This window comes from Leopardus geoffroyi, chromosome A1, assembly GCF_018350155.1.
Source record: "Leopardus geoffroyi isolate Oge1 chromosome A1, O.geoffroyi_Oge1_pat1.0, whole genome shotgun sequence".
NCBI lineage: Eukaryota > Metazoa > Chordata > Mammalia > Carnivora > Felidae > Leopardus > Leopardus geoffroyi.
In genome coordinates this window covers 71,737,206-71,881,384 of record NC_059326.1, presented here as the reverse complement: position 1 = coordinate 71,881,384, position 144,179 = coordinate 71,737,206, and the positions used below count along the sequence as shown (strand labels likewise).

General features: G+C 42.0%; 2 protein-coding genes and 1 pseudogene across 10 annotated transcripts in view; all 3 read left to right on the top strand.

Annotated features, from left to right (window-relative positions):
- The first annotated feature begins 59,198 nt into the window (after window positions 1-59,198).
- On the top strand, window positions 59,199-124,185 carry TMTC4 (transmembrane O-mannosyltransferase targeting cadherins 4). Of its 4 annotated transcripts, none has more exons than XM_045481325.1 (18): window positions 59,199-59,312; window positions 65,111-65,326; window positions 70,329-70,444; window positions 71,517-71,733; window positions 76,604-76,691; window positions 93,387-93,484; window positions 96,298-96,390; window positions 96,620-96,784; window positions 97,668-97,870; window positions 99,521-99,692; window positions 99,781-99,912; window positions 108,393-108,472; window positions 108,614-108,721; window positions 108,858-108,999; window positions 115,581-115,695; window positions 117,153-117,265; window positions 121,179-121,248; window positions 122,845-124,185. In XM_045481325.1, exons 2-18 carry the CDS (start codon window positions 65,165-65,167, stop codon window positions 122,991-122,993), a joined length of 2,223 nt encoding a protein of 740 aa, XP_045337281.1. In that variant the 5' UTR covers window positions 59,199-59,312; window positions 65,111-65,164; the 3' UTR covers window positions 122,994-124,185. The 4 variants fall into 4 exon arrangements, with proteins under 4 accessions (XP_045337281.1, XP_045337272.1, XP_045337301.1 ...); XM_045481316.1 differs by having other exon boundaries at window positions 93,384-93,484; XM_045481345.1 differs by lacking the exon at window positions 59,199-59,312 and adding an exon at window positions 59,362-59,503.
- LOC123581981 lies at window positions 70,661-70,757 on the top strand (annotated as a pseudogene).
- A 10,453-nt stretch (window positions 124,186-134,638) lies between the features above and the next one.
- GGACT (gamma-glutamylamine cyclotransferase) overlaps window positions 134,639-144,179 on the top strand; it is a 47,488-nt gene continuing 37,947 nt past the window's right edge. For 2 of the 6 annotated variants that reach the window (XM_045481257.1, XM_045481199.1), the window contains exons 1-2: window positions 134,646-135,032; window positions 137,584-137,757. The gene's annotated coding sequence lies outside the window, so the exon portion shown is untranslated. Of the gene's footprint in view, window positions 135,033-137,583; window positions 137,758-143,898 lie in introns of all 6 variants that reach the window. The other 4 variants (XR_006713161.1, XM_045481215.1, XM_045481209.1 and 1 more) reach the window with 4 other exon arrangements.

The window sequence follows — 144,179 nt, the reverse complement described above, 5'->3', positions numbered from 1 at the left end:
CTAACACCACATGCCCTGCCCCCCATGCTCTCCTGCAAACCTGCCCTGCCCAGTATGCCCTTGGCTACAGCCCCTTCAAAGAAGTGCCAAAAGCCTGGCAGTGTGCAAATAGCCCTGACAGAGGCCAGAATCACCCCAAAGTGACTCCTGCCCTGGGGAGATAGGAAGATAACCACACACATAAGTCCAACTGCAGCTCCAGGAGGGGGCTGGGAGCAGATATCTGGTCTCACTGCAGGCACTGCCCACCAACCAAAGCTTCTCAGGGTACAACACAAGGAAAACACCCTGCAGTTCAGTGCAACCACAATTCTGGCAAACACCTGGTCTGACCCAACTCAAGCCCAAGGTGGCACCAGACTGGTCCACTAACAACACAGGGACCAAACCCTGTCCACAATAGGGCAAAGAGCCATTGCAGATGAATGAACTGAGAGCAAACCTGGCTCAGCCACAACAGTAGGGCACTCAAAACATACATAGGAGACACCCTGAAGTGCTAGGTGCTGGTGAACAGGGGGCATTGCACTGCAGGGCACTACAGGACACAGAATCTCTTCTTCATAAGGCCACCACTTTCAAGAGCAGGAGATGGAGTTGACTTTCCTAACACATAGAAACAGACACAGGCAACCAGACAACAGGAGACAGAGGAAATATGTCCCAAATGAAAGAACAGGACAGAATCCTAGCAAGAGAGCTAAATGAAATGAACATAAGTAATACACATGATAGAAATTTAACGTAATGGTCATAAAGATACTGGCTACACTTGAGAAAAGAGTGGTGGATGTCACGGACACTCTCAGCAAAGAGAAAGAAAACAAAATCAGAGATGAAGAATGCAGTAACTGAAATTAAAAACACACTAGATGGAATAAATAGTAAACTAAAGGAAGCAGAATGAATCAGCAACCTGGAGGAAGAATAATGGAAAGCAATCAAGCTGAACAAAAGAGAGAAAACATAATAATAATAAATGAAAATAGATTTAAGGGACCTGGCAACACCATATTAACATTCATATTATAGAGGTTCCAGAAGAGGAAGAGAAAGAAAGGGGGGGGCAGAAAATTTATTTGAAGAAACAATAGCTAAAAACTTCCTGAATCTGGAGAAGGAAACAGAAACCCAGATCCAGGAGGCACAGAGAGCCCTGACAAAATCAACCAATGAAGTCCACACTAAGACAATAGTAATTAAAATGGCAAAAAATAGTGATAAAGAGAGAATTTTAAAAGAAGTAAGAGGAAAGAAACCAGTTACTTACAAGAGGAAACCCCATAAGGCTATCGGCTGATTTTTTAGCAGAAATTTTGCAGGCCAGATAGAGTGGCATGATATATTCAGAGTGCTAAAACTGAAAAACCTGCAGCCAAGAATACTCTATCCAGCAAGACTATCATTCAAAATAGGAGGAAAGATAAAGTTTCCTAAACAAAGGTTGATGGAATTCATGACCACTAAGCCAACCTTATAAGAAATGTTAAAGGGCACTTTTTGAGTGGGAAGAAAAGACCCTAAAGGAGTAAGATAAATAGGAAGTACAAAAGCAGTAATATTAAGTATATCTATAAAAATCACTCAAGGGTATTCACAAAATAAAAGGACGTAGAGTATGACACCATATACCTAAAATGGGGGGGGGGATAAAAAATGGGTTCAAACTAAGTGACCATCAACTTAATATAAATTGTGAGAGAAGAGAGCAAAGGAAGAAAGGGACAGAGAAACAGTATAAAAACAGCCATAAAACCAATAACAAAATGGCAATAAATACATTCCTATCAATAATTACTTTGAATGTAAATGAACTAAATGCTCCAATTAGAAGGCATAGGGTGACAGAATGGGTTAAAAAAAAAAAAAAAAAAAAAAAAACAAGACCCATCTATATGCTGCCTATAAAAGACTAATTTCATACCTAAAGACATATGCAGATTTAAAGTGAAGGGGTGAAGAAACATTTATCAATCAAATGGAAGTGAAAAGAAAGCTTGGGTAGTAATACTTACATAGGACAAAATATACTTTAAAACAAAGACTGTAACAAGAGACAAAGAAGGACACTATATAATCATAAAGGGAACAATCCAACAAGAAGATATAACAATTGTAAATATTTATGCACCTGACATGGCAGCACCCAAATGCATAAAGCAGCTAATAACAAATACAGGGGAAATAATCAATAGTAATACAATAAAAGTAGGGGACTTTAGCATCCCACTTACAACAATGGATAAATCATCTAAACATAAAATCAGTAAGGAAACAGTGACTTTCAATGACACATTGGACCAGATGGATCTAACAGATATACTCACAACAGTCCATCCTACAACAGCAGAGTACACATCTTTTCAAGTGCACATGGAACATTCTCCAGAATAGATCACACATTAGGCTACAAAACTAGTCTCAACAAATTCAGAAAGATTGAAGTCATACCATGCATCTTTTTTGACCACACACTACGAAACTAGAAATCAACCAAAAGAAAAAATCCGGAAAGAACACAAATACATGGAGATTAAATAACTAAATAATGCTACTAAACAATGAATGGGTCAACCAAGGAATCAAAGAGGAAATCAAAAGTACATAGAAACAAACTAAAATGAAAATATAATGGAACAAAATCTTTGGGATGCAGCAAATCTGCCCTAAGAGGAAAGCAATACAGGCCTACCTCAAAAGCAAGAAATATCTCAAACAACCTAACCTTACACCTAAAGGAGCTAGAAAAAAAAAAGAACAAACAAAACCAAAGCCAGTAGAAGGAAGGAAGCAATAAAGATTAGAGCAGAAATGAACAAAATAGAACTAAAAAAAAAAAAAAGAACAATAGAGTAGATCAATGAAACCAGGAGCTGGTTCTTTGAAAAGATCAACAAAATTGATAAAAGTTTAGCTAGACTCATGAGAGAGGGAGAGAGAGAGAGAGAGAGAACTCAAATCAGAAAAAAGGAGGAGAAATGACAACAAACACTCACCACAGAAATACGAAGGATTAGAAAAGAATATTATGAAAAATGATATGCCAACAAATGGGACAACCAAGAAGAAATGGATAAATTCCTAGAAACATATAACCTATCCAAACTGAATCAGAGAGAAATAGAAAATTTGAACAGACCAGTTACCAGCAATGAAATTGAATCAGTAATCAAAAAATTCCCAACAGAAGTCCAGTATCAGATGGTTTCATAGGTAAATTCTACGAAACATTTAAAGACTTAATACCTATTCCTCTCAAACTATTCCAAAGAAGCAGAAGAGTAAGGAAAGCTTCCAAATTTATTCTATGAGGCCAGCATTACCCTCATACCAAAACTAGATAAAGTCACTACAAAAAAAGAGAACTACAGGCCAATATCTCTGATGGACATAGATGCAAAAATCTTCAACAAAACATTAGCAAACCAAATCCAAGAATACATTACAAAATTATTCACCACAATCAACTGGGATTAATTCCTGGGATGCAAGAGTGATTCAATATTCACAAATCAATCAACATGATACATCACATCAACAAGAGAAAGGATAAAAACCATATGATCATTTCAATTGATTCAGAAAAAGCATTTGACAAAGTACAGCATCCATTCATGATAAAAACCGTTAACAAAGGAGGTTTAGAGGGAACATTCCTCAACACAATAAAGGCCATATGTGAAAAACCCATAGTGAACATCATACTCAATGGTGAAAAACTGAGAGCTTTACCCCTAAGATCAAGGAACAAGACAAGGATGTCCACTCTCACTACTTTTATTCAATATAGTACTGGAAGTCCTAGCCACCTCAATCAGATAAGGAAGAGAAATAAAAGGCATCCAAATTAGTAAGGAAGAAATAAAACCTTCACTTTTTGCAGATGACATTACACTATAGATATAAAACCCTAAATGCAGCACCAAAAAAAAAAACCCTGCTAGAACTAATAAATGAATTTAATAAGGTTGCAGAATACAAAATCAATATACAGAAATCCACTGCATTTCTATACCCTGATAATGAAGTAGCAGAAAGAGAAACTAAGAACAAATCCCATTTATAATTACCCCCCCCCCCAAATAATGAAATACCTAGGAATAAACTTAGCCAAGGAGGTGAAAAACCTATACTCTGAAAACTATTAAACATTGATGAAAGAAATTGAAGATGACACAAACAAATGGAAAGACATTCCATGTTCATGGACTGGAAGAGCAAATTATGTTGGGGTACCTGGGTGGCTCAGTCAGCTAAGCATCTGACTCTTGATTTCAGGTCAGGTCATGATCTCACAGTTTGTGAGATCAAGCCCCAAAATGGGCTCTGCACTGAAAGCCCAGAGACAAGCCCACAATTATATGGTCAATTAATCTTTGACAACAGAGGCAAGAATATGCAATGGGAAAAAGACAGTCTCTTCAACAAACTGTTGCTGGGAAAACTGGATAGCTACATGCAAAAGAATGAAACTGGACCACTTTCTTAACACCATACACAAATGTGTGAGACCTGAAACCATAAGAATCATAGAAGAGAGAACAGGCAGTAATTTCTCTGACATCGGCTGTAGCAACATTTTTTCTAGATATGTCTCCTGAGGCAAGGGAAGTAAAAGCAAAAATATAAGCTATTGGGACTACATCAAAATAAAAAGCTTCTGTACAGTGAAGAAAACAATCAACAAAACTAAAGGACAACCTACTGAATGGGAGAAGATATTTGCAAATGATATATTCAATACAGGGTTAGTATCTAATAAAGAATTTATACAAGTCAATACCCCAAAAAACAACCCAACTTGAAAATGGGCAGAAGACATAAACAGGCATTTCGCCAAAGACACACAGATAGCCCTCAGACACACGGAAAGATTCTCAACATCACTAATCATCAGGGAAATGCAAATCAAAACCACAGTACTATATCACCTCACACCTCTTGTCAGAATGACTAAAATAAAAACATAAGAAACAAGTGTTGGTGAGGAGGTAGAGAAAAAGAGACTCTTGTGCACTATTGGTAGGAATGCAAACTGGTGCAGCCAATGTGGAAAACAGCATGGAGGTTCTTCAGAAATTAAAAATAAAATTACCATATAATTTAATAATTTCACTACTGGTAAACAATAATTTGCCCAAAGAATAAGAAAACACTAATTCAAAAAAATATATATGCACCTCTATGTGTATTGCAGCATTACTTATAATAGCCAAATTATGGAAGCAGCCCACATGTCCATCAATAGATGAATGGATAAGGAAGATGTGGTGTGTATATGTGTGTGTGTGTGTGTGTGTGTGTATACACACACTCACACACACACACACACACACAATGGAATGTCACTCAACCATAAAAAAGAATGAAATCTTGTCATTTGCAACAGTATGGATGGATTTAGAGAGTATAATATTGAGTGAAATAAGTCAGAGAAAGACAAATACCACATGATTTCACTCATATTGGAATTTAAGAAACAAAACAAAGGAATTAAAAAAAGAGACAAACTTGGGGCGCCTGGGTGGCTCAGTCGGTTGAGCGTCCGACTTCAGCTCAGGTCATGATCTTGCAGTCCGTGAGTTCAAGCCCCGCATTGGGCTCTGTGCTGACCGCTCAGAGGCCGGAGCCTGTTTCGGATTCTGTGTCTCCCTCTCTCTCTGACCCTCCCCGTTCATGCTCTGTCTCTCTCTGTCTCAAAAATAAATAAATGTTAAAAAAAATTTTTTTTAATTAAAAAAAAAAAAGAGATACAAACCAAACAACAGACTCTTTATATAGAAAACAAAATGATGGTTATCAGAGAGGAGGTGGGTGGGGGGATGGATGAAATAGGTGAAGGGGATTAAGAATACACTTATTAAGGTAAACACTGAGTAGTGTGTAAAATTGTTGAACCATGTTATTATACCCCTGAAACTAACATAACACTGTGTGCTGACTATACTGGAATAAAAATAATAATAATATCGCCTTAGCTCTTATTATGTAAAGGGGTTCATTTGTTTTCTTTCTAAATATTTTTACCAAGCAGATACTATGTGTCAGGCAGCTTCCTAAGAGCTTTACGTATATTAACTCATTCAATCTTCACAACAATCATTTTACAGGTAAGAAAACTTAGACAAAGAGAGTTTAAGTAACTTACCCAAGGTCATGCAGCTTATGAGTAGCAAAGCCAGGCTTTGAACCAAAGTAGCTAATGTTCAGTTCATGGACTTCATCAACTACATTAGATTTACCCTAAGTTTTTCAATTTAAGGAAACAGGATAAAATTTGGCAAAAATAGAAGAAGAAAATTGATTTTAAAAGGTAAAAGCTGAAATTAATTAAGTAGAAAAGATAAAAATTCTGGAAAGAATGATAAAAACTAAAACTTGTTATTTAAAAAGATTTCTAAACTAGAAAATCCTTAGAAAACATAATTTTTAAGAAAGATAGCTAATATATAGTTCTTAGTAATGAATAAATAGAGTTTACTTATTGTAAAATTCATAGTAATGAATAAGTAGATTACTCAGGCGTGAAGTATATTAAATTTCAGAAAATATTAAATGCATTTATAATAATACATTTGAATTTCTAAAAGCAAATTTGTATGACAAAAAAACAATCCAAGAAGCCCAACACCTCAAAAGACCAATACCAGGAGAAGAGATTGGAATATTAAAGAGCTACTTATGAAAAAGCACATGGACTCATTTGGTTTTATTGCTGCTCTCAAACTTTTGTAGAGAAAATTCTTACTTCTTAGCCTTTTCTAGCTCTTAAGAAAAAATGGAAGACGTCTTTAGTATGACCTTCATATGAATTTCAGAGAACTATGCAACTGTGTTCCATTTTTATAAAAGTAAATAAAAATTTAAATCTTATATATGTGTATATAGGTTGTTCAAGCATAAAGGGAGTTAGTTGTGAAAGGTTATAAACAAGGTTGTTAGTGTTGAAAGTTGGGAGGAGTAGAGTTTTAATCATTGGCTTTGAGACAGCCAAAGCAAAATTTGGGTCCCAACTCTACCATCTCCTCCCTGTGTGACCTTGGGATTCCTACGAAACCTGTCTTCATAATGGGGTTATGATAATTAATTCACATAGTGCATTTAAAATGCCTGGTGGTAAAGAAACACTGGCTGTCAGAACTAGGATTCCCTTTTCCTCCCAATGTGCTTTTGGTAGCAATAAGAAATGGGTGTCTGCGCGTCCCCCAGGCTCCTTTCTCTAAATGTCACCTATATCCTGAAATGCATATTCTGCAAGTTTTAAGTGGTACCTAGGCTTTCTAAAGTCTCCTACTTGGGGTCATTAACTTGCAAGTTTCCAAGCGATGTTATTAAAAAAATAATTTTGTTGGTGAGGGGTGATTTTTGGCAGTCTTAATGCAACTTATGAAGGAGGGTTGCCTTCAAACAGAATATGCCTGTGTCCAATTATGCAAAAATCCAGGAAACCATCCCCCATGAATGTGCAAAGAGAAAATATCTGATTAACTGCCACTTCCCAATGGTTTTAGAGATGTGGGCACAAGCCGTGGCCACCACAACCATTGGCTCACTGACTCTAAGAGAGACCCAGTGCAGGAGTCAGGACACTGAAATCAGTCATGTGAGTCTCTTAAGGTGAAAGTTGTTACTGGACATGGCTTGTCTCCCAACAATGATTGTGCAAAATTAATCCAGAGGGTTGACCTCTGTGAGGTCCCAGGCCATCATGCCCCTCTCCGGGTTGGCATGAAATTACTAGTAAATCACCTTTTACCTAACAGTAGCAGGACTCACCCAAATCCCACCAGCCCGAGGATGAAAATGTGTAGAAAGGCTCCTGGAGCCCAGATATATTTTCTATACACCTTGTTCTGTTCAGCCCTTCTCTTTCTTGTAGAAAAAAATTCATCTGCTCTGACATGATCTACTCTACACAAAGCCAGCCTGATTGTTCTGTATCACCTTTTGCTTTTCTAAGTGATTACAAATTGATTGTGGGGTGACACATCCTAGTCACTTCCAGGCACAGCAGGTAAAGACAGCTGCTCTGTAATTATTGAACGCATCCTTTGTCCTTTGGAAGGATGGACACAATTGCTGTCCTTCTCATCTGTATAGAGAACTTCCCACTCATACCATGGATTATCATGGTTAGCGTCTTTTATAATTAAACCCATCAGTTCCTTTAGATGAACTCGTTTGTCCTGGAAGAATAGACCCCTGACCATGTTGGCCAAAGGTGCTGTAGACTAGAACATGTACAGTGACAGATCAGGAAACCACTTAGAAAATGAATGCACTGTGCGAACCTAACGGCTCATGGTGTGTGTTTGTGTTCAATGAAATCCAACACATTTATTGAGGGTTTACAATATTCCTGGCATATTACCATAGACAAAACTGTCCTTTCTTCCATAGCATTCCCAGAATTGCTTAAACTCAAGCCAGCAATAAAAACATATTTCTGGTTCTAACAGTGGATGTGAAATTGTGAAACACATGCACGGGAAAGACAGGTGGATTGAGGTGTGGTAGAATTGGGACCACCATCTACCTGTCGGGGGTGCCAGAGGAAAGAGAAAGAAATCCTTTGATTGTGACTCCCAACCTCAGGGAAGGGGGAGAATGAGGGTAATGATTCTGACCCTATTATGGTGTACAGGACTGCAGACTTCAAGCAACTCAGTTTCTAACCTAATCATATGATCATAAGCCCTATTTATATGTAATTCATCACCTGCAATAGACTGGATTTTGTGTCCTCCCCCCCAAAATTCATATATTGAAATTCTGATCCTCAAGGTGATTGTATTAGGAGGTGGGAACCTTTAAGAGGTGATTAGGTCATGAGGGTGGAGCCCCCATGATGGGATTAGTGCTGTTAAAAAAGAAAATCTGGAAAGTTCTCTCATCCCTTCCACCATGTAAGTTTACAGAGAAAAGACAGTGTCTAGGAGGTAGATTCTCACAGACGCCAAATATGCCGGTGCCTTGATCTTGGACTTTTCAGCCTCCAGACCTGTGAGAAACAAATGTTTGTTGTTTAAAAGCCACTGTCTGTGGGTTTCTGTTCTAGCAGCCTGAACAAACTGAGACACCTGCTAGAGATGAGGCTTACATTGCCACCCAGACACCAAAGGCTGACACCACAGCTTTACAAATGGGGCTTTCAAAATTCTCACTGAGAAAAACCAAATGCAAAGCACAACTTAATTTGGGGTGGGTGGAACAGCAAATGCCTTGTATGAATCCACATTTCTAGCACACGGTATATCAGAACCTAGAAGTACGAAAGAACTGGAGAAGGTGGGAGACCAGCTACAGTCATATCCTTCAGGGGAAGTGCCTCTAGAAATTGTTTTGTTCTAGAAATAGGGGCCATATCTCCAAATGCCAAATTAACTGAGGAGATTAGCCCTATAAGTCAAGGTTCCCAATTACTTTCACCAGAAAGAAAAATCCCGCTGATTGTGCAAAAGTGTTTTCTGTGAGTTGAATAATGTGGATAATTGCCTCAGTTCTCGATTCCGTTTTGACTCTATCAATGCCATCCAGGCAGCAATATGTGAACTAACGAAAGCTTTAAGTATGTTGGCGGTGTAAAGGCTGTCTTCTTTCCCATACGAATCAACTCCAAATTCCTCATGAATATATCATCTGCGGCTGCCTGGTGCCCCGCAGTACTGGAAAACAGCCAGCAGCTGTCATGGAAGCACCAACAGCTCATGGCTCTCAGTGCAGTGCATCTCCCTCAGGCCCCTAAATTTGGGGACATGCCATTCACCCCAGCACCGGCTGGCACACTGGCAGTTCTGGCTGGCTGGGGAGGGGTCTTCACCAGCACCGTCCTCTCAGCTGGGGTTTAGATGATGGGATTCTGCAGTTATTCATGTTTTACTTGAGAGTATGTCATCTTGCTAAATGAAGAAGCCAGACCACCTTTGGGGTTCCCTCGGTCTCCAGTGCAGAGGAACACATGTATTCCTCACCTTACGCAGCTGCTCCTGGCCTTCTGACAGCTGCTCTCCAGCAGCAGGAACAGCCTGAATGCCTGGCAACGCCCTGTAGCGGTGGGTGCAGATCTCCTTGCCCCCCACACCACCCAGTGAAAGGTGTAGCGACCTCTCCAGCGTAAGACCACCAGCAAAGGCAGCAAAGTGGTGAACACCCAGTGAGGGGGCAAAGGGTACAGCCCAGACGTTAAGCGCCACCGAGAAAAATGAAAAACGATGTTTCACTGACCTTAGCCCAACCCTCCGTCAATCATCTTGGAGAAATTCCAAGCTTTGAGTCTTCAGAGGAAGCTCTGGCAGAACCCAAACGTGCTCTGTCTGCTTCAGAAATTCATGGAAGAAGTCTTTCTCTCCTTGTAGCCCCAGGCCCCATGGAGAAGGATGGGAGTTACAGGAGCCACCAGGGTGACAGATCAGGGCTCCAGGGGGTGAGTGAAAGTGGAAAGTAGAACAACAATCTGAAGGGAGGGAACACAGCACCATTCGAAGCCTTTCGGCAGGCTGTGGGTGAATTTCTTTCAATGTGGGTGGGGAGTGGGTGACGGGCAGGATTATGGGGAACCAAGGGAGAAAAAGAGAACATGATTCGCATCATTTGTTTTTGCCCAAGTTCTAGCTGGGTAGCAGCCAAGAAGCTCACGGAGGCCTGTGGACCTGCTTCCTTTGCATCAAGCCCCAGTAGGGACATTTTGATTTATAGTTGAAAGGTAGCAGAAAAAAGGAATTGCCTTAAAAAAAAAAAAAAAAAAAAAAAAAGTTTCCTAAGTCTCTGTTCAAAGCAAAGAGCCTAAGGCAGGGAATGAGGAATCCATTGATCTGAAATCAAACCACCATGATTGTCATCTTTGTGGCAGCTGTATATGGGAAAGTGTGTATGTTTGTGTGCTCTGTGTGTGCGTGTATGTGGGAGGGAGGCAGGAGACTGGGTGGAAGGGAATCGTTTCTATGTGAGTGATTTTCTTGCTTTCATAATTGGGAAATACCAGCACCTTGCTACCCACCCCAATCCACCCACTCCCTGGTATTACTGTGTTAAGAGCAATAAGCTTGAAAAAAACCTAAGAAAGAACATAGGTGAATTCATAACTGGTGTAAAAGTTGGGGTGAGTAACCCAAATTCCTGGTCCTTATATAGAGTATATTCAATGAAGTTTATAAATAGGTCTAAAAATTATGGTATGCACCTTTCAGTAAAAAAAAATAATGATGGAATGACTATTCTGTCAGGCACTGTGCTAGGTTCTAGACAAATAATAGGAAACAAAAGTGACAAAGTCCTTCCCCTCAGGTAGCCTGAAATCTAGCTGGGGAGAAAGACTTTGTACAAATTATATATAATTCAAAATATAGATAAATGTTATAAGACAGTGCAAAATACTTCAAGAAAGAATCCGGGGAGGACCTAGATTAGATTGTGAAGCTCAAAAGGCTGAGGCCTAAATTATGAGAAGGAGCTAGAAGGCAAAGGGGGTGGGAAGGAAGGTCCTGGAAAAGGGTACAGCATGAACAAAGGCCATGAGGTAGGAAAGAGACCGGTGTATTTGAGGAACTGAAAGAAAGGAGGAGTGGAAGGAGACAGAAATATAGAAGTAAAGAGAGGCCAGATCATATCCGGTCTTTCTGTCATGGTACCAGTTCTATATTTTGAAAATAATAGCTTTCCAGTGAAAAAAAAAACCAGACAGGTACCACCTTAACCAACTAATCAAACTTAACACGTGTAATGGCAAGTGTAATCACAATATGCCTCCTGATAGGATGCACTGAGAAGGACGTAACGTGGTTTCTCTGGTATTCTTGCCCCAAAATGCATAACCTAAATTAACCATGAAAAGATAGCAGACAAACTGAAAATGAGGGGCATTTTATGAAACGAGCAGCCCATAATTTTCAAAAATGTTAAAGTCTTGAAAGAAAAAGAAAGTTTGAGGAACTCTGCCAGATGAGAAGAGACTTGAGAGAAGACAACCAAACGTGGGATCCCGGTTCCAAAACATGATGTTAATGGGATAGTTGGTGACATTTGGCCGGGGTCTGCATATTGGAGAACAATACTGCATCAACGTTCATTTTCTGAATTTGATAGTTGGACTGCAGTTTTGTAAGATTTTATCATATGGGGAAGTTGGGTGAAAAGCATATAGGAATTATTTGTGCTTTAAGTTTTAGATTTCATGCTAGGTATAATGGCAAGCCCTTAATGGGTTTTGACCAAAGGAATGTCTTGATCTACCTTCGGTCTTTACATATCTCTCGGACTGCTGCGTGGGAAATGGCTCGAAGCAGGAGCATGGCGAGGCAGTTCTGGTGGCAGGAGATTTGAGCAAATGGCATCAGCTGTCAGATGAGAGGGCTGAACTGTCTGTATTCACCAAGGTAGGTTCATGACTTACCTGCACTGGAATCACCTGGGGAACTTCAAACATTCAGGTCTCTGGGCTCCACCCCCTCATGCCAGTCTGTAAGGGGAATGAAAGGTGCTGTCTCAGTCAGCTCCAGCTGCCATAACAAAATACCATAGACTGGGGGCTTAAGTGACACACATTTATTGCTCAGAGTTCTGAGGCTGGTATGTCCAGGTCAAGGTGCCAGCTGATTAGGTTCCTGGTGACAGCCCTCTTCCTGGCTCACAGATGGCCACTTTCTCACTGTGTCCTCAGGAGAAAGGGAAAGGGAGGGGGAGAGCAAGAGGAGGGAGCTAAATATCTGAGATAAGTGTGTGAGCCTTTTTACCTGGCGGACCAGCATCGCACTGCGGTCTGTTTCAGGGACCATGTCTTCATGTCTTGGTTCTGAGACCAGCATAGTCCCTTCCTTTATTCTCTTTTTATTCCCAGTGCCAGCAATGAGCCTGCTCCAGCACTAACAAATGCTCGAATGGATGAATGAAGAGCTGTGATTGAGTTTAACACTGAGGGAGACCCTCAAGGGAAGGATTCAGGTGGAAATGAGGAAAGGGGAAAGAATGAGGAGGGGACACCAATTCAAATTGAGCCACCCAGACACCCTTGGGTGGTGAGGGCTCGCTGGAATGGCTGAGATGGGGCTTCTTTCATTTCACCAGATGATATAGCAGGTGCCTCTGTGCCCACCTCACCTTGGATTCCTGCTGCAGCTGTGGACAGCAGTCCCATGTAGCTTTCACTTGATTTGTTACCTGCCCAGGGAACTTACCTTCACCCTGCACCTTTCAGAGAACTGTGAGGGAGCCCACTCTGTCTACTTTCATTCAGAGTTTATTACTATCCTCAGGCCAACCCAGACTGGGAGGCATAGGAGGCTCCTCCAAGACCATCCTTGAGTGGACAGCCCTGCTACAGGTGCCCAGAAGGGCTGGGGGGACTGATCCCATTGCCCTCCCCAGCAGTGACATGCCGAGCAACCCTCCCTTCTCCTGGCTTTTCTGCCTTGCTTCTCTCACTCTTCCTGGCCCTCGCTTCTAGTCTTTGTTTGACTTTGAAAAATGAGTATGATTAGGGAGACAGAGAGAAGAGAGTGCATTCTGAGCAGGAAGCAGAGTGGAGGCAAAGAGGAAGGGAGGCCAGAAAGACAAAAGGCAGAGGGAGATCATCGTTTGCTGCAGTTACATGCATGATGTGTGTGATTCAGGGCGGAGCTTGTAACCTGAACAGGTGGACAGATCATGGACGAATGAACGCAGATACCAGACCCACACTGGTTATCAAATGCTGTAAATGTGGCAGGAAGGGCAGAGAAAAGGGAGAGTACAGAACAGCCGGAGCACATATGTGTGTGCAGGCGCAGCCCCAGAGAGAAAGTCACCTACGTGGGTGTCTCCTGTTTAATATCACAAAGTGGCAATGCCAAAGCCATCTACTGCAAAGTCCTATCTCTCTAGCTTTCCAATCAGCCTAAATTGGCTTGATCAGTCCTAAATAAGACAACCATTGTGCCACCTCATGATGCATGTGCTAAGACATAAATATGTAAGCAGTTCTATATTAGCATTAATTAGCAGCAGTAGCCTGGAAACGCTTCACATAACGCTGGGAAGCACTAATGGAATTGTGTATCTTTTCCTCCAGTATGAGCAGTCAAGAGTCATGCATAATGTAAAAGCACAGAGTGCAGCTGGTATCAGCAGGCTGGATCGCAGGAGAGGATTTCAACTTGTTTTTATGATCGTGAAGAACTACCTTTCACTCAGGCCCCCAGAGCAAATACTATCCTACAAGCCCTGGGGGCATGGGAGGTTGGCAAAATCAGACTACATAACAGTAAATAACAATCCCGCTTAGAGGCCCCAAAGCTGGGCTCTTTATGGACATTCAATCCACGTTTATAGAGTCTAAGGGAGTGCATGTAGCGGCGACAAAAAGCAGATGTCACCTGACCATACGTGAGGCTGATTCAGACCCACTAGTGGAGTCCTTCTCCGCCCGGGGCAGGGGGCCAGTCAGCCCAGGAAGAGCCACAGGACACATTGCTTTCTAATCCTGAGATTGTTCAGGCTCAGGAAAGAAGGGGTGCAACAAAGGAGAGCCTGTCAGTCTCCGCTCACTCCCTGGTCCCAGAGCCGCGTCAGTGGGTTAGAGGCCAGAGGAAAATTGGAAAAAACCCCAGTGGGCTCCTCAGTTTCTCCTGTCGTTCTCCGTTGCTTTCCTTTTCTCAACCACTGTGGGTTTGGGGAGGTTTTTTTTAACAGCCTTACTGACATATAATTCGCATAACATAATTCACTCATTTAAAGTGTATAATTCAGTAGGTTTGGGCATATTACATTATTCATTTTTTGAAGTTGTGAAATACATATAACATAAAATCTTCCATTTTAACACTTTTGGTGGGATAATCTTGATTTTGGTAAAATATACATGGCATAAAATTTGCTTTTTTAACCATTTTTAAGTGCACAGTTCTGAGCCACTATGTACATTCACATTTTGTGCAACCATCACCACCATCCATCTCCAGAACTCTTCATCACCCCAAACGTAAACTCTCTTCAGTAAGCAATAACTTCCCCTTCTTTCCTTCCTCCGCCCAGCCCTAGGTAACCTCTAACAAATATTCCGTCCCTCTGAATTTGCCTATTCTAGATATTTCATGTGAGGGGAATCATACAATATGTGTCCTTTTGTGTTTGGCTTATTTGGCTCAGCATAATGTCTTCGAGGTTCCTCCATGTTGTAGCATGTGTTAAAATTGAATTCCTTTGTATGGCTGAATAATACTCCATAGTATGTATATACTGCACTTTGTTTATCCATTCATGTGTCGATGGATATTTCAATTGTTTTCATTTGGCTCCTGTGAATAATACCACGATGAACACTGGCCCCCAAGTAGCTGAGTTTCTTTTCAGTTCTTTTGCATACATATCTAAAAGTGGGATTGCTGGATCACATGCTAACTTAGCTTTTTGAGGGACCACCAAACTGCACAGCCAGCTGTGCCATTTTACATTCCCACCAGCAATGTATAAGGGTTCCAATATACTTCTTATTTTCTGTTTTAGGTTTCTTTGGTTTTTTTAATTGTAGCCATCGGTAGTAGGTGTTATGTGGTGCCTCATGGTTTTGACTTGCATTTCCCTGCTGACTAGTGATATTCAGCATCTTTTCATGCGCTCATTGGCTATTTGTATATCTTTGGAGAAATATCGTAGTTTGCAAGGACTGCCATAACAAAGTACCACAGACTAGGTGGCTTAAGCAACAGAAATTTACTTTCTCACAGTTCTGGAAGCTAGAAGTCTGAGTTCAAAGTGTCAGCAGATTTGGTTTCTTCTGAGGTCTCTCTCCATAGTTTGTACATGGCTGTCTGCTCCCCGTGTCTTCATGTGGTCTGTCTGTGCCTGTGTCCTAATCTCCTCTTTTTATAAGGACGCCAGTCCTACTGCATTAAGGACCACCCCAATGACCTCATTTAACCTTCTTTAAAGACCCTGTAAATTTTGAGGTACCAGGGGTTAGCATGTCAACGTACTAATTTGGAGGGGAGGGGACACAATTCAGCCCATAACAAATGTCTATTTAAATCCTTTGCCCAGTTTTTTTCAATTGGGTAGTAGCCACTTTGAGTTTTGATGTTGCCCTTGTGATTTATCTTTTTTTTTTTTTAATTTTTTTTTTCAACGTTTATTTATTTTTGGGACAGAGAGAGACAGAGCATGAACGGGGGAGGGGCAGAGAGAGAGGGAAACACAGAATCGGAAACAGGCTCCAGGCTCTGAGCCATCAGCCCAGAGCCTGACGCGGGGCTCGAACTCACGGACCGCGAGATCGTGACCTGGCTGAAGTCGGACGCTTAACCGACTGCGCCACCCAGGCGCCCCGTGATTTATCTTTTATAGAGGTCAAGATAGGGGTAGAATAGGAGAGAAAAAGTTATCACTAGGTTTTTCATCTTGAAATGTTTTTTTGGTCAGGTGTAAGCACACTCACACTGTCCCAAATGACATTTTCCCATTATTTTCCCTATAGGGTTCCAACCATACTAATTCTCACTGAAATGATGCAATAATATCCATCAGTAGCTAGCAAGAAATCACTATATTATGCCTAAATCGTCATCATAAATCAGTTTTCAAAGGCCTGCTACACTGTAACTTACTTGAAGGTACGTGTCATTTCTTACTCCACGTTGAGTCTGGCTCAACATTTGCTAAGGGGTCATGACGACATTTTCTCATGTGATAAACACAATAACCTATGTGCTACTTGTTATTATCCCCACTTCACAGATGAGGAAATAGAGGCTCATAGGGATCAAGGGACTTGCCCAAGCTTACTCAGTAAGTAGCAGAAGGAAAGTATAGAGGCTCATAGGGATCAAGGGACTTGCCCAAGCTTACTCAGTAAGTAGCAGAAGGAAAGTATAGACCTGGATCTAGCTAACTCCTCTTTCCACCTACTGTGATTCCTTTCTCCATAAGGGTAGAAATGGGATATAAGTGCACTGTAAGCAAGCAGCATTGATTCCAGTGAGATTTCTGAGTGAACTGAGCTCATCTCCAAGGGGTAAATGTTTACATTTAGAAGGTATAATTATCTGTCCTCATAAATGATTTTTTTTCCTTTCCTTACTTTCTAACTTATTTTAAGTCTTGCTGAAATCAAGGGGGATTGCATCTCTGAGCTAGGCTTTGCCTACCAAATTCTTAACAAAATAATGGGTCCTGAATGAAGCTGTACAAAGTCACCTGTCTTTAGTGGTAGGTAAAACAGCCATGTAATCAGGTCGATCTCTCCATATCACCTCAGTTTTACACATTCACTGATGAGAATCCTCTTGAGCTAAAATTATTTTTGAAGTAACGTCTTCTAATGTAAATCATAAAGAAATAATATTTTAAGTTCTCATGTACATATCAATTAAGTAAATATTATATTAACAGACAGGAACTCAAGTTCAGTCAATATGCTACATTCATGGTAACTATAAGAGACAAAGGAGTTTTAAAAAATAAATAAGAAATGGGGTGCCTGGGTGGCTCAGTCAGCTAAGCATCTGACTCTTGATCTCAGGTCAGGTCATGATCTCACGGTTCATAAGCTCAAGCCCTACACCGGGCTCTGCACTGACAATGTGGGGCCTGCTTGGGATCCTCTCTCTCCCTCTCTCTCCCTCTCTCTCTCTCTCTCTCTCTCTCTGTCTGCCCCTCCCCTGCTGGTTCTCTCTCTCTCTCTCTCTCCCTCTCTTTCTCAAAATAAATTAAAAAGAAAAAAAAAAAGCCTTAAAAATAAATAAATAAATAAATAAATAAATAAATAAATGGATGGGAGGCAAAAGGTTTTTAGATGAAAGTTTCAGTATGCCCAAATATTGAAAACAGTCAACCATTTTTGTGCTTTAAAAAAAAAATCTCAATCTAAGACAATGATAACAATATTCACAAATTATCCACACTGGTTTCAGGCCTCTGCTAGTGAGGTGAACTTTTCTTTTTTTTTTTTCCAAACAGCCAAGTAGGCCTGGAGTCTTCTTGGTAAAGGACAAAGAAGCTTTTGTAGACAAGTCACAGCTCCACTCCATGGCACTCTCCGACAGCTACTTCACAAAGAGATCCTTTTATAGCTCCCATGGTGGTAACCTGGGCCATGGTGAATCCAGTCATCTCTCTGAACTCATTTGATAAGATTTAATGGGAACTTTTTCTCCAATGGCACCATTAACCAGCAGTCACCAAACTTGTTAGGTAAATAAGAAATGTATCTAAGGGATTTTGCAAATATTGCATGTTCTTCCCTTGTTGAGGTACTTCTCTTTTGAGAAGGGCATACAGAACCCTTTGGTAACTTGTTTAATAATTAGAATTTGTTCATTCCAATTTCTTTCCCCAAGGGGAAAGAAAATAATCACATGTGTAGAATGTGTGGGTAAAGTCCCTAGTTCATAAAGGAGAATCTGACCAGGGAGATCCCATATCACCTTTGCATGTTGGTATGTGTTTGTATTTTGTGCTCTGCTTTACTTTATGTCCTCAACATGCTAGTTCCTCAATGGGGCACAGGCCACTACATCACATAATGGGACATGTTAGGAAGGCACATTACAAACTGGGTGCTAGATGGACCTCTTAGTAACATGTTCACAACTTACAGTGACTGGGGTCATATACTCAGTACAGTTATAGTCCAAATCACACATGTTATATCAAAGTCATCTGGTTCATAGTTTCTATAGTTCTCCTGATGAAGGACTATTTGGGTTTAATAACTGAAACTAACTGTTTCAGTGGGATGAAATTAACTGTTCTGCTCAGATTAGATAATTGCTCACAATGCTAGATTCAAAGTCTGGCTTCATATGTGGACTTCTAAGAACAGGGATTCCAGAGTAGTCCTACAAAACGGTTTGGGTTGGATAGCCTGGCAATTCTCTTTGTTCTAATTCATTTTCTTATCCTGTTTCCCCCTTGATCCCACCTAAACAGTGATCTCTCTAAAACAAAACATAAAAGTGTATACATACAAAAATGTATTGCCATTTTTAACATTTATCTATTCTAAAAGACATGTATCACAGGGGCACCTGGGTGGCTCAGTGGATTAAGCATCTGACTTTTGATTTTGGCTCAGGTCATGATATCACAGTTTGTGAGATCAAGCCCCACATCAAGCTCTGCACTGGCAGTGGAGCCTGCCTGGGATTCTCTCTCTCTCTCTCTCTCTCTCTCTCTCAATAAGTAAATAAACATTTTTAAATAAAATAAATAACAGTTCACAAGTGATAAAGCATACAATATTTTTCCTTGTAAGTTGTATTTAGTCAGTCAATTCTCACAGAACACTTTCCTTGATCTTTTGCCAAACTCTTGTGTCTGTGTCAACCCATGGTTGCAACTGATAAGCAAATGTAGTTTTGACAAGAATGTCAGTTGATGTGTTTATTTACATTAACAAGTAAGGTGAAACAATGAAAACATATTCAAACTTGCACTTGCTCATCATTGACATTATTGACTCCCTTGCTGAATCAGATAATTTTCTAATGCAGAAAGAATATTTCCTCCAAGTTTTATGCTGTTCACAATGTAATGGTTACAGATATGACAGTCTTAAAGTTTAATCTGCATTATTAATATTTCCTCCATCCCTTCTTATGTCTAGACAGTCATTAAACCAATAAATCAAGCCCTAACTTGTAGCAGTTGTCAACTCCCATGGCATAAATACTCCCACTATTGCAGATTTCAAGCCACCAAAGTGACATTGAATGTGAACTTGGGAAAAGATGCACAGTAGCACACCATTATATACTATTTATATCATCTAAATAGAGTAAATGTAAAAACCTCAAAAGGTTAGATATTAAATTAAACAGGAAGTAAAGAGTTTGTTTTTTAATACAACTGATTTAATTATAAATGTATACAATTTAGTTTTTAATAATGGTTGTATTTAACAACCAGTTCTCAAAATTTTTTTTCTTTTTATTTTTTTAATGTTTATTTATTTTTTTTAATTTTTTTTTAATGTTTATTTATTTTTGAGACAGAGAGAGACAGAGCATGAATGGGGGAGGGTCAGAGAGAGGGAGACACAGAATCGGAAGCAGGCTCCAGGCTCTGAGCCATCAGCCCAGAGCCTGACGTGGGGCTCGAACTCACGAGCCGCGAGATTGTGACCTGAGCCGAAGTCGGACGCTCAACCGACTGAGCCACCCAGGCGCCCCTAATGTTTATTTATTTTTGAGAAAGAGAGAGACAAAGCATGAACGGGCGAGGGGCAGACAGACAGAGAGAGAGGGAATCATAGAATCTGAAGCAGGCTTCAGGCTTTGAGCTGTCAGCACAGAGCCCAACACGGGGCTCAAACTCATGAGCCGCGAGATCATGACCTGAGCTGAAGTGTGATGTCCAACCAACTGAGCCACCCAGGAGCCCCAGTTCTCAAAATTTCTGAATTTAACCACAAATTCTTGCAAGCTGGTAGGAGCCAGCCTCAGCACACCACTGCACCTGACCCACAAAAGTCTACATTACATTAGGGAATGCTTTAAAAGACAGGTAATAGTATCTGTCTAAAAAGGGCTAGAATTAACTCCATGAGGTCAAGGATCTTTGTTTATTGAAATCTTCTAAAGTACCTAGAACAGCCCCAAACACACTATAGATATTCAATAAATATTGTTGAATTGAATTTGTTGAAATAACAGAGGCATTTAGTTATCACACACAGTGAGAAATCTAGGTACAGGTGGTTCCAGAGCCGATCCACCCAGCGCTCTGGGTCAACCGCTTTGTGAGGTTCTGGCCTTTTCCTTATGACTGGCAAAGTGGCTACCACAGCCCCACTCATACCCTCGATAGCACAACATCAAAAGGAGGAAGCAGCAATAATAACCATCCTAGAAGAGACGTGTCCTCACGTGCTTTCCTGTTTTCTCGGGTAGGTCAAAGACGATCAGTTGCAAGGAGGCTGAAAAAGCAGTGCTCCCCCTTTTTTAGACCCTGCAATGGGAAATAGGTAAAGAAAGAGGAAGTCAGGTATCATAATCACACTATCAAATAATTTTCTTGGTTTCCTACCAGGCAAATTCAATGCTAGGAATCAAGTAGTACAAATATATTTTTTTGGTTCAAGTGTCATCTTAATAAAGTATAGTCATTTCTCTGGAATTTTCTATCATTAGTGAGCTCCTAAAAGTATTGTTTTAAAATAAATTATGTGATTGGGGCACCTGGGTGGCTCAGTCGGTTGGGCAGCCGATTTCGGTTCAGGTCATGATCTCACTGTTCGTGGGTTCGAGCCCCGCGTCAGGCTCTGTGCTGGCAGTTCAGAGCCTGGAGCCGGCTTTGGATTCTGTGTTTCCCTCTGTCTCTACCCCTCCCCTGCTCATGCTCTGTGTCTCTCTGTCTCTCAATAATAAATAAGTGTTAAAAAAAATAATAATAAAATAAAATAAATTATGTGATGATTCTTCCTGATTACCAAATAATTCACCTTTTGAAGGAAGTCTAAAAAGATTAAGTGCTTATGTACAATTTGACTAAAGACGGTCTGTATCAGATTATCACAAATCAGATTTCTGATACAATAAACATAATTACAAAGAAAAGATCCCTTGTAAAAATTCTCTAGCTCGTGCAACAATCAAACAAAATACAACAAATACAATAAAATTCTACAGGGAATTTGAAGCGTTTTTAGGATTATATTTTCCTGGGTTTTGATCCATGTTAGTATTACTAACAAAGAAAGCAATTGAAAACCACTCACACACAAAATACTTGTATTCAAGCAACCCTCAAATATTTTGAGGAGGCTCCTTTCACCCAGTACTCAGAGAGCCCAAGGAAATAAATGCAGCTTAATTTGGGCTCCCAAGGCTGTCGGCACAGATTCTGGTCACTGAAGAAGATTCTTTCCCATCTGTCACTATCCAGACACATCTGTGGCAAAAAAAAAAAAAAAAAAAAAAAAAAAAAAAAAAAAAAAATCCCTGAGTTCAGGAAAAGGCAGCAAATAAATGTCAGAATTAATACCATCTGGGGTTTACTCTTTTCAGACTCAGAAAACAATCATAGGACTTAGCACCACAATGGACCCTAGAGATGATCTGCTTCCCTTACATTCAAAACTATGTTCTCCTTGGTCAGTTCATTCTAAAAAATGCTTTTATACAGAAGAAAGTAAGGCTTTTACTCTAGATTTCTCTGGTATGCAGTAAACTGAAAACAAAACAACTATAATACTTAACTCTTCCAAACACGATGTAACCATGGAACCCACTTCCACTTTTGTTTTGAAATGGAGCACATATTTAAAAAATTTTTTTTAATTATGGTAAAATACATATAATAATCACCCTGCTTTTGATCAGATTACATGTTTATTTAGGGGCCTTGCTGATAGCTTTGTCTTTTTTCTAATGCCCTGAAGACATTTCTAATTGTTCTAATATCTGCAGAGGTGCTTACCATTTTTACTTAGCATGCTTATTTTGGGCAGATTTGGGGAGGAAAGATTATGACTTATGTGTTAGGCAAAAGCTCTCCTACTCAAGCCACCCCTGGATAATTCTGTGCAAGACCTAATATGAGCATTCTCAGAGAAGGGAGGGAATAAACTCAACATGTGGAAGGTATATGAACTGTTGTGGCCAAAAGGTGTCTTCTGCCAGATTGTGTTTTCCAAACATTGCCACCGAAACTTGGACTGTTTCACCAGTATAAAGTAACTCTTTGTGACTTCCAAGGCTTAACAATGCCACATATGCCTGCCTTGGGAAGCTGCTCCTTGGAACTCAGCCACAATGCTGTGAGGAAGCCCAAACTAGCCCATGTGGAGAGATGCTGTGGAAAGGACACATACAGGTGTTTAAGTGAAGAACATAGCTGAGAACTCAGCTGATGGCCAGCACCAAACACCAAACATGTAACTGAAGATGCTACCAGATGATTCTAGTCCCTAGCCTTAGGTTACCCTGTAGTTCCCAGTCTTCCCAGCAGAGGATCTAGGTGTCATGAAACAAAGACAAGTCAGCCCTGTTTTTCCTGTCCAAATTCATGATTCACCAAATCTGTGAACATAACAGAATGGTTATTTTATACTACTGAATTCTGTGGTTGCTTACAAGGCAATAGTAATGGAAAAAGTAAGAGTGGAAATTATGTATTTTATTTGCTGGATTTTTCTTTGCCCATTCCAGGAAAGCCTTTGTGTTTCCTTTCCTTAAGAGGAGACCTTTCTGGAACCCTATCATTCTTCTGCAGATTATATCCCAAAGATGGAAAGGAGGAAAATGGGTGTCTAAGAAAGGGTGGGAGGGGGATATAGAAGCAATGGGGGGAAAAACAGAAAACAAAAAGAAAAACAGAAAAGGGAGAGTCCTCTAAACTAGTAAACTAGAGTAGTTTCAGCAGCAGGAACTTACAGCTCACCACCAAGTCCCTCATTATGGTCACAAAAGGTAGCCTGACCTCAGGGAGAAAGGCTATTGTCACCATAGAAAGACTGGACCCTAGGCACAGGGCACAGCATTGGCAAAGGTTTCTGTATCAATGATGGGACAGAAGTAGCAGAACAAGCAATGGGCTTTGGCAATGGGATTCTGAAGGGTAACCAGGGCAGACCGCAGATCAGCTCCCAGGATAGCTATGTGCCAACTATCCCAGGGCCCTGCTCTCTGATGAGGGCACCCCAAAGTGACTGAATGAATTTTTTTGCTGGATAAGATGGTGCCTCAGGCTTTGATTTGATATAAGGAAAATAAATGTGGGGCACCTGGGTGGCTCAGTCAGTTAAGTGATGACTCTTGATTTCGGTTCAGGTCATGATCTCATGGTTCCATAAGTTCGAGTCCTATGTAGGGCTCTGGGCTGACAACATGGAGCCTGCTTGGGATTTTTTCTCTCTTTCCTTCTCTCTCTGCCCTTCCCCACTGGTGCTCACTCCTCTCTCTCTCTCTTGTTCTCTTTCACTTGCTTTCTTTCAAAATAAACTTAAGGAAATAGAAGCAAAATAGCAAAGACACCCCAAACCCAGCAGAAGAAGAGAAATAATAAATTTCAGAGCAGAAATAAACAATATAGAATCTAAAAAAACTGTAGAGCAGATCAATGAAAACAAGAGTTGGTTTTTTGAAAAAATAAAATTGATAAACCTCTACCCAGGCTTCTCAAAAAAAAAAAAAAAAAAAAAAAAAGAGATGACCCAAATATATAAAATCATGAATGAAAATAGAATTATTACAACCAATCCCTCAGAAATACAAGCAATTATCAGGGAATACTATGAAAAATTATATGCCAACAAACTGGACAACCTGGAAGAAAGGGACAAATTCCTAAGCACCCACACACTTCCAAAACTCAAACAGGAAGAAATAGAAAACTTGAACAGACCCATAACCAGCAAAGAAATTGAATCAGTTATCAAAAATCTCCCAACAAATAAGAGTCCAGGACCAGATGGCTTCCCAGGGGAATTCTACCAGACATTTAAAGCAGAGATAATACCTATCCTTCTCAAGCTATTCCAAAAAATAGAAAGGGAAGGAAAACTTCCAGACTCATTCTATGAAACCAGCATTACTTTGATTCCTAAACCAGAAAGAGACCCAGCAAAAAAAGGCCAATATCCCTGATGAATATGGATGCAAAAATTCTCAATAAGATACTAGCAAATTGAATTCAACAGCATAGAAAAAGAATTATTCACCATAATCAAGTGGGATTCATTCCTGGACTGCAGGGCTGGGTCAACATTCGCAAATCAATCAATGTGATACATCACATTAATAAAAGAAAAGATAAGAACCATATGATCCTGTCTATCGATGCAGAAAAAGCATGTGACAAAATTCAGCATCCTTTCTTAATAAAAACCCTCGAGAAAGTCGGGATAGAAGGAACACACTTAAACATCATAAAAGCCATCTATGAAAAGCCCACAGCTAATATCATCCTCAATGGGGAAAAACTGAGAGCTTTCCCCCTGAGATCAGGAACACGACAGGGATGTCCACTCTCACCGCTGTTGTTTAACATAGTGTTGGAAGTGCTAGCATCAGCAATCAGACAACAAAAGGAAATCAAAGGCATCAAAGTTGGCAATGATGATGCCAAGCTTTCACTTTTTGCAGATGACATGATATTATACATGGAAAACCTGATAGACTCCACCAAAAGTCTGCTAGAACTGATACATGAATTCAGCAAAGTCGCAGGATACAAAATCAATGTACAGAAATAAGTTGCATTCTTATATACTAATAATGAAGCAACCAAAAGACAAATAGAGAAACTGATCCCTTTCACAATTGCACCAAGAAGCATAAAATACCTAGGAATAAACCACAATTGCACCATTGCACCATAAAATACCTAGGAATAAACCTAACCAAAGATGTAGAAGATCTGTATGCTGAAAACAATAGAAAGCTTATGAAGCAAATTGAAGAAGATATAAAGAAATGGAAAAACATTCCATGCCCATGGATTGGAAGAATAAATATTGTTAAAATGTAAATACTACCCAAAGCTATCTACACATTCAATGCAATCCTAACCAAAATTGCACCAGCATTCTTCTCAAAGCTAGAACAAGCAATCCTAAAATTTGTATGGAACCACAAAAGGCCCCGAATAACCAAAGTAATTTTGAAGAAGAAGACCAAAGCAGGAGGCATCACAATCCCAGACTTTAGCCTCCACTACAAAGCTGTAATCATCAAGACAGCATGGTATTGGCACAAAAACAGACACATAGACCAATGGAATAGAATAGAAACCAGAATTAGACCCACAAAAGTATGGCCAACTCATCTTTGACAAAGCAGGAAAGAATATCCAATGGAAAAAAGACAGTGTCTTTAACAAATCGTGCTGGGAGAACTGGACAGCAACATGCAGAAGGATGAAATTAGACCACTTTCTTACACCATTCACAAAAATAAACTCAAAATGGATAAAGGACCTGAATGTGAGACAGGAAACCATCAAAAACCTAGAGGAGAAAGCAGGAAAAAACCTCTCTGACCTCAGCCGTAGCAATTTCTTACTTGACACATCCCCAAAGGCAAGGGAATTAAAAGCAAAAATGAACTATTGGGACCTCATGAAGATAAAAAGCTTTCCACTGCAAAGGAAACAATCAACAAAACTAAAAGACAACCAACGGAATGGGAAAAGATATTTGCAAATGACATATCAGACAAAGGGCTAGTATCCAAAATCTATAAAGAGCTCACCAAACTCCACACCCAAAAAACAAATAATCCAGTGAAGAAACGGGCAGAAAACATGAATAGACACTTCTCTAAAGAAGACATCCAGATGGCCAACAGGCACATGAAAAGATGCTCAACGTCGCTCCTTATCAGGGAAATACAAATCAAAACCACACTCAGATACCACCTCACACCAGTCAGAGTGGCTAAAATGAACAAATCAGGAAACTATAGATGCTGGAGAGGATGTGGGGAAACGGGAACCCTCTTGCACTGTTGGTGGGAATGCAAACTGGTGCGGCCACTCTGGAAAAGAGTGTGGAGGTTCCTCAAAAAATTAAAAATAGATCACCCTATAACCCAGCAATAGCACTGCTAGGAATTTACCCAAGGGATACAGGAGTGCTGATGCATAGGGGCACTTGTACCCCAATGTTTTTAGCAGCACTTTCAACAATAGCCAAATTATGGAAAGAGCCTAAATGTCCATCAACTGATGAATGGATAAAGAAATTATGGTTTATATACACAATGGAGTACTACATGGCAATGAGAAAGAATGAAATATGGCCTTTTGTAGCAACGTGGATGGAACTGGAGAGTGTGATGCTAAGTGAAGTAAGTCATACCGAGAAAGACAGATACCATATGTTTTCACTCTTATATGGATCCTGAGAAATTTAACAGAAGACCATGGAGGAGGGGAAGGGAAAAAAAAAAGAGGTTAGAGAGGGAGGGAGCCAAAACATAAGAGACTCTTAAAAACTAAGAACAAACTGAGAGTTGATGGGGGGTGGGAGGGAGGAGAGGGTGGGTGATGGGTATTGAGGAGGGCACCTGTTGGAATGAGCACTGGGTGTTGTATAGAAACCAATTTGACAATAAATTTCATATTTTAAGTAAATAAATAAATAAACAAATAAATAAACTTAAACAAAGAAAGGAAATAAATGCTCCATGACAGATTGCTAGTGTCTCCTATATGAAATTCATAAAAATCATCAGATAGACATTTTTAAAAGTAAACAAATGAATACAGAGTTGGGACTGAAAAGAAAGAAAACTCTAGGTCAGCCAGAAACTGTAGGGGTGCCTGCGTGGCTCAGTCGGTTAAGCATCCAACTTGGGCTCAGGTCATAATCTCACAGTTCATGCATTTGAGCCCCATGTCAGGCTCTGTACTGACAGCTCAGAGCCTGGAGCCTGCTTCAGATTCTGTTTCTCCCTCTTTCTCTGCCCCTCCCCTACTCACACTCTTTCTCTATGAAAAATAAGTAAACATTAAAAATAAATAAACATATTTTGGGGGCGCCTGGTTGGCTCAATCAGTTAGATGTCCGACTTGGGCTCAGGTCATGATCTCACAGTCTGTGGGTTCCAGTCCGGCGTTGAGCTCTGTGCTGACAGCTCAGAGCCTAGAACTTGTTTCCGATTCTGTGTCTCTCTCTGCCCCTCCCCTGCTCGTGCTCTGTGTTTCTCTATCTCCCAAGAATAAATAAACATTAAAAAAATTTTTAATAAATAAACATTTTTTAATTAAAAAAAAAAAAAGAAACTGTAAAGAATCTGTTAAAATTACAAAGCAGACAGGAATAAAGAGGAAAAACTGCAGCCCAGGATGAAGGTGGGCGATTTCTGCTAAAAGCCTCGAATGAACACCATATCAAGGGCAATGGCATCCAGAAGGAGGTGGCGGCTGAGGGCCCCCCAGGTGAGGACAGCAGGCAGCCCCAGAGCCCCAGCCTCCTCCGCGGGCACAGCAGGTGGCCACGGTGTGGGCTCTGACCTTCCACAAACCGGCAGGCACAGGAACTGTGGGAACAGGACATGGAGGGCAGGGTCCTGGTATGCCTTAAGGACTGGATGTGACATAGCCTATCCTGACACATCACAGAAGCTTCTGCCACACTCACTAAGAGCAGTGAGGACAAGTCTGAATGGCAGTTCCCACACCCCCTCAAGCAGTCTACATAAGTTGTTACAGCAGATCTGTAACAGGGAATCTGAACATAAGGTGTACAAGCAAGAATTAAATATCCGAGGAGAGTCAACACCGTAAGATAGAGGGGGGCGGAGATGAATGGAGAGAGGAAACCGTACAGCTCAAGAAGCACATTGAAGTGCAATCATAGAAAAGGGTTTTTTGTTTTCTCTTTAAGACACATAACTATATCAAAGATTTAAGGAAATAATGCAACCAAAAGAATAGATAGAACTCATAAAAGCTGTTTGGCATTAAAATTATAGTTGTTGAAATTGAAAACTTAATATGATGCATAGAGAAACAGAATGGCACAGCTGAGGAGCAAATCAATTGGAAAATGAAGCCATAGAATTTGCTCAAAAGATACAAAATTAAGAGACTTCATAGAATAAATCTAGTTCCAGCATCCATTATAAATAGCAATTACAAAAGAGCCTAGAGAAAATCAAAACAAAATTTAAAGAAATCATCGATTAGAAATTTACAGAACTGAAGTAAAATATGAGGTCTCTGAAAGAGCTCATTACCCAGCAGGATCATTTTTTACAAAATTATTCAGACACAACTGGTATTAGTGAACAGTTGTGTCCATATAGCTTAGCTAATGGGACCAAGAACCAAGACCACCTGTTTCAACATGACTTACTTGTTCCAGAAAATACTTGCCCAGAAAGATAAGGCCATAAATCAATAAATAATTGCTGTTTACCTCAGGAAACTGCTGAAAACCAATTTGTCTGGGTAAAGGGTATGTGCATCTGGGCAAACAGTTTTCCTCTCTGAACAACAGTGTTTACACCTGAGCAAACAGCTCATTTATCAATGACAGTTTATATATCAATATTTGCTTTGAGCTTCACTGTGTCCACCAAACCTAAACTATTAGTTAGGAATTTTGCCCAATCCTAATAAGTTCCCTGCCTCAAAAGACCTGCCTTAAGTCACATGAGCCCTGACTCCAGAACCCTATAAATATCTTCCCCTGACTTTCTCCTTCTGAGACATTGCTATGAGCCTCTCAAGGTGATGGTCTCCCTTACTACAGTAGGATTAATAAACTCAGCTTTGCTTTATCAAAAAGTAACTTTCAATAGACATTTTTGGGAGTTGGCTGTTGAAAATCTATGGAGAAACTTCATTACAATAAAAAGAAAACCCTAAAACCTTCTGAAGAAGTATAAACTGGTTATCTGCAAAGGAAGAGAATCTGGTTAACGTCAAGCTCGTGGGAACAGCAGTGGATACAGAAAGACACTGGAGCAATTATCTTCAATATCTAAAGGAGAATAGCTTTGAACCTAAAATTCTATACCCAGACAAACCATTCTTTAAAACAGAGGTCAGCAAACTATAGCCAGTGGACCAAACACCTGTTTTTATAAATATAAATTTCTCAGAACACAGCATGCCCATTTTATGGCTGCAGTCTTTTGCACGGTGGCAGAGTTGAGTAGCTGTAACTGAGATCATATGACCTGCAAGCCTATAGTACTTATTATTTGTACCATTTAAAAAAGTGTCCTGGGGACACCTGGCTGACTCAGTTGGTAGAGGCATGCAACTCCTATCCTCAGTGTCTCTATCCCCACATTGGGCATAGAGATTACATTTAAAAAAAGTTTCCTGACATATGTTTTAACATAAATACACTTACAGACATAAACTTTCATAAAGTTTACTATTCAGTGACCCTTCTTGGAAGCATCACGATGAAAATTATGGGGATAGGGAGAAGGGAGTTTCAGGATGAAGAGGGGAGATTTATATAGGAAAAGGTTACAACCACAGTGGTAAAATTAATTGTGACCTTAGAATGAATATTAAATATTTAAGTTTTAAGTAAGATATCCCATACAACCTGGAGTTTCATGGAGATAGGTGAGATAGTGACTAGGTAGGGGGACTAGAAGGGCAATAAAGTTCTTACCTTTTTGTTGGGAGTGTGGAAGGTGGAAGATAAAACTCATTCCAGACAAAGTTTACTAATTCCAGATTATTTCTAGATAATTACTCATTCTTGACAACGTTAAGCATTTAAGGGTAAACATTAGAAATTTCCATATAAGTTGCATACATTTCCAAACTTAGAGAAGGGAAAAGTGGAAAACAAATAAACAAAAATACCAATTAACCCAGTTAAAGCAACTCGAAAGCATAGTAAAAGAAAAGCAAATAAGACAACAGGAATAAATCCAAACAAGTCTACGAATTTGATACGTATGAGTCAGGTACTTTTAGTTCAACATCATGTTTATCACATGCATCCTTCATGACTGCCATTATTATGGACACTGGAGACAACAATTAACAGAAGCTTACATTCCAGTAAAGAAATAGGCCACAAACCGATTGGTAGGTAATATAATCCCACATATAGATGGTATTTAAAAAAGAAAAAAGCAGAGGACAGGGCTGGAGAGTGATGTAAGTTGGTCACCTTGGAGGCTACTATATCAGTCCAAGCAATATGTGATGGGGGCTCAGATTAAGATGGTGTTTGTGGAAGTAATGTCAAGTCATAGCATTTGGGGGAAATTTTAAAGACAAAGACAAACAGGATTTGCAGATGGAATCTGTGAGAGGCAGGGGAGGAGTCAGGTTAAATTAACACATTGCATAGGACAATCAGTTCAGTGTTAAAACACACAGAGACGAGCACACAATCAACCATATTATTTGTAATATTTGAAATTGCTATTCATCCGTAGACAACATAGACTTCAAAATGCCAGTAAAACCTTGAACATGGTATCTCACATCCTAAAGATGGCTCAGACTTGCAAAGGAAGAAATATTCCTTTGGGATAACTGAGATTCTCAGAAGCTGTTCTAAGGATGGGCACTCCAGAGCAATTTCTTGTTCTAATTAATAGATTAGCTCTTGAGAGGTCACAACCTTCGTTCTGTGTGGGTGTGACTGATGAAAAGCTGCAAACATTGCTGGGGGAACACAGTGATTTCCTCAACCTTTGAGATGGAAGAAGTAGCCATCAAAGCCCGGTCACAGTCCCTGGGGAAGAGGAGGGGACGGTATTGTCGCTGTATTCAAAGCTAAGGCATTTGGTAGGTTGCATCCACTAGCAATCCTGTCACTGGCTTTCCATCAAGCAGCCACTACAATTACAAACAGAGCTTTGAGTCCTAAATATCTCAAAGTGACATCACAAGAAATAAGTGGAAGTTGGTTTTAGGCTTTACCTCTTTTTTTTTTTTTTTTTTTTTTTTTTAGTCACAACTGTCTTCCAGATAAAAACAATATAAATCTTAATACTTCTGTTTTTCTGACCAAAGTTGCCAGCAGCTTTCACACAGGATACAGAAGAGACATCACTTATTTTCTAAAATACTGCATCAAGGAAAGTAATGGTAGCTGAGCAAACTCTTCCCTTCTCAACCTGGTGTTTTGTTTTTCTCACTGGTTTCCTGGAAAAGCCTTAACAGATTGCAAGAGAATTAGACACAGGACAGTTAGGCTTGAGAATGAAGAGTAACCAAAATACAGCTGATTCCTATGCCATCGGGTACAAATGCTATTTCCATGTGAAAACATGATTAACCTGCCACCCACCAAGACTTCAAGATGAAGTCAGCTGAGTTAAAAGGCCCTGAACTTGCAGAGAATTCTGCCATCCTGAGTTGCTGTCCTTTCCTACTCTTTTTTGGGTTCTCTCTCTGCCTTCTGGCACTGGGTTCACAGAGTCCCTACCCAAAGATTCAGTCCCATGCCCCAGAATTGCCCAAGCCACCGCGACTATCAAGCTAGACTGGATCCATCACCCTGTGCTATGGACTGAAGGCATCCCACACAAAGTTCATCTGTTGAAAGCTAAACTCCCTATTGGTAGTATTTGGAGGTGGGTCCTTTGGGAGGTAATTAGGTCTTGAGGATGGGCCCTATGTTGGAATTACTGCCCTTACAAGGAGATGAAGAGACCCATGCTTGCCCTCTCTGCCACAAGAGAACATAGCGACAAGAGCCTTCTGCAAAGCAGAATTGGATTCTTGCCAGAACCCAAGCATGCCGGCACCTTGGTCTCAGCCTGCCAGCCTCTGGGCATTCGAAAAATTAAGTGTCTGCTGTTTAAGCCCCGTAGTCTGTGATGTCTTTGTTATAGCAGCCTGAATTTACTAAGACACCCAATCCCCTCATTCTGTATTCACCCGCTATTGCTCCTATAACAAATCACTACACACTTAGCAGCTTAAAGCAAAACAAAAATGCTCCTGGGATTCTGGGTGGGCTCAGCTGTTTCTGCTCTGGGTCTCAGGCAAAATCAAGGTGCTGGCCTGCCCGGGCTCTCTCAGCTGGAGGCCCTGAGAGGAAATCTGCTTCCAAGCTCATTGATATTGGGAGACTTCACGGCCTTGCAGCTCTAGGACCGAGGTCTGCTTCTGGAAACTTGTCTGAACTACCTGAGGCTGCCTGTAGTTTCTCCCTCCATCTTCAGCCAGCAGTGATGCATGGGATCCTGCTCACACTTGGAGTTTCTCTGACTTTTTCCACCCTTCCTCTTGGCCTTCATTCAGAGAAAGGGTTCTGCTTTTAGGACTCATGACTACATTGATTTCCTGCCTTTCTTTCCCCAGCTTGATCCAGGATAGTCTCCCTATCTTCATGTTAACTGATTATTAATTAGAAATTTTTATTACATCTGCAAAACCCTTTTTTGCAATATAATGTAACACATTCACAGGCTCCAGGAATTAGGGTGTGGACATCTTTGGGGGACTGTTCTGTCTACCATCTTCCCCCAAATTTCCTTTGCTGTCAAACAGATCCAGAATCCATTGTGCCTAGAGCAAGCCCTCTACATGCAGGAAAGACTGTGTGTGCTGCACTAAGCCATGGAATTTACCAACCACCTTGATTTCTCAATCTGATGCATTGTCCTGCTAGGGAGGGACTCAGGTCTCCTCCACATGACCTGAGTATTCATTTGAGAAACTGTCCTCTAAGCGACAACTTGTTGGCTCCCTCCCCAGGAGCTTGCCCTCAGGCTGGTGTTGTGCTACAATTGCACAGCACTCCAGGAACAGAATGGTGTGACATCCCCAAAATTTTATCCTGGTGAACTGGCCTCCAACATGCGCTGCCCCAGGATCCACTACGAACAATTGCCAGAATCAGCCTCCATTCTCTGCCTACAATGGCCACCAAAGAGACCCTCCTCACTACAGCTGGCAGCAGAAAAGCAGGAATAATTACAGTCTGCAAAGCCATAGATTGCCTGTACAAAACATAAATCAGGACCAGTTTGTTTTTCTGTTGGAAATCCAGTCAATATTTTTAGTGAAACCACATTTTTTAATCTACAGATGTAGGTGATATGTTCTCCTAAATCTTTGCTTTTTTGAAACACTTCTCCCCCAAAAGAAATATGTTTTAGCTCTCTTTACTCCAAACCCAGATAATATAAAGAGACCAAGAATTTATATAAAAAAGATTCAATATTTCCCAGCTTCCTCCTCATTTCTACTCTGCTTTAAACTCCTACTCAATGCATTTCCCTAAGGGAGTCTAACTTCTTACCCAATTCACAAACAAAATCCTGACACAAAGAACAGCCACAAAGTCTATAATAAGAAGAAGGGACAAGAAAGGCAAAAAAATCTGCATGCAAATGCAAACAAACATGCTCCTTGACATCAGCAAGTGGTGGCTAGATAACTGATCTATGGCTCCTACTTGGGTCTTCTATCCCCCCAAGCCATGAGTGTTTACATATACACAGTCCATCCTGTGAACTTAAACACACACAATGTGAGATAATCTGTATTTATTCTGTGGTCCTTTTATTTCATGTAAGTATCCATGACTCACCGTGCAGAAACTCTGGTGCAACCTCTCCCCACCCCACCCCCCCATCCCTTTATTTACATAAATCAGACTGATTTCTGATTCAATTCCAATAATGCAAGTCTGGAAGAAAACGTAACCTCGATCACTTTCAGAGCTTCCCGAGGTTCCCTGGAGTGCTTGGGAGGTTATAGAGGTCTTCTGGACAAGGGTTATCAGGTTATCACTTCTCCCTGCACGGCCCAGCTGGCCTCCCAGCTCTCTGTTGTTCCCATCTACATGTGGGAGCCCATCTGCCTAAATAAGCCGGATTGCCCCTCTTGCTTCTCCCTTGGGTCCAAGTACTTCTAGGAAGCCATAGCTAAGACCCCCTCCTCCAAGACCCCCAGACTTCCTTCTCCTTTTACCTAAATTCTTTCTAATCTGTGGTGGAGAGTAGCCCAGATGGAGAGGAGAAGGGTCCTTCATGCCTTTCATTCCTGCTTCTCCACGACATCAGATCTCCAAGCAGGACACTCTTAGTGAGGGTTCCTTATCGGAGACCCACTGTCTTATCTCTTCAGTGGTTTAAGCTTGGAAACAAACCAGTCAGTGCAAAACCCTCTCTGAACAAGGAACCTCAGGGACTACTATCTGTTTGAATAAGGGGAATAAAGGGAGAGAACCGGGCTGAAATACAAATATCACGAAATGCTATTTCACCAAGAGTAATGAAAATATGCAGCCTTTCTCACTCAAAACACGGTTTATGCTCATGTTTGATAGAGAATGCCTGAAGTCTAGCTGAGCCCCTGCCAGTTTCAGTAATTCAAGTTTTTCTTCGAGTCCTGAGCTGGGAGGGAAGATCTAAAGCCTTAGCCGCCAAAACTGCTCTTTCCCTTTAAAGGTCAGACAGCATCTCCCCCTTTGTCAAAAGTCTACAAGTTATTTTAGCACTAGCATACAAAAACTTAAAAGAGACATTATTCAGAGAAGTACCATGGGTGTTTTTCAGCCAGTTGCTACAAGTTGGCATGCCCAACCTTCTCTGACAGAATGAAGCACTCCTCTATTCCCACACAGTGTGAGATTTGTACGCATTTTTCGCACTTACTTTATTCTTTCTGCCTGTCTATGTGGCAGTAAATGAACCACCCAAGTAAGAACAGGCAAAGGCTACTTACTTAGAGCTTGCTGTGACAAGGGAGTGGGCTCCACTACTTGCATTTCAGAGGCTGCAAGGAGGTAGTGGTGTGGAAGCACTTTGTAATGGAAGAAGGGAGGTCTCCAGGGGTGTCCTGACTGGAGGCTGTTGGCCTGGGGCAGGGGCTCCCTGGAAGGAGGGAATCCTGAGTGATTGGTCAGGGTGCATATTTGGCTTACTCTGGTAGGTGCTAGGGTGGAAGCAGAGACAAGACAAAATTAGGGAGCTGTCAGATATGAGTCAGATCCTGGCCACATGGGGCCAATCATTACAGGGGTTATTGTTTGGCTTCCTGAACTGATTGTCAGAAATAGTGGTCTGACCTCTTACAAGTCTAACTTACAGATAGTAGTCTGGCTTCCTGAGCTGGTTACTGTAGATAGTGGATTTGGTTTTCTGAGCTGGTTGCTGCAGATTTGAGGTCAGAATTCTATTTTTATTATAAGTTCATTTTTTTTTTTACCATAGCACTGGTCATTGTCCATTTTATATTTCAGTCTCTCATCTGTTAAAGTTGGCTATGTTCATGCTTATAAGCTCCTTGAGAACAGAGATCAAATCTTTATTTGTGTTTCCAATGCCCAGAGTCTAAGACAATTATTTTAAAAATTAAATTGAATAAATTTCACATACACATTTGTGGAAGTAAAGTGACTATATTTCATTTTTCCTATTTGTCATTGGTTTTATTTTTCCCTTTAGCCCGTAATTCTAAATGCACAGAACTGTACCATCCTCCATTTGGAGCAAGACACCCTCCCTGTGCTAACAACTCTCCAGACTCCACTTGTGGCTGATTTGACCTCAATTACATCTCTGACCTCTCACCATCTTTCTGTACCTCCCCTTACCTGGATTCAGTCGAAATTAAGATGACACATCACCAATGAGATGCAGAATACGATCTAACAGGGTTCATGAAACTGTGTTTTGTTATGAAATAAACTGTATCTACCTTTCCCAAGTTGGCTTAAAAACAAGATGCATTTGTACTGAACCAATGTTTTCCTTGTATAAGTTCTTTCTGGAGCATGTTTTCATCGAAGTATACATTTTTATGGCTTTTATTGCCTGTATGGGACTAACATAACCCTCACTAAGAAAAATAAGGTACGTGGTTTCGGGAATAGAAGAGATGTTTTAATGATTTACATTTTTTTTTCTTTTTCTTTTTCCACACAGATATTCATGCCAGAAACCTGAGTGTAATCCTAGCCTCTCATTCCTCCCTCATTACCCACATCCAGGCATTAAATTGCCATTATTACTGAAATATTTCAAACACCTCCTTCCTCTTTCTTCCCACGGCCACCACCTTGGTGACGCAGGCACCCCTCACTCCCATCCTGGATGGCTACAAATCCATCCTGCCTGCTATCCTGACTCGAGTCAATGCCTACACTGCAAAGAGGAGTTTTGCACAATGAAGATTTAGGCACATCACTACTCTACTTATTCCTATGGTGGTTCCCCACCACCTGCCAAATAAGCCAAAATTGTGACCATGTTGGTGGTGGTCTAACAGCCATCTGACCACTTTTCAGTCTCGACTCCATCCCGCCTTCCCCAGAAGCACCCAACTTCAACCACACTGGACCAAGTGCCAGTCTCTAAAAGGACCCAGATTCTCTTGCTTTTGCACATAACTTCATTCTACTTCATGATTCAGATTAGTGGCCAGTCTTCCATGACCTTCTTTCCCCAAGACTAAGTTCTATTTGGTGTTCGTTCCTAGAGCTTCACAAAGTACCTGAGGCAGAGCAGGTACTGCCTACTTCTTTGATACAATCAACAGATGCACAATTTACATTACGCTCAGGTCATCTCCTAAAGCAGGAACTCATTAGACATCTTTCCTCTCCCACCCCCCCCCCACACACACACACAACGTCCTGCTTCCTACCTAGTCACACCTCAGAAACTACAGCTTTGGGGGGTTTTCCTCTAGACAATGGTGTGCTGATCGATGTTTGGTAACTGGTTCTCCTGGAGGTAAAGCCCCAATTTGCAGCACTTGCCAATTTCTGCCATATAAACTCTCCCACCCAGGACCAGCTATGTAATTCATAGGGCCAGGCACAACATGGACATGTAGGGTTGATTGTTAAAGAATTATTCAGAACATCAAGATAGCGACAAGAAAGCATTAAACCAAACATGAGTTCTTGTGCAAAGACACAGATTTCACACCCAAGGAGCCCTCGCTTTGGCCAGTCTGATGTCTCTGCATTCCAAGTTGGGAGATGTACACAGTCAGCTTGTGCACAGGTGAGCCCTCTCCAGAATACCACTGCTTCCAGAATACTTAGCATCGCACAGAAACCTTCTCTTCCCAACTCTACAGGCCCATCTTCAAGTCCCTACCTCACCTTCCTGTACAGTAATCAGGACCTGCTTGTAGTTCCCCCAGACATACCATGTTTCTTCATGCTATGTCATTTTGTTCATGCTCTCTCCCCACCTGCAATTCCTTCTACCCACTCCTCCTTTCCAAAGTCTTCATCTAAATGGCTCCAATTCATCCTTCAAATGCTCAGTTCAGACAGGGACTTTCTCCTCTGGAAAGCTTCCTCTGAAATCCCATTAACCCGGAGATTCTTCTAGAATTGAAGGGAGGGTAAAGAATGGAGAGCAAGAGGTTAGCCTGTTACACATTTCTCCCCTTGCAAAAGGAACAGTAAGAATCAGAATACTTTTGTTTGTATTTCAAAGACTGAGTATATTTTGATGTAAAACATACCATGAACCAAAGATAACTTTGAAGAGGTCCTTTTCATCCCTACTAATGGCTTTCCCAAGTTAGGGAATTCAGACTGCCTAATTGGTGTCCCTTTAGCTTTGGTCTGAACACAAATAACTAAGTCTCTCCTCTCTCTCTTCTCTGTGTCTAATGGAGGTAAAACTCACATACAAAAAAAATCCACCATTCTGAAGTGTACAATTCAGTGACATTTAGTATACACACAATGTTGTGCAATATCACCTTTATCTAGTTCCAAGACATTTTCATAACCTACAAGGATTCTCCATGCCTATTCCCATTCCTGCTCCCCTAATCCAAGGCAGGCACAAATCTGTTTTCTGTCTCTGGATTTATCTCTTTGGGATATTTCATAGAAATGGAACCATGCAACCATGACCTTTCATGTCTGGCTTCTTTCTCTTAGCATAATGTTTTCAAGATTCATCCATGTTATAGCATGTGTCAGAATTTCATTATTTTTTATGGCTGAATAATAATATTCTCTTGTATGGATGAACCACATTTTGCCCATCCTTTCACCAAACGATGGACATCTGAGTTGTTCCCACCCTGTAGCTATTGTGAAGAAGACTGCAACACGTTTCTGTGTGGACATGTTTTCATTTCTCTCAGGTATCTACCTAGGAGTGGAATTTCTGGATCAAAATTCTATTTTTTCACTTTTTGAGGAGTCTCCTCGCTTTTTAAAGTGCCAGATGTAAGGAGTGTTCAGTCCGTTTGAAACATGCTGTTAGGGATGGAGACCCAGAATGGGCGAACCTCCAACAGAATCCCCTCCTCTCTGCCACATGGTAAGACCTCTGTGTACCACATCACACAGTACTGACATTGTCCATTTCCAATGTCAGTAACCCGGACTAGCCTGCAAGTCTTTGTACAACAGGAGCTGTACCTCATTTATCCATATCCAGTATATCTCCAGTGTTGTGTTTAACACTATGCCTAGCACATAGTAAGAGTTCAAAAATGTTGGTGGGTCTAAATCAACTCATGAGTGATTAAACTAATTTAGGCATCATCCTTCAGTGTTTTGGTCCTTGTTTACTAAGTACAGAATTTTTCCTTGGGATCCCCGCAGAGAGCTGCTGATAGGGCACAGCACCATCATCTAACATGAAGAACATGTAAATTTGGAAAGCAATAAACCCCAGATGCACTAAGAACAATGGCGACATCTCTGCTCTGGGATGGTACATTTAACTGGTGTTTAAATTAAAAGTGAAGCGCCTTTGAGTATTTCTCAGTTCTTAGCACAGTGCTCATTATCTTAAGCAAAATACAATCTTAGATAATACTGACAATAAAGCTAAGTGTTGTGTCTGCAAGAAAAATTATTTCAGTGATACAATGATTATCTTGTGTTTTTATTGTTTGGAATGTTTGGCCTGCAAGTTCACCCACTCTGCTTCTGCAGAATAATTAGTATATTGGAAGATCATGAAGAAGGACATAGTTAATTTTTCAAGTGTGCAGTAAACTCAGCCCTACTGTTAAATGGAACTGGTTCACAGCTCAGTTCTCCCAGCTTGCTGCTCCGTTGACATTAGGTGTTATCTAAATGCAATGTATGCCATCCAAGAACCTGTAAAAGGAGACAACACGCAGCTCTGCGAAACTCCCTGTCATTGCAATGAGGAGCTTCCCTCCCCTCCCAACCCTCACACCTCCATAAACCCTCCCTTGATGTTGGAGAGCTGAGGCTAAGAATGATCAAACACCAATTAAGCCACAGTGATCTAAGAATTATGCAAGATGATGACTAGGAAAGGAATGTCTGCTCCTGAGAGATAAATCGTGAAGCATGTGAGGGGAAGAAATATTAATTCTGAGTTAAAAATAGGTGGTTTCTATGAGGCAGACCATACATGGAGACCAAGTTCACGTTTCCTTCTAAACCCATCCTTCTTCCTGTGTATATGGCGCCCCCATCTCCTCACAGGTGGAGACTCAGGACGTGGCATCAGGTGACTTCTCCCTCATCCTCGGTGTTCGCTTCCACAATGTGCCAACACAGCTTCCAAAGTCCCCCTTACATGTGGCCCATCTTCAACTCCTGCTGCCACATCTTAACACACATTTTAAGCCAACAGTAACTGGGTAATCAAAATAGACTTCTAGCCGGCTGACAGCATCCAGATTCCCTACACTCTAACTTCTTTATTAATCCCCCTCACATGGAGGCTAATTCACATTGAGAAACTGCTGATGACAGCCCATTCCCTCCATAATAAAGAACTAATGACTTGCCCAGCATTCAAAGCCCTCTGTAACCTGACCCCCACTTACCTTTCTTCACTACGGTTGAAGTGAGCTACTTCTTTTCCCAGTACACATGCCCACCATCTTAGGTGGGGTTCCCCAGAGTCCCTGACTTGAGGATTAGTGTGCAGGTGACTTATGGAGGAAGCTAGACAGGAGGGGAAAAAGCCAAGAAGTGGTGTAATATAGCTATGGGAGCATGGGCCTGATCCAGCGGGGAAGTTTCAGTTTTCAAGTAAGCCTCAGAGGCAAAGTTTACTGGCCTTCCCACTCCTGCACCAGCAAGTCCTTGGCTAGGGGCCCAGGTGGGCGGGGGCAGGGAATGTGAGATATAACACCAGGCACTTCTGGATCTCTGTGCAAGGAGGCAACACTGGTCTAAGTCATCCAAGGACAGCCCTCAAAGAGTCACAGGTGCAGAGCTCTTAAAAGCCCAGCACACCAAAGTTTGTGTAGGGGGTGGAAGAAGAAAGGTAAAAAGGACTAGAGGATTCGGGTGGAGAAGTAACAGTATCTACCACACCTATCTGATGTCTTACTGATGTCACTGGGAAAGAGCTTTTCATCTCCACTTCCCCAAATCCTGACCAGTTTCACAGCCCAGCTCAAAAATGTCACCAAGTCTTCCCTAACCAACACACACACACACTCTCTCTCTCTCTCTTTCTCTCTCTCTCTCCCTCTCTCTCTCTCACACACACACACACATACACACACACACACACACACACACACACACTCACACCCCAAATGTCTGTGAGCAGATGAATCAATAAGCAAAAGGTGATACAGCCATACAATGGAATATTATTTGACCCTAAAAAAAAAACCAAAATTCTGGTACAGGCTTCTACATGGATGACACCTCAAAATGTCATACTCAGTTGAAGTAAGTCAGACACAGAAGAGAAAATATTATATGATTTCACTTACATGAGGTGGGGAGAGTAGGCAAATTTGTAAAGACAGAACGTAGAATGGTGGCTGCCAGGGACTGGGTGTAGGGGATGGGGAGTTACTGTTTAATAGGTAGGGTTTTGGTTGGGCATGATGAAAAGGTTCCAAAGATCACAATAACTTTTAAAAAAATTTTTTAGTGTTTATTTTTGTGAGAGAGAGAGAGAGAGAGAGAGATCATATGTGCACACGGGAGAGGCAGAGAGAGAGGGAGACAGGATCCTAAGCGGGCTCTGCACTGACAGCAGACAACCCCATGTGGGGCTTGAACCCATGAACCGTGAGATCATGACCTGAGCTGAAATCGGATGCTTAACTGACTGAGCCACCCAGGTGCCTCACAATAATTGTTTTAAAGTACAAGACCTTTAAGAAATACTCCTAATAAATAGAGAATTTTACCTCATCCAAACATAAAGAAATCTCAAAAAAAAAAAATTCTGTTTCAACCCATTCTTTTTCTGAAGGTGGATGTTCTCCTTACTTAGAAGAACACCTTCAAGAGCCCCTCAGGCACCTAAAATAGCACCTCATGGTAAGTGTTGAATAAATACGTGTGGAATGATTTTTCTTAATTCAAAGGAAGGCCCAGAAGCCAGTCTGGGATCAGGATAGAGAGCTAAATTGCTGTATCTAACTCAGTAACATAAGTTTGTTTTTTGTTTTGTTTTGTTTTGTTTTGTTTGTGCATGGAGTTGGAGGAAAAAGTTTGGAGTAGGTGTTAGAACACAGGAAAGAAGCATGGGAAGTGATTTAAGGGAGAGAGACAGAGTAAGAGAGAAGGCCAGGAAACATAGTAGAAAGTCAACCTTTATGAAAAAATTGGCAGGTGAGCTATTCCCTGTGTTGAGTTTGGGCAAAGAACTTTAAATGGAGATAATAATACTGGAATATGGAGCTAAGGATGAGTGCAGGACCAGAGACTCCAAGGAAATCCTCAGAAGTCTGTAGGTAGGGTGCTTGATACTTTATTATATATGAGATGAGTAAACACACATACATATACACACACATATATACATATGTGCATATGTATTTACATATGTGTGTGCACATAACATACACACCAGGATATACCAATCCATACATATGTACATGCATGTATAATGTTGAATCTACATACATAAATATATAAAATCTCACTGGTTTTAGAAAGGATGTCTAGAGCAATTATGCTCTTTGATTTTTTTATGAAGAATTGCATGAGGCATAAAATTCTCAGGCCCAACACGCCATTTGTGGCACTCCCTGCATTGGACTATGATAATTTATAATCAACACAACTCTTCATTAAATGCTTCAGTAACGGTCCATCCCTACTGATCACAACATCAATAAAATAGTGTGGGCTATGCATAGTTTACCCACAGCAGCTTGCCCTCTCTCTCTCTGTCTCTCTGTCTCTCTCTGAGACTTTTAGTTGAACAGCCTGTCAGCATATAAAAAATTTAGAGAATAGTTGTTAGTATTGGAAAGGCAGTTATCAGCAACTGACAGTGACACAGAGGCCCCACAGTTCAGTGTTCTTTAGAATGACCTGGGCAGGTCTTCCTAGGTGCCACCCCTGAGAGATTCATACCTATAAGACTCTGGATGGGGAGAGTAAAGACAGGAAGAGGGAAGTAACGACACATTAAGAATCATATGCTGCTGCTAAGACCAACCAGTGTTGGCAATTCAGCTATGGACTGAATTGTGTCCCTTCCAAATTCATATGTTCAAGCCCTGATGTCCCCTCTGCTCCACTCCCACCCCACCCCCTGTACCTCAGAATGTGACTGTATTTGGTTCTTTAAATAGGGTCTCTAAAGAGGTGATTAAGTGGAAATGAGGCCATTAGGATGGGCTCTAATCCCATCATACTGGTGTTCTTACAAGACAAAGAAATTTGGACACAAAAAGAGACACCAGGGGTGAACACAGAGAAAAGATCACAGGAGGACGCAGTGAGAAGGTGGCCATCTGCAAGCCAATGGGAGAGGTCTCAGAAGAAGCCAAATTAACTGACACATCAATCTCAGACTTCTAGCCTCCCGAATTATAAGAAAATACGTATCTGTTGTCCAAGCCACACAGTCTGTGGTATTTTGTCATGACAGCCCTAGCAAACTAATAAGCCAGCCCTTCTTACCTGTCTCAGAGCTGGCTCACAGCCTGTAGGAGTTGGTTTGAAATGTGTCACCACAATATGCCTCTCTTCATTTTCCCACCTGGGATGCCAGAAATCAGGGCAGTGAAGGCCCTAGTGTCCCTTTATGTGGGAAAGAGACATTGGAGAACAGACCATCAACAATTGAGATAATACACTTGTGTCCACTAAGATCTGACCACAAGCCTTCACTCTCGTGTGATTGAGGGGAGAGAGCAGACACAAGAGGCACTGACTTCCCGATACCAGAAGCTGGCTCAGCTTGATAAAGTGTATTCATCAGCATTTACATGAGCCAGCGCTGTGGCTGATCTGATTGAAATCGCTCAAGTATTAGGCGCCAATGACATGCTGGCCGATTGCAAACCCCACTTGTTAATAAAGGCAGGACCCACAGGAGGAAATATAAAACAGGTGAAATGGAGTTGATGGATTTATTAAAAGTTTCATTGCCAAAGTTAAGAGCTGTAATCCTTTCCTACTTATTTAAAAATCTGCTGCATTTTATCAAAATCTGACAACATTCTGGCAGGTATTATGAAAGTGGTTGAATAATATTCACTTAATTAGATTAATTGCCTGCTATAATTATCTAGAGAATTTCTTCATCCTTATCGCCCTTCTTTTTTCTCAGCTCTTTCCTTCCAGAGTGTTTACCGGTGGGTGGTATATTCAAGATGGCAGGACACTGAGAGAGTGGGAGAGAGGAAGCAATTGCTGAGACTTCTGTCACTCTAAAAATATTCCCCTCCTTTTTTCATCTGTGGGCTACTGTGATCCACCTCCATGAGAGGCAGCATCACTACTGTGAGAGACATAGGGTTCGGTCTACAGCTGAAATGAAAGGGAGGCGGGTCTGGGGTGGAGGCACGTAAGAATGGAGGGTACAGATGTGTGGAGAAAAGAGAGTAAAGCTAAAGAATGGAGAGTAGGAGGAGAAGCTTAATCAGAAAAAGAAAGACAGAAGAGTGTTAAGGGTTGCATTGTTCCCCCGCCAAAAAGCAGGTTGAAGTTATACTCCCATAGTTGCGAATACGACCTTTATGGAGATAAGGTTTTTGCAGAATTAATCAAGTTAAGATGAGGCCATATTAAGGGTGCCTGGTTGGTTCAGATGGCTGAATGTTTGACTCTTGATTTTGGCTCAGGACATGATCTCACAGTTCATGAGTTCAAGCCCTGTGTTGGGCTCTGCACTGACAGCATGATGCCTGTTTGGGATTCTCTGTCTCTCCTTTCTCTGCTCCTCCCCTGCTCTCTCTCTCTCACTCTCTCTCTCTCTCATAATGAATAAACAGTTTTTTTCAAGTTAGTTAACATACAGTGTAGTCTTAGCTTCAGGAGTAGAACCCAGTGATTCATCTCTTACATATGACACTCAGTGCTCATCCTGAAAAGTGCCCTCCTTAATGCCTGTCATCCATTTAACTCATTCCCCCCACCCCCACCCCCACTCAGCAACCCTGTTTGTTCTCTGTACTTAAGAGTCTCTTATGATTTGCCTCCCTCTCTGTTTTTATCTTATTTTTCCTTCCTTTCCCTTATGTGCATCTGTTGAGATTCTCAAATTCCACATGAGTGAAATCATATGATATCTTTCTCTGACTGACTTATTTCACTTAGCATAATACCTTCCAGTTCCATCCATGTTGCAAATAGCAAGATTTCATTCTTTTTCATTGCCGAGTAGTTGAATAAAGAAACATTTTTTTAAAAAAAAGATGACGCCATATTAGAACAGAGTGGGCCTTAATCCAACATGACTGGTGTCTTTATAAGAAGAGGAACATTTGGATGCAGATGGACACAGAGGGAAGATGGCCATGTGAGGACAGAGGCAGAGACTGGAGCGATGCCCTCACAAGGCAAGGAGCTCCTGGAGCCACTGCAAGCTGGAAGAGACAAGGAAAGGAAGGCTCCTCCCCTAGAGTCTTCAGAAGGAAAATGATGCTGCCAACACTTTGATTTCAGACTTTTTGGTCTCCGTAACTCTGCGAAAATAAATTTCTATTGTTTTAAGCCATTGGGTTTGTGGTACTTTGTTACAACAGCCATAGGAAATTGGTACAAGGAAAGTGTGTACAGAGCCAAAGGAACTTCCCTAAAGGTACATACTTCTATAGTTCCTGAGACTTTGGGAGAACTCAGTAAATATGTTTAAACTAATAGGCTAGAATGAGAGTCACTGCCATGTACATAAGGTACTGAGAACAAAAATGGGAGAAGAAACAAAGTGTGAATATCATATATCTTTGATTTCTTCCCCATTGGCTAGCTCACTGCCTTCCAGAAAACAGGTGCTTAACAAATGTATTGAATAACCAATTAATTCATTTCCATTGTCCTCTAACACTCATTCATGGACTCTGGGTATGCAGCTCTGCCATGAGGTCATTTGTTTTTTGGAATTGGAACAGTGATCAGTCTGAAAAAGCAACTGGGTTGCTTCGCAGTGTGCAGAGGAATGAGGGCAAGAACAAGGAGATGGGACAAAGGAGAAGAGGAAGAGATGGAAGGAGAAGGGGAGGCGACAAAAAAGGGAAGGAAGAGAAGTTTGGCTATGAATGTCGGGGAAGCAGTGTGTCTAACTTATCCCTTGTTCATCCTGGAGAAGGTTTCATTTGCCACAATTCTCTATTGAGAGAGAACTGACTTTACATGGAAGAATGTCTCTGTAAGATCGTGCCCACTGAGAACCTGGCTCAGCAGGTTCTAAAGTATCCAGGGTGGGGAAAGATATATTCAGTGACACCAGAGGAAGAATTTGGCTTGTTTGCCTCTCGAAAGGAAAAGAAGTGACAGTAGGGCACACAGAACAAGAGATGGGGAGGAGCCAACAAAGGAGGGTGATGTTGGGGTGAAATGAAGGATAGAGCCAGTAGTTGGGCAGCTGCCTCAGGTATGCATTTCTCTCTAGCAGTCTACCCTAAATCTGGACTCACCTGCGTGTTTCATTTGCCCCACACTATGTGAGCTGGGTCTGAAGACATCTGGGAGCTCGGGTGAAATCTTCTTAGCCAAGTCTGTAAGTTCATTAGGATACACTGTCCATTTCCACATTACCACAGGCAACTGGAGCTGCAAACATCTGGAGACTCCACTAGACTGGAATGTCCAAGATGGCTCACCCACATGGCTGGCAGTGGATGCTGGTAGCTGGCTGGGAGCTTGGGTAGGCATGTGTTGTGCAGAGCATCTCACGTCATGGTGGCCAGGCTTCAAGAGGACATCACAAGGACACACATTCTAGGAGAGGAAGCAGAAGCCACAAGTCCTTAAATAAACTAACACTGGTTAATTTCTACTGCATTCTATTGGTTAAGTGGTCACCAGGACAGCCCTGATTCAAAGAGAGGGGAAATAAACTCCATCTTCTATTGGGAAGAATGACCAAGAATTGGTTGCCATCTTTAATTAGCTACAGACAGCTAATGGGGCTTTTTAAAAATGGGAATGTCTTCTGTGCCCATTAAAATGATTTGCTTTGCAAAAATAAAAAATAAATAGAATAAACAAATAAAATGATTTGCTTTGCTTCAATATAAACTTATCTCTAATCTCTTTGGGAAGTGTATATTGTTTATAAAAAGCTTTGTATACATGGATTTTGGGTTTTTTGAAAATCCAAATATTGACTTTTACCTCTAGATTAATGGGAGATAATACAGACACAGCAAGGGTAGATGCAGAAAAACAAGCAGAAAAGGACCATGAGAACACATGTCCTTGATAATTCAATGGAAGTCAATATGTTCTCTAACATTGATAAATAAATATGTATAGATATATCAGTATTAAATTACAGAAATAGCCATTATGAATAATAATAAAAGTAGCAATATTTAAAATAGGGGATCTTACAGAGTAGAACTGGACACTGAGGTGGTACAGAAAACATGAATTTAAAATTTTTAAATATTTTATTTGTATAATCTTTTCAAAGTTTTTGTAAATTTTTGCATATTATTATTAGCAATCCCACTTCTAGGAGTTTACCTTAAGATGATAATTACAAAAAAATGTCAAAAATGTAAGCACAAAGATGTTCAGCATTGTTTATAATGATGGAAAATTGGGAGCAACCTAAATGTCCTTCAGTAGGCAACTAAGTAAGTAAATTATGGTATAGACAATGTGATAAGCTCCAATCACTATAAGTGACTTCTAGATCTACATTTATGAAGATGGAAAGGTGTCCATGACAATTTATCGTGTAATAATGTTGGTTGCAGAACATCATATATATGCCATACACATCTTTATATAAAGCTGTATACATATACTTAAATGTGTCTATATGCACCAACATAGTCCTCATTTGAGATAGAATTTCTAGTATATTCTCTATTTTTCTTCTTTACTTAAATATTTTACAATAAGTAACATTTTAAAATATAAAGTAACTTTGAAAAGAGCTATAAAACAATAATAACAGCATTTGCAACAGCTCAAGATTATACCTAGGCTTTTTGCATATCAACTACTTGGGAAAGATGACAGCATTTGATAAAACAAGTATCATAAAGAGTAACACAAAGTACACTTTGGCAAATGCCATAAGCAAACAAACAGAATGCCATCATCTGTTTTGAATGAAATCATTCTACCCAATTCTTTTGAATGTTTTTCCAGAAATAAAATAACACAATTCCAGGCAGAAACCCAGAGTTTTCATATCAAGGAGAGAAAAAAGAAAGATTGACTTACTTGGGGGGTAACTTGCAGCAAGAAGAAAATCAGGCAAAATGTTACTGAATGTCTTGTAACTAGTTGAGCCATCTTATCAACCTGGGAGAGAACCAAGGTCATTATTGCTTTTATTTTTTCTAATTTCTTCCTTGAGCCCTTACCTGCTCTATTTATCAGAGATTTCATTATCTCCTTCCAGGAATCTTCCTTATACCTACCATCTCGGTGCCAAGAATTCGAAGTTCACTTACCCACTCCCTCAGCCCAGGCAGAGGAAAACCTGAGTTTTGAAGATCAAGTCCAGAGCCATTTCTCTGGGTCCACCACGATACCTGATGGATGCCCAGTTAGTAGTAATGGCTTCTTGGCTTCAGACACAGTCATGTTCTACACCTGGAACTTAAGGTTGTATCACCTTTAGTTCAACCACATGTTCACCCAGTTTTTCCAGCATGACATTCTGCCAGAACACATTTAGGAAGGCCACAAATATTTAAGGCTTGTGTGGAGCCCAGTTTCACCCATATAGATAGATTAGGTAGGTAGGTAGGTAGGTAGATAGGTAGGTAAGTGGATAAATGAATGGATAGATAAATGAGTTCCCATTTGAGTTCTAGGTGACCTTTCACATCATCTGACTTCAGCTGGATCAGAGCCATCGTTGTTGTTTTATTTTTAATATAGTTTATTATCAAGTTAGCCAACATACAGTGTATACAGTGTGCTTTTGCCTTTGGGAGTAGATTGCCATGATTCATTGCTTACATACAACACCCAGTGCTCATTCCAACAAGTGTCCTCCTCAATACCCATCACCCATTTTCCCCTTCCCCTGCCCCGCCACCAACCATCAATCTGTTCTCTGTATTTAAGAGTCTCTTATGGTTTGCTTCCCTCTCTGTAACTATTTTTTCCCCTTCCCTTCCCCCATGGTCTTCTGTTAAGTTTCTCAAATTCCACATATGAGTGAAAACATATGATATCTGTCTTTCTCTAACTTATTTCACTTAGCATAATACCCTCCAGTTCCATCCAGATTGTTGCAAATGGCAAGATATTCATTCTTTCTCATTGCCAAGTAGCACTCCATTGTATATTTACACCACATCTTCTTTATCCATTCATCAGTTGATGGACATTTGGGTTCTTTCCGTGATTTGGCTATTATTGATAGTGCCGCTATAAACATTTCATCAGAAAAAGCCTCAAGAACATGGAATCTCAGGAGTGAAAGGGTAGGAGATGAGTCTCACTCCCCTTCCACTCACATCTACCCACGTGCTAATCCAGTAACTGCCTCTACCAGCCAGGGTTTTTGGAACAAAGTCTAGCCCCCAAAAAGCTCCTGTTAAATGACCACAATAATGGATCCCTATTTGTCTAACATTTGTGTGACTGAGGGGCCCTTGTAATGATGCCTTTCTCCAGCCCCTAAAAAATCCACTCTTAAGACACTTCCTACAGAGGCTAACCTAGATAAGTGCTGGTGACTTCTCTGTTATAAAATCCTAAATTCTGCCTAACTGAATATCCTATTAAAAAGCTTTCATTTAAACAAACAAACAAATGGAAAAAAAGAGAACAGGAAAGCTGCCTGTATAACTTAAAATTTCCTCCTCTGTTCTTAATGTCTGTCAAGACCTACTCTCCTGAATCAGACTTCATAATCCCAAGGACAGGTTACATACCCAAACAGTTCATGAAAAGGACTTGTCCCAAAATGGTAACCAAGCGACCCTGAGACCAGCACTGGCATTATTAAAGCCTTTGGATGATTATATACAAGCATTCCTATGTGATTTAGACCTTACGTTTCTTTTTTTTTTTTTAATGTTTATTTATTTTTGAGACAGAGAGAGACAGAGGATGAACAGGGGAGGGTCAGAGAGAGAGGGAGACACAGAACCCGAAACAGGCTCCAGGCTCTGAGCTGTCAGCACAGAGCCCAACGCGGGTCTCGAACTCACAGACCATGAGATCATGACCTGAGCTGAAGTCGGACACTTAACCGATTGAGCCACCCAGTCGCCCCAGACTTTACGTTTCTTATTAGACCCATACTTAGTATCCCTTTCTATCATATCAATAAATGTAGAGCTAGCCTCAGCTGAATGACTACTGCTAAAATGTAGGTGACATCGGTGGAGAGACTGAGAAAGTGACTGCTGCTGTTAAGAAAAAGTGCTTAAAACTTGGAAATAAGGCAAAAAAAAAAAAAGTAGGTGGCATGTCCCTTTACTCTCTTACTGGGTATATTAGGTTGAATACCCACTACACACACACACACACACACACACACACACACACAGAGCAAATCCATGTCCTTCTCAAAACCTCAGAATGTGACCTTATTTGGAAATAGAGGTTTCATAGATGTAATTAGTAAGATGAGGACATCCCAGAGTAGGGTGCACCCTCAATCTGATATGGCCAGTGTCCTTAGACAAGAAGAAAGACAAGGAAACAGTCAGACACACGGGGAAGAAATGCCATGTGATGGCAAAGGCAGAGATTGCTAGGATGTGTCTACAAGCCAAGGATCCCCAAGGACTTAAAGCAACACAAGAAGCTAAGAGAAGAGCATGGGAGGGATCCTCCCTCACAGCCTCCAGAAGGAACCAGTACTGATCAAGGACCAGTACCTTGATCTCAGACATCCAGCCTCTTGAACAATGAGAGCTCCCTGGTTTGCGGTAATTTTTTGCAGCAGTTCCAAGAAGCTTCATATACTGGGACGTTGTTTGACAGGCTCATCCAAGTATTATTAACTTTTTTTAGGGGATTGTCACTTTATTTGCTTTTTCTACTTACTGTTAGATAAGAGCTCCGTCTCTATGTAATTACTATTAATCTGTAAACTTTGTCCAGTAGAGATGCAAATGATTTCTATCTAGGAAAAAGGATAATCCTAAAGGTTACAATTTTAATGCCCTGTAGACATTAACCAGTTTTATCTCACACTCAGCAAAGTTATATCAGAATGTGTCTTCTGGTGAAGGTAATTTCTATTCCTCTGATTCTCATTGAACCGATTTTGCCACATTTTCTCTAGTTCTTTCATTAGAAAGTTGAAATAAATCTTTAACATTTCTTCATTCTATACATGTGTGGGAGTCGTGTTGTCAACTTTTTTGAAAATTATACCTTAATAGCACCAGAATCATCAAGGTCAAGACATCCTTTTGAGGTCATCTGATTCAATGTCCCTCTGAATGCAGGAAAGAATTCCTTCTGATGAGGTTTTGGAGTGGTGGAGATTCAGACCTGACAGCCAAGAAAGAATTCTTAAAGACATCTTTGGTGCAAAAAGGTGATTTTATTAAAGCACGGGGACAGGACCCATGGGTAGAAAGAGCTGCACTGGGGTTGTGAAGAGTGACTGGTTATATACTGAGTCAGGGGGAGGATAAAGTCAAGAGGAAGTTCCTTAAAGGGATTTCCATATGCTAAAGAAGGTTCACAGATTACTGGAGGTTGGCTATTGTCAAGCTAAGGTTGTTTTTCCCTCTAGCAAAACATTTTTATTAATATAGTAGGGAGTTCCTGAAGATTAGGCTATTGATAAGAAAAAGGCTATTGATAAGCCTTTTTCTTATAATTTACTAAGATATTTGGAAACTGATGGAGACTCATGTCCTGCATGGGTGTGACCTCTATCAGTTAACCATTGGTTTTCTTTCCCTTTCCTTTGTTCTTGGGCCTCTAGGAGTACCTGAGGAAAATTACACACATAAATCACCTGGTGGTGGTGGGGGGGTGTCGTTAGCTTGGTCCCTCATCACTTCCTCATTTGCCATAGGTTTGTTCAGCCTGTGCTTGAAGACATAATTTAAGGGGAACTCATGGTTGTTCTTAAGGTAACCTGTTCCATTGTTAGATATTTATTATTAGAAAGTTATTTCTCAAACTGAGATACATTCCCCTTCCAACTCATACCCATTAGTTTTAACTGTGTTTAACAGAGCACAGAATCTGACAGCCCTTGGAACATTTGAGATCATATCCCCCATGGGATTTTTCTTTCCTAGGCCAAATCTAATCCTTAGATTAGATTAGTTTAGATTAGATTACATAGATTAGAGTCCTATGCACACTAGAGTATTTCTGTTAGGTAGTCCTATTGAATTTGGAAGTTAAATTCAACAAACACAACTTTTGACTATCATGTTAGGTCCTGAAGGCAAAGAAAGGGAGAAAGCACTACATTTATAAACAAATCTCTGCAAGAACAATTAATAGGTTGGAAAGAGTCTCACAGGTTTATGGGATCCAATAAAGACCCAAGGGAGGGCATGATTAATTCTACCTGAGGGTTTGAGAAAGGCTGACTTCCCAAAGAAAGTGCTCCTTGGACTAGGTTCTAAAAGTAAGTGGGAAGTCTCTGGAAGATCAAGGTATGATGGATATCTTAGACAAAGCTAAAAAAAAGTATGAAAAAAGCCAAGAGAGGGGCACCTGAGTGGCTCAGTCCGTTAAGCATTCAACTTCGGGTCAGGTCATGATCTCACAGTTCATGAGTTCGAGCCCCATGTTGGGCTCTGTGCTGACAGCTCAGAGCCTGGAACCTTCTTTGGATTCTATGTCTCCCTCTCTCTCTGCCCCTCCCCCATTCATGCTCTGTCTCTCTCAAAAATAAATAAACGTTTAAAAAAATATTTAAAAAAAAAAAGCCAAGAGAAAATGCTCAAATAGTTACAAGGTACTAGAGTACCCTTCAAATTCCATAAGAGCTGCAACAATATAAATGTAATTCATAAAAAATAAATTATAATCATGGAAATGTAGTTCACTGCTAAAAATGTAGACAGGTGGTCTGCACAAAGACCATAAAACTTGAGCTGAAGAGAAAGAATTTGTCAATCCAAAGAAAGGGGAGCTTATGGGAAAGATTCTAGTATTCTGGAGGAGAGAAGCAAAAATCAGAAGAAACTATAATCAAGTAGGAGACAATCTTGTGTAATGATTCAAAAAATGGGATCTGGTGTCATGTTGCCCAGTGCAAATCCCAGCTCTGCCCCTGGCTTTCTGCATGACCTTTAACAGGCTACCTAATGTCTCTAAGATCAACTTCCTCATCTGTAAAACAGGGAAAATTAGCACACTCCAAGGGGTTATCAGGTTTATATAAAATCATCCATGAACACATGTATCTTATGTATGCGCCTGACACATACTAAGCTATCAGTGAAGATTAACCATTATTGTTGTTAATTATTCCATGATTTTAATATTTATTTTAAGTAGAGATTTAACGTGAGACAGCTGAGGATAAGGAGATAGGGAGAAGGAAAAGAGAACAAGATGCCAAGCAAAGGAACACTGAAGATTAGGCAAAGGAAGATTGAAAAGAAGAAAGGCTAAGGAGATAAAGATGCAGATTTTGAGGAATTTGCATAATTCTTAGTTGATGTACACCCCAGGCTGTGTAGGAACGAAAGAATGAACTGGTTAAATCTTGACCCTTTCCTGGCCAGGCTGCGTGGCCCTGATTCCTAGCTCTATCACATATAGCTGTTACTTAACTTCTCTGTGCCTCAGTGTCCACATTTATAAAATAGGGGACAATAATACGTCTACTTTATAAGGTGTTGTCTGGTCCAAATGAATTAATATACATTATATGCTTAGTACTACACAGAGTAAGCACTTTTTTATTCCCTCTTCTGACATCATAGGCCTCAAAGTTTAGACTCAAATATAACTACATTGGCTAGACAAGCTTGTTTGCTTAATTTATTACTACAAATCTAATGTTGAAGAGACACATTAAAAATGAAAGTGTAGGGGCGTCTGGGTGGTTCAGTCAGTTAAACGTTCCAACTTTGGATCGGTTCATGATCTCATGGTTCATGGGTTCGAGCCGTGCATCGGGTTCTGTGCTGACAGCTCAGAACCTGGAGCCTGTTTCAGACTCTGTGTCTCCCTCTCTCTCTGCCCCTCCCCTGCTCGTGCTCTGTCTCTCTCTCTCAAAAATAAATAAACATAAAAATTTTTTAAAAAATGAAAATGAAAGTGTATGGAAATACTATGTAAAATATGATGCTTTAAGATTAAGCAAATAAAACCGCTTAGCAGTTCTTTCCAAGGCATTTTTAATATCTGTACCCAAAAAATCTCTATGCCTGGCAAATATTGATTGACCTACACAAGTTCTTACCAAATCTTTTGAGATTTGGGAATTCCAAAAACAGAGATGATCATAGGCCTCTTGAAAAGAGGAAAATTTAGAAGAAATGAAAGAAAGTAGGTAGTTAATTTAAGGATAGAGTAGATAGCTAACTTGAACTTGGGAAAACAAGTGGAAATGTTTCCCCAAAATTAGACAACACATGAATGGAAGGTTTATATATTTTGGCATTATTAAATATTCTTTAGCTTAAGAGGAAAAAAGGTAAGTATTTCAATCTGTATCCTGGATTAGATTTTCATTTTAGCTCTTCAAAGACCATGGTCCATATCACTTTGTTTTCTCCTTTATCTTCAACCCCTCCTTCCCTTCTGATTCTTACTTCTCAACATACAAATCAAAATCTTTCATGTGTTAATAGTAAAATCCCCTCCCCCTTAACACTTCATCCTCTTCCAAATGCCATTTGGTAAGACATGCTAATCTACCTATCCAGCATCCATTCCTCCCAACAGAAACTCTAAATTGCCAGCCCACCAACTGTCCCCACCCCCTGTGATTTAGGGAAAGAAGACTGCATTACACGTAAGCCCTACCTACATTGGTTCTCTTCCCTTGCTAGTAGATGATTTAGGGGTGGACACGTGGCCAGGATCTCAGGTAGGCCGTTTCTAGGAAAGATTTCCTCCTTCCTAAGAGTCAGACATCACAGGAGAAGGTTCTGTCTTGCTTTTAGATTTTGCCATTCCAAATAAGATGCCAGGAACTGAAGGAGCCATTTTGTACCATGAGGGCAACTGAAATGGCACCCCCAACAAGGATGGCAGGAGCAAGGAGATGGAAAGAACCTGGGTCCCTGATGAATGAGACAACCCTGGAGCAAACAACTTCTGTCCACCTTGACCCTCGGAAGAGTGTAAGTGTAGGGACTCCAAGGTTCCTTTCCTGCTTGCCACCCCAGTTAGAAGTGCCATCAAGAAACAGCAGGTGCACTGAATAGCAGCACCAACCCTCAGAGTATTACCAATCAGAGGCAAAAGGGTGGCAGCTGGGCAAGGGGCTCTATAACCAATCATGTAGCTTCCCTCCAAAAGACTCAAATTGTTCATCTCCCTCCAACATTGACATCTGCTACTGAGAAGAGAGAAAGGGAGAACATATTGGGGGAGTTGGGGGAAAGGAAGGCAATACTTACCATCTTCTCAGTTCTAGTTCTTTCCAGCCCCAAATATCAACCTTGTTGGGCATTTCAAGGGTTCTTTATTTATTTTTTAAAAATTTTTTGATGTTCATTTTTGAAAAAGAGAGAGACAGGGTATGAGCAGGGAAGGGGCAGAGACAGACACCCACAGAATCCGAAGCAGGCTCCAGGCTCTGAGCTGTCAGCACAGAGCCCGAAGCCAGGCTCAAATCTACCAACCGAGAGATCATGACCTGAGCCAAAGTTGGAATGTTTAACTGACTGAGCCACCCAGGTGCCCCTTGAGGGTTCTTTAAATCTCCAGCTACATCCCTCAGTTGTATACCTAGTCTTGGTTCCACTGAGAAATGAACTGGCTAAAAAAAAAAAAATGCACTGTCTGTTTGACTCTGGACCTCTGTTCCTCTTTTTCCTTATCTGTAGGATAAGGATAATGATGTTCACTTGTTAGAGTTTTTGTGAGAATTTTTAAAAATAACATATGCAAAGGGTTTAGCACAGTGCCTGGCACACACTAAGCACTCAACCAACCTGTGTTCTATGTGTGACAATGACCACAGAGCCCTTGTCCAAGGGACTGGGGTCAAGAGGTGGGGGTCTGTGTATGAACTAGCAGTAGGGAGGTATCGTCTGCATCTCATACTTTTTTAAGTGTATTTATTTATTTATTTAGAGAGACAGAAACAGAGATAGAGACAGAGAGTGAACAGGAGAGGGGCAGAGAGAGAGGGAGGGAGAGAGAGAATCCCAAGAAGGCTCTGCACTATTAGCTTGAAGTCTAATGTAGGGCTTGAGAGCATGAACCATGAGATCATGACCTGAGCCGAAACCAAGAGTTGGACGCTTAACCAACTGAGCCACCCAGGCACCCCACATCTCGTACTTCTTAATAAACCATAAGATTATGAAAGGTAGAATCAGCACCATGTTCACCTTAATATTCTCCACAGAGCCTGCCCCTTGCTTGGCACATAGTATGATGACATTTTGATCATGGCTGGCACAGCAATTTATGGAATTGAATACCATTGGATTAAGTCAGAGATTCCAATTTTAACTCCAGTGTTTCTCATAACATGCAGTATGACTTTCAGAAATGTACTTCTTTTTTTTTAAGTTTATTTATTTATTTTGAGAGAGAGAGAGGGAGGGGGAGAGCATGAGCAGGGGACAGAAAGAGAGGGAGAGAGAGAGAGAGAGAGAGAGAGAGAGAATCCCAAACAGGCTTCCTGCTGTCAGCACAGAGCCTGATGCGAGGCTCAAACTGATGAACTGTGAAACCATGAACTGAACCGAACTCAAGAATCAGATGCTCAACCAACTGAGCCACTTGGGCACCCCTCAGAAATGTACTTCTTTTCGAGAAACATTGTTGAGTGCCTGCTCTGTGAGGGGCACAGCTGCTTCAGGGGGTATAGTGTTCAAGACAGACATGGCCATTGCCTCCATGGAATTCACAGTCTAATAATGGAGACAGACTTTATACAGTGATCACATGAATAGTTAGTTACACTTATGATAAGAATATGAGAGCATATAGAGAGGGACATAAGAGTGTTTGGGGAGATGGTCCAGGTCATGCAGCATCATTTGGGCATTCTCACAGAACATCTTTGTTGATTTTTGCTCTAGCCTTGTATCTGTATCCAACCAATGCTTGTAATTCAACCATGGTTTCACAAAAGGATTGTATCTCAATGTGCTCTTTTCCCAAAGAACTTATTGTCATTAAATCTGATATGTGATCTATTAAACAATTTCTTACCCTGTTCAAATAAACCCATTAAACTAAAATCTTTTAGTTTTAGCACTAAGCACAACCCATTTTAGTTTGTTTATTTGTTTGTTTATTTATTTATTTATTTATTTATTTAGACACGCTCCGGGCTCCACGCTGTCAGCACAGAGCCCACACGGGTTCAAACCCACAAACTGTGAAATCATGACCTGAGCCGAAGTCAGACACTTACCCAGCTGAGCCACCCTGGCACCCCAAGCACAACCCATTTTAAAGCTTAATCTGCAATATTAACATTTTTTCCATTACTTTCTTTTAAAAATTTTTTTTCACCATTTATTTTTGTACTTTATTAAGTCTAGAGACAATCAGCAAAACAACAAATTAGGCTGATTCATAATGTTTGTCAATTTTTCTATGGTGTAAATACCCTCACCATGGCTGATCGCAGTCTACTTGTGCGACATCGCTGAGTGGGTTAGGAAGACACATGCACAGCAGCATGGCATCATACGTGGCCTTGGAGATGGAAAGAAGTGGACAGACTTGACAGACATTTAGCAGTTAGAATCTTGGTGATTTGCTATATGCCAAGGGTGAAGGCACAGTTTAGGAAATACTGGGCAGGTGGTGGTACCGTCACTATTAGAGGGAGACCTGAGGAGGAGAAAGCAGTGAAAGCATGCTTTCTATCCCAATTGCTAGTGACACAACCAGGTGGAAGCTAGATAAATGGATTTGAAGCTCAGATAAGTAGGGGCTGGAGTTGTAAGTCTGCAATTGAAACGTTGGAGGTGGATTAAATCACACAGTGAAAAATTGTGGCATGGAAGGACTGAGACCTTAACCATATGCCCTCTGGAGATCATCGAGCAGCAGATGAGCAAAGTAAGGAGCCTGGGGGAAAACAGGAGAGCAGCACACCACTATCACCAAAAGAAGTGTGTTTTGAGGAAGAAAGAATTTTGCTGAGAGACCAAGTAAAATGAGAAAAGAGAGTGTCCTTTGGATTTCGTGATTGTGGACGACTATAGGAAATGCAGTTACAGTAGAATGTGGAAACCAGGAAGTCACTGCCAATTGAAGACTAAAAAGGGGGGGGGGGACGGGCAGCTCTTTTAACTTCAGTTATGAAGAGTAGGAGAGGGGGCAGGGTGGCAGCTGGAAGGGCAGGGTAAGGTTGGGGGTGGGGGGCAAGGAAGGCTTAGGACTGATTAAATGCTGATGATACGGATCCAGCCAAGAGGGAGAGATTGATCTCAGGCTGGACTCTGATACTGGGGGTGGAGGTGGAGGTGGAAGTGAGGAATGGGGAGGGCGGAATCCGTGCTTTAAGGATGTGTGTAGGTTTGGGGGTGAAAAATGCAAAAAGTTTCTTTTTTTTTTTTTTTTTAACATTTACTTATTATTGAGAGACAGAGAGACACAGAGTGTGAGCAGGGGAGTGGTAGAGAGAGGGGGAGACATGGAATCTGAAGTAGGCTCCAGGCTCTGAGCTGTCAGCACAGAGCCCCACGCAGGGCTTGAACTCACAAACTGCGAGATCATGACCTGAGATGAAGTCAGTCGCTTAACCCACTGAGCCACCCAGGCGCCCCAAAAGTTCCTTTTTCTTGAGACAAGAGACAAAGTAATCTACTGAGATGGGAGTTACTGGAAGGCAGAGTGGCAATCCGGTTGGGAGTTAAAAGTTGAGAACAAAGTGACTACTGGTGAATGGATGGACGACTGAATGTCTCATCTGGCCAGGTGAAGAATCAAGACCCGAGTCCAGAAAGAGGGTCTGTTAAAAACAATAAGCGGCAGGGCCTTGGAAGGAAGTTCTGGTGAACCTACAAATTGGAAACAACTCCTCCCAGACAGGAAGAAGTCAGGCAGAATGTGGAGACACGCAAATCTGGAACAACTCCTCCCTGCCAGGAAGAGCCCTGACGGTTCTCCTCCAGCTCCCTTGCCTGCAAGGACTCTGCAGTCCCACCGCGGAGCTCCACCCACAGTGAGAGAAGCGCGAGACCCACGGGGAGCAAGCTCCCGCGCCCGCGGACTGGAGGAGGCGGCCCCGCCCACGCGGCCCGCCTCCAGGGGCCAGGCTGGGGCCGCCCCTTCCCGCCCCGGCACCGCCCGGCCTCCGCGCCTGGAACTCCGCTTCCTGCTCTCCCGCCGACGCCTTCTGTCGCTGCGCCTCTTTCGCCGCCGTGTAGCGCCTTCTGGCTCGACGTCACCGGCGCTTCCGCCAATGAGCTGAAGAGGAACGAGCTGCGGCGTGAAAGTGACCACAGGAGCAGCCAATGGCCGCGAGGAGAGGGCGGGCCGAGGCGGGAGTGTGAGAGTGAGCGCCCGCACGCGTGGGGGAGCTGCGGGCGGTGCGGGCGGCGCGCGGAGCAGGAAGGGGGGCGCGGCAGGGGGCGGGGGCGCGGCGCGGGCGGCCCCTCCCCCTGCCCAGCTCCGGGCGGGCGCCGAGAGCGGCCGGAGTTTACGCGCCCGGGAGGGAGATGCGGCCGCCGCTCGGGCTCCTTGCAGGTAATGCGTGGGGCGGCCCCTGCAGGGCCGAGTGGCCGAGTGTGCTGCGAGACGAGCATAGTTGGGCGCGGAGCGGACGCGGGGTCCTCACTGTCGCCGCGCCCCGAGCCCCGCGGGCCGGGCCGGGTCCGGCGGTGGTGCTGCTGGGAGTTGGCTCCAGGACCTGGGCTGCGACCGGGGCCAGGGTCACGGGGGACGCGAGCCCCAAGCGCCCCGGTGTAAGCTGCACACGGGACAATGGGCGCGGCGTGGAGGGTACGCGCTCCTCCTGCCCGCGCCCGGGCTCCTGCGCTCCCTCCGCCCGGGGCCGTGGTCACCGCTGCCACCCCTGCCTGCTCCAACTGCACGGGCGCTCCGTCGCCCCCGGGGCGTACCAGGCGTCTGCGGTGCGTCCCAGGAGTGGCCACCTGGTCGCGGAGCCCCGCGCCTGGCCGCCAGCTGTCCGTGGCGCCGGCGATGGCTGGGCACAGCCGGGCCTGTTGGCCGTCTGCCCTAGGTTAAAGGCGGCTCCCCTGCAGCGCCGCGAGTGCCAGCTCCTCCGCGCTGGCTGCCGAGCGGAGCGACGGGAGAACCGCGTGCCACCGGCCCGGGCGCCCGGGGCCAACGAGCTGCCACTTCCCCGCGCGGGCTTGGAGTTTAGGGAAGCCGAGCAGGTGGTGCAGCCGCCGCCTCACCTCCTGCAAACTCCGCGGGGCTTCTGGTCGTGTTGATGTTTTGACTGTGGGCTGTGTGTGTGTGTGTGTGTGTGTGTGTGTTTCTTTCTCTTTTTTTAATCACACACAAAAGGAGGGAGGAGTTAGAAAAAAGATCTAGCCAGCGCGCTGTGAATCATCCCACACAGTTATCTCTGGGAGAGCAGATGGAAGGGGAGAATTCCTTGAGGAACAATACAGTAAAGACTGACTGGATCCCTTCTCTGTCCCCTCGCCCTGCAGTCCTGACCTTGCCTGGCACACCCCAAATCGACGTGGGGTGAAGTGGTGCCGGCTGACTTAGAGGGGGAAATGGCTACAAGCTAGCAAGCTGGAAACTTTCTGGGACAGTGTAACTGTGAATGCCGAACCACACACAGTCCTTCTTGCTGTAGGCAGGCATGGCTCTCGCCTGTTACTGAATTAAAAAGCAGAAAGGTGATCACAAGAGGAAGATACTTTGAGTAGCATTTTTTTCAGCGCTGCATTGTGGGGAGCGGTGGAGATAACAGGCTCCCAAAACTTGAAGCCCCCAAGAGAGGAGCAGCCAGCTAACCTCTCCAGATGCTGGGTCACAAATGATCGTGTTCTTTAGTCTGATTTCCAGAAGCACTGTCTCATCGCAGCCTGGCAGAGGGCAGCTTGCGTTTGGATGGATTGTTACTGATGAGGTAGAAAGGTCGGCCAGAGGCCAGCAGGCCCTTCCATGCATGTGGAAAAATATTCTGCAGTAGTTAACTGCTGCTCATAGTCCCAGGGTGAATCCTTTAGATTGGTCTCACCATCCCTATTTCCTGCAGTCTGAGGCTGCTATGTCAGTTGTCACTGGGTCCCTAGGGTTCACAGCTCAGTGACATTCCTTTTGGGAGGTGGAGTCCTTGTTTTTTTGACCATTGATGATTTATGAATTTATTTGAACCCCCTGAAAATAGAGGCTTCATATTAGAAGTTTTGAGAAATTGAGAATAAAGAGCCTTCTGCTTCATTCCAAACTTCAGTTACTTCTAGGGCCAGTTAATTCTGAACAGTGTGAAATCAGCACAGGAGTCAGATAGGGATCAGAGCAGCAGTTTTACCACTTGAAAAACTGGCTGTAGCACCACTGGGACTGAGCCTGAGACCTCCGTGACACTCCCTTCTTTGCACTTCATATGGTGAACTTACCGTCCCACCCCAGAGCCAGGGCTCCCAGGCAGGACACCTGGAGGGGAGAAATGAGACCGTGTACTTGGAGACCTAGCAAGAGAAAAACAGAAAGTGCACCTTCCTATTTCATGGCTTGTGTACAAAAAAAGAGGTGGAGGGGCAGATCAACCTGTCTGTACCACCTCACTCAGGGAGGGCTTCTTTAACTTGAGCACCAAGCCTGGCTGGGATCATCAGAACAAAGGCTGCTTTCCTGTTGGAGGAAGGGAGGTTGGAGCAGGGTCACTGTATTAGACTGTGCCATTTATGCAGGACATTCAGACACCGGCCAAGGAGGCAGTGCCCTGGGCCCATCCAAGGAAGGACACTCTTCTCTCAGTTACATTGGGACAGTTGGATGGGCTACTGCTGGTCTCGGTTGGTAAAACCATCTGCAGGAATAAAGAATTGATAGCAACATCTCTGTTCCCAAGACAGGAGATCAGGGATGAAGCACTGGGAACTAGATTCTCCAAAATGATAACAAGAATGGGAAGTAATTGTTTCCATACATTCTTTCCTTTAATCCTCTGACAACCTCCCAAAGTTATGCGGTGGTACCCTGTTGTGCCAGTGAGGATTTGAGCCTTAGAAAGACTGAGAAGCTCAAGGTCTCAAAGGTAGTGAGTCCACCTCTGCCTGCCTCGAGAGCCCACCCTCTTAACCCCAGTGCTGCACTCTGAGAACTTTGCATGGGTTCCTGACACATTGTAGATTTTATGGCATTTGCTAATCTGCAGTGTTTTCTGAACCATTCCACTGTATACATTAACCATAATGCCTTAAATAAAAAAAGGGCATTTGGGAGTATTTTCAGGGACAGCAAAGTAGCGGGAACCTTGGAGACTCAGGAGGGAAGCCGCAATAGAAGTCTTGCAATCTAGGACTTGCTGATGTCCCTGCAGTAGAAGAGGGGGAGATCATTCTGAGATTAACCCAACCGTCCTGGTGATGCTTCAGGAGTCCCAGCCTTGCCCACCAGGGCACTGCAGATGTTTGAGTCCATGGTCTGCCTTCCATATATCTCTGCTATTGCCTGAGTACCAAAAGCATTCATTGTATTCAATGAATAAAGATTCATTGTATTACAAATAATCTGAAATGAAAAGTGGGGCAGGACAGCTCATGTAGGAGCACAGATTATGTGTCTTGCTTCCGTGTTCTTCCTATAAGAATTGGAACCTCACAACAACCTTTTGTGAAATAATATTCAGATGTTTGGGCCCATAGCAGGTAACATCAAGACCAGCTCTGTTGTGCATTTAAAACTGTCGCATTTTCCTCCACATTAATTTTCCAAGTCCAAGAGCACTTTTATTCCCTTCATGTGAAGTCATGCCATCTTTCTAACTACATGGTCTTTATGATTTCTTTTTCACATTGTTTTTGTTTTGCTTTGCTTTTTTAGTAGCAGTTTCTTATTTTAAAAAAATTTTTGAAGTTTTTATTTATTTATTTTTGAGAGAGAGACAGAGCAGGGGAGGGGCAGAAAGAGAGGGACAGAGAGAGAATCCCAAGCAAGCTCCACACTGTCAGCGCAGTGCCCAGTGCAGGGCTTGGACCCATGAACCGTGAGATCATGACCTGAGCCAAAACAAAGAGCTGGACGCTTAACCAACTGAGCCCCCTAGGTGCCTCTTTAGCCGCAGTTTCTTTAGCTGAAATGTAGACACAGCAGTTGGCCTGCATGGTGACCTATATGGTGTTTGCAGCTATAATTTGGGTTGAACCAATGGTTTACCCTTTCATTGGGAAAGACAAAGGCAGCAGATAGGAGCTGGGATATTTCCCACCAGCACTTGCTAAGAGTGAATTACATTAAGTGGAGAAGCTTGAGGGACCAGCAGTGAGAGATACAAAGTCTTTCCTCTCTGGGTTGTAAATCTGGACCTCTTTTCAGCACCCGGAAAGGGACAGTGTTATCATAGGATGATGTGTCCCATTGACCGTTGGATCTTTTTCCACATTCACTCAGATAAAAGCCAGAGAAAAGATGCCTGTGACCTCAGATGGCCTGACTTCTCATTTGGCTGACTTCTCATTGATTCCATAGTCTGGGGTAGTCCCTTGGAGGCCTAGAGACAAATACATCTAAACTGCCTTCACAATCAAGGGATTTGGGATTCTCCTCCACCTTCGCCCAAAAGGACTGGAGCCAGGGCCCTTACTAATGTAGATAATAAACAAAATATTTGTATTTAAAAATTAATACTAATATTAGGATTTAAAAAATAGTTCCGTGTCCGTGCTTTTACCCTTCTTAAAGAAAGTGCTTGTAACCATAGTTAACCTCCCCTCAGCAGTCATTAAAGCCAGATAGCAGTTCTCAGCGCCTCAGGTGGCTATCCTGTGGAATGACAACCACGTTAGGTACAACAATTATCCCCAGTTTAGAGGCAAGGAAACTGAGGCCAGAGAGGTTAAGTAGCTTGTCCATAGTTACCCAGGATTGGAACCTGAACACTTTGAGCCAAACATGATTCTGGTCAATCCAAAGAAAGCACCTGTTGGAGGTATAGTGGAGATAGAGACAGATAAAATGTGATTCGCAGAGTAGTTTTGTATTTGGGCAAATTCCAAGGCAGGGGGTTCTCAGGCAGCTGTAACCACTGGAAAGCTCTTACGCCTTGCTGAGTGTCACAGGAAGTAGACTCTGAGAGGACAAGGCCATAGAACTAATAAATGGCAAGGCAGAGAGACCAACCGTTATGGCTTTAACATTTTTCCTGTTTGAAAGAAAAGTTAAAAAATAAGAGGGTATTTTTAACTTGACTCTTTCACCAACGTTGAAGGTCATATTCTTACCTGGGATAGCTTCCCCCTCTTCTCCTTTAGGATTTGGCTCAGCTCTTTCTGGACTAAGATATTGTCCAAGACTGGTCAGTCTATAGTGTTCTCTCCTTCGTCCGTCTGTGTGTGAACCCCTCACCTGGCCATCGATCATGTGTCCTGCCTGATCATCTGTGTTAAAACTCTTCTCTCTGCCAGATTTTCTGCTAACTGGCATGAGTGACTGAGTTCTAGAGAGACTGTAAGCTCTCTCAGAATGAGGACCATGTTTTATACCCTACCACACATGCACGCACCATGTGCTAAGACTTAACAGGAATATTTATTGATTTCTCTGGATTGGATGAAGCAACATGGTAACTTCAAAAAAAAATTTTTTTTTAATGTTTTATTTTTTAAAAAGAGAGAGAGAGAGACAGTGTGTGAGTTGGGGAGGGACAGAGAGAGAGGGAGATACAGAATCCAAAGCAGGTTCCAGTCTCTGAGCTGTTAGCACAGAGCCCGATGCGGGGCTTGAGCCCATGAACCACAAGATCATGACCTGAGCCAAAGTCGGATGCTTAACCAACTGAGCCACTCAGGCACCCTGGTAACTTTTTTTTTTTTTTTAACTTTGGTGTAAACTGGTTCAAGGACTATAAAAACAATTTGCCTTATGGGGTTGATAGGTATAGGATTTCCTTAAATCAGCATGTCTCAAGTTAATCCAGTATCAGAAACCCAAGGGCTTGTGATTCGGTGGTTGCAATTAGGGCCAGGAGAATTTACATGTGTCCCAGTGACCCTTCTGCCCAGTAGACTCTGAAAACCACATCTTAAAGTTTGTAATGACCAGATCCTATACACTCACAGTGTAGGTGACTGTCTAGTTCCTACTCACTGCAGAAACTTTCCTAACTGTGTGTTGATGGATATTTGTGTTGTGTCATTTTTCTCATAGATTTCTAACCAGCATGATGCTGGAGCAAGAGGCTGGCATCCAGCAGTTTTCAAAATGGCCGAGTTGGACGCCGATTTGGGTCACATCATCCCCTCCTCTGTGCTTGCCCCTTTCTGGGCTAAGTTAGTAGTGGGATTTGTTTCCCTTGTATGTTTCGCACGCAGCTACGATGGAGATTTTGTCTTTGATGACTCTGAAGCTATCATTAACAATAAGGTTTGTATGGTAACCCCTTTTTGGTAAACTTGTGTTAATCATTTGCCTGTTTCTCATTAGTAATCTAAGTTCGTGTTGGATAATTCTCTATTTGACCTTGGTTAAGCATTTGCCTGGGTCCCAATTGTGTTGTAGATTTCCCATCTCTTTTAGGTAGCATCTTTGTGATTTAGGGCCTCTTTTATTGTTTACTGTTTACGGTCTCCAGCCCCTGCCTGACCTCAGGCTTTACCCTCACCACGTACCCCATCCGAGGCCCCAGTCTACACACACATCAGAGAGACCATTACTCTCAGTTTACAAGGCAAGGAAGGGCATTGCAGACTACGTATTTCAGGTTTTATGACAGATTTCTAGAATCCTAGGCCACAGCTGTTTTCCCCCTCCCCCCACCCCAACATGCACTTGCTGCAGTGATGGACGAGTCTGATCACCTGCCAAGAGGTGCGTCCGTCTGCGTCCGTTTGCAGCAGCAGGCAGGGAGTTGGCTTCTTCTTTGTCCTTTGCTGATAGCATCAGGACAGCCTGCTGGCAGGTGCTGGAGAATGAGGAGTGTGCTGTCGGTGGAAGCTGCAGTTTCTGCCCATTTCGTGTTTGGAGACTCAAATTTGCTGAGTTTGCAAAATCCCAGCCAGTTTTCTCTCCAGTGGGTGCTATATCAGTGCAGGGAAAATGCCTGTCTTTCACTAGCTAGAGAGAGGGAGAAAGAAATAGGTTTGGAGAAAGGAAAGAAAAAGATTCAAGGGAACTAAAAGAAAATCAGACAAGAGCCTTGGAGGCAGGGAGAGCCCAGGAGAAGAAATGCGGAAATGGCACAGATTTGTGACCTCTCAGTTACTCAGCAGTTATTTCGTGTGTGTGTGTCTGCACCAGTGAAGACAGCCCAAAGGAATAGCCTAATATATTTCTCTCCAGGCAGTGCAGTTGTAGCAACTCGGTAACACTTTGGTTGAAATTTTGAAGTCATGGATTCTCCCAAATGAGCAAAACCTCAATTTCATATTGAAAATGTTGAGAAAAATTCTCTGTGACCAACATGTATGTGTGACGGTGACAGTGAGGTTGGAAGAGGGGGGGGTGATTTTTGTAAGTATTTTATTTGTAACATCTTGTATGTACTGATCTTCTCTATTTTATGATTCAGACTATCAACCAACCTTGATGTTTAGTTTTTTTTTTAATTTTATTTATTTTGAGAGAGAGAGCGAGAGAGAGCGTGTACATGAGCAAGCATGAGTGGGGGAGGGGCAGAGAGAGGGGGGACAAAGAACCCCAAGCAGGCTCTGCCCTGTCAGCACAGAGTCCAATGCGGGGCTTGAGCTCACAAACCGTGAGATCATGACCTGAGCCGAAATCAAGAGTCAGATGCCAGATCCACTGAGCCACCCTGGTGCCCCGATGTTTGTTTTTTTTGTTTTTTGTTTTTTTTTTTTAATTTTTTTTTTTCAACGTTTATTTATTTTTGGGACAGAGAGAGACAGAGCATGAACGGGGGAGGGGCAGAGAGAGAGGGAGACACAGAATCGGAAACAGGCTCCAGGCTCTGAGCCATCAGCCCAGAGCCCGACGCGGGGCTCGAACTCACGGACCGCGAGATCGTGACCTGGCTGAAGTCGGACGCTTAACCGACTGCGCCACCCAGGCGCCCCCCGATGTTTGTTTTTAATTCAGGTTCTTCACTTATAAGTTTCCTCAAGTTCACCCAGCAGTTACTATAGATGTTTGTTTCTTTTTAAACCACGCTTAAAAGAAAAAAGTAGTAGCTCCTAGCAACTACATCCCATCGGTGGTTTTATAGCTGCAGGATTGCTTTGCTAACAAGGAAAGGAGAACGTGACTTAATTTTTAAAGCCCATTCTTCATTTCATTAAGAGTTTCTTCACTCTTCCACTTTTATAAAGTGGAAGATACATAAAGTGTTCGCTTAGATCATTATATTGAAGGGGGCACCTTGGTGACTTGTCAGTTAAATGTCTGACTTCAGCTCAGGTCATGATCTCATGGTTCATGAGTTCGAGCCCCACATCGGGCTTTCTGCTGTCAGTGCAGAGCCCACTTTGGATCCTCTGTCTCCTTCTCTGTGCCCCTCCCCCGCTCTTGCTCACGCGCACTCTCTGTCTCAAAAATAAATAAACATTAAAAAATTAAAAAGTAAATAACATTTAAAAATTAAAAAGGAAAAAACCTTACGTGGAAGAACTTTGATGAACAAGGCAGGGGAAAGCGCAAGCCCTGTTGTATGCAGGATGGCCTGGGACGCGGTTATAATTCTTCCCTCCGTGTGGGGTAAGGCCGATGAAGCCATTTTGTGGCCCTGCTGCACATTGTCTTGGCAGTGTTTTCTAGAGCATCACACTGTGCTCCTTTGTTAACTTGCTAGCCCTCCTTTTTTCCTTTCCTGTTTAATGAAAGGCTCCGCTCTGTTCATTGGCGCTGTGCCCACAGTAATGTGAAACAGGCTGTTCCTGGGTTTTATTGGTGTTAAAGACTGTTTTCCAGATGCTTCCTTGTAGTGTTGAGTTGCCTTTTTTCATTGAGATGATGGTTTTCTTTGAGACAGTGGAGTTAGCAGGAATTTCAGACACACGTCTTTTCCATAAATCATTGTGAGGAGAAATGGACCTTTCTTCCTGCAGCGCGCCCTGCTGTGTGTAGGCTACACCTAATCAAATATTTAGAGCTTTGTTGGTGTTCATTTTCTGCTCAAATGGAGGGAAAGATCCTCCGCCCAGCTCCTTCACAAGTGAGCAGGTACTTCTGGGACAGTGCAGAAGAAGATGGGCTTCCAATTTTGTCACTGAGTAAACCAGACTTGTGGGTAGTTTGCAAGACCTTCATGAAATACCGGACTGACTGTTAGAAGAGGGGTCAGTATGCTCAAGGTCTCTGAAGCCAATACCCAATGAAGTGAAATTCACCCACAAAGTGGATATCAGGTGACCAACTTTGCCTCTGTCGCACATCTTCAAGCCCTTTCCCTTTGATCAGTAAGCACTTAAGTAATGAGTACTTACTGAAGTCCCCGTGTGCCATGGACACTGCTTGCTTCTTTGTCCCAGCCATGATTTGACACATTTCTGCTTGAGGCTTTCCCCACCTTGGTTGTTAGAGGCTGCAGGGACTGTCCAGGTTGGATGCAGACGTGGGCAGAAGGTCTCTTCTCATGTGCACCCACCTACTGGAGTCAGGAGCTAGTCACACAAGAGGCCGAGGTCTGGAGGCAGCCAGGCAGCCCCCTCTCCCCCGCAAAGTGTCTAGCAGTGTGATTTGTGGGCGTGCTTCTGGCTGCAGAGCCCCAAACCTGGGAGCCCCCCGGGTGTCCGTGAGCCTTGCAGTCTCCTTTAAAGCATTCTTTTTTGTTTATGTTAATCAGTGCTAATCTGGTCACTGCAGGGAAGAGTCTGGACTGATACACTTAGTGGTGCTTAGCATGTCATAATTTCTAGTCCCTAAAATGTTCCTGTTTGTTATGCTTTGAAGAGAAAATTAGTATTTGCTTTTATTGCTTATTCTGCAATGCCTTGTCTGCCTCTCTTCTTGTCAGACACGGTTTAAACAATCTATTTCTACATTTAAGTGTTTTCTAAAAAGATGCATTTTTCAGGGCACCTGGGTGGCTCAGTTGGTTGAGTGTCTGATTTGGGCTCAGGTCATGATCTCACAGTTCATGAGTTCAAGCCCCACGTCGGGCTTGCTGCTGTCAAACTGTCAGTGCAGAGCCCGCTTTGGATCCTCTGTCTTCCTCACTCTGCCCCTTCCCTGCTTGTGTGCTCCCCAAAATAAATGAATGTATACTTTTTAAATATGCATTTTTAAGCATCTGTAGCACAGGACCAAATTAAATTACCTTAATAGTAAAATAGATGTCGTTTTTTAATAATTAGTGATTTTTATCTTTAAAAATTAGATGGAGGAGCGCCTGGGTGGCTCAGTGGGTTGAGCGTCCGACTTCGTCTCAGGTCATGATCTCGCAATTGACGAGTTCGAGCCCCACATCAGGCTCTGTGCTGACAGCTCGGAGCCTGGAGCCTGCTTCGGATTCTGTGTCTCCCTCTGTCTCTGCCCATACCCTGCTCATGCTGTCTCTCTCTGTCTCGAAAATAAATAAAACATTAAAAAAAAAAATTGAACACAACCACTACCATTAAACATTAAAAAAAAAAATTAGATGGAAGTTGTTTTTTCTTTCATTTTTCTTCCTGTTTAGCTAGGATACAAAAATAGACAATATATGCTTACCAGTCAAATTTTAACTGAGATGTTTTAGGAAAATTGCCTTCTGTATCGAGTATGAAAGAGGCATTAGTTTATTCAACATGGATTAAGCACTTTCTGTATACTCCCCACCCACATGATGTGGCCCCGGGGCCTCACCCCCAGTCCAGTGGGGCAGACAGATGGTAGTTAGAGATGATAAACTGCCAGGGTGCCAGGCACTGTGAGGACAGGTGTGAGATGCCCTGAGGCCCACGGAAGGAGAATTGCATCAGCTGAGGAAGGTCATAGCCTGCTGGCCGAACGTGAACGCCAGGAGATGCTGGGCTGTGAGGAGCTGAGGGGTAGCTGTCTGGTGGACACCTACGTGTGCAAATCCTTAGGGAAGGGTGGCAGCAGGATCTGTGTGGGGACCGGACAAAGGTCAGAGTCCACGAGATGAGCAGGCAGAGCTCGGCAGGAGCCAGAGCACCCTGGGCCGTGGTACCCACATCAGGACGTCGGCTTTGTCCTGGGGGCGGGGGGGAGCCATCTGGGTGTTTTAAGCAAGGTGGAGTGGGTGACCCAATTTGCATTTTGGAGAGATTAGCCGGGAGAACGTGCTGGAGGGAGGCCTGGCCGTATCCTCGGTGAGAGGTGGCAGTGGCTTGGCTCAGGGCTAATGGGAGAGATGGACCAAAGGGGAATGAGCAGCTCTAAGGAAGAGCTCCTGGTGAGGGCTTAAACACAGGGTGAGAGAGGAGTCGTGACACCTTTGTCCTGAATGCCCGCTACTGTGTCCCTGCAGGACCTCCGAGCGGAAACGCCCCTTGGGGACCTGTGGCATCATGACTTCTGGGGCAGTAGGCTGAGCAGCAACACCAGCCACAAGTCCTACCGCCCTCTGACCGTCCTGACTTTCAGGTGAGGTATGACAGCACGGGCTGCATAGGATACTGTGCCAGGTTCTGTGTGACAAGGCTCCTGGTGTGGGCGAGTGGAGCCGGTGGATCCTGAGGAAAAACAGACCACTCACTCATATGGGTCTCCGAGGAGTACATGCTAATTCCAGCTGTTAGGGGTAGGTCCCAGCAACATGGGGAGAAGGAGCCTGAGGAACCATGACTCCAGGGCTCGCTTGTCCAGGACAGATCCTAAAAGGGGAAGGATGCAGGGAAGATGAACGTGGCCCCTGTGCGAGGGTGATGTGCAAATTAGCGAAACGTTCCACATTTTGCACGTTTGTTGGAGTTGGACCTTTGCTGGTTACCACTGGAGAAACCATGTGAGTCAAGGCAACACGTGGCGTCTAAGGAAATTGTGGGGTTTTTTCCACTGTAAAAATGATAGTAACAAGGTAAAAATCTTCCTGCTGTTACCAAGTCAACGTGCAAATACAAAATAAAGCTAAAAGCACCCTCCCCCACCTCCCCATCTGCATTGAATAGATGTGTTCACCTCCCCAAAGTTCCCATTCATAGCTGTTTCAGGTGCATTCAGTACTTATGTACAGATCTCACAGAAGCACAGAAATGATGAATTAGAACTGCTGGTAACTGAAAAGCAGTCAGAAATGTGTTTTGTTGGACGGATGAGAATGTGTTTTGTTGGACGGAAAGCTGGTGGACGAACTACCAAGGAGTACTTTTTGTTTTTTGGATAAGCAAGTTACGTGACTGTCTTCAATCCAGGTCCCCGTGGGGTAGCCAAGAGTAAGGTGTGCTGTGTCATAGCATCTTGGGAGGCAATATTGCCCTTTTAGGGCTTAAGAAATTGTCTAGCTTTCCTTCTGCTTTTCCTCTCCACGTGTTTTCTGCCACACTTGTCTGACATGCTCTTATCTGCTCTTTTTCCCCCAGTAGTTAGTTATGTTCTTGCCCTTTCTACATCTCCTCCCTTTAACACTGTCACTCACCAGCCTTCTTCCTTCAGATGCTTTGCATTTTATTTTGCACACTTCTGTGCACCTGGTATGAACCCCTTTCGCTCACTACAGGATTAACTACTATTTGTCCGGAGGCTTCTACCCCATGAGTTTCCACGTGGTCAACATCCTCCTGCACGGCGGCATCTCTGTCCTCATGGTGGACGTCTTCTCCGTGCTGTTTGGCGGCCTGCAGTACAGCAGTAGGGGCCGGCGGTTGAACCTGGCCCCCAGATCCTCCCTGTTGGCCGCTCTGCTGTTCGCCGCACATCCGGTACACACTGAGTGTGTAAGTAGTGTCCGTCCGTGGCCTCTGTACTTGTGTCAGGACAAGGAACCTTTCATACGTTGGCTCATTCCCTAAAGTAGGCTGCCCTTGAATGGTCTTATTGCTGTAGAAAATATATGGTGCTAAACGCTGCCAGATGCTTGAAATGACTCTGTGTAGGTCCGACAGGTCTTTCTCTCTTAGGAAAGATGCAGAGTCCCCCGTGGGCAAAGACTTCGTAATCATGGTGTGATCTTTGGTGATACTTTCTGTTTCCTCTATATGACTACACTGTAAAGGGTAAATGTTGAATATGTAGGTGTTGAATATTTAAATATTGAACAGACACCTGGTTTGGGGGTCTGAAGGTCAGAAGCTAAGAACTCGTCTTCAGCAAAGGGTCAGACGCAGTTTTCCTGTCTTCACCGAGAACTGTCTCATTTTCAAAATACTTTTTCGTGCTTAATGTAATTGTAATGGAACTGCTGGGACAGTGGACGGGCCACTTTACAGCAGAGGAATGGCCTGGGAAGACAAATAACACATCTTCCTCAGGTCCATCACATAGCTGGCAGATGTCGGGGTGGAACTTGAAACCTGGTGTCGCAGGCTCACACTGAGGGCATGAGGGCACACTTGGAGTTGTGCTGGAAATCTCTGCTGGGATTGGTCAGGAGCTCTCCTCACCTGCTTTGCACCCCCCTCCACCCCCCACTCTTCACTACCTGGATTATTCTCCCACTAAAGGGCTTGGCCCAGGTGACGGGGCAGCTCCTAACAGGGCCGTAACCTGCTGTCCTGTGGGCCACACCTGTATTCCGTGGAGCTGCTGCTGGATATATTCGGTACAAACTATGTTGGGATTTACCCAGATGTATGGGAATTTCAGGAGCCACCCTACCCCCGCCCACCACAGATCCCTTTGAAAATAAAAGTCTGCATGTGTGCTTGAGGTAAAAGATTTGATTTTAGCCATTCATTCTGTGTAATGAAGTACCTGTGTGTAAAATACTACATGTTCCTTATTACTTCTCTGCAATAGATTTCTACATTTCGTGTGTATTTAAACCCCCACACTTAACTGAATACATTGAGCGTCTTGAAGTGAGTTTCAAAATATTGAGCAGAATTTAGTGTTCTGCTTTTGTTAAACTCTTTGTTCTTTGGTATTAAGAGGATTGTAGAGTTGTTATCACAACCTTCTAGTATCTTATTACTTCATAGCTTTTTTTAAAAAAATTATCATAATGTTTTACTTCAGCAAATTCGGAGGACTGACAATCTGGAAACTGTGGTAAAAGATTCGTTATCGTCTATTTATATATAACGGTAACCAAATTAGAATTTGCTTCCATGTGATTTCTCCTTATGGCTTAAGTGTTTGTTGGGACCCAGAAATAGTGTACGGGTTGGTCAGAAAAAAGGGAATTTCTGGCAGAAGTACTGATTTACAGTTTTGGTCCTCATTTAATTTAGTGTGATCTTAAAGCAAAATAAATATTTGAGTTATTAACCAAAGAAACTTTTCTAAAATTCTGATTTTAAATATTGAGAAGTTAGTTTATAGAAAATTTTGAAATGCCAGCGAGTGTAACTGGATGTACACACACACACACACACACCAGTAAATGCAATCTGGGAACATATTAACCCTAAAATTCTGCATTTGAAGTATTTAAAAAGAAGCCAAGGGAAATCTAGCTATAGGAGAGTAGGGAATTTTTGAGAAAAATCTCTTCATCTCCCCCACCCCTCCATTCCATCAAAGTCATTCAAACTCAAACTGCAAGAAAAAATTATGGATCATTAAAAATTAGCATTCTTTTTTTTTTTTTAGGTAATGTTTATTTATTCTGAAAGAGAGAGCAGGAGAAGGATAGAGAGAGAGGAAGACAAAAAAAAATTAAAAAAAAAAAAAAGGAGCGCCTGGGTGGCGCAGTCGGTTAAGCGTCCGACTTCAGCCAGGTCACGATCTCGCGGTCCGGGAGTTCGAGCCCTGCGTCAGGCTCTGGGCTGATGGCTCAGAGCCTGGAGCCTGTTTCCAATTCTGTGTCTCCCTCTCTCTCTGCCCCTCCCCCGTTCATGCTCTGTCTCTCTCTGTCCCAAAAATAAATAAACGCTGAAAAAATAAATAAATAAATAAATTTGTGAAGAATTGGTAAGACAAATGGGATGTGGGATTGGGGTAGTGAATTAGTGAAGAAGTAACAGGGGCTGTTTACGTAGATTTTTCCAGCCCTAAATTCCCTACTTCTGGTGATAGGGATACCTTCTACACTCCTGATAGAAGGAGGCTACTTTTCACAGGGGAGATTTATTTCCTGCTTTCAGTGGGATAAAGGATGGTCAGATCGTCCATCTAGTATTCGCTGTTTCTCAAGTACCTTTAATTCAAGATAATCAATATGCCAAAGTGGCGTATCTAAGGTGGAAGAGTCTGTTCCCTTTCCTTTGTAAGAAAAAAAATAGCCTTTGTAAAGACTTTTGCCTGAAAATACATACCACAGATAACAGGGAAGGAAAATAATATCTTTCCATACTGTTGTCAATTCCCCAAACAATTGGACACAGTGCCTCCCTCCTTGGATAGCCTTAAATTTTTTTTCTGTGAAGTCTCTCTTTAATTATAATGTCAAAAATTCTTTGTAAGGACTAAAAACTCTTTTGCTTTAAAACACCAGCCATTCTTTTTAAAATGTGTTTTTATTTATGTCAGACAATGTCATGTACATACATTGCTTAAAGACTTGGGAGTATTTTCACCAGTTACCCAACGAATGTTTATTTTCTAAATAGATTTGTGTAATGGGATGCCTGGATAGTTTAGTCAGTTAAGTGTCTGACTCCTGATTTTGGCTCAAGTCACGATCTCTCTGTTCATGAGATTGAGCCCCGCATCGGACTCTGCACTGACAATGCAGGGCCTGCTTGGGATTCTCTTTCTCTCCCCCTCTCTCTGCCCCTCCTCTGCTCATATGCTCATTCACTGTCTCTCTTTCTCTCTTTCTCAAAAATAAATAAAACTTTTAAAACATTTTTTAAGTTTATATAGGTTTAAAAGTTCATTTTAGTGTAGATCTTTAAATGTACCTTAGCTACCTAGATAATAAGTAGTTTAGGCTGGTTGTTTTCACCCCATCCCTGGTATTTATAGGAAGAAACTTTGTTCTCTGACCCCTCACAACCCCATTCCCTGCTTCCCCTGAGTCCCTTGCCTTAGGGACCACTTTGGATAAGCTTCTCTGCATTGGTTTGGATAATTTTCTGTTCCTTAAGGGTTTGGGATTCAGGGCCATCCTCAGCCCCTGTAGGTAGTCTCAGAAGGAAGATGCCCCTCCTTTCCCTCTCATTGTCCTGGGGGGTGGGGGTGGTCCCCGCTCTCTTTGTCACCACAGTGCTATGGAGCCAAAACCTGCCTCACCCTGGGCTCCTATGCCCTTTGTTTCTTTCTGCTCCCCATGCTTCTGGAAGCACACATCAAGAGTCATGCAGGGAGCTAACCGTGAGCAGCATCTACTGTGTGCCAGCTCTGTTTGGTTTACCTGCATCCCTGATTTTACTGTGTCCCTGATTGAGTGAGTTGCAGGCTGGAGTATTCAAGAACTCTCATTGCGTACTCATTTCGTTCCTGAAGTTAATTGTACTGTTCAACCCTCCGGCATATTGGCATACTTGTTCCAGATCCATTGAAGCTTTGTTTGTCCTTAGCTTCCTTCTTGGGAGGTGTTTTTCACGTGGGTGGCATTCACAGGTTGGATTCCTCAGCCCCTTCAATCCTAGTGATTGCGTGACTCCTTGGGATGCCACACGCACTGCCATCAGGAGTTAACAATCAGCATGGAAAATCACCCTCAGCGTTTCATATCTAGCAGGGTAGCATGGGAATGCTGCTAAAATAGCCATCTCTTGTCCACACACTTGGGAATCGAATGTAATTGTAGTCATTTTCATATTCTTTGTATAGTCTCTTCTCTCCATTTATAGCATAGTCTTTATTCTGTCCCACATAATCATAGTATCTCTCCTTTAAGAAAAGATAAACTTACCAGCTATTGGAGTGACACCTAGAGAATCCAGAGAATACCAGAGGATGTGGTACGTGTCACATCCAGGTGCTAGTTCGTTAGCAGAGCGTGCCACATTAACTAGACCCACACTCCTGAGTGGAGTTGTGTGTCTTTCTCTGCCAGGAGACGCTTGGAGAACAATTACTGGATGTGACATGAGACATGAATTTCACATTTGCTTTGTTATCACTAAGGTAAAGAAGGGAAGGGCAGTCATGAGAGAAAGAGATGGTTGACATTTTATTCTGTTTTCATCTTATTAATCCCTTTTGAAGTATTCTGCTTTCCGGGTTAACCCAAGTTTTGGTCTCGAAGGGAGGAGGAGGGGCAGAGGTAGCACTGAACCACTGTTCCTGTGTCTTTCTCTATTTGCCCAGTGACCTGCAACATTAATTTCCCAGCTTTCCTTCATGTTTCCAATCAAATTTTCTTTAGTAAATATTATGCCCTTTGAGCTGATAACATTTTCCAATTATAAATCCACTTTGGGGATATCAGCGGCACAGGCCTCTGGGCTCTAGGGTGCGGTGTGCTGTGACAGAGCTCTCATGGCCCACGTGCATCGCCGACTGTGTCCTGCTCCCAGAACGGCCATCAGCACGACCCTGCCAGTCCCGCTCTCTTGGGAGCAGCTAGCTCAAGTCCTAGACCAAAGAGGGAAAAGAAAAACCAATCATAAGATAAGACCACAGGGCTGCTGTGTAGTCAGCACAGATTATTTTAATAGATGGAAGAATTTCGTTTCTGAGAAATTTTTTATACATTTAGGATTTAAAAAAAAAATTTTTTTTACCTAAATCTATTTTTCTTCTCCTTCTTTTAAGGTTGCTGGTGTTGTCGGCCGTGCAGACCTCCTGGGTGCCCTGTTCTTTCTGTTATCTTTCCTTGGCTACTGTAAAGCATTTAGAGAAAGTAAGCATGATATTTGCCTTCTTATGTAAGATGGGAAATTAATCCATTTATATAATTTTATCACTTTGCGAGGATGTGGGTCAAAAAGTCTCTCTTTAGATATGTGTTTACTCCATTGCTTTTTTTTTTTTTTTTTTAAGACTTTTTTTTCAACGTTTATTTAGTTTTTGGGACAGAGAGAGACAGAGCCTGAACGGGGGAGGGGCAGAGAGAGAGGGAGACACAGAATCGGAAACAGGCTCCAGGCTCTGAGCCATCAGCCCAGAGCCCGACGCGGGGCTCGAACTCACGGACCGCGAGATCGCGACCTGGCTGAAGTCGGATGCTTAACCGACTGCGCCACCCAGGCGCCCCTCCATTGCTTTTTTAATAATACAAACTTCATACATTAGCATTCACACGGGGCCATTCTATTGAGTGGTGAAACCAAGAGCTTCTGCTCTTACACAGTCGTGGTTGATTTTTGTAATTTTATTGGCAGTAAAATTGTAGGGGAAGCACTTTTGTTTATTCTTTATTAAAACCTCTCAGTGGAAAAAAAACCAACAATGCTGGAACAGATGACTAGCTGTGGATAGGTACCTGGATTATGAAATTCTTGCTTTAATCATTGGAGTGTTATTAGTACTTACAAAGAAAGTCATTGTTGCTGGAATTGAAATGACTCATTGGGTATGTGTGTCGGGGTGGGGGCATGGAGGAATGTCTTGGGACAGCATAGCAGGTACACTTACTGAGACGCAGAGAATCCCTGTATGGCTCTGCTCATTAGATGGACTCCAGTCATCCCCAAGTCAAGTCATACCTTCCAGGTTGCTCGATCGTAGACATTGGGTGTGATGAACTTGGCTTATGTAGTAGTCATACCTGCCAGCTCCAGCAACAGTTACATGTCCATTTTCTGTATCTGAAGAAGTTAGAAGTTTATGGACTGTAGAACTCTCCTTATGTGTCACAATCAATGATTTATATCGGGGGTTGGGGTGAAGGGAAAAGAGGGAAGGCTCCAGGGATGATTTCCTCTGGAATATCCTCAGTACCTTGGCCTCCTTGAGGTTTTTCCACAATTTCTCAAGGCTCAGGTATGGTCTGGGGTCCAGGACTTTCCTGTTATTGTCATATACTAATGCTTGTTCTTTGGTACCTTCTGTGAATTAATCCCTTGTTGATCACAAAGAGCAAACCACTCATTCATAATGTTGTGTGTGCTGGGGCTGGTGACATGGAAATCTCAGGGCTGGTAAATGGCAGGCAGGCAGGCAGGAGTCGGGGTGGTCCCATGGGCCAAATCAAGCCCGTTAGCTCTTCTCATGTGGCTTGCAAGCTAAGAATGATTTTTTTTTTTTCCAAAATACACATTGAGCCATTGCTACCTAATTTAATGATCACGTGTTCAGGCAAATTTTAAGAATGATTTTTAAAACTTTTTTTTTTTTTACCATTTCAAAAATGGTAGTTTCTTTTTTTTCCATAATTAAATTTACACACCTTCCAACCACAAGTATTACAAAAGAAAGTTTAAAAAAATCATATCTTACAGATCCTAAACTTGTCTTCAGCATTTAGCTCAAAGGTCTCACCATCCTCAAAAAATTGTTCTCCTGCTAAACTCATGAGCTAAAAGTTCCGTCCAAGTAGTGACAAGACGGTCTTTGCTAGCCCATGGTCATTCTCTTATTTCTTTTTTTAAGTTTATTTATTTATTTTGAGAGAGAGTGGGAGCGGGATAGGGACTGAGGGAGCAGACAGAATCCCAAGCAGACTCCACACTATCAGCACAGAGCCTGATGCAGGTCTCAAACTCACAAACTGTGAGATCATGACCTGAGCCGAAATCAGGAGTCAGACACTCAACTGACTGAGCCACCCAGGCACCCCTAGCCAATGGTCATTCTTGTCCCATTTTCCCCAGCCAGTCAGGTCTGAACAGCAGAGTAAGGCTTGATTGGGGGGTGAAGGAGGAGGGCTAATTTTCCCCAGTACAAGATGGCATCTGAAGCTTGATGGGAACTTGAGAGGCTTGAGGGAAGGGTCCAGGCCCTGTATTTAGTCAGACTCCCTGCTGGAGGAAGGGGAAGAGGAAGAAGAAGAATGCTTGGCATGCTTGTGGTGTTTGTGTGTCTTTTTATGAGCTTTTCTTCATTTTCTTCCGCATCTTCTTGGCCATCACCATACCTGGTCCTACCATGCCATGTGCCAAGGGATTCACAGGAGGCATGCCAGGAACAGGAGGTGGGTAGGGACCTAGGGGTGAGTACCCTGGATCCCCTGGTTGTGATACAAGATGAGGGGTGCACCCAGGGGGAAAGCTGGATCCCCCAGCAGCTGCTGGGGGAGTTGGAAAGAGGTCTGGAGGACAGGCAAGATTGGAACCTCCAGGGATTTGGCCCCAGCTTGCTGGCACTGGTGTTTCAACTGTTGAGGTATTTTTCTTCCAGCCTTTACACTGCTGTCTGGGCTTGACTCCTCCTCGACTCTCTGATTTTTACATTTTTAAGTGGCTGGGAAATAAAAACCAATAGTAACCTATTGTGACATATCAAAAATGACATGAAATTCAGATTCCAGTGCCCACATATAAAGTTTTATTGAGACATAGGCACACCCACTTATTTTCATTCTGTCTGGGACTGATTTTGCCCTACAGCGTTAGTTCCATAATGTCGACACAGGCCACCTAGCCTTAAAGCCTAAGACACTTACTGCCCAGTCCTTTGCAAAGTTTGCCAATATCTGAGACAGATGATTTTCAGGGTTGTTGTCACCATCTGAGTGGTTCCAAATTTTTTTTAGTAATGATTAATACAGGTTTCCAGAAGAAAATTTTTTACTTATAAACATAGATGACTTTGCTGTTAATATAATAGCTGCCATTTATTGGCTATATCTAGTGGCACATGTATATGTGTGTATGTTATGTGTGTGTGTGTGTGTGTGTGTGTGTGTGTGTGTATATATATATATATATATATATATATATATATATATATACATATATACACGCTTTCTCATTTAAGTATGTAACAGTCTTTGTGGAATTACTTCCCCATTTTTCCAGATGTAGGACTCACAGTTTAAGTAACTTTTTCAGGGTCACACAGCTACTTATGGCAGAACTGGGTTCACACTGGAGTCTAACTCACTTCAAAGCCAACGGCAGCTGCCTTGTGTTCCTCTGCTTCCCTGTACTCATTGGACCAATGAGGCAAAGCTTATCAAAACCATCATTAAAAATAGCCAGGAGGGGGACACCTGGCTGGCTCAGTCAGAAGAGCGTGAGACTCTTGATCTCAGGGTCATGAGTTCAAGCCCCACATTGGGTGTGGAGATTACTGAAATAAATAAATAAACTTAAAAAGAAATAGCCAGGAGGTACATTCAGTTCTACTAACAAATTGGTAAATTATTAGGCATGATAATGGCATCACAGGTATGTTTTGAAAACAGTTCTGTTAGAGACTCATGGTGAAATATTTGTGGATGAAATGGTATAATGTCTGCGATTTGCTTCAAATTAATCTGAGGGGAGGCAGGAAGCATGTGGCCAGACTGGCCAGAAGTCGATCATTATTCGAGCTAAATTAGGGGGATATAAGGGTCCCTACTGCCATACCTCCACTTTGGATGTTTTTTGTTTTTGTTTTTGTTTTTGTTTTTAAATAGTTGTTTTCTTTTTAAAGGCCAGGTGAGTCACCAGATTAAGCATCAACAGATTTTAATGACATGCTTTTTTAATCTTTAAAACATTGTGCTTATCTCAGACATCTAGACAATCCATTTCTAAGGATTTTTTTCCTTTCAACCTTACACGAAACAAATCAGTAGTTAATGATGTGGGACCATCCCTGAGGCCTGAGGTTCTGCCTCTCCTGAGGTCTCTGTGTGTTTGGAAGACAACCATTTAGAAGGTTGAACAACATCTCCTTCGTTTTCTCCCTCCCCGCAATTCCCAGGTGGTGTCCATCCCCACAGTAAGTGTCAGCGGGGCTACTTAACCTTAACATTTGCTTTCAGGGTTCTGAAAGAGTTTCTAACACAGTTTGCCTTTCAAAAAGTGCTGTCCTAAGGTGAAAATGACCCAAGGACCAGATTCTTGTGATATTTTAATGTCCTGTATATTAGTGGGAGTTCCCTAGCAAAACAAAGACTTAGTTATATTATTTAAATCCCCATAGACTTTTCCTCCCTTATTTTTCTTGTGATAAAATATACGTAACATCAAATTGACCATTTTAACCATTTTAAAACTTTTTTTTAACGTTTATTTATTTTTTGAGACAGAGAGAGAGCATGAACGGGGGAGGGTCAGAGAGAGGGAGACACAGAATCTGAAACAGGCTCCAGGCTCTGAGCTGTCAGCACAGAGCCCGACGCGGGGCTTGAACTCACGGACCGCGAGATCATGACCTGAGCCGAAGTCGGCCGCTTAACCGACTGAGCCACCCAGGCGCCCCCATTTTAACCATTTTAAATGTACCAGTTCAGTGCATTAAATATATTCCCACTGTTCAACCATCACCATTGTACATCTCCAGAACTTTTTCATCTTGCAAAAGTGAAACTCTGTACCCATTAAACAGCAACTCCCTGCTCCCCCTTCCTTAGCCCGTGGAGAACACCATTCTACTTTCTGTCCATGAGTTTGACTGTTCTAGGTACCTCATAGAAATAGATTCATACAATATTTGTCCTTTTGTGTCTGGCTTATTTTACTGAGCATAACACCCTCAAGGTTCATCTATGTAGTAGCAGGTGTCCGAATTTTTTTCAAAGCTGAATAATTCCATTGTATATATATATCATGATTTATTTATCTGCCAGTGGGCATTTGGGTCCTTTCTACCTTTTGGCTACTGTGAGTACTGCTTTGAACATTGGTGTACCCAATAGACTTTTTCAAAAAATGAACAATAGACTTCTTTTAAACCTTATTTTTTTTTCTACAAAAATTTAGGCAGGGTTGTAAATTCTTCCTGTGTTGTTTTGACGTTCTACGCATTGTACCTAGAACATCCATATAGAAACTACCCATAGTTCCCAAGGGTGGACTGGAGTTGGCCTGTGAGATTTTTCACTCACTGCCCCTCCTCCATCCCATCCTGTACAGGCTGAACATAGGGCAGATTATGTCTTGGAGCATCAGTTGTCTCAGACCTGCAGCTCTGCTGAGACACAGCAGAAGGGTGACCCCAGTGGCCCCAGACTGCACCATGCTTACCGAGGACTTGGTTACACCCAAACACCCTGCACCCCCCTTTGTTACCATTATTTTATCATACTGAGATAAAACCACCAGTTTTCTTCTGACTCACCATGTTTCTGATAGAGCAGAGGTTGGGGACAGCTGAACAGAACAGCTTCAAGTACAGAGAATACTGGTGGTAACTTTTCTTCCTGAAACTGAAAGTTAACTTAGCAATTAGGCATGTCCAGCTCTTCCTGGGGTCAGTATCTCCCCACCTATGGTGATCATAAAACTCCTAAGATACACATGGCCTCAGGGATCTGGTAAGGGGAGCAGTAGGATGACAGAGTGCACCTGCCCCAGCCTCATAGCACATTGAGTACCATTTTGTGGCTTTTCCATAAGACCCAATCGGAATGGGGAAGTGGGAGAGGGGGAGAGAGTCCATTTTCTACTCACTCTTATGCTCATTATAGACAGTGGTACTTCATGTTCTTAAGTTGCCAAATAAATCTGCATTTGTAATTATAGAGGATAATTTATTCATCATATTTCTCCTAAATAAAATTAAAAATTAAATCTGTTGGCCTTTATCAAAGACAACTCTAAAGTTGTAATGAAGAACCAATCATTTTATTAATTTTAACACATCCCTCCCTTAAAGACTCTATTCCCTATACTGAATGTCTGTCAAAGACATCAGAAGTTTTTTTTTTTTGAAGAAAATACTAAATGTTGATAGATTTTAACATGTGGGACACATAATTTAGGAGATAGAATAAAACGTCTCACTATTTCTAAAGATTACTCGGGTGGATTAATGAAAAAACTATCAGAAGACTAACAGTTCTAATATCAAGTGTGAACTGATACATTTATTAGCCTCCTTTAGTGTGGACTATTCTCAGAGAATGGTGAAAAACTAAAGACATCTTATATTCTTTCCCTGGTTCCTTTAGTATTTACCTTCCCCCCCACCTTCATTTCACAAATGTACGTATTCTGACATATGCATCTGTGTTAAACTCATTTGTAAATTACAAAATTATCTCCAAGAGCCATCTCTACAGAAGATAAATTTTTTAATAAAGCCTTTGGAAACTAATACCAAAGGTAAAAGTGTTTTAACGTGTGATGGCTTTTCAACTAATACATTGATTCTTGAGAAATTGGTGAAGTATATTCCAGTCTGGATGGAACTGTGTTAACAGTAGTAGCAACATGATCTTTCTTTTTTGGTTCGGTAGCATTCCTTTGACATTTGTTGTGTTTGCTTTAAAAATGGAAAGAGATTGTTGGGCCTTTAATGGTACATGTGAAGTGTTTTCAAGAAAGTTAACCTGGAAATACTTCATGTTTGCACACAGATAGCAGTGGTAAATGTGGCTTCTGTGGAGAGCCTTTTAAGAATCTGAGTAGATTTTCATTAGGTTGAAGTTCCTTAGGACAGAAGACAGATGGATCAATTAGGAAAAAGGTTTTCTGTTGACCTCTTGTCTACAGGTCACCCCACCTTCCCAGGATCTGTTTTCCTGTTCACTTGAACCTCCTTCAGGAAAAGGCAAGGGTAAATGAAAATGAGGCCTGTGGCCCTGCTTCCAGACTGAAATGAATGGCCTTCTACAGTCTCTGTCAGCTTAGTCATTGGAAAATATAAAGCTATGAGGTTGCCCCTCTCCACACATCCAGCCTCAGTGTCTTGACCCTGCCAGTTATTCTTGGCTGTGGTCTTTAGTGTCCTTTTTGTCCTCTGACTGTATCCACCTGCCCACATAGGCTTTGCGTTACAGATCATAATCATTTTTTTCCCCTTGGGAGTTTAAAGTAGGTGGTTGAAAACACCCATCTCTCAAGCTGCACTCTCCATCATTTAGATGGTTTTCAGGTCCCGCTCACTGTTTTCACTGCTATTTTCAGTCCCGCTCACTGTTTTCACATGACGGAGTATGGATGGTATGATTGAATTCTGCCTCCCAAGTTCCTTGCGGGTCCGGAGGCAGTGCAACCTGTATTCGAAAGAGAAGGACTTACACTCAGTTATTAGCTTCCCCGGGGAAAGTCCCATTTCCAAAACGTAAGGCAGTTCTCTGATTCCTCCCCTACAAGGCTCTGCGCCCTGAGCTCCACCTGCTGTAATCTCAGAAGCAAGCAGAGCAGGGCAGGACATGGTGAGCTGGTGAGCGGATGCCCAGCCCTGTCGCCCACTTGCTCCATTCACATCGGACAGCCCCCTCAGCTCTGCCAGCCACTCCTCCCATCCACACTCCCGAATCCCCCTTTGTCTCATTATCCCCACCAAGTCTGGTAGAGCCTTTCCTAGTCTTTGCTGATAGAGGCACTGTGTTTTCAGCCACTTTTCTATGTTTCAGATTTTTCATACTCCTTTTTAAACATACTAAGAATAGAATCTACGTTTATAGAGAACTCTCTGGAATAATCCTTACACAGCATGGTAATGTTCAGCTTCATACCTATGGTGGATAAGAGTCTTTTTAAAGAGGAGCAAGACTTTCAGGGGTGCCCGGGTGGCTCAGTTGGTTGGGCGTCCGACTCTTGGTTTTGGCTCAGGTCATGATCCCGGGGTCATGGGATCAACCCTGAGTGTCAGGCTCTGCACTGAGCATGGTGCCTGCTTAAGTCTGAATCTCTCTCTCTCTCTCTCTCTCTCTCTCTCCTTCTTAAAAATAAATAAAGAGGAGCAAGACTTTCATAAACTAATAATACCATCATAGAGAAGAAGCAGTAAGAACCCTATATGCAAAAGTGATTCTGGTCAAGCATCCATGATAAGACTTTTCTGATTCTGTTCTAAAATAGTATACAGGCTTATCAATTTTTGTCATCCATTCTTTCACCAATAATTACCAAACCTTAAGAGTGTCCTTTGTACCAGGCCCTGTGTCCTGTGTTGGGGATACAAACACTAGAAAGTCCATGCCTTGAAGGGCTTATGGTCCAGTATATTTTGATTAAAATAAAGGTTTCGGCATTCAGAATACTCAAGGAGTGGAATGTTCTAGTTTTCCATACTTCCTTGTTAACTTTTTCCTTCCTGTGCACACCTCACAGTGGGCTCTCAATAAGTATTCTCTTCTTACCATAGTGCATTTATACAGAATTGATGACTGTGGCCTCTGTACTGTTAATTTCTTTATTTTCCTTGAAATGTGCATCTTCTTTTTTTTTAAGTGAGATATAACTGACATATACCATTTTATTAGTTTTAGGTGTACAAAATAATGACTCAATATTTGTATATATTGTGAAATTATCACCACAGTAAGTGTAGTGAGCATCCATCACCATATTTTTTTAATGTTTATTTATTTACTTTTGAGAGAGAAATTGAGAGCAGGGGAGAGGCGGGGCGGGGGGAGAGAATTCTAAGCAGGCTCTGCAATGTCAGCACAGAGCCTGATGTGGGGCTTGAACTCACAAACTGTGAGATCATGACCTGAGCCGAGATCAAGAGTTAGATGCTCAACCAATTGAGCCACCCAGGCTCCCCATTCATCACCATATATAGTTACAATTTTTTTTTCTTATGATGAGAACTTTTAAGATCTACTCTCTTAGCAACTTTTAAATATGCATTACAGTATTGTCAACTATAGTCATCATGGTATACATTACATCCTCAGGATTTATACCTAGAAATTTTTACCTTTTGGCCACCTTTATCCACTTTGCCCACCTCCACTGTCCTCTGGCAACCACCAATATGTTCTATTTTGGAGTTTGTTTGGTTTTTAATTCTACACATAAGAGAGATCATGCTGTATTTGTTTTCTCTATCTGACTTATTTTCCTTAGCACAGTGCCCTCAAGGTCCAAACATGTTGCAAATGGAAGGAATTCCTTCTTTTTTACATCTGAGTAATATTCCATTTTGTTTATACTGTGTATATGTACATATATACACACACAGTATATGTTTTATATATATTATATATTTATAGTATTTTATATACTATAGAGTAATATGCTATAGTATATCATGGTATTACATAGTGTTAGTAATATACCATAGTATGTAATATGTAATATACCATAGTATGTAATATACCATAGTATGTAATATAGTATGTATATAATATATATAATATTACATAGTATTATAGTATATGTATAATGTATATTTTATAGTATATATATATATAATACATATAGTATTTTATGTATATAGAATGTGCATGTGCATATATATATGTGTGTGTGTATATAAAATGGTTTTTCTTTATTCATTCACCCATGAACTTAGATTGTTCCATGTCTTGGCTGTTATAAATAATGCAGTGAATGTGGGGTGCAATATCTTTTCAAGATAGTGAGTTCATTTCCATTGGATAAGTACCAGAACTGGGATTTCTGGATCACATGGTAGTTTTACTTATGCTGCTAATTTCTTTCATCTACTCTCTATTAAATTTCCTTCAGTCCAACAGAGCAGAGAGGTTGATACTAATGGACGTTCATATATCCAGGTGTATATTTTTTCATTTGGACTTGAGCTACGTTAAGAAATAGTCACTCCTCTGTTTTCCCTGCCTCGTCAGTGTGCATTTTACAAAAAGCCGACTAGTGAGCACATGTGGTAAACACACTATCATGACGGTGATGACAGTTGCTCGTGTTATGCCACATATTTTAAGTGTCCCACTGAGAATCAAAGCTCTTTTGTGGTAAAAGTTCAGTCCGGCATTTATTGGATACAAATAATGATGCTGTTTGTTGTTTATACTCAAGGCTTAACGTGACCTGGTCTTTGTTCTTTTTGGATCTGAACATAAATTCAAAAAAAGGTCTCGCAGCAGTTACACAGAAACTTGTAGTTCAAGAGAGGTTTTTAATATTTTTTATAAGGGAACAAAACATTGAGTACTCTGAAATTAGTGGTTTAACTAGTCAAAAAAAAATCTCTTTCAAAGGATGTATTTCTTTTTGATAACCTCATTAGCTTTCTTTATAGATGCAATGTATGTATTATAAAGCTCTAGGCAATTTTTAACTGCCTGAGTTTATTAACAAGCAATTTTGGGCTAACCTCTAGAATCCCCAGCATTTTCAGAAAATGGAAAAAAATCTACTCACATAACATTTCTGTCTGGATTTTTTTTTTGTGTGGTGGCGGTGGTGTTGGGGTGCTTAAATAGAATATTTCCATGCAAGATCTTTTGTTACAGAATCCTTTTTTAAAAAGGAAATGTCCTGGGGCACTGGGGTGGCTCAGTCAGTTAAGCATCTGAGTCTTGATATCAGTTTAAGTCATGATCTCACAGTTGTGAGATTGAGCCTCGAGTCAGGCTCCCCACTGAGTGTGGAGCCTGCTTGGGATTCTCTCTCTCCCTCTCTGCTCCTCCCCTGCTCACTCACATGCTCTCTCTCTCCAAATAAATAAACATTTTTAAAATAAATAAATAAAAATTAAAAAGGAAATGTCTTTATAAGGGAAACTATACTTTTTTTTTAAATATTTATTTGAGCAGAGTGCAAGTGGGGGAGGGTCAGAGAGAAGGGGACAGAGCTGACAGGCTGACAGCAGCAAGCCCGATGTGGGGCTCAAACCCACGAACTGTGAGGTCATGACCTGAGCCGAAGTCGGAAGCTCAACTGACTGAGCTACCCGGGCACCCCAACCATTTTAAATTCTAAACTATTGCAAAAGACAATATCCCAAATATTAGTTGTTGTAAGTTCTTAAACGTTGTTTGCTGTATTGCTGTCCTTGCCACAGTTCGGGGAGCTAGAATAGGATAACTCTTACTCTTGGGGTATCATTTCCTCATATTTTCATTCTGATTGAAGACATCTGTTTTCCTTTGACTTAGAATCATGCAGCTCTAAAAAACAATAGGGAGACTGTGTATCTCATGTACTATAGGACTCTTGTTTTTAGATTTGGGGTCATTGCCGACTGAATTCTGACTGTGGTATTCATGTGCATTTTCTTTTCTCTGCCTTTATGTTTCTTTGGTTCCTACATCACTTGATGTCCCCCAAACGGGCTGGTATTTTAGAATAGCAACGTCTGACTTCTTTCATTCTGCGGGTGGAAGCACTGCCTGGTTGGCTCCAACTTTTGGAATGGGAATCTGACGCTCATTGTGTCGCTCTGGCAGAGGGAGTGGGAGCCACCTGCCGGGGTGGCGTGGTTCCCACACACAACATGACGTGCCAGCTTCAAGGCAGCAAAGATGCCAGGCATCGAGTGCTGAAGAGGGGAGCTCATACAATGCGATGCTTTCACTGAAAGAAGATCTTCCCACCAGAAAGTAGTACCAGCTCCGAAGCACATGCTTCATTAAATTGATCACATCTGTTGGCACTTGTGGGTGTTAGCACTGACAAGTGTCTCTCTGTTAGTGCATTTTGGGTTTTTTTTTTTCTTTTTTTCTTTTTTGGCCTGTGCTTCCTCCACTCTATTAGCCTTTGCCTCATTTATCTAAGTGATTGTATTATCTTAGATAATGCAGACATAGACTGAGACAAACATTCTCGAGGCCAGTTTATGAAGCTCTGGATCATAAACTGTTGATGTTTCCTAAAGCCGCATAATTATCCTAGAGCAAGGTGTCTTCCTACGTGAGGAGAGATGTCACATGGTATAAGAATGGTTCCTTTTCTCCTTCTCCTGGGTCATTGGTGGTTGCAATTTAGCAGACTGGCTGGAGATGAGACAGAGGACTCTGGGTAAACGCAACATCCTGAGATGCTCGCATGTAGCTACGTACCAGTTAGATTTCCCTATTTGGGGAGGATTGTTTTGAATAAAAATATTCACAAATACAACCACACTGGAGGTGACATCTGGCTCTCAGAATTTATGGTTACTGTTTGTAACAGCTATGGATTTAAAATTAACACGGTCAACTTTTGCTGTGCCTTTTTAATATTCCTTGTGTAATTTTTTAAATGTTTAATTCCAGTATCGTTGACATACAGTGTTATATTAGGCTTATGTAATTTTTTTAACTTTTTTTTTTTAAAGAGTCTCTTACATGATGGGGATTTTTCCATTGTGAGGAAATTTAAAGACATTAATGTCAAAAGATGTGACTTCTGGCTGTATTTTTGTTCACATTGAAAGTGAATTGTTAACTTTTTTGTATTAAATTGAATATCATAATTCCATAACAAATGTGGTAATATAAGACTTCTGGTAGACATAGAAATAAATGAAATTATTGATTCCGCAAATACCTATTGAGCACCAGCTGTTGGAGGTAGCCTATCATTATCTGTTTCAGCTGTCCTATTAAAATGTTCAAACTTGGAAATAAAAAAATGGCTTTCATTAGTTAATAAGTTAATTTCATTAGTTAATAAGAGCATACCCAAAAAAATGCAAAGCTCAAATTCATCTAGAGATGCTATATCTTGGCAACTATTAGCATTGGTCACCTTGACAAATCAAGACTCAAAAAGGAGTCTTGAGTCTGAGGAATTACGTGGGTAAAACTATGCTAGAGCAGGCCATATTACTAGAAGTGCACTAGGCTGGGCTGTCCCCAGACTCAGAACCAGTTTCCCAGTTGAGTATTTACTTTTTATAAGGCCCTCCTTGACCACTCCCATACTGGAAATAGTGCCAATGGTATGTACATTGGCGTTTTAAGACATCAGTTAAATTAAGCTTTCCAGTTTGAATACTGGAAAAAGTGAAATGTGTGTGCATGAATAGTCCTATAACTCCTGATAACATGTCAAGTGGCCAATCTGGGAGGGGGTTGCAAGAGAAAGATTTAAATAGACAAGCTCACTTCATATTTTCTGAGTTTTCGAAGGCAGACTTGGAATACAATTAAAGCCATGAGCAGATCATTTCATCTGTGAGCTGGGTCTCTGAGCACATGATATAGACAGTGCTGTGCAGTAGGAACACAGGATGAGCCATGCACGTAATTTTTAAATGTCTAGTAGCCACATTATAAAAAGATGCAGTTGGATGAATTTTAACTGCAGTTTTTAGCCAGATGTATAAAAAATACTATAATTTCAACATGTAAAAATCAGTATAAAAATTATGAAATATTTTACATTTTCTTTTTTCATACTGAGTCTTCAAAATCGGGTGTGTATTTTATACTTAACAACGCATCTCACTAGGGACCAGACACATTTCAGGTGCTCATTAGCTATAATGCCTACTCTTCTGAACAGTGTAGTCTAAGATTTGATTTTCTGAATATAAAGCCATCCATAGGTTTGTAACTGACAACTGAAATTTTGCATTTGACCAGAAACTGCCACTGTTGAGAAGTGGCATAATATTTAAAAATCACTGTAACTTAAGAAATTTCTTCAGCAAAGAAACGTTGTCTTTCGCATGCTTTTTACCAGACATGTCTGCACAAAATCATAAGAGGTAAGTAGAGAGTGGAAATCTTCCAAAAGAATCGTGATAGAGGATTTGAGAGGTGTGAGGTGTCCAGGTCCCTTGCAGAAATTTGGGGTTTGAGAAGTGTGGTGAAAGTATGGAGTGAGATTAGGAAGAAGGTTATCAGTAAATGTGAAAGCTGTGTTTTCTATGCAAGTTATTTTTCTGTATTCAGTGAAATCTCTGATTTTGCCATCTAAGGAGAAAACCATTTTAAATTCCAGACAAGTGGAACCTGAGCCCATTACTTTCACATCTCCATACTCATTTAACTTTGTGTTAATGGAGTGCTTCAGAAGCTGTCCTTTGGGTGTTTTAATGGAGGAACTGGGAATTTTTTTCCTATCCAAGCCACTGGTCCATGATAGGGGGAAATTCATCCAGGTTACACAGTCAAGTAAAATACAAGCTAATTCAGTTTTTTAGGAAGGAATGTAAAATGGTCAAGGGACCTTCTTTAAATGTTAAGAATAGGGAGCATCACATTGGGAAGTCATTATGTTTTATTAAGAGTTAGAAACACACACACACACACACACACACACACACACACACACACACACACACACGAAGAGTTACAAGCATAGGGGCACCTGGGTGGCTCAGTCGTTAACCATCAGACTCTTGATTTCAGCTCAGGTCATGATCTCATAGCTCGGGAGATCAAGCCCCACGTTGGGCTCTGTGCTGACAGCATGGAGCCTGCTTGGGATTCTCTCTCTCCCTTTCTCTCTCTCTCTGGTCCTCCCCTGCTCCCACACTCACTCTCTCTCTCTCTCTTTCTCTCTCTCTCTCTCACTCTTTCTCTCTCTCAAAATAAATGAACTTAAAAAGAAAAGTTACAAATACAGATTGTGGGAATGAGGAAGCTTAGAAAAAGCCAGTCCAGGCGGTGGGGGAGAGGTCCATTTGGTTTCTAGTGAACCATCAAATCTAATGCTTAGTGGACGTGGAAGCAGCATGCTGAGACGAGGGACCCCAGCACATCTCCCGAGCTGCCATAGTGCCCGTCCCATTGTGAGCCCTGAGGGGCACAGGAGCCTGGCTGGGGGTCATTTACCCTTTTATCTGTGGAGAAGACCCCATGGTAATACATGAGTTCTTATAATTAAAGACATTTAATTACCTACCCACTGCTAATATGAGAAAATCCTGAGAGTGGTTTGATGCAGACTCAGGAGGATGTGTTATGGGAGAAAAGCTCAGTGGACCATATGTCCACAGCATGGAGAGGACAAGCCTTAAGGGTGTTATCTGCCATCCATCTCCATCATATGGCAGAAGGTTACAGTGCCTTGTGAGCTGTGACCACCTCCATTCTGCCAGCTGAACCCCTGGGCTGAGCTGCTGACACTTGTGAGGCCTTTCCTAAAATCATAATTTAAAAGGAGTTGACCGAGGGACACCTGGGTGGCTCAGTCAGTTAAGCATCCAGCTTCAGCTCAGATCATGATCTCACAGTTCATAGGTTCCAGCCACATGTCGGGCTCTGTGCTGACAGCTCAGACCCTGGAGCCTGCTTCGGATTCTGTGGCTCTCTCTCTCTGCCCTTCCCCGCTGGTGCTCTCCCTCGCTCTATCAAAAATAAACAAACATTAAAAAAAAAATTAGAATCACCTGGAAGGCTAGTTAAAAGGGCAGTTGCTGGGCTCCACCATCAGGTTTCTGATTGCACAGCTCTGGGTGGGGCCTGAGACTCTGAATTTCTAACAGGATCCAAGGGCAGGTGCACGGACCACACAGTGTCATTACCCTGGTTCAGGGCACTGGTCCCAAGTGTGGGTGATTTCTGCCCCACTCTTCCCAGGGGTGTTTGACAAAGCCTGTGGCATGCTTGGTTGTCACAACTGAGGGCTGGGAGGGCTGCTGGCATCTAATGGGTGGAAGCTAACGAGGCTGTCAAACATGCACATAGTTAAAAAATTAAGGATATGTGAAGGGCTGTACAGTGGGAAAGCATAGACTTTATCCCTCTGCTGCCCAAATTTTCTTCTTAGAACTGTTCAGAAACAACTGTGGTTGGTTTCTTGTGTGTTTTACAGATATGTTTTGCATTTACAACCATGTTTCTATAATTTTTAACACAAATGGCCAGGCATTTCTGTATAGTTTTTCTCCTCTCAAATATATCAGTAGGTAGATAACGTTGCTCCCATTTTATAGATGAAATCGTTGAGACTGTGAGTGGAAGTAATTTGCTCAAGGTCACATAGTAAATGGCAGAGCCGGATTTTGGGCCAAGAGTTCTGGTTTTGATCAGAACTGAACCAAGATTCATAGGAACCCCAGGCAAGCTAATGGTTTGGCCTTCCAAGCAGGTTTGCTTTGCCCTACTTCAAACCTATGTCTTTTTTAAATGTGTACCATCTATGTGGATGAGGTGGTGAGGGCCTTACAAAGGACATGGGGCCTCTCCTCTCCAGCAGTTCAGCCCTGGCCCCAAATTGCAGATATCACCCACCAAATAGTATAAAGCCAGACCCTACCTTGGCTGGAGGCAGTTCAGGGACCATCAGTTTTAACTCAAGGTCAGTCCCACCCCAGGCTCCTTACTACAGAGTTCCCATTTCTAAAGATGTTCTGGCTTGAAGCCCCATGCAGGTTGGCAGCCCAGCCCAGCCTGGCCTGGGCCTTTACCTGGACTTCTGTGCCTACAGTTGTAGGCTTTCTCAGGGCAGCTCAGGCATTGCCATCACCACTGTGGTGATAGCAGCAGTCACTGCTGGGGCCATCCTATAATCAGATGCAGTGCTTACACTCTCAGTGGGACTTCTCAACACAGCCTGTCAGAGTGGCCTGTTAGGTGGCTGGCAGGTCAGGAAGTAGGAACTTGCCCCATAGGGAGTCTGCAATGAGATATCTTGGTGGCCAGGCCTTCATTGCGGTGCCTCCAACAGGCTGTGGGTACCTGCTAGGATGTGCCTTGAGAGTGGGTATGTATATCATTTAGACGGTGCTGTTTAACCAGAAATGCAGAGTGTAATACACTTGCCCACAGAGAAATGCTATCAGAAGACCAACCTCTTTTTAAATCGTGGCTATTTAGAGCACATGCTTAGGATTTTAGTCCCTGGTGCTACCAGGGCTAAGCTGTGTTGCATGATGTTTATGTCTGTCATTTCTCTATCAGCAGGTAACAAGGAGGGAACACATTCTACGTTCTGGGTGTTGCTGAGTATCCTCCTGGGAGCGGTGGCCATGCTGTGTAAAGAGCAAGGGATCACTGTGCTGGTAAGACCTGAGATGCAGTCAGGGCCTGCCCCTCCCTCTGCCACAGTAGAGACGTCTCGGGCTAGCCCTGCCTCTGTGACTTCCTTCACTTCTCAACCCCATTACCAGCCAGTCAGGGACCCTTCTATCAGTTACTTATGCTTTTAGTACATGTAGTGTTTCATGGAAATGGACTGTCTCAGTTGACTATCATTAGCAACCGGTGGGAAACGGAAAGTGGGAAGTTCTTACAGACAGTGATTAGCTCTCTCATGGAGGGGTGCCGTAGAAAAAGAGAAAAGAACAGTTTCAGTTTTCCGGGGTGCTGTCCTATTGCCGCACTTCGAGATACAGCAGTGGGCTGACGCCATCAATGCTTCTGGTCCTGATTAAAGAAGTATTGAGTGTATGTTGTGCTTGGCCTTGACTGGAAATATCAAAGAGGAAAGGAGGGGTCCTGAAGAGTAGAGGCCTCCACCTCCTATGTCTGATCAGAATCGAAGCCCCAGGAAGGGAGAGGCATTGAAATTCACTTTCCTTTTCTTCCATCGTAGCCAGTTGTATGCTTGACGTTATTAGAGGAAAACTTAGAAATTAGGGCTATGATCAGGGGTAGAGAAACGGAAACAAAGATATGGGATTTGCATGGCCCAGATAGGAATAACCTGGGAAAGAAAGAGCAGATAAATCTATATGGGGTTTGATGTAAGTCAAAGCAAAGATGAAAGAGTTTATGAGGCTCAGTCTAGAAGATGAAGGTTAGCTAGCTAAGAAATGGCGCAGAAAGAATTACTGCACAAAGATACTTGAACTTCACGGGTTATTATTTTTTTTAAGTTTGTTCCAAGCCGATGTTTTTCAATCTCAGCATTATTGATGTTTTGGGCTAGATCATTCTTTTTTATGGGAGGGTTGTCTTGTGCACCGTAGCAGGTGTAGCAACATCCCTGGCCTCTACCCCTAAATTCCAGTAGGACTGCCTTGACTGTGACAACTTAAAATGTCTCTAGACATTGTCAAGCATCCCCCGGGTGGCAGAATCATCCACTACTCTAAACCTTTGCTTCGCAAAGACCAGTAGTATCAATACCATCTGGGAGCTTATTAGAAATTTAGGATCTCTAACCCCACCCCAGGCCTGCTGAATCAGAATCTCCATGTAACAAGGTCCAAGGTGGCTCCCATTAATGTTTGAAAAGCACTAAAGGTTGAATTTATGTGACTAAAGATACTAAAGATATGGTAAAATTTAGCTGTTTTCAAACATTTGATTAGAATGTGGACATTTTGATGATGTATTTAAATGGGCAGTTGGAGAGTGCCAAAATTCTTTTTGGCTCAGTCCTTGTAATGATGTGATCCCCTCACCCCTTGGTGACTCATAGGGAGAAAAACAAATGGTATAAGACAGTGGCAGCTCAACAGGAAGCTTCTGCCTTCTAGAAGATGGTTTACACCCGGGGAGAAATGGTCTTCTGTGACCCACTAAAATCCTGTATCACATGAATGAATAAAATCAGAATTCTTTGAAATGATTAACCCAGTGCTGGCCTGTGTATTAGATAATTAATGGCTTCCAGCATTTATGGGAGAGGGTTAAGTAGGGATCCTTGCTCTAAAAGCCACAAATTACCACTGGCTTCTGATGATTTATGATTTTCTTCACCGCAAAGCCCCACATCAAAAAGACCAAAGTCATTTAGGGGGAGCTTTAACCACAGATGCCATATGCACTGACCACTTTAGATTGGTCAGGGAGTTCCACAAGTTGACCTTGCCTACAGCGGTGACGTCTACAGAAAGTCCATTGCAGGGCAGAGAAGGGAATCCAAGGCCCATCTAGCCTGGCAAAAGCAGCCCTCGCCTTCTGGAAAGAAACTATTTTGGGTCTACTGGAAGCTACCAGCGGAAGTGGAGCTGCATCACATCCCAGACACTGGCTTCACGTAATGGAAGTTATTTGTTGTTCACCTCGTAGCTGTGGGTGGAGGTGGCTGTTGTCCACACAGTGGACACTAGCTGGTGCAGGTTCTGCCCTCTGGAGTGTGTAGTTTCCACCATTGCCCTGATGGTGTCCATCACAGCCAGCCAGAAGGGGAAACCAAGTGACGGAGTGTGCCCAGGTTATAAGCAAACCTCCAAAATAATGCATAAGCGCTTTGAGCCACGTTCTAGAGGCTGAAACTCAAGTCACATGACCACACGTAGCTGCAGGGCTGGCTGGGAAGTGCTGCTGGGCTGTGTGCCCAGCAAGATCTGAAAACCAGCGGACAGCCAGGAGTCTGCACCTGAGAGATCCAGAGCCCCATCAGAGATGATTTCTTATGTTGTGCCCCTGCTATTACTACACGTGCTGAAATCAGTCAGCGTTTGGCATTCTTGAGGTGTGACTAATTACTTACATGGCTCGGTTTTCGAGGTTGACGGCTGCCTTTATCTTCTGAGGCATAATTACTGTGCAGGTAACCCCTCTGTTAAGCCACTAAGAGACTATTTTATAGTAAAAGAAAAAAAAATAGGCAAGAGGGACCTCTGGAGAACTTCTCCTGGGAACCCCAAATTTCCAGCTATCCTGAGTCCTGAAACTACTCTTCTGTGCAGACTATGAAATTATGACCAACAGGGATCTACTAGGTAGGAAATCTGATACACCATCATGAGCCGATTTCATAAGAACAATAGTGGGGTGTCTGTTTTACAGCTGGAGACGTCTCCCGTGATTATCTTAGCCACTGCAATTCTTGTCGAGATTCAGTAATAAAATTGTGAAGTGTAATTGCCACCTAATCAGAGCCAGGCTCTCCCTCACTGATTGCCTTGCTTTGCTTCCTCAGGGTTTGAATGCAGTCTTTGACATCTTGGTGATAGGCAAATTAAATGTTCTGGAAATGGTCCAGAAGGTACTACATAAAGACAAATCATTAGAGGTGAGTATATACTTTTTGTCTCCAGCCCAGACATGGAAAATGTCAAGTACCAGCTGATTTAAAACGCCATTTTCAAAATATTTCTCGCCGTTTTGAATTTGAAAATAGCTAGCCCTTTTCAGCACAGCAGCAGAGCAGTTCGGGCAGAAGTGCTGCACACGTGCGCTGAGCTCGGCTGAGCTTTTATTTGAAAACCCATGACATCAGGGGCTTTGCGTTGACCTTTCAGAACCTTGGCACGCTCAGGAATGGGGGCCTCCTCTTCAGGATGACCCTTCTGGCCTCGGGAGGAGCAGGGGTGCTCTACATGCGCTGGAAAATCATGGGCACCGGCCCCCCGGCATTCACCGAGGTGGACAATCCCGCCTCCTTCGCCGACAGCATGCTGGTCAGGGTGAGTGCTGAGCCTGTCCTCCACTTGTGTCTTCTCTGTCCACTAGCTTTCAGAACCTTTGTCCCCCTCTTCTGACTTCCCAACACGCCCACAAAATCCCTAATCAATGGAACACCTCCAATTTTGTTTGCTCTCACTAAGGATATTCTCGGATGAAACCAGATTTTGATTAAGGGATCGATCGAGAGGGTGTGAGTCCCTTGTATTTCCATTCTAATCAAAACTAAAGAGAAATGGTTCTTTCAAATATCAGCTTTCCTGCCAGCCTCACTAAAGTGTCCCCCGACCCCATTACTGTTGTGGTAAAGGAAATTGATGTAGTGGGATTAACACAAAATCTAACTGCATCGGTAATATATCTTTAAACGTCTGACAGTATCCAGACACTATTTCTTGTAAAGGTTTGCTTTTTCTGAAGGCAAGGTGTCAAGCCACAAATTCTTAGTGGTGCATTTCATAGAGATAGAAATCAAAAGGGGGAAAAACCTTCTCCTTAAATTGTCAGACACATAGGTGAACCCTGGGCCTCAGATTTCCTGGGTCACAGACTTTGGGCATCACTAAGTAAATGGGGCACATTTTGACCAGAAATATAACAGATGTATAGCAGAGTCTGGTGGCTTTGCTGTATTTTTCTCTATTACAGTCTGAACACATTTAATAGATTGCAAACTACAGTCCCACGTCCAATGTAGAAATTGACATTTTATTTTATACAACTGCTCTCCTTGAACAGAAGCCTAAGGATGCCTCAAAAGTGAAGTTATAAGGTATGTGTATATATACACACCCATATACATATATATGGGTGTTATATATACATATATGTATATATGTAGAAGTTCTGTATCAAATGAGTGTTTGTTTTCCTTTTGACTGACAGGCCATAAACTATAATTACTACTATTCATTGAATGCCTGGCTGCTGCTGTGCCCCTGGTGGCTGTGTTTTGATTGGTCAATGGGCTGCATCCCCCTCATTAAGTCAGCCGGTGACTGGAGAGTAATTGCACTGGCAGCACTGTGGTTCTGTCTAATTGGCCTAATATGCCAAGCCCTGTGCTCTGAAGACAGCCACAAAAGAAGGTAAGAGGCAGCACTGAATTTTAACTTCCACACTGGGCTGGATCAGAGCATTTTGCTAAATCCATTTTGCACTGATCATTTTAACAATTTTGTGGAAGTAACATCTAAGGACATTTATTTCCAAAACGCATTTATGCCTAGGATGAGTTCCATCCATTTGGAATCCATTGCTGGCTTCAAGTAGTGGGGAGTGAACTTGGAGGAGGGGAACGGATGACTGCTCTGTCTCCCCCTCCCACCTTTCCCTTGAAGTAGCATCTTGAGATCCTTTTCTCTGTAGGTGGTAAAGAGTAATTTATGGTCAGAACAGAGAGTGTAATTGATGTGTGCTGTGCCCATCATTTCACAATTCTCCTTCAAAAAATTCTGGTGGATGTTCTAGTGATTCCTTCTGTTGTTGTTTAGTAGAAAATAAACCGCTGCTCCAAAGAGACTATTCTTTCTCACAGAGAGAGAGAGAGAGAGAGAGAGAGAGAGAGAATAAAAGGTTATTGAGAAAATAATGGAGGTGGGGGAAACAAATGTGTTTCCTGAGAAAGAAGACTATTTAAGGTAGTTGATTCCCTTTAAGCATATGTGTTTAGGGAATTAGATTAGTAATTTCTTAGAATAAGTTTTGTTTTTAAAGCTTAATTATTTATTTTGAGAGAGACAGCATGAGCAGGGGAGAGGGAGGGAGGGAAGGAGAGAGATAGAGAGAGAGAGAGAGAGAGAGAGAGAGAGAGAGAGAGAAAGAAATGAGAATTCCAAGCAGGCTCTGCACTGTCAGTGCAGAGCCTGATGCGAGGCTCAATCTCACAAACCATGAGATCATGCGTGACCTAAGCCGAAATCAGGAGTTGGTCGCTCAACCTCCCGAGCCACCCAGGCACCCCCAAAATAAGTTTTAAGTTTACCTGTTAAATTGGTTCATAATTCTACTAACTTTAGCCCCAGTTCACCTATACACATGCAATAATGATTTTGCCTTGTTTTGTTTTGTTTTTTTAAGTACTGAAGGCACAGGGTCCAGGAAGGAGCCACCAAATTTGACCTAGCTTCTTAATTTATCCTCTTGCATCATATGGGACATCGGAAATGTTGCCTAGTTCCGGAAGCTCTCTGTTGCTCAGCTTTCTTTTTGCTTGAGTGAAATATGTGGTGACATAGCACCCAAAAATGATTGCAATTTTGTTTATTTCAGATTTTATAAAGCTTAAACTAGTAAAGTATTATTATTCCTGTTAAGGTTGGAGAGGGGATTTTTTTTTTTCCCATGAAAACTATAGTGGACTAATTGGGACCAAAATACCCACTGATCTATTCAATGCCTACATGGTTTGAGGGGGGTTAGGAGTAAGTGAATTAATAAGGGCTCACAAAGTGTGATCATTCTAACCTTACTTGTATGGATTGAGCACCTTACAAGTCTTGTCCATATGCTTGATGCTAAACTAAGTGCATTAGTGAGATTTTATGACTTATCCTAATACTGCCAGGCTAAATCCTCTTTACTGATGACATTTCTCTGCTACTGCTGGTACCTTTTCCCAATTGATGACTTAAAAAAAAAAAACACAGCCTTTATCACTAATTTAATGTTGAGAAGGATTTTTTTTTTTTTTTTGAGAAGTCTGAAAATAGCTATTTTAATTACTTCTCACTTTCCAGGATCCTTACGCTGGGCCTAGGATTTCTCATTATCCCATTTCTCCCTGCAAGTAACTTGTTCTTCCGAGTGGGCTTTGTGGTTGCAGAAAGAGTCCTGTACCTCCCCAGTGCTGGGTACTGCATGCTGCTGACTTTCGGATTCGGAGCACTCAGTAAACACACTAAGAAAAAGGTATTGGCCCAGGGTGGTGTGCCATTCATACCCAAGACGACTGGCTAGACCTTCCTAATGACATTTATGGTATCTCTCTGTTCCTAAGAAATTGATTGCTACTGTCGTACTGGGAATTCTATTCATAAACATGCTGAGGTGCATGATTCGCAGTGGCGAGTGGCGAAACGAAGAACAGCTTTTTAGAAGCGCCCTGTCTGTGTGTCCTCTCAACGCCAAGGTATGTTGACTGCCATGTTTCCTGAGAAAGACCTTCCTAATATATACTTTAAGTTGAACAGCTGAATAAGAAGAAGGTCCCTTTACCTTCACGCAGAAGCTAGCATAAGACCATGACCAAATACTCGGGTTTTTCTTTGGTTTTGTTAATGATTTTGATAAATTCATTACACTTCCAGTTGGCCAAAATAATTCAAAAGAACTCATTAAAACCAGACAGCGTCAGTGAAACTGCAGGTTACTTAAATGACGTTTTGCCCATCTTCCAGTTGGTCCAGTCACCCACTGAAATGGTAGCAGTGAGGTGGCCGCACACATCCAGACTGTGGTTGGGGGAGGGGCAGAGTTTGAACCTCAGAACACGTGCCCGGGCCACCGCCTCAAGTCTTCCTCCGGTCTGTAACTTGAAGATGACTACACCAGTGAACAGGCAGCACTTTGGTTCAGGAAGTTTAAATTACACCGTCTGATGTGCAGTATTACACATTTCTGTTGCCTGGGGCTTCTCTGCTTGTGATTCCTTTTGTCAGATTAGGTAAAAATAAATGTGTAGGCTTGAAAATTGGCAGTGTTTTTGTTGAAGCTGTTTGGTAGGAATGTGTTTCACTTGTATTCTTGATGAATCCAGTCTCTTCATTTAACCAGCTGTGCCTTTTTGGGCAAAACGAAACTGCTTTGAATTCTCAATGCCCTTTTCCATCAAGGGGAGATCATGACTGTCTCCTGGATTTGTTGTGAGGCCTAAATGAAATATGGCATCTGAAGAGCTCTAACATGGTAGTTAGAACATGGTGGGTGCTCAAGAAAGGTTAGCTTTCTGAGGCTCGTTTTAGTTTTGGTTGTCTCCTTAAATGAGAAAATGCTACTTGGTCAAAATGGGAGGCCAAGGGGTTAGATTAGAAGAATCTTCTTTTGGTATAGAGTATTCGTAAATAATGATACATTCTGCCTCTGGTCATCAGAACATGAGTTCCTAGCATGCTTAACTGTGATCCTGTAGGGGGAGAAAAAGAGCTCTCTGGAGTTCTGTCTCATTTCCATAGTCTATATTTAAGAGAAAGCAGGGGCATCTGGGTGGCTCAGTCAGTTAAGCGTCTGACTTCAGCTCAGGTCATGATCTTGCCGTTCGTGAGTTCAAGCCCCACATTAGGCTCTGTTCTGACAGCTCGGAGCCTGGAGCCTGCTTCAGATTCTGTGTCTCCCTCTCTCTGTGCCCCTTCCCTGCTTCTGCTCTCTCTCTCTCCCTCCCTCTCTTTCTCTCTCTCAAAAATAAATGATTAAAAAAATTAAAAAGAGAGAAATCAATGATTTCAGGCAAAATTGTATGAATAAATCTCATGAACGGTTGACATCCTATTGTGATCCTGAAGTGAGGAATAATGTAAAAGGTGCTAACTCTTTGTCTTTTTCTTGGATTAAAAAAAGAAACCTTGTTCATTTTTTATAGTTAAGAGACTTAGATAAAAGAATGCATTCCTTCAAGCTTTTATCCTTAATTTGATTTGCTGACCTATCCATTTATTTCATGCTACTAAAAATAAATTGCCTGTGATTTAATTTCATAAATGTTAATAGATCTGCTTTATTTTTGCTTTTCTGTTTGAATAGCAGTAATTATAGCTTCTATTTATAAAGTTCTTCCCCACAAGGAGCTCAGATTTCTTTGTAGAGGCTCTATAATTAATCTCCATTATCCTCCCTCTAAGGTTTTTAGAGAGAAAGGGTTTATTTTCTTTATTTTTCCAAATGGAAGAAACTGAGGCATAGGAGGATGGAACTGATGTTATCTAGATTAGTAATTTAGGGGGTAGATAGAGACCTGGTATGATGTGCCACCCAGGTTATGCCAGTAAATCAGGGGGAGGGACAACCTAGGTGATGTTCACGCCTATACCTTCCGCCCTAGGATGTGATCTCATATGCTATAGGAAAGAAAGTACGAGATGTGCACACACCACACATATGTAGTTTTCTTTTTTAAATTTAAGACATACATATAGGACCTCATCTTCAAAATGGGCCCGATGGTGATCGTCCTTTCTAAGAACATTTTTCGGGATTACCATTCAGTCTGAGCAACATGGAGGTTTAGGGTTTTATTTTTGGTTTTTTGTCTGTTTGTTTGTTTTACTTTCCGCTCTAAATTGCAGTGTAGAAAAATCATCTTTACTTCCTTTTTTTTTTTTTTTTTTTTTTTTTTTTTAAAAAGCTAGGCTGATTTCAGGGAAGAGACCTCATTTAAGAAGATACCAGTTTCCTTCAACTCTGTTGCAGGAAATACATTTTCTGTATTGGTTTCCACTTTATATTCACTGTATACGAAGTAAGTATTTGGCATCTGACTCTGGATTAGGCCCAGGATTACAAACTGAGACTCAATCTTTTTCAAAAGATGGCAGTATCCACATAGGCAGTGCCAATGCCCGGTCTGCAGTTGAATTATCCACATTGCCTTGCATATGGTAGGCACTCAAAATTAGTGATTGAATTGAGCCTTGTGGAAATCAGATTTCTTTACCCTACAATGGATGAGATACCAAGTATTTAATTATATTTACAGTCATTTTTAGTTGTTAAGGCTTAAAAGGATGTGCCACTTTGTATCAACTCTGAGATACAATTCTAAACTTTTTTAACCATGAAAAGGATCATCTGCCACAATGCGGTATTTCCTTAAGGATGAGCCAGGATGGGCTATAGGATTTTTATGTGTTTAAAACATTTTGGCATCCAATGTTAGCAGAAAACTTGAAACAAACTGGTTTCAGCCCTGGAAAGTCCCTTCCGTTGTTGATTTACAGGTCATGGGGCTACAGTGGGCATCTTCATCTGTGGTTTCTGTGCTGGCTTTTTTTTTTATGTTTTTATTTCATTTTTGAGAGAGAGAGGCAGAGTGCAAGTTGGGGAGAGGCAGAGAGAGAGGGAGACACAGAATCCGAAGCAGGCTTCAGGCTCCGAGCTGTTGGCACAGAGCCCGACGTGGGGCTCGAACTCACAGACTGTGAGATCATGACGTGAGTCAAAGTCGGACGCTTAACTGACTGAGCCACCCAGGTGCCCCTCTTTGCTGGCTTTTTGCCTCCATCTATGAATCATAAAAGCTAGAGGGAAAGTTCGAGAACAAACAGGCTTTTTCAGTCTCTTACATTGTGTGGAAACAAAAATAACTTATTCTTTAAACACTGTTTCAAGTGAACTGTTTAGGAGGGCTTCTTCGGGGTTTGTTTTTGTTTTCCAGTGGGTTATCTGGAGACGTGTTTTCTCTTCAGATACTTCCCTCCATATAACCAACCCATAGGATGAGGCTGGGCCGATGAGACTGTTCATATCAGTTCTTAATTATGGAAAGCTTGCCTTCTTGGGCTGGATCAGACTTTTAACCAGTTCCATGGAAATAACTGCAGTCTGCATTTCTGGAGCACTCCTTTTCTCTCTTCCCTGATCTGGGTGGCTCTCCCTGGCATTCTGGGTGTCTAACAGAACCCCATGTATACTGCAGAGGGCAGTTGAACTCTTTGTCTGAGCTCCTTATTGAGAAAACAGAATTTGCCCAGAACAAAGGAAAGCGGCAGGAGCTTAGGGGCGGAAGAGGCAGGAGTTGTGCTGAAGTCTGAGTAGAAGCTGAATTTGTATTCTGTGGACCACAAGCACATTGCTCACTGGTGGGTTCGTGATACGATTCTTTTGTGCGGGGACGGGAGGAGAGGTAAGCACGCCCAGGCTGGGGCTGGGCGAGGCACAAAATGAAACCATTTAGAGCACACTTTATAAAGCACATGCTACTGCTGTAGCATTAGCTATAATTTGAAGATGTTAATACCAATGAATGGACAATAGTATGGCTCAGGAAGTCTAAATTATACCGTGTGCTGCACAATAATACATATTTCTGTCACCTGTGATTTCTCTGCTTGCGATTCCTTTTGTCAGACAGGATAAAAATAAACGTATAGACTTAAAAATTGGCAGTTAAAAAACAAATCTCTGATACATACGTGTTCAAAGAATGTCACACTGTTCCATACCCTTCCAGAAATATTAGTATTTTTGAAGACATGCTGTAACTGTAGGTTAAGATTGATAAAACAGGATATGGTTATATTTTCCAAAGGGTTTTTGAAGTGTTCCAATGTAATGCTACTTGAAATGTGTTCAAACCATTTTTGTATTTCATGATCTATTAACTAGGGCTGCCATAACAAAGCACCACAGACCAGGGGCTTAAACAAGAGACATTTATTTTCTCGTGGTTCTGGAGACCAGAAGTCCAAGATCACGGTGTCCTCACATGGTCTCTCCTCTGTGCACGTACAGTTGTTGTGAACGCACAACCTTAGTGTCTCTGTCTGTCTTCAAATTTCCTCCTCCTACAAGGACTCCAGTCAGATGGGATTAGGGCCCCACCCCAACAGCCTCATTTTCACTTAATTTCCTCTTTAAAGGTCCCGTCCCCAAATATAGTCATATTCTGAGGTCCTGGGGGTCAGGACTTCAACAGATGAATTGGGGGTGGGGGGTAGAATTCATCTGTTAACATGCAACAAGAAACATTATTTACGTTATGAAAAAGAACAGATGGCATGAATGAGTGGGTCTAGAAATCACCTCAAGCAGTTGGCCCCGTCCTCACCCAGCACCCTCTTGGATGGGTGTGATATGGTGAGAAAAACACAGGTTTCGGAGCCTGGCTTCAAATCTAGCACCACATCCTCGGGTGAGATGCTTAATGATGCCGTAGCAACCCCTCAACCTGGCAGGGCTGCGTGCAGAGAAGACACGTATGCATAGTGCCAGCCCTGCACGGGCTCATGGCACCCTTCAGCACGTGCTGACTGCCAGGACCCCTGTTACCATGAGCTGTTGAACGAACTTCTGTGGCATCATCTCCTCTGAGATTGCTATTGGCCTGTACATTGGAAGCCTCTAAAAGGAGCATCAGTAAATACTTCTGATAATAGTCCCGTGGGTCTGCCATTCTGCTGCCCTGCTGTCATTTTGGGTCCTGGCCCCTTTCCTTGTAACTTGTCCTGAGCCCGTGTACAGTTGAGAAAATGCCCTGTGCCTTCAATTCAGCTGACTTGAGAATTTCTGGTAGCTTTGCAACTATGAATCCAGTTTCTTCTGGTCTCCCTTATCACCCTCCTCAATCGTTACAAATGCTCTCCTTAGCCTCTCTACCTCTCTTGTTTTACAGTGAGACAAAATTCTCATAACAAAGTTAACCACTTTAGTTCTTACAAAAAAAAATTAAAAATATAATTACCATATGATCCAGCAAATCCACTTCTGGGTAGATGCCCACAAGAATTGAAAGCGGGATCTCAAAGACATGTGTGAACATGCACGTTCATAGAAACACTGTTCACAGTAGCCAGAAGGTGGAAGCAATCCAAGTGTCTGTCCATCGATAGATCAATAGATGAGCAAAATGTAGTGTATGCATGCAGTAGAATATTCCTCAGCCTTGAAAAGGAAGGAAATTCTGACACGTGCTACAATGTGGATGACCCTCGAGGGCATTATCTACGTGAAACTAGCCAGTCATGAAAAGACTGTACAATTATACTTCTGTAAGGGATCTAGAATGGTCAGACTCATAGAAACAGAAACTCAGAGAAACAGGATGGTGGCCGCCAGGGGCTGGGGGGAGGGAAAGACGGAGAATTACTGTGTAATGGGTATAGAGTTTCAGATATGCAAGATGAAGAGAGTTCTGGAGGTTGGTTGCACAACAGTGTGAATATACTCAACCCTACTGAGCTATACATTTAAAAATGGTTAATCACTCAAAAGTAATTAAACATTGTCAACAATACTAAGATTAAAAACATTTTTAATGGTTAAGATGGTAACTTTTATGTTTAATTTACAATTTAAAACTAAAGAAAAGTCTCCCATGTGTTTTTCAGAATAAAATGATCAGTATTAAATCCCTTTTTAAATTACCCATTTTATTTATTTTTTAATATATACATATTTTGAGAGAGAGAGAAAGAGAGAGTGCACGAGTTGGGGGAGGGGCAAAGGGAGAGAGAGAATCCTCATGGAACTTCATCTCACAATCGTGAGATCATGACCTGAGCCAAAATCAAGAGTCTGACGCTTAACCGACTGAGCCACCCAGGTGCTTCTAAATTAACCATTTTAAAGTGCACAATTCAGTGACATTTAGAGCATTCACAGAGTGGTGGGACCAGCACCTATCTCTAGTTGTGGGATATTTCATCACCTCATTCTCTTTCTGTTGCTGTATTATTCCCTGGTGGTTTCTCCAGCTTGTAGTTTGATTAGAGAGGTAGAGAGGTGGAAACAAGGTCTTATGGGATCTTTTCCTCCCCTGGCTGGCTTGCTCCATGTGATCACATGACCCGTGGCTGTACCGCCTCTGTCTCCCTGCCACACTGGTGTCCCCAGCCTGCTCCTCTCCTGAGCTCAGGTGGCCATCTTGGTCTCTCTTCTTGGATTCTCCAAGGACTTCGAAATCAGCTTGATTCCTATCCCCCCCAAGCAAGCCTAGTCACCAGTCGTATCTCCCTGCAAACCATCACATCCATTCAGTTCTGGAAGTTAGAAACCTTGAGTTCATTCTTGACACGCTTCCTCACTCTTATCAATCCAACAGCAATTTCTGTGCCTTTTGCTTCCATGGTATTCCTCGAATTCCTGTGCTTCTTCCACAATACCCTAGTACAATCTGCTGCCCTCCTTCCCCGGGACTGTCACCTCAGGCTCTCCCTGGACCCCTGACATCTGTCTCTTCCCCGCTCATGTGTTTCCCACAGTGTGACTAATTTGTTATAATATAGCCCTGATTGTGACCCTCATACACCTGGCTGTTGTTATGGGTTGAATTGTGTCCCACAAAAGACATGTTCAAATTCTTACCCCTTGGTACCTGTGACTGGTGGCTTTGCAGATGTCACAAAGATGAAGCGGTAAAGGGTGGGCCCCTCATCCTGTGTGACTGGTGTTCTTATAAAGACAGACACAGACACACAGGGAGAAGTCCATGTGAAGACGGAGGCAGAGATTGGAACCGCTCAGCTGTAGGCCAAGGAAATGCCAAGGCCTTGCCAGCAACCGTCAGAAGACAGGAGAGAAGCACGGAAGACTTCCTCCCTCAGAACCTCCAGTGGAAACCAACCTTGCTGCCCCTTACTCTTTGCCTCCAGAACTAGGAGGGAATAAACTTCTGCGGTCTTGGGCCCCCCTACTTTGTGGTGTTTTACTCTGTCAGCCCTAGAAAGCTCATGTACTTACATGAGCTTTGTGCTGGCCTATTATTACTTCTGGGCAGAGACTAAACCAGACCTGTCACAGCTCAGGATTCCCTGTGCAGCCTGCTCTCCCATGCCCTCCCTGGTCTCCCTTGTCCTCTGCACTCCAGCGACACTGGGCTTCTTGTAGTTGCTCAACTAAACACACTGGGCTTCCTCACAGCACTGGAGCCTGCCATTGCCTGCCCTGCCTGGCACACTTACTCCAGGGGAGCCCCGTTACCTAGTGACCCCCTTCAGATCTCCCCGATCTGCAGGGCCTTTCCCCAGGACAGCCCTCCCCAGGCCCAGACCAGGCACCACCTTGGGGACCCACCTTCCTCCACAGCCCCAGGTGCCTTCTAGTGACACACTTTGCAACAGGGTCATTTGACTCGCAGCCTGGGCTCCAGGACTCGGGTCTGACAGGTTTGCTCGTGACTGTATCTAACTGCCAGCAGCACTCAGGCTGTCAGCATCAGTCATTACCTGAAGGAATGAGAGAGGGAGAATTTCATTAGTATGAACTAGAATGTTTGCAATACTACAGTAGAAGGTATCCTGCAAGAAAGGGCTGAATTTTTTTTAAATACAGGGGCCTGGGTAGCCAGTCAGTTGAGCGTCCGACTTTGGCTGAGGTCATGATCTTGCACGTGGGTTCGAGCCCCACATTGGGCTCTCTGCTGACAGCTTGGAGCCTGGAGCCTGCTTCAGATTCTCTGTCTCCGTCACTCTCTCTCTCTCTCTCTCTCTGCCCCTCCCCTGCTCATGTTCTCTCTCTCTCAAAAATAAATAAACATAAAACATTTTTTTTTAAATACAGAATCCTTGTTTCTCCCTCTCACAGCCACATGTGGTTGGATTTTGCATCTCAGCCCCAACAGGGGATGTGTGGATGAGAAGAGGGGAACTGAGGGTTTAGCAATAAAACCAGTCCCACTTTGTAATTTTTGAGTTCTCCTTAGTTAAATATCCTTCTGTTGTACCTGAGTGATATCATCTGCTCATTGCCAGCCTGGCCTTTGAATCTTATCTTACAGGGTGGGGGATTAAAGCATGACCCTCGCCTGCCCTTTGTAAGATTTTAGCCAAAGTTCTGGTGGGATGGGTTTTTTTTTTTTTTGTACCTTTACCTTTTGTTTTTGGTTCGAATCTGTGATAGGTACCCGTGCTCTGAACAAAGAGGTCTATCAGCTGTTGGCCAAGTTTTTATCTGTATTTTCAGGTTCACTACAATGTTGGCAAAAACCTGGCCGATAAAGGCAATCAGACAGCTGCCATCAGATATTACCGGGAAGCTGTGAGGTACTGCAAGCTTGTCTCATTTATATACACGTCTAGGATTTACAAAGACCCCCGACTTTCAGATATCTTTGCCAATTCCTGACAGTTTAGTGAAGACTATCAAGCTTTAACAGACAGCTTGGTTTCTCTCTCTGCTTCCAGATTAAATCCCAAGTACGTTCATGCCATGAACAATCTTGGAAATATCTTAAAAGAAAGGAATGAGCTACAGGAAGCCGAAGAGCTGCTGTCTTTGGCTGTACAAATACAGTAAGCATTGTTTTCTACAACTATGCTGCATATAATTAAGTTGCATATAATTATGCAAAGTGATGAGCTCCTGCATTCTGGGGTCTTAGCCTCTCTTTTCCTTGTTCATCTTTAAAAAAAAAAAATTCTCTTCCAGGCCAGACTTTGCTGCCGCGTGGATGAATTTGGGCATAGTGCAGAACAGTCTGAAACGGTTCGAAGCCGCCGAGCAAAGCTACCGGACGGCGATCAAACACAGACGGAAGTACCCGGATTGCTACTACAACCTCGGACGTTTGGTAAGCGGAAGTTGGCTGTGGCTGCAGAAGAAAAGCTTGTGTTTGGGTTTTTTTTTTTCCTTTTTATAATAAAATGACAGAAACAACCCCCGTGCTAGCACCCTACATCTTATAAAGTTTTCTCACATAGCTTATCACTGGAAGATAGCTGTTGGATTTCCTTGTCTGTGACTTTCTAAGCTCTAATTAGAGAACAATTCAACTTGAATTACCCAAGTTTAAGTTATCTCAAAGGCAACAGGTTAAACCAAGGAATAAATTAGAATTTTTTAAATCCCTTGTGCCCTATAAAACAGTACTCCAAAGGTCACTTCCTAATAAACATCAGTTTTCCCTGTTTTTAAAACACGAATACAAACGGAGATTAAAAAAACAAACCCATAATGTGGTTTCTGAGCTTCCGACTTCTCCTTCCTCCAAGGACAGCTCCCTGGGTCCCCAAGCATTTGTACTAACTGTTCTCCCCATAAAAGAGAGCTCGGGAGGATTTATTTGAAAGGGCTTTGAGATTGTCCAATGGAAATAGGGAAGAATGTGTTCCATAGAGACTTTCTTCTTTTAGTTACTGACTAAAGAGCTGATGACTCTTGATTTTCTTTTCTTATACTTTATTTCTTTATTCAAATAAATATTACAACAGTAGCTAATACAAGAAGTTCAGTAATCTTAAAATCTGAAAATATGTATTGACAAACGATGGTGAAATAGATCAGTCATCACTTCTGAAAACCCTCCATGAGGATACACAGCTTCATCCTTAAAGCTCTGGATTTTCCTAATAAGGAAAAGAACTGCACACGTAATGATGTGATTTGATGGAGGTAGAACTAACTTCACTTGTGGTTATCATTTCATGATATACACCTGTATCAAATCATCATCTTGTGCACCTTAAATTTACATAGGTTAAATGCCAATTACATCTCTATAAGGCTGGGAGAAAAAGACTTACCTACAAAGAGAAAAATTATTTAAACAAGAAAGATTATATTCTCCCTTCAGTTAGGCTTTTAATTGGGTTTCAAGAAACTACATATGTTCGTCATATATTCAGTTTGATTGAATGACACATTGAAGGGAAAATTTTTTGCTCATTTTAGCCAAACTGGAATACATGTATAGTGATGTGACTTTTTTTTTTTTGAGAGAGGGAGAGGTGCGGGGTGGGGGGCGGGGGGGACAGAGGATCCAAAGCAGGTTCCACACGGACAGCAGAGAGCCCAACACCGGGCTTGAACTCATGAACTGTGAGATTATGACCTGAGCCAAAGTCGGTTGCCCTGTATACTGGGGCACCTGTGTGACTCAGTCAGTTGAGCATCCAACTCTTGATTTCGGCTCAGGTCACGATCTCACAGTCATGGGATCAAGCCCCACGTCGGGCTCTGCACTGACAGTGTGGAGCCTGCTTAGGATTCTCTCTCTTTCTGCCTCTCCACCCCCCCCCCCCACTCTCTCAAAATAAATAAATTAAAAAAAATTTTTTTTAAATAAAAGAAGTTTTTATATATAATTTTCCAGATTTTATCCAACCTTGTGCACAGATAGGATTACATCAAAGTTGTTTTAAAGAGATGCCTATTTATCCTCACTTTAAGGGTCCTGAAGACTTGCTTTTATGCAGTCCTTGTGTTATCAAAACAAGTCAGTCCCAAAACTGGTTGAACATCCAAGTCTTTCCACCCATCCTGGATTTAGGGAATCAGAGGCTCCATAAAAGACCTGTATTTACAAAACAAACCAACAAAATTCCCCGGACATTTCAATACCCTGTTGTTGGCCCTGCATTTGGGAAGCAGATCTATCTGAGCTTTGAGCAGACAGACTGATCAGCTCAGAGCAGAAGAGACTATTTGGGGAGGACAACCTAGAAAACATGAGTTGCTTTAAGATTACTGAAAATCCAGTCTTCAGTTATTACCTTGATGGGAATATGTTTGGTCTAATCTGCTTTGTGTCTGGACTGGGTAGTCATGATTGTGCACATTGCAGAGGCTGAATTTTATGAACAGGGGAAACAAGGTGGTAGGAATGTGTGGCTAATGATGGTGACGTTCCACCTCTCCCACTGTGCACACGTCACTTCAAATTATGCATAGGTCACTTTAAATGGGCAGATACCTGGTGTTCTAAATTTTAAAGTGAAGTGGCTCCTGTGTTTATTTTTCAAAGAATAGAAGATGTGTTTCAGCTATGATGTATTCTAGGAAGCTTCCATTTCTATATACCCACTCTAGTGTGGAAAAGAGGAATTGTTTCTCCCTGAGCGTGGAGGAAAGTGACAGTAATGTGACTAAATCCGTGCAACAGCAAGATGTTTAAACAAGGAAAATTGATAGCAGGCAATTCCTGTTGTCCCACATAACTTTCTCCAGAGCCACTTGACCTTGGCCACATTTCTGTTTCCTTATACATTTTAAAATTCTGATCTAGTTACATACATTGATGTTGAAGCAGCTTTCTCTGTGAAGCCTGAAGATTCAAGGAGAGCTATTATTCTAATGAGAAGCTGTCAAAGAGGGATAAAAAAGTTTCCTCTATCCTCTTAGGTTCTTTCTTTGGGGCCCTGCAAACCAGACTGACTACAGATTAACAAGAGAAAAGAAACAGAGTATATTAACACATGCATCATGCATACACATAGGAAAAATTCAGCGATGAGTAACTCAAAGAGACAGTTAGAACTTGGGCTTATATAGCATCTTAACAAATACATTTGTAATTAAAATACATTTGTAGAGAAGTGACAAAAGAAAGGAAGATGTTTTAGACTTCCAAGGGTGGCAAACTATCAGAGGGTAAATGCATATAGAAACTAATGAAGGTTTGTGTGGGTCCTCCTTCGTGGCCATAGGGGGTTTATGGCAGTCCTTACGTCACTCTTTCTGCTTTGAGTCAGATAAGGGAAGCTCCTGGAAGACTTCCTTCTGCATCTGTTGAATCTCAATTGTCGTTAGTGCAATAATCCTTATGTCAAAGTGGTATATTTGGGGAAGCACATTTTGATACCCTACATTGTTCTCTCTGAGGAGGATGGTGGGAAGACAGTAAAACTTCACCTATAATGATATAAGTAGAGACCAAAAAATTCAGGCACATATAAAGCAGGACGGATCTTTGCAAAGTTAATGAAGTGAGAATGGGGGATGGGAGCAAATTGGGTATTTTCTGAGTACTTGCACCGGGCAGTTATTACAGGGATTACTGTTTTTATTTACTGTGACTATTACACTAATACCTGCATGACATTGTGTTTGATATCCATATGAATTCTTCTTTCATTTTTTTCTTCAGCGTTGAAGGTAGCTTTTTAGATTATTGTTTGCAAACTGAGTATATCTGCCTATAGTCTTCTAGGTTATACTTTCAGGCTCTAAAACTTAGCAGTCTTTTTCTTTCCCCTAGTAACTGCCTGTCACTGCAATTCCTTGGGGTTTGGAAAATAGAGAATTTATGCTAAATGAACCCTTTGTTGTTGTTTTTTTTTTAATTTTTTTTAACGTTTATTTATTTTTGAGACAGAGAGAGACAGAGCATGAACGGGGGAGGGTCAGAGAGAGGGAGACACAGAATCCGAAACAGGCTCCAGGCTCTGAGCTGTCAGCACAGAGCCCAACGTGGGGCTTGAACTCACGGACCACAAGATCATGACCTGAGCTGAAGTCGGCCGCCCAACCAACTGAGCCACCCAGGCACCCCTTTGTAAGAGTTATGTCCAAAGAAAGGAAAATAGCATATAAGATTCGGGATTTTATCCATGTACACCAGTCCTTGGGATTCATTCCCACTTTCACATAGAAGATCATCTGTTGTATTAAGTGTGTTGAGACCTTGTGCCACTCTCTGTGTGTATTGTTTACTAATTATGCTACCATAAAATGATCTTCCTATGTTCCCTTCTGCCAACTGCTCTTGCTTATTTAAAGATTTTTCTCTCCATTGTTGTTTAATTATCCAGCTTTTGCCTGCTTGACAGCTTAAAAGCATTAAGAGCTTAATCTTTAACAGCTCAACCAACACATTTATATACTGGTGAATAAGACGAACTTAATAACAAAATTTCTTTTTAAAAATCCTCTTTAGTCACTCTTTAGTAATGACAGAAATGTGTTTTGATTTCTGCACCCATATAAGAAGGGAATATAATGTAGTTTTCTTGTGAAATAGAAAATTAGGAAACGCTGGATTTTTTGGGATACGTTACTATTAGAGAATTGCAGTAATAGTGACTGGAGGCATTACTAGAGACAGTTCATTCTGCAAGAACTGATTGTATCAGTCAGGAGCCATTTAGGAAAACAGAAGCTATGCGATTTTATTTTATTTTATTTTATGTTATTTTTTATTTTTTTTTTATTTTTATTTTTTAGTAATCTCTACACCCAACATGGGCTCGAACTTACAACCCCAAGATCAGGAGTCACATGCTCTTCCTAAGCCAGCCAGGCACCCCTATGCTAAGTATTTTAAATAGAGAAGATTCAGTGCAGAGAATGGGTTAGATAACTGTTGGAAGGCTGGAAGATAGAAGTGGTTAGATGACATGAACTGTGAGAGTGTAAGGAAACCCTGTATCATTGGGGTAACAAACAAGAGGAAGTGGTGCCACCAGAATAGAAGGGCTCAGAGAGGGGGCTACCATCTCAGGAGCTACCATAATCTCAAGAACTAAGATCATGAAGAAGGACCACTGCTTCCAGCCTGGAACCATGGAGGTGGGGGGCGGGGGGTAGGGAGTGGGAGGAATTGCCCCATCAGATGCACTGCCAAGGAACAGGAGCAACAATGGGAGAGTGGGGGAAAGGGCCCCTCTTCAAGCCATCTGATGTCACCTGTGACTCCTGTTGGCAGAAGCCTAACAAGGGGCCAAGTGGCAAAGGACTCTGGGAAATGCATATTGCAGAGTATAGAAGGATGGGCATAGAGCTAAGAGGTAAATAATGTGCTCATTGCCTGTCTACTTTCTGGATGGTAGTTCTGGCTAAGTCACCATTTTCCTCGGCTTCCCTTAAAGTGTTGTTCACTTTGTATTGATAATCTAAGAAGGGTAAAGGTTGAGACAAAATAAAAGTAAATTTTGCCCAATTCAGTTTGTTGTTATTCTTCAGTAAATAGTAATAATAAGAAGAAGAAATAATAACCTATGTGAAGAATTTTGGTGTTGTGTTAATGAAGTTATGTTGGTTTGCCTGTGTGTTAGAAAGAATGTCATCACAGATTTTGCCCAATTAACTCAAATGAATGTCACTTGCTAGAGAGAATTGACCAAGAAATCAGTGGAAACTCAGATACAGGCAATTAAATGTTGATATAATTAGCACCCTAAGTTATTTTACTTTTTGAACTTTTCACATCATTTCCTTGTTTAAGGGTGAAATATTGTGACCTGAGTTTCTGAGCCTCCTGAGAAATCTGACAACATCTTTAGCAAATGGATATTTGTAAGGTTTCCATAATTAAAACTTTCTTTTTCTTGCATCATATGTCACCTGTTTACCATGTGGGTCATGAGAAAATAAAAACGTTTCTGTCCTCTAATGAAAAGACAGACTTACCAGTAAGGAAGGAAATTGCCTTGACCTTGGATAAATTGTTACCGTGTGTAGTTTTTGTAGAGTGAAAGGAAGTTCATTCAAATAAGACATGGGCATTTGAACGGAGTTAAGGCAAGAGGTTCACCTGCTAAAAAATCCATCATTTTCTGCCTCGGAATGCTTTTATTAACTATGCAGATTGAGACCCAGGCTTTCTGTGCTGTTGTCAGTGTTAAACAACAGGCCCTCTCAAAAGAAAGCAACAGATCATTCTCTCCTTCCAAAAGGAGGCAAACAGGCTTCAAATTGCCAAGATGGGGGTGCCTGGCTGGCTCCATCAGTTAAGAGCGTGTGACTCTTGATGTCTGGGTTGTTAGTTCGAGCCCCACGTTGGATATAGAGATTACATAAAAATAACATCTTAAAAAAATTGCCAAGGTGTTTCACATTGCCGCTTAAGATTTTTCCAAGGAGTTTACTGAGTATGTCTAACACACTCATCGTTTTCTGTGTAGCTTAGATGTAGGCAGAAACCGCCTACTAGAACATTCTTCACATGGCGAATTCGTCATATGTAGCTGTTAATCACATTAAATATTTATTTACCCCTTTAAATAATACCTTATCAAAGATAGACTATGTGAAGTCTTTCTGTAAAAAGAATGATGATTCGGTTTTTAATTTTTGTCTCTCTGGTAGTCTCAAATATGATTTGACACCTGGGATCACTAAATTATGAATTATAGTTAAGAGGTTGTAGGCTTGGGAACTAGACTAACTGGTTCTCATCCCCACTTTGCCATTTCTAGATGTGTAACTTTGGGCAAATTACTTAATTTTTCTGTACCTCTGTTGTTTCATTTGTAAAATGGGGATAGTTATGTACTTCAGTGAGGTATTTTGAGATTCAGCGAGTTAATACGAAAAATTAGAAGTTCTGTAATTATAAGTTAGGCTTGGTAGGGGTTTGGTTTTGGGTTTGGTTATGTCCTAGAGGAAGCAAGAACATTGGAATACTGATTTTTGGGGGCCATGCTTTGTTTCCAGTACGCAGATCTGAATCGTCATGTTGATGCGTTGAATGCGTGGAGAAACGCCACTGTGCTGAAACCAGAGCACAGTTTGGCCTGGAACAACATGATCATACTCCTTGACAATACAGGTACGGAAAGGTGAATTAAATACATTGGAGGAAATGGAGCCATGATGCGGTGCCATTGAATACTTAGGAAACAGATTAGCGTGCTTTTTCTTTCTCTAGTGTGTATTAGTTTTAAAAAAATAATATGGGGTAATACAAAAATGTCTGTTCTTCTAGAAGACAGAGTTTCCTTTGACCTATTGAAACAGGTATGTGTGGGAAAATGACACTTTACTTGGAATTAGTGCTGAGCCAGGAGTGAAGATGGGTGCTAAGATCTCGTTTCGTCTGAAGTGTGTTATCTAGCATTGCCCGTCCCCATGCTAGAGGCACCAAAAGAGCAAAAATGGCTTCTGGGTTTACGACCTGTGAAGACCATGCTCTAAAGTTCATGGACTGTTGTTAAAGGAGATGCCCTCAAACCTACAGTCAGAGTCATGGGCTCTTCTTTTAGATAGGATGCTAACAGACCTGATGATGTGGTTCCTCAGCCCAGATCTTAGCTCGGTCAACCAGGAGTTACCCTGCTCCACTACTTTTGAAAATCCAAGCAGCCCATAAGAAATGATAGTTTTAATTTGGCAGAATTTCAAGCTAGTGAGCCATCTAAGCAGTGCTTGTAATGAAAATACAAAATGTATACTTCGATATGATAAATACTCAGTTATTAAAGTGTTACTGTGGATACTCTTATGGTGCAGACTTGTTTTCTCCCATGTGGGTATAACTGGTATCTGGGAAAAAATTAAAACTAGGTTTTATATGCTTTTAAAGAATTTAATCAAAAGCTGTTTGTATATTATGTTAGAATTGCACTAGACTGCAGTATCTTTGCAATTTATGGGGTTTTGTGTGTGTGTGTGTGTGTGTGTGTGTGTGTGGTGAGTATGTATACGTGTGTGTTGCGCTATGTGTATGTGTGTTATCTGTGTGTATGTGTGTGATGTGTGTGTTGTATGTTTGTATATGTGTGTGCTGTGTGTGTTATCTATAGACATGTGTTGTGTGTATATGTATATGTGTATGTTGTGCTGTGTATATGTATGTAATGTGTGTGTATTGTGTGTATGTATATGTGTGTTGTGCTGTGTGTATGTGTTATCTGTGCATATGTGTGTTACGTGTTGTGTATGTGTGTGTTGTGCTGTATGTGTGTTATGTGTTGTGTGTATGTGTATGTTGTGTGTATGTATATGTGTGTCCTGTGCTGTATGTATGTGTCATCTGTGTATAGGTGTGTTATGTGCCATGTGTGTATGTGTCTGTGTTGTGTGTATATGTGTGTGTGTGCTGTGTGTATGTATGTGTTATCTGTGTGTATATGTGTTCTGTGTTGTGTGTATGTGTGTGGTGTTTGTGTGTTGTGTGTATATTGCATGTGTATATGTGTGTTATGCATTCTTCATTGATTTTCTTAAGTCATACCAGTACAATGTTAACATGTTTTTTTTTTTAATTTTTCTATGCTTTCCTTGCAGGTAATTTAGCCCAAGCTGAAGCAGTTGGAAGAGAGGCGCTGGAATTAATACCTAATGATCACTCTCTGATGTTCTCATTGGCAAATGTGCTGGGGAAGTCCCAGAAATACAAGGTGTGTAAACTGCAGGCCGTGATTTCTTGCAATTAATGCCAGCATCTGACAGAAGCCATAAATGTTACTTCTGCCCAGTTAAATTCAGAATTAGGCAAAAACAGTGGGGGCAGTGTACCAGGGTGCCTTGGTCAAAAAGATGGATTTGCCCAAAAGATGGATTTGCACAGTCAGACTTTGTGTCCTTTCTCATCAGAATTTATCACCATTGCTCAAATGTGGGGTGGGGAGGAGAAGCCCAGAGAGGAGGCAGTGATGCCCCAGCCCCAACCCTGGCACGAAGTTGTTTGATTTTGTCCCTCGTAGGCAGGTGGGAGCTCTGATTTGTTGGTGCAGTCTTCTGCACAAAAAAATTCCAGCCCATGGGGAATGCAGGACTGGTTCTTGCCCATTTAGAGTTTTTCCTCATCTAGAGTTAAGCTGTAGGTCATCTGCAAGGCCCTGGAAGTGTCTGACCAGTGGAACCAAAAGATACTAGATCTAGGCTCCCAGGACTGGCCAGGAGTGACAACTGCAAATCAGAAGGCGCACGGCACCCTGTGGCCTGAAGGGGACTCTGTGTTCCTAACATCAGTGATCTCAGACTTCAAGCGTGTGGCTCAGAACCAGTGAGGGAGTGTATTAGATACAAATGCGCAGATTCCTCCCCACAGGATGCTGTCTCAGTCGACAGGGTGGAGTCAGGGACTGTGTACTTGCAGCTAGCATCCTAGGTTTCTAACACAGATGCTACAGAAAACACACTTTCAGATGCAGTGCCTTCATCCTCTGTGGCAGCATTTTTTTTCTTTCAGAATCAGGAGCTGTATCGAATTTTGATCACACCGGGCCTAAAGGAAGTGATTCATTCATGTGTGTTCCATGTTACTTAACTTCTCCTCTGCTCATCACATACCATTATCGGCATAGTTTTCCAAAACAACAGTAAGATAGTTCATGCATGTCTCATTTTTAAATATCAGGGAGGTTGATGGCCCCGGTTAATATTTTGATGTTTCTAGATTTTGCTCCAGAGATGACTTTTTGAGGGGGTTAATTTTTATTTTTTATGGACTTACCGGTATAGAACCAGGGAAAGAAGGCAAGTTTTGTGGTTTTCCCTTCTACCGACCTCTCCAGGCATCCCCGTCAGCCTGGGACGGGTTGGGAGTGTCCAGTGACCAGCTACAGCCAGTCATTTTCAAGATGCAGCCTATGTAACCATTGTATTGATTTTTCTATCACCCCACAGCCTATAAACTAGAACTCTATTAAGGTGATAGAACCCATGGTTCATTTGGCTTCCAGTTCATATCATTTTTTTTCCCCAGATAAAGTAGAAAATACTCCATAGAGCAGAATGGAGAAGTGGGTTTCCTATTTCTCTACACATTTTGCATCCTAATTGTGTAGGCCAGGGTGCTGAGCCTAAGGTGAGGAAACAGAAGATGAAATCCGAAATAAGAACCTTGCAACAGTTCTGCCAAAAGGAGGGACGTGATATTACTCACTGAGCTGTGGTGTCAGCCACCAGGTGCTTGCTTCATATATTGTTTTAAGGTCAGGATTTGGAATTTAGATTTTCCTCTCACGATGCTGCAGAAGTGACCCCCATTGCTGTTGGTCAGCTACTTATAGCCCGTCCTTGAAGGGCACTGGGTGGGGACTCTCTGCAGAGGTGGCAAGGTAGTGGGGACTTAGGGATGGAGAGTCAGGACAGGTGTCTGCTGTCTGTATAACTCACTTCGCCTAAGCCTTTGCTGTTCTGTATTATCATTAACTTGACAAATCTCATTAGTGAGCCTGGAGACTTCACGAGGGCAGAGCCCCAAGTCCCATTTTTACAACTCCTCTGCTATCCAGCGTGCTAATGGGCATTTATTAAGTGCCCGGTTACAGCTGTGAAATGGCTGAATGCTTCCCACATTTGGCCGTGAAACATTCAGGCTTCCAGATTCCCTCTTAAGACATTGATGTGCACAGTGATCTGTATCTGTGCACAATGCCTTGTGCCCTGTGATTATGGGGCAGATTGTCATCTGAGCAGCCCTGTTACCTAACAGCAGCCCCTGAAGCATCCTTTCATGGCCACCCCACTGTTACATAACCGAGATGGAAGCATAGAACCTCTCTTTCCTCCTGATGCCCCTTCTGTCAGTGTGCCATTTTTAAACTCGGGAACTTTGACTTAGTTTTTCCTCCCCCATTACTTCACTCAGCCTCCTCACACCCCCACTCAAGGTTCAGGCTCTGCCTTGCCAAGAGCGGCAGCCCCCCAAGACGGTACAAGCCCTGCTCCTCTCTCTACACATGCCATCCTGAACACCACCGTGTCCTCCAAACCTGACTCTGACTCCACGTCCTCCTGAATGGTGTCCACACTCATGGGCATTTCAAAAATTCCTTAAACGAATCCAGAGTCCCCCGAGAACTCCTAACTTGCTTTTTCTCTCTCCATCAGTTGTCTCTAATTAACTCTGCTTCCTTTGCAAGTAGAGAAGCATTTTAAAGTAGATTTAGATTCCCTGGACTTCCTATTTCTCAGATTTTAGATTAAATGGTAATATTTGAAAGTCATCAGAAAGTGTAGGTACTTAGAAACCACTCCAAATCTATGCAATCCATTTGGTTTCTTTTTTACCAGCATACCTAATATGTCAGGAAAACCTTACACTTCCTTGAACGAGTTTCAGCGACCACAGCTTGGAACGTAGACATTGACTCTGAGCTCCGGAAGTGCTGTTTGCTGACATCTTGTAACAGTGTCTTCATTCAGTCCTTTTTGGACAACATCTCCAAAATATAAAATTTTCTCTGCCAGCTCTCTCTAAAAAGGTTGTGGCTTCCGAGCTGTTTGCCCAAATGCCCGGCCTGTTTCTCAGGAGCACCATGGGCCATCACAGGGCAAGGAAATTGGTCCTTCTACACTTTATAAAATGCACGATCCTAGATATTTTCCAGGAAGCCCGCCTGGAAAATTCACAGAAGGTGCAGCTAGAAGGAGCAAACCTGTCCCCCATCCACCAACTTTAGTTGCTTAAGCTTACTGTTTGATACTCACTAAAGCATGTGTGGCCCTTCAGTAGCACAAATGTAGACGGGTGTGAGTAGCTACCCCCGGCAGATGTCAGCAAAGAACAGTTCGGCATCTTTATCTCCCAGCATTATGGTAGGACGGGACCATCCAGGCAGCCATGGTCACATGATGATCAGGTAAAAAAACACTTGGCCGTGCCTTTTCGCAGCCCGATTGGAAATGAGCACTATTTGGAGGAAATGCAAGTCTATACAAGAACCAGTTCACACACACCAGGGGCATTTGGTCATGGTCACATACAATCCTGCGACTGCTTACGTGACAGGTAGCTGTCTCTCCCTGCTTCTCCCTGCTTATTTTTTCCAGCTGAATGAGCCCCTCCTGGATTGCTGAGGGGTTGTGAGTCTTGGGGGGGATTAAATCGGCCCCAGCTCCTACCTTGAGAATCCTAGAAATGAATTCATTGATGATGAATGAAAATGACGCTTTTGTGGGTGTCCTCAACAGCCTAGCCCTTTCCTGGTCATTTGACTCTGGCTCATCCTCCACTGCACCCTGAATCGAGCTACTTGCTTCAAGTTGCAAACTTTCAGCCACTTCTGGGAGGCAGGTGGCAAAGCTCATTAGCATATTCGTGCTCTCTCTGCAGCCACCATTGCTCTCCGTTGCCCATCTTCCCCTCACTATTGTTCTGTCCCCTTTGCCCTGTCACACACTTCCCTGATTGCCCTTCAGAACCTCTTAACAGGGTATGGCCCCACTGGCCTTCCCAAATGTTTCTGGGAGAAGGATGCAGTGTCACAAAACAAGGACATTAAATGTTTGAAAACTGTACACAGCAAAACTGTGTGTTGCTTTTGCATCGTGCAATACCTTATTTTTTATATCATTCTTCAGGAATCTGAAGCTTTATTCCTCAAAGCAATTAAAGCTCATCCAAATGCTGCAAGTTACCATGGCAATTTGGGTAAGGAAAATTTTCAATTTGAATCATATCAAAAGTCCGTGTAAGTTTAAAGAAATGGGTGCATTTCTGTAATATCAATGTAGAGAAAGTAGTTTTTAACAAATCTAGCCTGCATTGGTCTTTATAATCTGGTTCTAAGATGTGGGGTTTTTTTTTAGTTTATTTATTTATTTTGAGAGAGAGAGAGTGCAAGCAAAGAGGGAGGGACAGCATTCTTCGTGCTGTCAGCCCCATGTGGGGCTCAATCCCACAAACCATGAGATCATGATCTGAGTCGAGATTAAGAGTCGGATGCTTAACCGACTGAGCCACCCAGGTGCCCCTCTAAGATGTGTTTTTTTTTTAAAGAAATTATTACATTAAAAAGGTAGCAAAATAGTAGTCCTATGTATAAGTTGTAACTGTATGACCAGACCAACACCCAAAATTCCCCACTCAGTTTATCCCCTTCTTATGATAAACTTCAAGTTTCTTTCTTTGTGTGAAAGATCCTAGAATGTTAAACACAGAATTACTTTGGAAGTTTCTGGTCTAACTTCATCCTTTCCTTTATTCCATAGAGGACCTTCCATTATAGCCTGGTCTCCACTGTGTTCTTATGTTCCCTTAGGTCTCTGCTAAAAGTGCATTTACAGGGGCACCTGGGTGGCTCAGTCCTTTAAGCGTCTGACTTTGGCTGAGGTCATGATCTCACAGTTCATGGGTTCGAGCCACACATCAGGCTCTGTGCTGACAGCTCAGAGCCTGGAGCCTGCTTCAGATTCTGTGTCTCCCTCTCTCTCTGCCCTTCCCCACTCACATTCTGTCTCTCTCTCTCTCAAAATGAAGAAAGATTTTTTTTAAAAAGGTTATAAAAAAACAAAATTAAAGTGCATTTACAATTATTTATTCTCTAGAATTCCTTTTTCCATTTTTATATCTCAATAATTACCATTTTTAGTGTCATGTCAATGCTTAGAATGCTCAGCATGTGACTATGTTTTCACCAGATCAGTTCCCTACAGACTCTGTAGCTACTCATCATGAAAGTCACAAAGCAGCAATAGTTACTCTTCTGCCCATGTAAAAAATTAGTTTCACTTACAAAATCATGATAATAATCAGACACTTACCATTCTAATAGATTTTAACTATCATTTTATGGTCAGATCTTGATGTGAGTGCCCTTATTCCTAGCTAGCAACAAACAAGCTAGTATTTTGACAAAAGATGTAGGGGAAAAGATGTAGGAATTATTCAGATGCCCAGCCATATCCTGACTTCCTGGAACTTTCATGGCAACTTTGAGAACCTTGATGTAATCTTACTTTCCTTCTTTATGTAATAATGTTACTGTAGGAAGATGGGTCATATCTAGTGATCTGCAGAACTCCAGGAGTAACGGGAGGTGGTTAAACAGACAATCACCAGGGAGTGTGGGTTATTAAATAAAGTTTGCGGCACAAACAATATTATTTGAAACAATGATTTTTGAAAACTGTGTGTGTGTGTGTGTGTGTGTGTGTGTGTATGTATATATATTTTGGCACAAGTGGTTGGGAATACTGTAAGGTATTCAGAAGCATTTCCAATGAAATCCCTCTCTTGCTATTTCAGCTGTGCTTTATCATCGTTGGGGACATCTAGACTTGGCCAAAAAACACTATGAAATCTCTCTGCAGCTTGACCCCACTGCATCAGGAACTAAGGAGAATTATAGTCTATTAAGAAGAAAGCTAGAACAAAAGCAAAAGAAAGACGTCTGATCCTTTTTCCTTCATTTTTTGTTTGTGTGCATGAGGAGTATCACTAATATGATATGGTTGTGTTTAACCATTTAAAAGTCTTACATGTTGTTTATTTGACTGTTTTTTTTTTCTATGAAAACAAAGACACGCAAAAAGATTACAGCACCAGCAGTATACTCTTCTTGAATGCTCGATGTGGTTTTTGCATTGAAATTGTATTTTTTCAGACGACTCAAATGTAAATCCTAAAATTCCAAAAATGAAATCTTTTTTAATTAAAAAGAAAAAAAAGAGAAAAAAAAATTAGGTGGAGCAGAATGTAAAATTAAACCTGCATATGGGGTGTGAGCCACGTTGTACAGAGACTAACACTATTAAATGTCAATTATGAACAAGAAATCATAAATGGACTCCCACGGTTTATATAAATACCGAATATGTCTGTATATTAGAATTTTTATTTAATGACAGGAAAAAGTAAATTAAGATTTTTGTTTCTTTATCTTTTTTTAACAATAGACTATGAATTTCCCTTGTAAGGAAATATATTTATTTGTATTTTTATGTTTTAAACAGGGCAAATAATTGAATGAAGAATGGAAATTTTAACATCTAGTATATTTATATACTTTCCCGTCATTGGAAGACACTCACTCCTGCAATCATTTTTGGATTCTCCGATTTGTGCAGCTTCATGACAAAGGAAATTATGTAGTATTCACATTCTATATAAGCTGTTGGTATTAATAGTAAATTCAAGCCATGCTTTAGGCAAAAGCAGGCAGTCAGCCTGATGTTTTTGTTTTTGTTATATCCAGTATTAAGAAGGTTACATATCTCTGTAAGTTGCTTTTTTTAAGTTTTTAGCTATAAGGCAGTGTTCTGTTCGGCTTAATGGAACCACAGTCATTACTATATTCAGGAAATGCAAGAGGTAGATTTTGTCTTAAAAAGAGCCACATTTGGGGAATTTGTGGCATTTTTAAGAATTGAATTTTTTTCTATTTTATTTGATCAAGATAATCTTTTTGCTTTATTCTTCTGTATATGGTGTTGCCCTAATGCTTTATGCAACCTCTATAATATCTTATGCAGTAAAATTATTACACAGGCTGGTATAAAAATGTATTGCCTTCTTAATAGGTGATTTTCAAGTTCATGAACTTTGTGTCTTCCTTTCCCTTAAAATGAAATCCAAGTGACCAATTCATCCTTTTTCATATGTGGCTTCTCTTTGGTGTTAGAGACCATTTAATACAATTGTCCTCTATCCAAGTTTAGAGAATGGGATGAACGGATCCACAATGAGATGAATTTAATTCTCTACACTCACATTTTGGGGAGCAGATCTGCAATGAATTGTAATTTAGAAATTGTGACTTATGATGGTTGAAGTACATCAGGAAAGAAAGTACCGGTGTGTGACATACATCAGAAAAGGAAGTGCTGTGTTTCAAACATTTTTTAAATGGTCCCAAAATAACAGTAACAATTTATAGATCTCTTAGGGGCGGGAGCTGTCTTATTCTTATTTATGTTCCTACAGTGCTTAGCTCAACAGATAATAGATGCACTATATGCTTGTCGATCTTTGTTTTGAAAGCAAATTTCTTTCTTTATAACAGTACTTGCCTTTTGAGAGTAAAGAAAAATATTTCTTGTAAAAGCTCCTTCAGGAGTTTTTTTCCTACCAATACTAAAACTTTAGTGTCAAACCAAGACATGCACATCCGGGACCCCTGCCTACAGAAGGAATCCCCTTAGCTTCCACTGCCCCATCTCTCAGGATTTCCATTATGGCTGTCTTCTCTGCAGAGAAAACAGTCATTAATTTGATTGATACTTCAGGCAGTCTTCTGTCTCCGCAGATCTTGGAAGTGCACCATGCTGGCGCTGGCCCTTTTCTCTCCACCTTGAGGTGGCCACCCTCTGCTTCTTGGGTTTCCTTCCCAACAAGCGGGAAGTGGGAGTCTGTCTCTCATTTCCCCTCTTATTTTATTTTAATGTTTTCAGTGCTAATCACAGTAGGAGGTGGAGTGGGGGGGGGGGTGGTTGTCAAAACAGACATGGGAGGAATGTCCAGGTTGAGAAATCTGAGAGCCTGACCATCATCCTATAGCTCCCTAATGGTGAGATCACACACACACACACAAAAAGGCAGTTTGTGGTTGTCCTCTGTTTGCTACATTTCTTCCCTGTTTATATTCAGCCTTCCAGCAGTCCTTAAAAGTTTCATCCTTAGGAGCACTTGAGTAGCTCAGTCAGTTAAGCATCCAACTTTGGCTCAGGGTATGATCTCAAGGTTCGTGAGTTCAAGCTCCCCATTGGGCTCACTGCTGTCAACATGGAGCTCACTTCGAATCCTCTGTCTCCCTCTCTCTCTGCCCCTGCCCCACTATTTCTCTCTCTCTTTCAAAAGTAAACATTTAAAAAAAGTTTTGGGGTACAGGGTGCCTGGGTGGCTCAGTCGGTTGAGCGTCTGACTTTGGCTCAAGTCATGATCTCACAGTTCATGGGTTCGAGCCCTGCATCGGGCTCTGTGCTGACAGCTTAGAGCCTGGAGCCTGCTTCGAATTCTGTTTCTCCCTCTCTCTCTGCTCCTCCCCTGCTCATGCTCTGTCTCTCTCTTTCTCCTTCAAAAATAAATAAAAACATTTTTAAAAATTGTAAAAAATGTTTTGGGGTACCTAGGTGGCTCAGTCAGTTAAGAGCCCAACTCTTGGTTTCGGTATAGGTCATGATCTCACGGTTGGTGAGTTTGAGCCCCATGTCAGGCTCTGTGCTGATTGTGTGGAACCTTCTTGGGATTCTCTCAAAATAAATAAACTTCAAAAATAAATAAATTTTAAAAGTTTCATCCTTAGACTTAGCCTACTGCCTTGATGGGGCTCTCTGGGGTTTTGATTCTATCCTATTTCTTAAGCATGGTCTTTACATTTATTCTATTTCAAATGACTGACTTAAAATATCATGCAGAATAAAAGGTTGAGCCCCATAGCACAGCAGTGGACATCTATGTCTGTATTCACATCCTTCGGCTTAGACTTTGGGGTGAGAAAACCTAGACTTGGGTCTTGGTTCTCCCACTGTGATGTCATAGGCAAGCCATTTAGTATTGCTTAAGCCCCAGTTTCTCATCTGTAAAATGGAGATAATACAGCCTCCCTCACCCTAATGAAGTACTTGGCCCAGGAGACCCTCAAAAAATGACAGATTGGAATTTTGGAGAAGGGTGTAGATTTTTGCAGCAAACAGATTTGACCTTAAATACATTCATTCCCTCAGTCAACACATCTAAGTGCCTGCTGTGTGCCAGATACTCTCCTAAGCAGAGGGAATACAGTGGTGAGCAGAAGTGGATATGACCCCTTGCCTTCATGTAGGGGATAGTACAGTGAGAAGCTATAATTATCATGTAGTCATATAATTAATGATAGAAGAGGGAGACTGGATCTTGCCTGAATAGTCAGGAAGGGGTTCTCTGAGGTGGCTTTTGAACTGAGATTTGAAAGGCAGAGGGGAATAAGCTCACTCTAGGTCAGTAGTTCTCACAGGAGATTTTACTCACGGGACAGTTGGCAATGCCCAGAGATGTTTTTGGTTGTCAGAACTGACGGTGAGTGGGAGGATGTTACAATTACACATCCTACAGTACACAGGACAGTCCCCACCAAAGAAAATGATCTGGCCCAAAGTGTCAGTAGTGCCAAGGTTGAGAAAACCTGGACTGCGTACATAAGAAAACCCACATGCAAAGGCCCTTCCATGAGAAAGCTAAAGTACTTGCTGAACAAAGTCCAAGGGGAAGGGGAAGGGGGAGGGGCACTTGCTGGAGCAGGTAAAAGTGACCAGGACCAGATGGTCCTTAACCATGGAACACTGCAAAGCAGGGTGGGGGGCGGGGGGCAACATGACCAGATGTCTATTTTGAAAAGATCACTTGGGCTGTCAGTGGAGACGAAATTGTAAGGAGGCAAACCAGTGAAGATACCACTCCACGTGGCCAGGGGAGGGATGAGAGGGCTTGCTGTAGCCAAGTGGCAGTGAAGTTGGAGACATCGAACTGACCTAAGAAATGCTCAGGAATCAATTGGTGATGGGTAGAAGGAGAGTGGGTGAGGGAATGCCTGTGTTCCCATATGGTTACACATAGAAGCCAACAGTCAGGACCTCAGACTGATTGGAGTTTAGCTCTAGACAAGAGGAAATCAAGTCCATGCATGTAACAAGTTCCACATAGTGACAGATGTAGACACATTTGTACATTTGTATGCTTGGCCAAACCCCAGTTTGGGAATGAAAATCATCAGTAAGGCAAGCCAGAATCTTGACAGAGGCCCTGCCAAATATGGTGTCCAGCAGATGTTCGGGTCACTGGAGTCCCTTTCACTCTACAACACATTGGTCCCAATTTTGTGATTTGTATTTTGGGGCCCATCATGCATTCCCCCCACCTGACCAAGTAGCACTAAACTTACAGCTCTCCATACTCTTTATCCCCATCTGGTGAGCTTCCACCCCTAGATTTCCACACACGTCTGTCTTTTTGACTAGTGTGCCTCCTCTCTTAAGGGCCTCTCTCTTTCAAACAGGGTCTAGCTTTTCAAAGCCCATCTCTCTTGACTCCCATCCTACTACATTCTGAATTGCTGTCACCCATCTTAGATTGTTTTTACTCTCACAATACTACTTTTTATTTGGAGGCCATGGTCAATTCACATACAGCTGTAAGAAATAATATAGAGATCCCAATACTCTCTACACCCAGTTTCCTCCAATGGTGACATCTTGCATGACTATAGTACAATATCACAGGCAGGAAATTGGCATTGATACATCTACCAAGCTTATTCAGATTTCACCAGTTTTGTATGTACTTATTTGCATATTTAGCTCTATGACACTTTATCATGTGTAGATTTGTGTGGTCACCACAGTCAGGATATAGAACAATCCCTCTACAAGGATCTCTTGTGCTACTCTCATGTTATTATTTGTCTCAAATATTTTCTTGAGCACCAACTGTGCCTGCTGCTGGGGATACCATCGAAAGTGAAAACAAGGGGGATCCCTGCCCCCGTGGAGCTTCAGTTTATGTTACGTCTGCCTTAAGCATGGTTCCCAGCCCCCTTTCCAGGGGACTTCTCTCAGGGAGCCCACAGGCTCCCTGGCATTTGGTCAGGCATTTGCATCTTCTACATTTGTAGCTGTCCAAGTTCAAAATTCTCCATCAGTTGGGGAATCTGTTTTTCCTGGAGGCAATGAAATATACAATTAAGATGAATTTTCTATTTCACAGGAACAGATATTGGTTCGGTTACCTCTGCCTTCCCCCTTTGAGTCCCATATTTATAGTGAAAGCTTCACCAGGCATCCACAGGAAGGGAAGAGTATATTGAGGCAGAAACTCCATTAGGCGGTCAGCCATATTGTACATGGATAAGGGGAGGCACCTACCATATTGACCCAAATAGAGGGATCCCAGAGTTGAGTAACCCTGGTTTCTTTAAAAAAATATTTATTTTTGAGAAAGAGAGAGCATGAGCAGGCGAGGGGCAGAGAGAGAGAGACACAATCTGAAGCAGGCTCCAGGCTCTGAGCTGTCAGCACAGAGCCTGAAGTGGGGCTTGAACTCACAAACTGCAAGATCATGACCTGAGCTGAAGTTAGACACTCAACAAACTGAGCCACCCAAGCATCCCTCAGATTTATATTTTTAGCACTACGTTCTGACTCATTTAGCAAGTACTTTAAATCTGTTACACTGTTTATCAAAACTGCCTTGAGCATCCTGCATGTCTAATAATTTTATTTTTATTTTTTTATTTTGAGAGAGAGAGAAAGAGACAGCAGGGGAAGGGCAAAGAGGGAGACAGAGAATCCCAAGCAGGCTCCTTGCATCAGTGTGGGGCCCAATACCAGACTCAAACTCATGAGCCGTTGAGATCATGACCTGAGCTGAAATCAAGAATCAGATGCTTAACCGACCAAGCCACCCAGGTGCCACATAATTTTATTTTTAAATATGTGGCATTTTTCAAGGACCAACTTGGTGATCCTTTTCTGCTTCCAACTTGGTGATAAGTATTTGAGAAAACGTTTTTCCTTGTAGATTCAAATTGCACTTTCATCTATCTTTTAAAAACAGATTTGTCTCATCAGCTACATTCCTATAACATTAATTTTGATGGCTGGACTTGAGATTTATCTTGGAGAAAATCAAAACTACTCATTTCTAGAACTTTCTGATAAAGTAAATGGATGATAGCTTTTAGAGTTTTTGTCTAGGCATCTACAGACATCAGCAAACAAGGTGATAAAGTAGAAAGAACAGAGCCCACGAGTGTGAGATTGTCCTCGGGCCAACTTCAAGGCATAAGTCATTTTTTTTTTTTTAAGCTTCAAGGATTCAGTTAGTTACCAACATTTCCAACCTGCCATTAGTTAGCATGAACCTGGAGTGAACCACTTAACTACTGCATGTCTCCGGTGCTTCTAATAAAAATCATGGTGGTGGTGGTTGCTACTTTGTCGTTAATTTCTCCTCTACAAGATAAGAGGGTTGGGCTACACCAGTGGACTTCAAACATCCCTAGATGCTTAACCCTTTTTTCTAAAAAAACTTAAATCTTAGAGGTCCATTATAAAAAGTTATAAAAGTGAGGGGTGCCTGGGTGACTCAGTCCCTTAAACGTCTGACTCTTGATCTCAGCTCAGGTCATAATCTCGCAGTTCAGGAGTTCGAGCCCCGTGTTGGGCTCTGTGCTGATGGTGCAAAGCCTGCTTGGGATTCTCTCTCTCTTTCTCTCTGCCTCTCCCCTGCTTGTTCTCTCTCACTCTCTCAACAATAAATAAATAAACATAAATAATTTTTTAAAAAGTTATAAAAGTGAGATGCCGTGAGTGCTGATATAAATGGTCATTAAAAAAATTGCTGTGAAATGTAAGAATGTTTGAAATGCCAACACCTTTGTGGAAATAAAATGTTTTCAAGGCTTCTAGTCCTTCAAAATATTTTGAAATTAAAAAGTATCTTGGACTGAAAAAGGAAACTTCTCCTCTGCCACTCATCATGCCAAGATAGCACAGATTAGGCTAGCTGCAAAATGAGCAGGAAACCACATTCCTCCCATGGACACACTGAAGTCAATGTCAAATACTCTCCTTCGGTGGCTGACTGCTGTTTTCTTACTGAGAAATCTTGTTCTGAAGAACACTGACTATTAAAAAATGTTGCTATTTGGGGTGCCAGGGTGGTTCACTGTGTTAAGCGTCTGACTCATGATCTCAACTCAGGTCTTGATCTCAGGGTTGTGACTTCAAGCCTGGTGTTGGTCTCCATGCTGGGCTTGAAGCCTACTCAAAAAAAAAAAAAAAAAAAAAAAAAAAAAGCTGCTATTTGAAATCATCAGTAAGAATGGGCAAGCAATGTAACCTCTCTATTTCATCTGTAAAGTGGAAGAAATGTCTTTACCATACAGCACAGGAGTAAGCCTCAAATATAATGTATATGAAACCTCTTCATGGGTAGAACTACATGTATGGGGCTGGTCATCAGAATCAGTCATTTTAACCACAAAGTTCAAATATAAAAGAAACTATTAGTCCAGATGACATACATTCCAGTGTATACCACACAGCTTCCCTGTTTTAGCCCTTATGTTAAAGAGCACGGGCTGGGGCTCACCTGGATATGGGTTCAAATCTTGCCACTCTGGTTTTCTGGCAGCATGCCTTTAAGTGGGCTGTTTAGCCTCTTGGAGCCATTTCATATGTAGAATGGAAATGATAATATCTGCTTCATACTATTGCTCAAGGGCTAAGATGAGAGAAGAGTCATACTGTGTGAGGCACATAACAGCACTCAAAATGTGTTCATTTCCTACATTGACAGCTCAAGGGAATCAAGCTACATTTTATTTTGTAATGTCTACATTTCTAGGCACCAGGTAAGCATTATTTCCCTTAAATGCAATTATTTCCTTTCCATTAAATGCAATTACTGTTTGGAGAGCAGAACCAAATTACTTGATTCTGGTTTTAGGAAGAACAATGGTAGTGATATTACATGGTCAGATATTGGTTTGTGGCCTGACAATGGTTCTTTGCGATGTAATTAGCTTCCATCATGGTGGATGGCATATTTCATTGGCCATATTACTTTTTCTGGGAGTTCTTACAACTATTCTCCTATTCATGAATAGGGATTTATTCACCAAAACTAAATAATCTTATGTATATAATCTCTTTAGTCTTGGCTTTTTATTCTTAGAAGTCCAGAAAATGGGCAAGAATAGCATAAACCATTGCAACTGCAATTGCCTTGAGAAGTCCATAGACTTTTTAGAAAATATACTGCATTTCTTTTGTGGAGAAAATGTCAACACCTTAGTTTTAAATATCTGACAGCAATGCACATCATCTTTAAAACATTAATTCTAGAAATACCAGGATTGAATTTAATGTGAATTAACATAGCTTCATGAGATTGGTTTTCTCTGTTCGTTAATTTCTTTGCCATGGGAATAGTTTAGCAGTGAGATCTGTTGTACCAAGTAAAATAACTTGACAGAATGAAAAGAAGACAAAAAAATAACCCCGCTGCTTTCAAATTTAACAACAATTTTTTTAGAGTCAGGTTTAGAAATGGAAGAAAGGAATCCAATTATTTGCATAATGCATTTTTTTCTATTTTTTTTGCACACAAATTTTCTAAATTAGCCTAATTAATGGATGCTGTGTTGAACCGCAAAGGCTTTTTGGTAAGTTTATATAGATTTACATAGGGAAAATGACCAAAATGTAAACTTCACTTAAATAAATATTAATGAATACCTAATTTTGTGTACCATGGTGGCAAGTGCTGGAAACTCAGACAAAGGATACAAATCTGCTCTCATGAAACTCAGTCCAGTAGGGAGTCAGTCATATAAATTAACTATTACAAGAAAGAGAGGTAGGTATTGTAACAGAACAAAAAACTATAGGGCAAGGTAGACAAACTCTTTCTGTAAAAAGGCAGATGGTAGGTGTTAGGTTTTGTGGACCACACAGTCTCAGTGGCAACCAAAGACTACATGAACGAATGATCGTGACTATAAACATTGAACTGTATCATGTAGTTTTCATATGTCATGAAGTATTCTTTTTTCTTTTTTTTTTTCAAGCATTTAAAAATGTAAAACTCATTAGTCATGGGCCATACAAAAACAAGTGTTGGATTTAGGTTGTAGGTTATTTGGGGCCAAAGAGGATTTTTTTTTTTAATTTACTAGAATAATTTGATAATATTTCAGTAGATTTTATAGTGTTATTTAGATTTCAAGCTCCTCACATAGTCTCCTCATTCTGTTATTTATTTCACGTTATGCCTACAGTATATATATTTCACATTATACCTACAGTTTCAAGGGATGCAAATGTTTTCCTATCTGTAGTGTGGAATTTGCAATGCTGGAGGCCTGTGGGAAGGGTCACAAGGACACTGAGGCTGGACTCTTTCTCATAATACTAAGTAGCAGTGCATTTAGTCAAATATAAATATAAAGCAGGGATCTATCTTATCTCCCTTGTTAAAGTCTGGAAAACAGAGCTTGGAAATCACCTACTTGGATTTAGACAACAAAAATGGCCAAATTGTATAATTCCAATTAAAGATAATTTGTTGGTTTAAATCATTTGAGTTGATAAAGGAAACATCTGCTGAGCTTTAAACCTACGTAAATGATTGCAGGCTTGACCCTGAGCCTGGATGATATGGGACATTATGGATGGCAAAGTAATGGACCAGAATGAACACAGAAACAGCTGATGGTAAGCTGAGCCCGTTTCGGTGAGTGACTCACCCTACAATTTGGATGCAACCTGACAACCTCAATGAGTCCACTCTGTTCCTAAACCCACCAGAGCAGTTGGCTTGTAAAGGACTCCTGTGTAACTCACCAATACTAAACTGACAAGCCATGGACTTGTAACCAACCACTCAGTTTTCTTGAGAAACTGGGTGACTTTCACCTTTCTAAGGGCAGCCCACACCCTTCCCTTTGCTGGGCAGTTGTATTTACAGACACAATGTCCCTGTGTGTGTCCATACACAAGTAAATCCTGGGAATCTAGATTCTACTCCAGTCTACCTGAACCAGAATCTGCATTTTTAACCTAGATCTTCAGTTGATTCACATACACAATTCTGTTTGAGAAACACTGGAGCAATTCTTCACTAAATCATGGTTTTCAAACTTGAAAGGCATCATAAACACTAGTTAAAATGCTAGGCCCCACGCCTAGAATTGGTGGTTCAGAAGATCTCAGGTGTGACCTAAGATTTTGCATTTCTAAATTCCTAGGTGCTCCTGATACTGCTGGGCTGAGGTCACATTTTGAAAACTACTACTTTGAACCATTTGTCTATAAGTCGTTTTTTGAGAGTTAGCTGAAGACTTCATCCCACAGAGCCTACTCTATGTTGAATCAGACTCTCCAGCCTTACCTGCCATTAAATGCAATTGAACACTCACCTTGTAATCATCTTTAATTTTCCTTCACCAGAGGAATTATGTATTCATGCATTTGGCTCATTTTCCTTTGCCAACATGATCACCCTCCCTCAAAAAGGAAAAGAGTCATTCTTCATTTAAAAAAAAATTAAGATGATTACTGCTACTCTTTTAAAATGATGTTAAAAATACATGCTAGACAAGATTTTCAATATATTTTAATTTAATCATGAACTTCCCAAAACAAATCTTGGGAAGAAATCTCTTTGAAATAAATTATGGCTTATGAATCTGGTCCTAAAGATTTCTTTTGGAAATCTATATACATCCATTCAAAACACGACCACATCTATACTATCGGAATCGTTCAAATAAAAATCAAATTGTAGTAAGATTTCAACTAGTCCACATACATGAGAAAGTGGAAGGGGCAGAAAATGATTAAGGGGGTTACTGCTATTCCAATAACTACTTATGTATTTGTGTCTTTGGGGAGAGGTGACAGAAGTGGCCCTCTATCTCTGTGCTCTTGTCACCTGGGTCCCCAAAGTAGCATTGCTTCAACCCAGAATGAACAAAATCTCTAGAGAAAAATTCTCCTTCAGCTTTTGGTCTTCACTCTTCTAATTTCTGGGCCTCAAGTTTAGTTCTAGGAGCCAGAGGACAGAATGGAAGTCACTTCTTTCACTGTCTCCTACACCCACTGTTTTATTTTAAAAGGGAGAATTGGTATCAAGACTATATGATTATCTGCATCCAGTATGGTACCAGCGCCGAGTGTGGATGCTCCAGGGTGAGGCTTTGGTGATGTGTCCATGCGTCCTCCGGGAGGCATTCCCCGGTGTGGGCTCATTTCTGTGTGTGTAGCTGTGGTGTGTCCCCAAGTGCGTCTGGGTCCCACACAGACTCAAGCCGGATACGAGGTTCCGGGCGGGACGCGTTAGGACATTAGCGTCCGCGGCGGGGCGCCCCAGGTGTGCACGGCGGCTTGGTTCCCGGCGCGTGCCCAGGTGTGGGCGGGGTCGGAGCGGGCGGGTACCGCGTCCCGCCTCCAGGGGGCGCCGCCGGGGGCGGCCTCCTGGGGCGGCGGCGCCAGTCTCGCCGGGGATTTCCGCTCGCTGCCTGGTCCGCTCTCCCCGACGGCGCCGGGCTCTGCGGCAGGTGAGGCGATGGAAGCGGGGCGAGTCGGGGCTCCTGTCCCCGCTCCCTCCGCGCGTGGGCTCTGGGGACTCGGGCGTCGCTCCCTGCGGGGCGCGTTGTGTCCGGGCAGAGTGCGGTGCCCGCGGCAGCCGGGGACGGGGAGGGGAGGCCGGGGACCGAGCGTGGCCGTGAAGGGGCCGCGGGCGGCCTGCGGGACCAGCCGGCGAGGAGGGGACATCGGGCTGCGAAACGCGCTCCCAGAGCCGCTGCGCGCGGCGTGACGCGGGTGCCCCCGTCAGAGTTGGCGAGAGCGGGAAAAGTTAGGGACTGCCTGCAGGTGTGGACGCTGCCGGTTCCTAATAAGCAAAGAGCGATGATTATCCCGGAGGTCGTTTGAAAAGGATCTCTCAGGTGAACGAAGGTAGCCGTGTTCAAAAATGCTGCTTTTAATTTCACAGGTTCCTGTTTGTGAGGAAACTGAAAGCTGCCAGAGCAATCTGAAAATTTCTGGCATTTGTCAGTTTATGACCTTAGGTTTCTTTGGAGCTGTTAGTGACACATGTGAATCTCAGGGAGGAATTTCTCCTGCTCCCTTGATTCCGAAATCTGGCTTACTGCTATTTGACTGTATTGGCCAGAAATAACTCCGTAACTGCACTTGAAACCCTGTATAGGCGCGTGGTTTTTAAAAAAGCAAAACAAACAAACAAACAAACAAAAACACAACATACCTTCTTGACTCCAAACTTGCTTTGTTAATATTGAACTGATAAGAAAATCCCTGAGACTTGCAGCCACTTTTTGAAAAGCAGATACTTCGTTTTGCCACCTGTCCTAGGGAGAAATCACGTGTTAAAAACTAAAGGACATCTCTAAATCTGTTGGGTTGACCTATATGAGGTGTAGGTCGCACACCGTCAGTCCGTCTGTACTTTTTCCTATAACTGAAGACTGTTTTCCCCGGTCTCATTCACTTTATTGAAATGCTAATATGGGGAGCTCCTGCAGTTTGCCCTTATTTTCCCAAAATGCCTTGTTTTCCTGAACTGGCTCCCCAGAGAAGCTAGAAGTTCCTGAATAAGCAGACTACCCTGGTAGAGAGCATTTGTATTTCAAAAGCCGAGTTTGTGAGGTTAAGTTAATTTCTAATTGGTGGATTTTTGTTCGGAGATATTTTGGACTAATTGACCTTGCTCACGAGGGTCTTAACTGTTAGCACCAGACCTAGAGAGAGAGGGACTCCGTGTAAGAAGGGGTGAGGGGTGGGGGACGTGCCTGAAGAGAAGACTCTACTTTTTTTCTTTTTTATTAAAGCAAATGCAAAAGCAGAGGGATAGTACAGTGAACTTCCACATATCTATCAAATAGATTGGACAGTTTGTTAAAGCAGTTTCTTTGGCCACATCTGCTTCATCTTCTTCGTTGTCGGAAGCAGTTTCAATTCCAGACACCGTATCAGGTCACCCTTAAATAGTGCATTATGCGCCTCCAACAAAAGGGCTTTTTCCTGTATAACCTTAACACTGTTGTCACCTCCTGATCATATTGGCAATAATTCCACAGTGGTTTCTAAGACCCAGTCCACAAAGTTCCTTGATTGCCTCAAAAATGCGCTTACTTTTACTGTTAGTTTGTGTGAATTGGAATCCATACAAGATGCACAAATATCTGTTGTGTCTTAATTTAGGACAGAGGTTCAGCAGAATTTGTAAAAAAAAAAAAGGGGGGGGGGAGGGCAGATACTAACTCCTTCAGGCTTTGAGGGCCATGTGGTCTCAGTTGCAACTACTCAACTGTGTGATCCCCAAAAGGTAGCTATAGATGATGTGTGTACATGAATGAGCATGGCTGCGTTCCAATATACTTTTGTTTTCATGACTTTAAAAAAAATTTTTTTTAATGTTTATTTCTGAGACAGAGAGAGACAGAGCACGAGTTGGGGAGGGGCAGAGAGAGAGGGAGACACAGAATCAGAAGCAGGCTCCAGGCCCTGAGCTGTCAGCACAGAGCCCAATGCGGGGCTTGAACTCACGGAGTGTGAGATCATGACCTGAGCTGAAGTCAGATATCCAACCGACTGAGCCACCCAGGCACCCCTCATGACTTTTTGTTTGAAACTTCACTGGCAGGCTGGTCTTAAACCAGGGTTGACCCTGGTCTATCACAGCCCCAGTGATTTACTGGTGGCCCTTGGTTGCCTGTAGATGCCTCACATTCTGGATTTATTTGGCTTTTTGTATGGTGTGGTTTAGCTTGCTCCTCTATCCCCTGTATTTCCTATAAACTGGAAGTTAGTTCTAAAGGCTTAGGTTAATTAGGTTCCATTTCTCCATTTTTGGCAGGTAAACTTCAGAGGTGGTTTGATTTTTTTTTTTTAAGTTTATTTATTTATTTAGAGAGAGAGTGCATGTGAGCAGGGAGGGACAGAGAGAGAGGGAGAGAGAGAATCCCAAGCAGGCTCTAAGCTGTCAGCACAGAGCCTGACATGGAGCTTGGCCTCATGAACCATTGGATCATGACCTGAGCCAAAATCAAGAGTTGGACACTTAACCAACTAAGCCACCCAGGGGCCCCTGAATTGTTTTTTAATACAAATTTATGATTTCAAAAGACTCATAAACCCTCATCCAAGAGGCCCAATATTCCTAAATTGGCTTTGCCTGATGGCTGAGAATACACGTTTTTCTTTCTCATCTTATTTTCCTTACTTGAAGAGGATATGGGTGCTATTTCTCAAGGGTGTTGACTACTTTGAATCCTTCTGCCAGGTCAGTGGACACCCTCCTCTGTTCAAGCCCCTTGGGAAATGTGGACCACATTTTCCCACTGAATGAAATACCTTCCTTCTTGGGCCCAGACCCAGGGTTTCAGATGCCATCTAGCAGGGGCTGGGTGGTTTGCTTTTGTTTTTAAGCTCTTTGTCTCTGAAACACTCAACTTTTCTTCACTCATCTTTCTCTTCATCCCCCCAGCAGGACTGAGAGAAGGACACCTGGTTCATGGGCTACTGGTCACACTGTGAGGTGGGGGTACTTATCCCGGCGTCCCATTAGGAAGGATTCTGAAGTCAAAAGCTTTGTAGGCTCTCACACTTACTATGGTGCTGGACTCCAAGGTGACCGGGTTTTGAAGAAACAAGTTTACGGGTAAGAATTGTTTTTTCCTTTGTTCTGAAGTGCGTCTTACTCCTAAATCCTAGAGTACCAGAGGAAGTATCTTGACAGTGTCACTTGGAAGTCCTTGCTTTTCTCATATTTAAGATTAGTAGGTGAAACTGTCTGTTCATCCCTGTACCCATTTTTCCAGATAACGTGGTATTGGCCTTTTTCTTATTGATTTGTAAGAATTCTTTATACATTGGAAATACATACTAATCGTTTGTCATATATGTTACAGCTGTTTCCCCCATTAAAAAAATTTTTTTAATGTTTATTTATTTTAAGAGAGAGAGTAAGTGCACACATGGGAGGGGGAGAGAGAGAGAGAGAGAGAAAGAGAAGGAGAGAGAGAGAGAGAGAGAGAGAGAGAGAGAGAGAGAGAGAATCCCAAGCAGGCTCCAAATTGTCAGTATGGAGCCCAACACGGGGCTCAAACTCACAAACCGATTGAGATCATGACCTGAGCCGAAATCAAGAGTCGGATGCTTAACCGACTGATCCCCCTGGTGCTCCCTGTTTCCCTCATTTTTTGTATTTTGTTTATAATATTTATGCTCTGCAGAAAATTTAAATATTATATAGGAAAAAAGTTATCAATTTCTCCTTTATAGTTCCCTTGCTTTTTGTTTTGCTTAGAAAGACTTGCCCATTTCAAGATTGTTTTTTTAAAAAGTCTTAACACAGGTAAATGAACATGTGATAACTAGGAACATGGAATCCTGTAAAAGGAGAGTAATAAAGGGGGCTCTTTCTACTAGATAATGTAACATTGAATTGATTAAATGTTGGTATTAAGATTGGCCCTACATTGATAAGTGTTGAAATTGGGATTTGGGTATTTGGGGGATCATTATACCATTATTCTACCTCTGTATATATTTGACTTCTGATAATAAGAAATTTTCTTTAAAAAAAAAAAAAAGAATAGTAGGGGAAAATCATCTTTGTCCCCATTTGTTCATATTCAGCAACTAGTAAGTTTCTCTGTGTTGAACACTGGGGTGTGTTGTGTTAATCAGTACACAGGATCTTGGAACTTAGATTTCTCACATAGGAGACAGATATTAATGCTACGGTCAAGGGCAACAACTCCTGTGTCAGACTACCTGGCTTCAGATCCCGGCTCTGCCCTTACTAGTTGGGTGATTTTGACTTTTCTAATTTAAAAAAATGAGGGATAATAATTATGTCTACCTGATAGGGTAGTTGGAAGGATTGGATGAGAAAACCCATGAAAATTCCTTCGCATGGCATCAAGCGTTTAGTAGTTGCTCAGTAAATGTAAGCTCTGAAGGAGGAGAATAACTGTAGTCAGGCAGACACTGAGGTGGAGAGGTGTAGGAGTGAATGAGTGTATGGAGTGGGGGTCCTGACCTGCCCTGGGCTGGTTAAGGACGTTTGGGAGCACTTTTCAGAGGAAAAGACCTTCGAGCAGAGATGTGGTATGTGGAATATCTTGTCTTTTTTTTTTTTTTTTTTTTTTAAAGAGAGAGAGAATGCGAATGGGGGAGAGGGACAGAGAGAATCTTAAGCAGATTCTTGCTCAGCATGGAACCTGACAAGGTTCTCAATCCCATGACCCTGGGATCACGACCTGAGATGAAATCAAGTCTGACACTCAACTGACTGAGTCACCCAGGTGCCCCAGGAATATCTTGTCTTTCAAATCGAATGAAAGTGCCCTTCATTGGTGAAGTGAGAGGGTGGTGGGGTCACAGGCCAAGGCCTAGAGACTAGGAGAGGTGTTTCCTAGTGCCACCAGAACAAGGTGTCACCAACTTCGTGGCTTAAAACAACGCAGATACTTGTCTTATGGTTCTTTAGGTCAGAAGTCAACACGGGTCTCACTGGGCTGAAATCAGGGCATCAGTGAGGCTGTGTCCCCTCTTGGAGATGCTGGGAAGTATCTGTTTTCTAGCCTTTTCCCACTTCCAGAGGCTGCCCACATTCCTTGGTTCACGGGCCCCCTCCCTCCACCTTGAGAGATAGCACTTCGTCCCTTTGTCCCTTCCACCATGGTCACAGTTCTCCCTCTGTTCCCAGCCAGGAAAGCTCCTCCAGTTTTGAGGACTCATGTTCATTAGATTGGGCCCATTTGGATAATCCAGGATAATTTCTGCATCTTAAGGCCCTTAACATTAATCACATCAGTCAAGTCCTTTATGCCATGCAAGGTAACATGTTCACAGGCCCTGGGGACCTTTGGGAGGCCTTTATTGAGCCACCTCACCTTGTGCTGCAGTAGGCGCTTCAGGGTCAGACATTTGGGACAGTCAGTTACTACCAGGCGCTAATAATTTCCAGGGTGTGGTGCCTCTGCTCTTCCATGCTGAGGCGGTGACTTGAGACCCTTGGGGCCTCTCCTTCAGCATTGGGGAGAGAGGCTTCTGGTTGACAGGAGACAGGCCTGCATGCGAGGTGTCCCCCATCGTTGGGAGCTCCACTGAACAGCTGTCAGAACCCTGATCCACTCTTGTGCCCCATCCTTCCCACGGGTCACTCCTGCCTGTGCAGGAGCCTTTTCCCGCTGCAGCTCTTTAACCTTTATTTTCTCTGCTATTTTTGTCTGTGTAATTGTCTTTGCCCACTAGCCTTAAACACTGTCAGACTATTTTAAACAGAATTCATGCTAAAATATTTAGTATTTTCTCATATATTAACTCTGTTTAGATGAGAACCACACCTTCCCCTTTTAATTCCCCCATAGTGTCTTCCACATAATAGGCCACCAGTAAGAAAGAAATTTCCAGTCGGTTGACAGTGTTTTTGGGACTCTGATATTTTGAGTTATGTCAGAATAAATTGGAGTGACAAAGAATAAATAAGAACTTCTCCTATTCTGATTCTCCTTGTGTTCATATTTACTGCATCTGTTTTTAAATTTTTGAGTGTTAATTACCTCCTCCTGCTGTTGTCACCTGCACTTAGGAGTATGCGGCAGAGAAGTTCGTGAAAATCATTAATATTTCTACATCTTAGGTTGGTTTTACTAATTTATGAGTATTAAATGAGATTTGAAAAACATTTTTTAAGCCATTACTCATGCCATTATTGAGCCCTTATTTGTGAGAAGAATCACAACTGCCTGTTTTAAATTACTCTTTCTGCCTCAATTTGGTTTTCTATAAAGTTAGATAACAGATTATAAAAGCCTAATAAAAGCTATAAGGAGAAATCACAGTTGACTTTTGAACAACATGGGTTTGAACTGTGTAAGTCTGCTTATATGCAGCCTTATTAAAAAAATAAATACAGTGTTATAAATGTATTTTTTCTTCCTCAAGATTTTCTAAGTAACATTTTCTTTTTTCTAGCTTACTTTATTGTAAGAATACAGTATATAATACATACAGCATACAAAATATGTGCTAATTGACACATGCTATCACTAAGGTTTCTGGACAACATGAAGCTATTAGTAGTTAAGTTTTGGGAGTCAGAAGGTGTACTCTGATATTTCAAATACAGGGTGTTGGCATGCCCCCAACCCCGGCATTGTTCAAAGGTCAACTGTAGTGTATCTTATAAGTGAATAAAAAACAGTTAAATGGCATTTTGGGGAGTATTTACGAAGACGAAGTCACTGGTTTTTTGTTTGTTTTTTTCCCTTTCAGTGTTTTATTATGAATGTTTCCAGCCATACTCAAAAGTAGAATACAGTAAACCTACATGAAGCAACACACCATCAGAAATGCATGCACCATCCTGGCTTTGCCACACTTGTTCCATTAGCCCTTCTCCCTTTGTTTTTTTTTTGAGTTTTTGTTTATTTGCTTACTTCTGAAGAATTCTGAAGCCAATACCAGAAACTGTGCCATTTTATCACTATTTTAGTATGATTTTTTTTTTAAGTTTAGTTTAAAAAACTACAGTCCTTCCTAACAATGAACAAAAAATCCTTAATATCTTCCAATAATGTATTTAGATGAGATTGGGCGCATTCAGGGTGGTATTGCTATAGATTCTAATACTGTATTCAAATATCCCCATTTGCCTAAAAAGGTATGTGCGGTTGATATATCCAAACCAGGGTCAAAACAAAGCCCACTCATTGTATTTGATTTACACATCTCCTAAGTCTCTTTTAATAAATAATTGATGTATTCCAGGCATTAGCTTAATTCAGAGTTCTCTTATTACTTTTCCCTCTTATTTTTAACTCTGTTTTAGAGTAGTCACATACCCTCATACTTTCATTCACTATTATTAGAATTTATATAAAGTAAAATTGGCCTTTTTTGTTGTATAATTCTGAGTTTTAAAGTTGATTAATTCATGTAACCATCATCACAGTCCTTTTACATTACAGAGCATTTCAATCACCAAAAAAAAAAAAAAAAAAAAAAAAAAAGCCAGAAAACAAAACCAAAAACTACCAGAGGACCAAAACGTCCCTCATTCTGGCCCATTGTAAGTCAAACCCTCACTCTTCCCCTAATTGCTGCAACCTTTGTTCTGGTTTCCATCTTGATAAGTTTTACCTTTTCTAGAATGTCACATAAATGAAATTAAATAGTTTGCAACCTTTGAGACTACCTTCTTTCACTCAGACGTCTTTGAGGTTCTTCCATGTGTGTATTCTTTTTATTGCCGGGTAGTGTACTCCATCTTCCGGACATACCCCAGTTTATGTATATTCACTGTTGAAGGATATTGGACTCTTGACAGTTTGGGGAGATTGTGAGTAAAGCTGCTATAAATATTTGTACATAGGTTTTTATGTGGTCGAAATTTTTCATCTTTTTAGAGCAAATCCCCAGGAGCAAAATGGCTGGGTAATATGGTAAGTGTGTACTTAACTTTTGAAGAAACTGCTAAACTTTTCTAGAGTGGCTGCATCCCGACCATTTTGCATCTCAGCCACCTATGTGTGAGAGTTCCAGTTGCTCCATATTTTTGTCAGCACTTGATACTATCAGTTTTTTTTTTTATTTGAGCCCACCTAATAGGTGTGTTTTTTTTTTAATTATTTAATTTCAGGTTTTTTAGCACAATAGACCATTATTTTAATAATTAAATTTATTTTATATACCTGTTATAAAAATAATTATTTCTGGTTTTCTGGTGATATTCCATATTTAATGTGGTAAATATTCTCTATGGAAAATAATTAAAACCAGAATGTTATTTAGGTAGGAGACTTTCTTAAGTCTCACTAGTTGAATCATCATGTTTGGCAAAGATTAACAGAATAGTGTCTGAATGCAGGATGCGTTTTGCAGTGATCCCCTCATTATATGCATCTTGTGTGTGTCTCATTCCTATTTTACAAATAGTAACCGATAGTGCCATGACTGCTTTTGCCATCAATTTTATGCTAGATTAGATTGTTCAGTGAACAGTAAGTTACATGAGACAACTGGACGTAAGTTAAGAGTAATTTCTTTGAATGCCTTTTAACTACAGTGAACACTGTTGTAGTTTAAAAATGGACTGCTTCTGGGGTGCCTGGGTGGTGTAGTCGCTTAAGCGTCTGACTCTTGATCTCAGCTCAGGTCATGATCTCACAGTTTGTGAGTCTGAGCCCCACATTGGGCTCTGCGCTGATGGTGCAGAGCCTGCTTGGGATTCCATCTCTCCTTCTCTCTGTCTCTTCCCAATTTGTGCTCTCTCTATCTCTCAAAATAAATAAATAAACTTAAAAATTTTTAAAATAAAAAATAATAAAATAAATAAAAATGGACTGCTCCCATGTATCTGAAGCAGTAGTGAAAACTTGCCTTTAAATACTTTTTTTTTTAATTTAAGCATATTAAGCTCAAGGAAGAAAACCATTTGAAATTTGTGAAATAAAGATCATATGCCTCTTTTTGGATGACTTAGGGACCATAGTCACTGGTCTCTATTGCTTGGAAGTGTGCAGTTGCTTCCTAGATTAAAGTACCTAAATGTCACTGCTAATGTTGTTGTCCCTCACTCCTTGAGTTAGATGAAACTGTGGGAAGTCTCAGGGTGCACAGGTCATTGCTATGAGATGGCCCTATCAAGTCTCACCCATTAGCTGCCGTAGTTTGAGCTTCAGGTTGGTAGTATCATTTGAACAGTGGAAATTACTGTCATCTAGAATCTCCCTGTTTCACTTCTGAAAAGTTGCTTAGACTTGTTGACAGACCTTCCTTTGTAATGCAGGGGCATTAGAAAGAAGAACTGAGCCTGATGTGAAAAAAAAAGATGGAGGACAAGTTGCCAGATGGGCTTCGGGGGTTGTGGTATGAAACCTAAGAGGCCAAATATTAGGGAAATGTAGTTCAAAATGTATAGAAATGGGATGAGTTTCTGTAGCTAAGTCATTTATGGTTTAAAACTAACGTAGTAGTTGGATTGGAATTTGGATTGGAATAAATAAAAAATAATGGAAGGATTAGTAAGGTTGTTACCTCCATTGGACCCAAGTCTTTATTTTGTTTAAA

Excerpts from the sequence above, each read along its gene's own strand:
- TMTC4 (XM_045481316.1), top strand. The coding sequence starts at position 65,165 with ATGGCCGAGTTGGACGCCGATTTGGGTCACATCATCCCCTCCTCTGTG. Across the intron at positions 96,785-97,667 it reads CCGACAGCATGCTGGTCAGG|GCCATAAACTATAATTACTA; the intron begins GTGAGTGCTGAG and ends TTTGACTGACAG. Across the intron at positions 109,000-115,580 it reads ACTACAACCTCGGACGTTTG|TACGCAGATCTGAATCGTCA; the intron begins GTAAGCGGAAGT and ends CTTTGTTTCCAG.